Source organism: Saccoglossus kowalevskii, chromosome 17 (assembly GCF_978046115.1).
Source record: "Saccoglossus kowalevskii chromosome 17, keSacKowa6.1, whole genome shotgun sequence".
Lineage (NCBI taxonomy): Eukaryota > Metazoa > Hemichordata > Enteropneusta > Harrimaniidae > Saccoglossus > Saccoglossus kowalevskii.
The window spans coordinates 3723343-3844268 of record NC_140657.1 but is presented as its reverse complement, the minus strand read 5'-3'; the positions used below and the strand labels follow the sequence as shown (position 1 = coordinate 3844268).

The 120926-nt window shown below is 36.1% G+C and overlaps 4 protein-coding genes and 1 long non-coding RNA gene across 6 annotated transcripts; 2 read left to right on the top strand and 3 right to left on the bottom strand.

The window, feature by feature from the left end:
* Positions 1-13393: 13393 nt before the first annotated feature.
* On the bottom strand, positions 13394-35675 carry LOC100372726 (proteasome subunit beta type-1-B-like). The gene is made up of 6 exons (XM_085492468.1): positions 35497-35675; positions 34572-34679; positions 29183-29264; positions 19155-19284; positions 14876-14982; positions 13394-14102 (listed from the first exon to the last, which is right to left on the bottom strand). The coding sequence occupies exons 1-6, from the start codon at positions 35580-35582 to the stop codon at positions 13917-13919; spliced, it is 699 nt and encodes a 232-aa protein (XP_085348594.1). The 5' UTR covers positions 35583-35675; the 3' UTR covers positions 13394-13916.
* Positions 35676-35895: 220 nt separating this feature from the next.
* Positions 35896-39656, top strand: LOC100371976 (U6 snRNA-associated Sm-like protein LSm2). The gene is made up of 4 exons (XM_085492047.1): positions 35896-35915; positions 36063-36130; positions 36335-36425; positions 36957-39656. The coding sequence occupies exons 1-4, from the start codon at positions 35913-35915 to the stop codon at positions 37083-37085; spliced, it is 291 nt and encodes a 96-aa protein (XP_085348173.1). The 5' UTR covers positions 35896-35912; the 3' UTR covers positions 37086-39656.
* A 10456-nt stretch (positions 39657-50112) lies between these two features.
* Positions 50113-91851, bottom strand: LOC100372876 (GTPase-activating protein and VPS9 domain-containing protein 1-like). 2 transcript variants are annotated; one of them, XM_002735401.4, is made up of 18 exons: positions 91715-91851; positions 85004-86154; positions 80900-81031; positions 78746-78944; positions 78011-78198; positions 75140-75527; positions 74411-74739; positions 72146-72886; positions 70846-70912; positions 69020-69160; positions 66831-66938; positions 65794-66262; positions 63363-63497; positions 62874-62997; positions 55587-55653; positions 54828-54942; positions 52919-53057; positions 50113-50783 (listed from the first exon to the last, which is right to left on the bottom strand). In XM_002735401.4, exons 2-18 carry the CDS (start codon positions 86114-86116, stop codon positions 50511-50513), a joined length of 4728 nt encoding a protein of 1575 aa, XP_002735447.1. In that variant the 5' UTR covers positions 86117-86154; positions 91715-91851; the 3' UTR covers positions 50113-50510. The 2 variants fall into 2 exon arrangements, with proteins under 2 accessions (XP_002735447.1, XP_085348566.1); XM_085492440.1 differs by having other exon boundaries at positions 70846-70909.
* A 4987-nt stretch (positions 91852-96838) lies between these two features.
* On the bottom strand, positions 96839-97688 carry LOC146732327 (uncharacterized). Its single transcript, XR_014926878.1, has 2 exons — positions 97615-97688; positions 96839-96944 (listed from the first exon to the last, which is right to left on the bottom strand). It is a non-coding gene; the product is annotated as an uncharacterized LOC146732327 (long non-coding RNA).
* A 9369-nt stretch (positions 97689-107057) lies between these two features.
* On the top strand, positions 107058-116040 carry LOC100373025 (uncharacterized). The gene is made up of 7 exons (XM_085492376.1): positions 107058-107161; positions 107456-107608; positions 108335-108550; positions 112571-112625; positions 112758-112940; positions 113400-113714; positions 114248-116040. Exons 1-7 carry the CDS (start codon positions 107058-107060, stop codon positions 114650-114652), a joined length of 1431 nt encoding a protein of 476 aa, XP_085348502.1. The 3' UTR covers positions 114653-116040.
* The last annotated feature ends 4886 nt before the right edge of the window (positions 116041-120926 follow it).

The window sequence follows — 120926 nt, the reverse complement described above, 5'->3', positions numbered from 1 at the left end:
ATTACCTCCAGGCTGGCTTTATTAAACATCTGATTGGATATCCTTCAATATTCATGTAATATTCACCTGGAAAAAGTTTTGCATAAATCATAACATCACACAGTGCTGGTATTCATGTTTCTGGTTGGTACGTATATGAAGTACACTGATATATGAAATGTAAAACACATAGTATGTAGTGGTTGACGAGAGTGAACAATCTGCAGTGAAACTGGTCCAAATCAAAATCTTCACAGAGGAGGCAATTTTTGGACAGACCATTGCTGCTGCATAAGCCTCATAAAGCTATGGATTTCTCGTCATTTTTAACTAGTCTAAATCAATCCAAAAAGAACCAAGATAAGTGTTCGCTTTCATCAAGAGCTTGTCTGGAAAATACCTGTTTACACAGGATTGACTGTTGCCTCTGAAATTAACAAATAAATTTAAGATTTTGAAAACCTAACAAGTTTATCATAATAGTTGACAAAAAAACAATTGTGATTGCAACTGGATTTGTACTGGGTTAACTTGTACAAGTACCAGTACTGCAAAAATGTGGTGAATAAAACATACAAGCAAGGTATGCCATGTGATGTTTTCTAATAAAATATTTGTTTATTTCAAATGTTTATGAACCTTTGCTATTATGGTATGTCATCATTTCAATCGAGAACGATTAATGATAAAACTCCAGTTTCCTTTGCAAGAGATTTATAGGTAGGAATTACTAAGACAAATTTGTGGGGTTTTTCATAAACTTTCTGAGCAAAAATTGTAATTGGATGTTGGACCAGCTTTAGGAATACTTTGAGAATCAAAAGATTATCACAGCATGCCCTGTAACCATCTTATCATCACATTATTTTTTACAAAAGATCCAATATGGGCGACTTTGTAGTTTTATAGTTGTAAAATCAGTCATCATTCACAAAATTGTATGCAGTGATTCACATACAGTTTTCATGAAGAGAAAGGAAGATGCGTTTTCAAAAAAAATGTATGCAAAATAATCTAAAAAAATAATCTAAAGTATCCATTTTGAAACATTTTCCGTAGTATTCAATGTAAACATATTATTCTACAAATTACTTTATACTAATATTCAAAATTCTCCAATTTTTCATCACAGCCATAGCTAGCTCTCATAACACTACCATACATATTATTTTTTTAGCACAAGTCAACAAAATTTTGAGATTATTGTAAACCTAACCGATTGTAAACTACTCAAAATGCACATTTTTAGTCCCCGTTCGGACGCAGTCCGAAAACGGGGACTTGTGTTTTGACCTCCGTGCGTGCGTCCGACCCTGTATCTTAGAAATGCCTAGACCAATCACAATCAAACTTCACACATACATCACACATGATATTATACATATGCACGTCAATTTGTTTCACGATCTGATTCAAGATGGCCGAATGGCGGCCATTTTTGTGCTAAAAATCATCAAAATCAAGCATTTCCCAGCTGTTTACAGATGGATTTTGCTCAAATCTTGTATATACGTTGGACATTATAGGACCTTGATTCACAACATTTTGTTTTACGATCTGATTTAAGATGGCCGAATGGCCTCCATTTCTGTGCTGAAAAATCCTAAAAATCAAGCATTTCTCGGCTGTTTACAGATGGATTTTGTTCAAACTTTGTATATACATTAGACATTATGGGCCCTTCATGCAAATAATTTTGTTTTTCAGATAAGATTCAAAATGGCCGGCTGGCGGCCATTTTGTTTTAATGAATGTGGTTCTCGTGCCATATCTCTGACTTGTTTTGACTGATTATGTTCAAATTTTAAATATTGATTATACATCATCATCATGTCCTAGATAAACAGATGTATTGGTTCGACGATCATATTCAAATTGGTCGAATGGTGGTCATTTTTGTGCTAAAAAATCATCAAATATCAAGCATTTCTGGAATTTATGGATGGATTTCAGTCAAACTTGGTACATACATTAGACATTACTGGTTCCTGATGCACTTCATTTTATTTTTCAGATTGGATTCAAAATGACTGACTGGCGGCCATTTTGTTTTAATGATTGGGCTTCTAGAGCCATGTCTCTTAAATGCTTTGACTGATTATGTTCAAATTTTATATATTCGTTATACATCATGTTATATATATACATGTATTCAAAATGGTTGATTTTGAATGTTGTTCCAGAGCAATATCTCTCAATATGGACAAGTACTTGACGATCAGATACAAATGTCAATCATTTTAATGTTAAAAAATCATATTTCTGACATACTATAAACAAAACTATATATCTTAAATTTGATAACTAACTGGGACTGTGCCATGCATGGCTTGTTTATCCATTTTCAAGGTCGTTTTGTGGAAAATTAGTTTGGTGATGTATTTTTACTTTCAGAATTTTGAACATTACAGTAACCCAAAGCCTCTTACTGGCTTTTGAGGATTTCTGAGTTTTTAGCTCAGTCGTTGACTTTGTCAAGCAGAGCTTATCATATGCGTCATTGCTCATTGTCATTGTCCCGGGCAACCTTTTACTTTTTTGAATACTTCTTGAAAACTACAAGCCCACTTACTTTGATACTTGATGTATACGTATATATGTATATGTACCTTGGGTAGACCTCACTTAGATTTGTTCATTTCATGTAGACATCTATAATTATCTAATTTTGGTGAATATGTTTTGTCTTTTTTTGGTTGGCAAAAGTGATATTTTCAATTGCAAGTCCAATTGCTTTGATATACATATAGACACCTCAGATGGATCTCTCAGATTTGTTCATTTTGTGGAGATATCTTCAATTATCTAATTCTGATGAGATTTTTGTTTAAAAACTTATATTTTTGACTTCTTGTTAAATTCCGCATGCTGCTCAGTTAAGAACTAGCGAGTTTTATAGAGCTACATGTATATCAAAGGGGGACTGGTCGAGAAGCATGTAAAGACACGACTTCACACCATGATTTAGCATCAAGGTCCCATAATTTTTAATGTACTAAGTTTACACAAAATCCATTCATACAAAACCAATATCTTATTTATGTATGGCAGAAATGCTTGATTTTAATTAATTTTGAGCATAAAAATGGCCACCTAGAATCAGATTCTGAAACACTGAAGTTGTATATGTATCCTTGATGTATGTGTGCATCTTCGCCAGCCAAGGAACGTTTGTTTCGGGTCACACCTCTAAACTAACCCTTGGCAGATTGAATCACTAGTTTATATTTAACAGGCGCCCTTAACGACGAGGGGAGACCCAAATGACAACCCAAGCAGAACCAATATCGCAGCTTTTCAGGAGTTAACAATTGTCTGGGGATTTCTTACCGCCAATTTCTCTATCTATTTTGAATTTACATTTGCAGTCATGATAGATTGGACACCAAACTTATAATTAGCTGATAATAGTAGTTAGAGTGATCGGTGCAGTAGTACCGGATTATGAAATATTTTATTTTTTATCTTTCGCATAATTTTTGTCATCAGATAAAACAGTAAAAGAATAAATCAAATATTAAAAAGGATTTGTAAGTAGATGAAATAGTTTGGGGTACCAGGAATGACAGAAGTGGGTTGAAACTTGCCTCGTCAGGTCTTAATACTTTTTTTCCCGGATGAAATAAAAAATTACCTCTTTTTTTTGAAGTTTTATGGGATTTTTCCTCATTTAATGTTAACTGGCAACCACCCACAATATTAATCACTCATGGAGCCCCATGGTATGCTGTAATTTATTGGATCCAGGATTGCTGCAGATGTCCTATGTTGTACAGAGGTCTTCCAAATACTTATACAGCCATCGGAATAGTGGAGTCCTGCATGTACAAAGATAATCTACTCTACCAGTGTATTTGTAGTTGTACCTGGCAAATTACCTCCAGGCTGGCTTTATTAAACATCTGATTGGATATCCTTCAATATTCATGTAATATTCACCTGGAAAAAGTTTTGCATAAATCATAACATCACACAGTGCTGGTATTCATGTTTCTGGTTGGTACGTATATGAAGTACACTGATATATGAAATGTAAAACACATAGTATGTAGTGGTTGACGAGAGTGAACAATCTGCAGTGAAACTGGTCCAAATCAAAATCTTCACAGAGGAGGCAATTTTTGGACAGACCATTGCTGCTGCATAAGCCTCATAAAGCTATGGATTTCTCGTCATTTTTAACTAGTCTAAATCAATCCAAAAAGAACCAAGATAAGTGTTCGCTTTCATCAAGAGCTTGTCTGGAAAATACCTGTTTACACAGGATTGACTGTTGCCTCTGAAATTAACAAATAAATTTAAGATTTTGAAAACCTAACAAGTTTATCATAATAGTTGACAAAAAAACAATTGTGATTGCAACTGGATTTGTACTGGGTTAACTTGTACAAGTACCAGTACTGCAAAAATGTGGTGAATAAAACATACAAGCAAGGTATGCCATGTGATGTTTTCTAATAAAATATTTGTTTATTTCAAATGTTTATGAACCTTTGCTATTATGGTATGTCATCATTTCAATCAAGAACGATTAATGATAAAACTCCAGTTTCCTTTGCAAGAGATTTATAGGTAGGAATTACTAAGACAAATTTGTGGGGTTTTTCATAAACTTTCTGAGCAAAAATTGTAATTGGATGTTGGACCAGCTTTAGGAATACTTTGAGAATCAAAAGATTATCACAGCATGCCCTGTAACCATCTTATCATCACATTATTTTTTACAAAAGATCCAATATGGGCGACTTTGTAGTTTTATAGTTGTAAAATCAGTCATCATTCACAAAATTGTATGCAGTGATTCACATACAGTTTTCATGAAGAGAAAGGAAGATGCGTTTTCAAAAAAAATGTATGCAAAATAATCTAAAAAAATAATCTAAAGTATCCATTTTGAAACATTTTCCGTAGTATTCAATGTAAACATATTATTCTACAAATTACTTTATACTAATATTCAAAATTCTCCAATTTTTCATCACAGCCATAGCTAGCTCTCATAACACTACCATACATATTATTTTTTTAGCACAAGTCAACAAAATTTTGAGATTATTGTAAACCTAACCGATTGTAAACTACTCAAAATGCACATTTTTAGTCCCCGTTCGGACGCAGTCCGAAAACGGGGACTTGTGTTTTGACCTCCGTGCGTGCGTCCGACCCTGTATCTTAGAAATGCCTGGACCAATCACAATCAAACTTCACACATACATCACACATGATATTATACATATGCACGTCAATTTGTTTCACGATCTGATTCAAGATGGCCGAATGGCGGCCATTTTTGTGCTAAAAATCATCAAAATCAAGCATTTCCCAGCTGTTTACAGATGGATTTTGCTCAAATCTTGTATATACGTTGGACATTATAGGACCTTGATTCACAACATTTTGTTTTACGATCTGATTTAAGATGGCCGAATGGCCTCCATTTCTGTGCTGAAAAATCCTAAAAATCAAGCATTTCTCGGCTGTTTACAGATGGATTTTGTTCAAACTTTGTATATACATTAGACATTATGGGCCCTTCATGCAAATAATTTTGTTTTTCAGATAAGATTCAAAATGGCCGGCTGGCGGCCATTTTGTTTTAATGAATGTGGTTCTCGTGCCATATCTCTGACTTGTTTTGACTGATTATGTTCAAATTTTAAATATTGATTATACATCATCATCATGTCCTAGATAAACAGATGTATTGGTTCGACGATCATATTCAAATTGGTCGAATGGTGGTCATTTTTGTGCTAAAAAATCATCAAATATCAAGCATTTCTGGAATTTATGGATGGATTTCAGTCAAACTTGGTACATACATTAGACATTACTGGTTCCTGATGCACTTCATTTTATTTTTCAGATTGGATTCAAAATGACTGACTGGCGGCCATTTTGTTTTAATGATTGGGCTTCTAGAGCCATGTCTCTTAAATGCTTTGACTGATTATGTTCAAATTTTATATATTCGTTATACATCATGTTATATATATACATGTATTCAAAATGGTTGATTTTGAATGTTGTTCCAGAGCAATATCTCTCAATATGGACAAGTACTTGACGATCAGATACAAATGTCAATCATTTTAATGTTAAAAAATCATATTTCTGACATACTATAAACAAAACTATATATCTTAAATTTGATAACTAACTGGGACTGTGCCATGCATGGCTTGTTTATCCATTTTCAAGGTCGTTTTGTGGAAAATTAGTTTGGTGATGTATTTTTACTTTCAGAATTTTGAACATTACAGTAACCCAAAGCCTCTTACTGGCTTTTGAGGATTTCTTTGTTTTTAGCTCAGTCGTTGACTTTGTCAAGCAGAGCTTATCATATGCGTCATTGCTCATTGTCATTGTCCCGGGCAACCTTTTACTTTTTTGAATACTTCTTGAAAACTACAAGCCCACTTACTTTGATACTTGATGTATACGTATATATGTATATGTACCTTGGGTAGACCTCACTTAGATTTGTTCATTTCATGTAGACATCTATAATTATCTAATTTTGGTGAATATGTTTTGTCTTTTTTTGGTTGGCAAAAGTGATATTTTCAATTGCAAGTCCAATTGCTTTGATATACATATAGACACCTCAGATGGATCTCTCAGATTTGTTCATTTTGTGGAGATATCTTCAATTATCTAATTCTGATGAGATTTTTGTTTAAAAACTTATATTTTTGACTTCTTGTTAAATTCCGCATGCTGCTCAGTTAAGAACTAGCGAGTTTTATAGAGCTACATGTATATCAAAGGGGGACTGGTCGAGAAGCATGTAAAGACACGACTTCACACCATGATTTAGCATCAAGGTCCCATAATTTTTAATGTACTAAGTTTACACAAAATCCATTCATACAAAACCAATATCTTATTTATGTATGGCAGAAATGCTTGATTTTAATTAATTTTGAGCATAAAAATGGCCACCTAGAATCAGATTCTGAAACACTGAAGTTGTATATGTATCCTTGATGTATGTGTGCATCTTCGCCAGCCAAGGAACGTTTGTTTCGGGTCACACCTCTAAACTAACCCTTGGCAGATTGAATCACTAGTTTATATTTAACAGGCGCCCTTAACGACGAGGGGAGACCCAAATGACAACCCAAGCAGAACCAATATCGCAGCTTTTCAGGAGTTAACAATTGTCTGGGGATTTCTTACCGCCAATTTCTCTATCTATTTTGAATTTACATTTGCAGTCATGATAGATTGGACACCAAACTTATAATTAGCTGATAATAGTAGTTAGAGTGATCGGTGCAGTAGTACCGGATTATGAAATATTTTATTTTTTATCTTTCGCATAATTTTTGTCATCAGATAAAACAGTAAAAGAATAAATCAAATATTAAAAAGGATTTGTAAGTAGATGAAATAGTTTGGGGTACCAGGAATGACAGAAGTGGGTTGAAACTTGCCTCGTCAGGTCTTAATACTTTTTTTCCCGGATGAAATAAAAAATTACCTCTTTTTTTTGAAGTTTTATGGGATTTTTCCTCATTTAATGTTAACTGGCAACCACCCACAATATTAATCACTCATGGAGCCCCATGGTATGCTGTAATTTATTGGATCCAGGATTGCTGCAGATGTCCTATGTTGTACAGAGGTCTTCCAAATACTTATACAGCCATCGGAATAGTGGAGTCCTGCATGTACAAAGATAATCTACTCTACCAGTGTATTTGTAGTTGTACCTGGCAAATTACCTCCAGGCTGGCTTTATTAAACATCTGATTGGATATCCTTCAATATTCATGTAATATTCACCTGGAAAAAGTTTTGCATAAATCATAACATCACACAGTGCTGGTATTCATGTTTCTGGTTGGTACGTATATGAAGTACACTGATATATGAAATGTAAAACACATAGTATGTAGTGGTTGACGAGAGTGAACAATCTGCAGTGAAACTGGTCCAAATCAAAATCTTCACAGAGGAGGCAATTTTTGGACAGACCATTGCTGCTGCATAAGCCTCATAAAGCTATGGATTTCTCGTCATTTTTAACTAGTCTAAATCAATCCAAAAAGAACCAAGATAAGTGTTCGCTTTCATCAAGAGCTTGTCTGGAAAATACCTGTTTACACAGGATTGACTGTTGCCTCTGAAATTAACAAATAAATTTAAGATTTTGAAAACCTAACAAGTTTATCATAATAGTTGACAAAAAAACAATTGTGATTGCAACTGGATTTGTACTGGGTTAACTTGTACAAGTACCAGTACTGCAAAAATGTGGTGAATAAAACATACAAGCAAGGTATGCCATGTGATGTTTTCTAATAAAATATTTGTTTATTTCAAATGTTTATGAACCTTTGCTATTATGGTATGTCATCATTTCAATCAAGAACGATTAATGATAAAACTCCAGTTTCCTTTGCAAGAGATTTATAGGTAGGAATTACTAAGACAAATTTGTGGGGTTTTTCATAAACTTTCTGAGCAAAAATTGTAATTGGATGTTGGACCAGCTTTAGGAATACTTTGAGAATCAAAAGATTATCACAGCATGCCCTGTAACCATCTTATCATCACATTATTTTTTACAAAAGATCCAATATGGGCGACTTTGTAGTTTTATAGTTGTAAAATCAGTCATCATTCACAAAATTGTATGCAGTGATTCACATACAGTTTTCATGAAGAGAAAGGAAGATGCGTTTTCAAAAAAAATGTATGCAAAATAATCTAAAAAAATAATCTAAAGTATCCATTTTGAAACATTTTCCGTAGTATTCAATGTAAACATATTATTCTACAAATTACTTTATACTAATATTCAAAATTCTCCAATTTTTCATCACAGCCATAGCTAGCTCTCATAACACTACCATACATATTATTTTTTTAGCACAAGTCAACAAAATTTTGAGATTATTGTAAACCTAACCGATTGTAAACTACTCAAAATGCACATTTTTAGTCCCCGTTCGGACGCAGTCCGAAAACGGGGACTTGTGTTTTGACCTCCGTGCGTGCGTCCGACCCTGTATCTTAGAAATGCCTGGACCAATCACAATCAAACTTCACACATACATCACACATGATATTATACATATGCACGTCAATTTGTTTCACGATCTGATTCAAGATGGCCGAATGGCGGCCATTTTTGTGCTAAAAATCATCAAAATCAAGCATTTCCCAGCTGTTTACAGATGGATTTTGCTCAAATCTTGTATATACGTTGGACATTATAGGACCTTGATTCACAACATTTTGTTTTACGATCTGATTTAAGATGGCCGAATGGCCTCCATTTCTGTGCTGAAAAATCCTAAAAATCAAGCATTTCTCGGCTGTTTACAGATGGATTTTGTTCAAACTTTGTATATACATTAGACATTATGGGCCCTTCATGCAAATAATTTTGTTTTTCAGATAAGATTCAAAATGGCCGGCTGGCGGCCATTTTGTTTTAATGAATGTGGTTCTCGTGCCATATCTCTGACTTGTTTTGACTGATTATGTTCAAATTTTAAATATTGATTATACATCATCATCATGTCCTAGATAAACAGATGTATTGGTTCGACGATCATATTCAAATTGGTCGAATGGTGGTCATTTTTGTGCTAAAAAATCATCAAATATCAAGCATTTCTGGAATTTATGGATGGATTTCAGTCAAACTTGGTACATACATTAGACATTACTGGTTCCTGATGCACTTCATTTTATTTTTCAGATTGGATTCAAAATGACTGACTGGCGGCCATTTTGTTTTAATGATTGGGCTTCTAGAGCCATGTCTCTTAAATGCTTTGACTGATTATGTTCAAATTTTATATATTCGTTATACATCATGTTATATATATACATGTATTCAAAATGGTTGATTTTGAATGTTGTTCCAGAGCAATATCTCTCAATATGGACAAGTACTTGACGATCAGATACAAATGTCAATCATTTTAATGTTAAAAAATCATATTTCTGACATACTATAAACAAAACTATATATCTTAAATTTGATAACTAACTGGGACTGTGCCATGCATGGCTTGTTTATCCATTTTCAAGGTCGTTTTGTGGAAAATTAGTTTGGTGATGTATTTTTACTTTCAGAATTTTGAACATTACAGTAACCCAAAGCCTCTTACTGGCTTTTGAGGATTTCTTTGTTTTTAGCTCAGTCGTTGACTTTGTCAAGCAGAGCTTATCATATGCGTCATTGCTCATTGTCATTGTCCCGGGCAACCTTTTACTTTTTTGAATACTTCTTGAAAACTACAAGCCCACTTACTTTGATACTTGATGTATACGTATATATGTATATGTACCTTGGGTAGACCTCACTTAGATTTGTTCATTTCATGTAGACATCTATAATTATCTAATTTTGGTGAATATGTTTTGTCTTTTTTTGGTTGGCAAAAGTGATATTTTCAATTGCAAGTCCAATTGCTTTGATATACATATAGACACCTCAGATGGATCTCTCAGATTTGTTCATTTTGTGGAGATATCTTCAATTATCTAATTCTGATGAGATTTTTGTTTAAAAACTTATATTTTTGACTTCTTGTTAAATTCCGCATGCTGCTCAGTTAAGAACTAGCGAGTTTTATAGAGCTACATGTATATCAAAGGGGGACTGGTCGAGAAGCATGTAAAGACACGACTTCACACCATGATTTAGCATCAAGGTCCCATAATTTTTAATGTACTAAGTTTACACAAAATCCATTCATACAAAACCAATATCTTATTTATGTATGGCAGAAATGCTTGATTTTAATTAATTTTGAGCATAAAAATGGCCACCTAGAATCAGATTCTGAAACACTGAAGTTGTATATGTATCCTTGATGTATGTGTGCATCTTCGCCAGCCAAGGAACGTTTGTTTCGGGTCACACCTCTAAACTAACCCTTGGCAGATTGAATCACTAGTTTATATTTAACAGGCGCCCTTAACGACGAGGGGAGACCCAAATGACAACCCAAGCAGAACCAATATCGCAGCTTTTCAAGATAAAGAGAATCACCAAAACCATGTGATTACTAGCTGAAAAAAGATGAGATTGTTGCAATGAGGAGGTAGTGGCAAATTTTCAGTTTCAACTCTTGAATGATCAGTCGAGTAGAGTTTCTGGTATTTTCTTTCAGAGTTGGCAGTTTCATTACTTAGTTAAAACATGGTCGACATGAATATTTGTCAATTTGCTGATGAAGTATGCCACAAACAGCCTGCAACGTTGGCACAACAAATTTTGGAAAACTGGGTGAAAAAACCCAGCGCTTTTTTGGGGGGGGGGGTTGGTAAACAACCTAAAACACACTCTACACGCACGTTACTAGAATAATTTTGAAGTAACCGTGCTACACGTCATTTCCGACGTTTTGCTCTTTAGCTTACCATGCAATGTTACACAGCGTCTGATTGGGCAACTTTCCAACAGGCGCATCCAATCCAACTTGGCCATTTGTTTAACATAAAATATGTGCTTACCCAGGCTGATCCTGCCTGGGTTGGTGGAGTTGGCACCAACAAACCATGCGATTCAGACGATGGTATGTGTGAAGTTTGCAAGTGATTGGCCTAGGCATGTCCAAGATGTCAATCCATGAGTACCCATCATTTTCCCCCTAATGGACTGCTGCCTATAGTTTCATACACAATTTTCCTGGTAAAAGTCATGGTTTTGCAAAAATGATGATCAAGCATCCATCTCAAGCACTTCAGTGACAGTAAATTTCTGTGATGTTGAAATGACGCGTTTGTGTCTATGCTCATCTAGAACAACTTGAATTTTCAAGGTGAATATTCTGGCGAAGAACTCCACTATCACCTTAAAATATTTCATAAGGACCAGGCTATTAGCCAGGAATTTGCAACTGCCAGTCCAAAACAATTTAACTTCATGAAAAATGTAGATAGTTATGGTAAAATTATAAAATGGGGAAAAATGGGAAAAAGTTGCCAGTCCAAAATCGAAGTTGCTAGTCCGTTTGGTGGGTGGACTGGTTGCTGGCTAACAGCCTGATTAGACTAAGTACTGAGAAACATTTTCACAGAATCAACCCTTCAGCGAAAATAAATTCCAAGTTAAAATAAAGTATTCTACAGTACTTTACTTCCTATGTCAACAGCAACTAGGAGTCATTAGCTTATTACGTGCAGAGAACATGAATCCCGTCCACGAGATCCGCACCACACAACATGGCCAGAATGCGGCAAAGGCCTTCAGATCTGGCTGTAGTAGGATGGTGAAAGTAATGGTACAGGCATTATAACAGTGAATAAGTACTGAGAAATAATTTTAAACTACTAGTTGCTGTTGACATAGGAAGTAAAGTACTGTAGAATACTTTATTTTAACTTGGAATTTATTTTCGCTGAAGGGTTGATTCTGTGAAAATAAAATCCAGCAAATAAACTTTTTTTCCTATATTTCACTAGTTAAATATCAGTGAAAATAAATTCCATACAAAACGCCCAAAAAACCTTTTCAGTGAAAATTTATTCTAGCAAAAATATAGTATTCCACAGTAAGCAAATAACACCGAATAAACGGTAAGGTAAATACTACGTCAAATTATGACTCGAACCGGTGTTCGCGTACGGCACCTAATCGCCTAGCTTCACGCCACTAAACGTCTTCCACCAGCCACCGGGAAGACACGTAGTGGCGTGTAGCTAGGTTGCGTACAGTTTATTCAGAGTTATCTGATTAGGACTATGTGTATGTGACAATGCCTAAACAGTTTACCAACGGCCAATCATATTGCTTCGCCAAGCTATCAAAGTTCACAGGAACTGAGTCACAAGATGCTCCATGCTGCTATTGAAGATGCGCACCACTCTACCATGCATTTTTATGGGCTCTGCACGAGCTGCTGTGAAACACAGATTGAAAAGCGAGTGAAAATAGCTAAAATCAAGAAAACAGCACAAATTTGAAGTGATCCTAAACAACGAAATTTAAATATGTTGCATATGTAGGCGTGATCTTGATACACTGTTCAGGGAAGTCTCAACAACCATCCCAAAAAGAAACTGTTTTCTAAGAGTTTTCGACCTTTATTAATGGCGAACGACAGATCAAAATGACAATGATTTTAACAGCTTTTCACCCATTTATGTCATAGCTGCATTTCATCAATAGAGAAAATAAATTATAAGAAGGATGCAAAAAGTGTAGATTATTAAGCATTGTATCACTTTTCTGGACTGTCTTGCTGAGCTGTTCCTAACTGGGGTCCTATCCATAGCAACCACTTTCATTTGAATGCATATAAAAATTGCTAAATACACGACAGCAGAGCAATTTCAAGCGAGATCTTTCGTAAGAATGTCCAACATTAATTTGGGTAGATATTAGCTGAGCACAAAGATTGGGCATAACTGAGATAGAAGAAAGAAATATGGACGAAGACAATTTATAATAAGATAACCATGTAGTCAGTACTTCCTTTACTTAAACATTAACAGGGCATACAAAAACTCTGGACTTGGAATGCAATGCAATACATTCAAGATTCAAGGGATCTGAGCATATGGAAGTCCTTTATACAATTTCAGTAAAAGTAATCAATACAAGGAGCAAACAAACATTCTCCATTATAAGTGAAAGTCCCTTACAAACTTCACTAACAATGCTGGCATTTAATCTTACAATTTTTTTTCCGAAACTTAATACATTTTTATGGCAATACATTTTTATGAGTCACAACTGATGTAAACAAACAAAACGCGAAAACAACTTTAGAGATTCTCTTGCTGTGAGGGCAACCAAATTGTGGTTTGACAAGCACACCATAGAATGAAACTCCAGGTAATGTTTGAAGTATGCAGACATAAACAATGCTCACTGTTGTTTTCAATTAATCAAATCTATAATGAATTTATAACAAGACTCCCTTCGGTAACAGAAATGTATGATATTGTTATTCTGATATTTCTTAATCCCGCCTGAGAGGGAAGCTATCTGATGTAATGCCATTTTTGTCGATTACATTTATAATAATAGAGTCTCCTGTGTAGATGTCCCTTTCAGCTGCTGATATAAAGACGTCTTTTGCTAGATTCACAGCTTTGTCCCTTGACAGGGCAACTTGTTCTACTCCTTCTTGGTTCTTGAAACCAATCTACAAGGAAACGTTAAAGCAAATAAGTACAAGAAAGAACACCATTTGTATTTTTGAATGCACACTCAGCACACCTTTTATAATATTGAAGCAAAAGGTTTCAAACAAAGTTTGAATCAAAAGGGTCTTAAAGTGCAAAATTATAAATACATTATGGTGAGTAGAGATTTCCAACTGCAATGAACTGGGAAACAGAATGAACAAAGTGGCTCCCCTTTACTGGTTGGTCAGTGAAATGGAAGTGCTTAATTTACATACAAAAAAAACAGGATAATTAAAAACACAGAATTTTCCACACATGTACAAGGTAGGTGGACATAGTGGCATGTCCACAATGTTCTACAAATTCACAAAACATTCCTATTTATAGTCAGAAGATTGGAACAAAATAGCAACATTTTTTGAGTAAAAACTGAAAATTGGCTCAAACTTTGTCTGTTGGGTCAAAAATTAGGGTTCATTTCCAGAAATATTGAAGAATATACGAAAAAAATCTTAACTTGGCAGACAAATCTGGGCAAGGAAGTCAAGTAGTAAAAAAAGGTTAACTCACCAAATCATGAAACATCTCTATCAGTGATAATTTACTGAATTAACCTTCTCAACAAAATAATCATAATTTGAGTGCTCACTATCTGAACACCCCAGTGAAATATTCAATGCTACAACATTTATAAATTACTTTTGAAATTCATGCAAATCAGTCTCACAAAATTAAAACATTTTGCAGAATATCAGTCAAATAAAATACTAATTGTGATAAATGAACTAACCTGATTATCTAACAGTGGTTGCAGCATAGCACTAGCAGATCCAGCTGATCTGTAACTTTCTCTCTCATATGAGCCAACAGGATCATAACTATATACACATCCTTTGCCTGAAAAAAGGAATCCATTGGGAAATATTACTTGACATGTGGGAATATGCAAATAGCTTGAGTTGTCATTACTACTATATCTACAATCTTAAAATAATTATATGAATCAGTGATCAATTTGATATTTTATTATCAGATAATTTATTCAATAGATAGAGACAAAATAGCAGGCATTGGCCTTTAACGATCAAAAAATCTTTGATATCTACTCACTGGACTGCCAGTTGTAAAAGCTGGCAGTCCCATGGTAAAATTTGGTAGTCCATCTGGTTTAGTAGGTATTTACAGCCATGTAAAAAAGGTGTGAAAGGTGTAAAAAATGCATGTCATTTTGTCTAAATTGTGTAGAACATCCATTGTTTTATTTCAAAAACAAAGTACATGTTCTAATGATTTGTGAATTTCCAGTAGCTAAGGTTGGCGTACAGACAACCAAATTATCAATCATTGGCTTGGGTTAATATCAACTTTGAGCACTGGCACTCAAGTTGTTGCACAGCATGCTTTCAAAATATGACTAGTGTTCTCCACAAGGGGTTTTAGGTGGCCCGCCCATCAAGTTTTACGGCCGCCTAGTTACTCTTAACACCCACCCACCAACGTACATCCAGCTGAAATGATTTGTAAAAAGCTTGCATTGTTATTCCCAGGCCAAAACAAAAGAGTGGTTGCCCAACCCTTTATTTTGCTATTGTTTCAAGAGTCCAGGTATAAACAATAATCAGCTTTAATTAGTAAATATGTAACTGATTTATGGCAATATAGAAAAGAAATGATGAATGTCATTTAAAGATATGTATTATTGTTTTCATTCTGCGGATACAAAGGTTGAATAAACATTATTTTTATTATTAATATTATTATTATTAATGACCACTGGAAGTCTGCAAGCAGTTATCAAGTGTATACATTGTCGCTCGGTATTGTTGCCACTTGCTCACAATACGCAAACTATAGTAGTTTCAATTCACTGCTGTATTTTTTAATAAACGTCTTCTGATCACGAAAGAAGGAAGTAAATATGAACGAAATATACATGCACAGAAAATAAACAAATATATAAGCAGATTGCATGTAAATTCTAGCCGTATTTACAACATTTGCTTGATTTTTAGTGCTAAACAGCATAAAGAAGGCAAATTGACCTTTTGCCCTACGCCATTCAGCGACCGTCGGTCACCCACCGCTGCATAGGGGAACAGTGCATTCTGGGCGTTCGCGTCCTGAATTTGGAAAGCAGTAAAAAAAACATCAAACATGGTTGTAAATTGAATACGTATTTTAGTTATCTTTTCCGCATACTTTTTCACTTCATCGATTTTTTATGTCAACATAGATTCTTTTATTGTGTCCATTGCTAGCTTTTTTTCTTGAATTCCAAAACTACTCTGTGTGCAAAGGCAATGTGTCGTAGCTGACTGTGCATGTGTAAATCGTACAGTCTGTCGGCACGGGTTGGTACTGTGATGCCACAAATGAATGTGTTATGGGTTTTATTTTGACAAATAGTAAGTTTTGGCTTTGTGGACAAATCACCTCGTATATTTTCTACATTATATTTGTTCTAGCTTTTAGTTACTCGACTGCATTGTACATCTGTATTTCATGAATGCGGAATATGTTTAGAACGAAAAAATTACCGATTTAAACCTTGCATTTCGTAAATATTAATATTAACCAATCTGTATTTCAAAAGATTGTAACATGTTTTAATTAAATTTAAAAATGAATAGTGAATAACTTAGTGTGTATTGCAGTTCATGACATAAATGCTAGAATGTTGTATGTGAATGATACGCAAATCACTATGCAAATTTATGCTAATTAGGTCTCCCACCTGCTGTTTTGGATTGTGGAGAACACTGATGACAAACAATAAATCTTACAAACTATGTACACATCGCATAGGACCCAATCTAATTTTGTATATAATCACAATTGGAATACACATTAAGAGCAGCTAAGAACTCATTTCGCCCAACCTCCCGCCCGTTTCAGATCGTTTTTTTTTTTCGCTCGCTTTGTTCAATTCGACCGGACAATTTCCGGTTTTTTTCGACTGCACAAATCCTGAAGTATCCGCTCGCGCACTCGCTCGCTTACCAGACAGCGCAACCGCCCGCATTTACAGTTCATTACCTATTGTTTCATGTACAAGTGTATCATTTTGGTTTTTATGATGTTAAACGAAGAATAAATACAATCAGAAATTTATAGAACGACCGTTGAAAAAATATGGTATATCATACTGCCATATAAAATTGGTAATAATACATAACTAGGCGGCTGGCAAGCGGACTAACACGTTACATAAACCTGTTGAATTACATTTGTGGTTTTTATTTTTGCACCAAATGTCTCGTTATAAAATAAAGGATTAAAATTTTGCAGGGTGTTCCTTTTTGCGAACTCTGGGCGAAATACTTCTAAGAGCTGTACGTAGTTTACTTACAGCCAAAACAAAGTCAGCTTGGACATTTAGTTGTGAGACGCGACAAAACAAACGCTACCAGTGATAGATTTCGTGAATAAAAGAACAAAATAAATGCAATCAAAGGCGCCGACCACACGCGTTGGAAATAAATAGAACGTGTTGCTAAAAGGAATCGCACCTGCATCTCGACGACGTCTCCGGTCATGAGCAGGGTTTTGGAAAAATTGAAAGATAAAAGGGAATCAGTGGAACCAATGACAATGTTTAATGAAAAATCCCACGCGAAAGTTAGTTTTTTTTGCGTATCTTTAGGAATACTCAATTACAAACACTGTCACTATGGTACCTGAATCCACAGGCGCTCGGAACGTTTCTTGGATAATAAAAAAAATGACCTAAAGTAGGATCGGAATAATCCAATTAATTCATGAATATGAATTGGTAGGGGTCAATTTCCTGCAATCCTTCAAGATAGCCTTGAGTGGAGATTAAATTTACCTCCGAAAATCTTTCTAAGTGACGATGACCGGGAAGATTGCCATGATTGCGTGCCACAATTTCTGTTTTAAGATTTATTCGGTATAATAATACAATATTTTTCTACATAAAAACAAAAGAATTTCACAATGTCGAAAACGGAAACATCCACGTGAAGGAGTTTCTGTTTTCAACATACCATGTTCACACAATCACAGACATTATTTGTAAGGGTGCCCTTTGAAATGGCACATTTTCTCGATGTTTTAGCGAGTACTCCGCGGGGTATATGGCTTGTTCTCACATTAGCACAATTTTCCTTGAGTTCACTCTTCGCTGCTAACATTTTTTTGCACTCTAATATGTTGTTGAATTTTATTTGATGACAGTTCGAATTTATCCACTTTTACAGTGATCATTATTGCGTTCAAGTTGAGTTACTAGTATTTACAAGCCCGATTTACATTTTACTTGCGGTGTTTCATCAATGTATTGAATATAAATGCTTTGGGAAATAGCATAATTATATTGCGTAAGTGAAAGAGTCTGATGAGGCTGTGTCACAACACGTTTTATTTATTTCCAACGCCCGTGGTCGGCACCTCTGATTGCATTTATTTTGTATTTTTATTTTTGAAATGTATCACTGGCTGCGTTTGTTTTAATTGATGTTTTCCTCTTTCATTTTTCGTCCGGCTGCTGCCAATCCAATAATTCATCGCCACATGTACTCAGACAAGCGATTAATCGTCACAGTCATAATACTAGTAGTTTAAGTCCAACTGATTTGTAGAAATTCAGCTATGCGATGATTATATGTGCAGTTTTGTTTTGCGCACCCAGACACAAGCAAAAGTTAACCAGATAGATTTTCTGAACAACAGCATTCGTATTACTTATGCAAATTGAGTAAGGGTCATAGTGTGAGTTGCGTTCGCAAATAACAAAGTATCAAATTATTTTGAGCGCCGTTCAGAATAAATGTACGATCATAGTTACTCCAGCGGTCAGATGGCAAGCGGACGATGTTTCTGAAGCCAGCCATAGCAAGAACGAGCGAACAAATGCGAGCGAGAGAAAAGCGGTCGGTTTCCAATCGGAAAGCAGTGAGCGGTCGGAAATTAAGCGATAAACGGTCGGAAAAAAAGGGATAAAAGCAAGAGATTGGGCGGAATGAGTACTGTACCTACACTTTAGCAGGAGTCATTAAAGTGATTTCCTAGGACAGTGATATCCTGGGAGAAAATATCTGTACACTTACCTTCAGTATCCAATCCTGCAACTATATTATAAACATAGTATGGAAAGAATCGTCGGTAGTAGAGTATAGTTGATATCATAGCAGCAATGGCTGGGCAACTCATTTCCTTGTGGTGGTCATTTTTATACATCTATAATCAAATCAATAAGTGTGCAACTTTATTGTAAAATTTCATCAGGAATGTACTATCATTAATCATTTCTCCACAAGTGATTTTTCATCACTGTGAGATCTTCAACTTCATTTCCTTTTGTTTTAATAGCTCTATGACAAAACGCTGATCTTTCAGGGGGGAAATATTGCATTGATGTATCCCTTTGACCATCATCAAATGTGTATAGCATATTATTAAGCACGGAATACTCCCAAAATATGTTTATCCTGTTTTGTTTTTTTGGTTTCAAGCATACAGCAGGATCTCACAGTAAACGAAAAATGATCTACCGGTATTAACCTTTTCATCACCAGACTGTCTCAGCCAATTTTTCTGCAATATTTCTGGAAATTAACTCCAGTTTTGGAGCCAACAGACAAAATTTGAATCCTGTTTTGTTTTCACTCGAAAAAATTGGCTATTTTTGTTCCAATCTTCTGAAGGAAAGTGCGGGCTATAAACAGACTATTTTGTGAATTTGTGATGAAAAGAGAGAACTGTTAGTAGGCGGACAACAAATGGCATGCACGCCACAAATCCTCGACAGACCACAAAGTTTGAAATCCTGTAATTTCTAGATTAAGGTTTTAGGATGTCTCAAAGTGAACACTGGTAATCAATCCTTCAAATGCAGTTGATGGCTGTTGAAGAAAGTGTCACATGTAAATGTACACACATAGGGGTTGAAATTAAGGCCTGATCACTGGTCCCTTTCAACATACTAATTTAAATATTTTCATTAATTGTAGATATTTACATTTTTTTATTGACAGCAATGTTATCCACGGGTTGAAAATTTAGCCTGGCGGGCAAAGCCTGCCAAATGCCAGCGCCGAAGGCAGTTAGCCACGAGGGAAAAAGCTTTGAAATTTAGATGTCTTTAGATTCAATCTGGGGTGTTTCCCCGGCGTAAATCTCGACAACCTTTATCTTATTTAACAGTGTTCTCCCCAGGCCAAAACAGCGTCGCGGGCCCCGACGCGATCGGATTTGCCCGCGACGCTACATGTATGTGTTTCCTCCGCGATGCTATTATTTATCCCGTGATCTGATTTCTTCAGTCTCTCGCAGACTAAGTTTCCTGGCTAACTAGTTAAATCTACAAATGCATTGTATTAACGCCAATTTCCCGGGATAATCCCCTGTTGTTTCTCATTGGTTGGATATCGTTTTAAAAAAACAAAGCAGTTCTATAAAGACAAAGCCGTAAGCCCCGGTGTCAAACGCTCTTTGCCAAACGTATATTCATATGCAAATGATATAGTCACACTTGGGGTCAAAAGCCACATGTTTCTGGTGTGTACGAAACGTATTTTCATTATTATTTTTATAAATGCAGTAGTACTATTATTCTAAGTTTTGATTTTTGTCAGTATTTTTGATATTTTATTTGTTTTTTGAGATCAAAATGTGAAAAAATATATAGTTATGATGTAAACAATTTTGACCTCGTGATTGTGAATCCAAGATGGCGTCACCCACGTAAGATCCAGCGAGCGTGAACTTCTCACTCGGATAGCATATCGTGCTCAGATTCGGATGAATTAAGTGAAGCATAATTGAAAATAATATATTTATCAAGAAATCGAGAATTCTAATCAAGAAACGTGTGGAAATTGGAGTGACACTTGTGTTATTTCTTGGAAGCCTCAATTTTACGTGGTATAACAATGGCGACAATTCGTAATTCAGACCTCCGTTGTCTCGAATTGTTCACAATTGTGTTGAACAGACAACATCGATGATTAAAAAAAATACATAAAGATGGATAATTTCAGCCAGAAAAACTATTATTGCTCGAACATAGTAGCGTAAGTATCATGACTCGTAACAGTTGTTGTACTTAACCGGAAAACAACAGAAACGGAAGACAAGCAATGAGAATAATCAACCCCATGTTTAATTTACCGGGACTGAACAGGGTTTTATAAAGTTGCTGATTGCTGGGCCAAGCAAAGGAACAGAAAACTCAGTATTTCTGCGGGACATTTGCAATACTAAACATGCAGTGAAATAATTGTATACAGATTGTACATAAAATAAATAGAAAAAAAGGAAAAAAAACTGGTTTTGTTTTATTTCTCCATATGACAAACAATGTTAATTTATGCTAATTATATGCTAATTATTATGCAAATTAGCCCCGACTCTATGAAAAATTTCTGGGGAGAACACTGTTTAACCCTTTTCCGGTCAGGGGAGTTTCACGCTATCAGGTTAAGTCGTTGAAAAACGGTCATGATTCAATGCACTCCAGTAGCCAGCATCTGAGCATGCTATCCTGCCAGACATTTTTGCAAAAATAGGCCATAGTTAACAGACTGTATCGACCACAGTTTTCACATTTTTTGCAATCTGTTTGCATACACACTTCATTACCACCATGGACAACAATTTCTCGTATAAAAAAAATCACCGTTTTATTTCAATACACATTTTTTACTGTCGTTAAGTAACGATGTTTTGCCCTTTGTACAGTCTCAATAAACACGTGTTAAACATTGAAATAAATATTGCTTAATTGAAAACACATTACAAGCAAGTACAAGGTCACTACATGAATGCAAGTTCGAAGTAAGAAGAAAAAAAACGCGTGAGTATGGGGATATTTGGGACATGTACGGGGGAAAACGTGTTTGACGTACTCGACCCGTTAGCGTACATTTCAAATTGCAACGTATATTCAACGACTTGAACTACATGTGTAACATATTACAACGTACTTTCCGTGACTTAACTGATGTTATATTCAAGCTCTAACGTATATTAACCGACTTGACCGTATGAGTAAGTCCACACTTACAACGTATATTTAACGACTCAAACTGAGACTGAAACGAACGAGAACGTAACTGCAACGACTTGATCGGGGTTACCTTCACACGGTAACGTATATTCACCGACATGACCACATTAACCAACTAAATATTTCAACGTATATTTAACGACTTGAAATAAAACGAACTAGCGAGAACGTAACTGCAGGGACTTGGCGTGTATATATACTCACGCAGAAACGTATTTCCACCGACTAGACCCGATGAACTATCCTGACATTAAAACGTATAAATACCGACTGAGCATGAAACTAAATTAACGATAACGTATTTTCACCAACTCAAACTATTGTACAGTTCGTGACGCTGTAATAAGTCCCAAATTTATTTGTTGTACGCCTTTCTTAGTCGTCCACCCCGGCGGGCTGCTCCCATGCGTCTGCCTGATGTAGAGGGCTGCTCTTCTGTACTTCGTGTTTGTGTTCCCACGGTGCGTTTTCCCCTCAGTGCCATGTTGTGATGAAAAGCAGCGAAACATTCGCCCGCGTGAAGGTGAACTTTACAAATTGGGCATCCTTTTGATGTTTCTGATAATCGGCCACTCGCAGTTTTTCTCCCGTCCTTGCTGCACTGCTTACACGATTTTTGACGCCCGGATAGTCTGCATATTTCGTGCGAATCCATGTTTTCACTACGAATAAATGACGTGTTACTTGGAAGAGAGCCAACTTCTCTTATGGATTTTTGAATTCTACTCGAGTGTCCACCAATCAGTTGTTTACCTGTGCGGATATTGAAGAATTTGTGCGTTACTTTAGTCGTGCGATTCAATGCCTTGAAACATTCATAAGCATTGACCAATGCAACATCTATGAGGTAACAGGCCATGTAGATCCACCAACGATTGTTTTTTCTGCCCGTGTGATAGTATTTTCGCCTTTGGTTAGAACGATCCACGCCACCCATGTGATGTCTGTAACATTGTAACGATACAGGCACGTGTCTCTCGTCATCTACTGCTTCTGCCGACGTAGCCAGTGGGGGATAGACTGTATTTAAAATCAATATTTGCGCGCTGTCATCCTGGTATGCAGTAATATTGATAGTGTCGTCCGGTCTAGTTGCTGCTTTCATTTCACCAATTTTCAATTTCAGCTTCTTGCTTTTCCCTTCAGGAATTAATTGCGGCGGCATGGTTTTCCGATTTCGTCTGCTAAAACTACCGACCATGTACACTTTCTTGTCTTGTAATTCAAGGGCTGTGTTAACTGACGTAAAAAGCGAATCACAGAAAAGAATATGGTTTTTTTCTGTGAAGGGCTGTAGCAACCGGTGTGTTGTCTTCTTGATTGTCCCAGTTTCTTTCTTTCTCCCCTCAATTGTAGTTTTATATTTCACCCCCAAATATGGTTCAAAGTTTGCAATGTAAGACGTTGTCGAGTCGCACACCTGCCATATTTTGAAGCCATCACGGTCGGGTTTGTGGGGCAATCTCTGCTTAAACTTGGACCGTCCCTTGAATCTAATCATACCCTCATCAATCGAAATTTCCTGTCCCATCTGGTAGTATCGCCGACAATTTTCGAGTACGGGTTTCAGCCACGGGTTGATTTTATACAACGGGTCGGCCTCTGATCGTTGACGGCGACGTTCAATGTCAGGATCCCGCCGTGGGTCATTTACTGGATCAGCTAAATGAAAATAACGCATTAGCATTTGAAATCTGGCCCGAGTCATTACTGATGCAATTCCCATGTTCTGCAGAAAGGGGTCACTCGACCAATAATCGTCGATTGCTGATTTGTGATCAACACCCATACATATCATCACACCAAAGAATGCTTGCATTTCAATGAAATTTGTATTACGCCAGCGGGCATTTAATTTTTTTGCAATGCATTTTTGATGATATTTGGCGTATTTATTAGTCTCGGTAGAAGCCAGTTCTATCAGTTCTGGTGGGATAAATTTGTAGAAATATTCCACCTCACGAGCATATGAAGGCAGTTCGAAAGTTGGTCCAGGTTCGGGTTCAAAAACTGGAATAGTAAATATATCGCCGTCTTCCTCCGTGGCCATTCTCCATTCACCAGTGCCGGAGGCAACATAATCGAATGTAGCACCAATTTCTGTGTCGGATTCAATTTCAATGTCGCTATCGAGTACAGGTGGGTAACGTTGCTCTAAAAAATCGTCATTCTCAGCACGATCTTCATCGATTTCTGAATCTGTATCATCGTCAGTTGCAACTATGAAATCATCTGGTATTTTGTGTCGTAGCTCACCCGTTTTTTCGTCCAATACAAGTTCATCATCACGCGTGTCCATTGGCGATGCGTGTGCATACACAACACGTTTTTTAATAGTTTGTTTTTCGGGGAAACTCGCAAGTGTTGATTGTTCTGTACCGCATACATTTTCTTGTACCATTTCTTTGGTGACATCGACGTTTTGTTGCGTACTCGCTGGGTCGATATGTTCAGGCCCCTGCTTTTCTGCGTTGGCAGTTGTGGCGGATGTCGACGGTTCCGAATCGCAAACATTGTCTTGCAAAAATTGTATCACATCTTCGACGACACGTTGTATTTCAGCGTGACCAACTTCCGTTTCTTCGGCATCTGCTTTGTCGGCAGCTGGCGATTCAACCACTTTACGGTTCGTCTTCGATTTACGTTTGCCTCCTGGTTTGCCCCTGCAGTCCTTCAAACGGTTTTCTTCTGTAATCGCATGTTCATTGACAGAGGAGACAGTCTCCGACTTGCGTTTGTTCTTATTCTTTTTACGCCTTTTCTTGAGTGGACTATTATCACTGGTGTCCGTGGTACGCTCGGCTGGTAACTCACCGACGTCAAATGTTTCCTTTGCTTTGGATTTCTTTCTTTTTCCACGCTTTGCTGGTGAAAAATCTGTCGTGTCAATGTCAAACTTATCACTCCCCGTGCCACTGCACGATTGACGCGTTTTCTTCAGTTTCCTTCTTGCCTTCATAAAACACTTTCTATCTGTATAGGACGGCATATTAACGTATGTGTCGGAAAGGAGGCACACAGCGAGTCTGGGCTTTATCTCACTTTCTTCGGCCATATTTATACTGAACGACCAGATGTCCACAAGACTGCATCTCCCCACAATTTGAATATTTATTGTTATGTAAATAAATATGTTATTTTTTCGAACACAGATTGGTTACAATTTGCATACACATAAAATTGCATATGCTAGCTCAGACGGTGAAATCACGTGGACTTTAATATTTCCCACCAGCTGTCCCGGTCATTTTACGTTGGTGATTGCCGACATTCCAAGCTCAGCCGTTGGAATCCGTTATGCTATTCATTCTAAGTGCCGGGACTATTTGCCAAGCTGGTCAAAATACGTTACTACCGTTATAACCGTGAATCGTGTCGTTCAAATACGGTTGTAATGCTGCAGTTTGCAATGTGGTCAAGGCGGTTTTTTTACGTCGTCGCAAACGTCGCGTTGTGACGGTAAAATAGTGAAATGAGCAGACAAGAGTATAGAATTACATTCTTTATTACTTGGTTAATTTATTTGACTTGGCGTAATCGAAAACAAATTCTCTCCCTCCATAATTTCGCAAGTGTAAAATATCAGGTTCCGTACAACGTATTATAAACGCTTGACCGTCTGAGCAACCTAAATAACAGGCCGTTTTTCAACGACTTAACCAGTTAGCTAGCTGGAGTGGGAAATTCTAGCATACCCATATTGACGGCGGTTTTTCACCGACTTGACCGGAAAAGGGTTAAACTACAAAAACAAATCAATCGCCCTGACTGTGCCAGTCTATTGCTTACCTAACGCGTTGACTTACGTTAATGCCATGTTAAGATTTCGTTAGCACCGTGACAACGCCTCGTTAACGCAGGTTAGCTTTGCGATAATGCAAGCAGCTCATTAACTTCGATAGCTTTGTTTGCATGCAAATGATGAGAACAATAGTGTTCTGTGTTATGTGATCGCATGTGCAACAAAGCTGGTCAAAAAGACTTAGTCTGTAGACTCCAGTACAGTCAAACCTGTCTATAAAGGACAGTCAGTGGACTGAGCCAAACTGTCCTTTATAGACAGGTGGTCTTTATATGGAGGTGGCCTAATTTATTCATTTAATCATGAATATTAATTAGGGCCGGAATTTTAAGGGAGATCATAAGCAAAACATAAAAACAAACCTACAATGAATAGGTCTTTTTTTAATAAGTCACTCATTTTCATCTGGATAATTACACAGCTTTACTTTTTTACTACAAATTATATCATGTAAATTCACTGAAACCAAGTGATTCTGCCCATGGATTCATTCGTGTATTTAATGCATTAAAACGATTGTCAACGATCGGCCGCATTGGCATTTCAGCTTGGACTTTCACACTCTCACCATGCAGTCTTATTCCCTAGTCTCTTACACATATTCCATCACAGGCAGTAATCAGTCCCATCGTTAGTATTGTCGATTGTACACTGTGACAAAATGCACAGGCAAAATGAAAAAGCATTGGTAATAAACAAAATTTACCAAACTCACAACGATTGCTCCAACTCTCGGTGTTGAATCAGAAAGTCAAACGAACCGGAAATGAAACACTGATCGTACACCCGGGTCGTACACGCAATTTTACAGTTATTTGTTGCAAGCATCGACATGCCAAAACTGCCCAAATGATTTTTCTCGATTGCGAATTATTGATATTACCGTTTATATAAAAAAAGAGGATCAAAATAGAAAACATCTTTCGTTGAGAATAACCCCGAGATGACCCCTCAGTAACAATACGTTTTGCCCATGCGCTAGCTTCATTAGCATAATTTATAACGATCAACAACAAAAAACATGGCGGCCAAAATAGGTCGGATTTTGCAATCCCGCGATGAAAACGAAATAAACGAATGTTTTATTATTTTGTTTGGATATTTCATGTCGACAAGGTAAATAAAACATCTCTCATTTAATAAAACTAGTTCATTTTTCTTGTTTTCGAGACGGGGGGAATTTGCTCTTCATGTGCAAGACAGTCCACAGAAGTGCCGCTGGCCGGATGGGGATCGATAGTATACCGGGGTAGTACCGATCGGAAACAAGCTAGTTTTTCATTTCAAAATTTGAATGAAACTGTTTTAATTTGTTGTTAAAATCTCTCCAGTCTCCAGACGTTACATTCAGATGATATTCAACTTTTTTTTTTACTTTTTCGCAACTTCACAAACCAAGTTGCGATGGTCACCCATGACTATTTATTACCTTCATGATTAGCCCTAAAGATTGCGTACACGGTAATCTGTACGTAACATATGGCCACTTTCCTGTTAGCGATTCGCAAGTAGCTATTGTCTTATTGCTGAGACCGTCTGACGGACATGTTGGTGGTCGTTATACAAAGGTTAAAGTGTGAATAGAGATACAATAGGGTGGTCGCTAGTCGCGTTGGACAGATGGTCGCTATATCCAGTGTCTTTAACGTGTAAATTGCGAAGGGACTGTACTAAGGTGGTCGCTATGAGCAGGTGGCCGCTCTGCACAGGTGGTCGTTAACACAGGTTTGACTGTATTTGAATTTGGGCGAACGTTTTACATTTTTAACAAGTCATTAAAATAGTCCCCGTTAAAGTTTTGAAAGTTCTCTTTGTGCTTGTCATATTAAAGCGGAGGGGTTGTCGCGAGCGTGTCCTTGAAACTTGAGTTCCAAGTGGCGTATACAAAAAATTGTTTATTTACATCAAAACGCGTAGTAGTAATATGGCCAAAAAAAAAAACAGCTGTCATTTGGCCATCTTTGATCTGATTATGAAACACACTGATATGTACATGTATGATGTATGTGCCAAATACGAATGAAAATGGTACATAAATTGTGGAAATATAGTAGTAAGGCCAAAAAGTCAGATGGCTGTCAATCGGCTATCCTTGACCAAATTTTGTAACAAATTGTCATGGACATGCATCCTAACATGTATAAAGTACATGTATGTGTCAAATTTGGATGAAAACTGACTGAGCACATCCAAGATACCGCATAAAAAAAAGAAAAAGATGCCTGCCAGTCGACCATCTTTGATCCAATTGCGAAAAAAATCGTCATGGATTCTAACATGTATAATCTATGTACCAAGTTTGAATGGAAACTGACTAAGCATGTCCAAAATAAAACATTTTCAAAAAACAATTTGAATGAAAACTGACAAAGCATGTCTAAAATACAACATTTTCAAAAAACAAGATGGCTGCCAGTTGGCAATCTTTGATCCAATTGTGAAATAAATCGTCATCGACATGTATCCTAACATGTATAATCAATGTACCAAGTTTGAATGAAAACTGACTAAGCATGTCCAAAATAAAACATTTTCAAAAAACAAGATGGCTGCCAGTCAGTACGACATACAAAGTATCATTTTTTGCTTACGTCGTTGGCAAAAATGTGTGCATTTAGTTCACACACAATTCGGTAAAATACTGACTAACGTAAAGTCGTACAAATTGTAATTTGATTTTTGTACAAACTCGGTAGTCATTCGTTTCTTAGATATACCAATAAATCTACCCTTGCATGCACACATAATCTTGCATTTTTAAAAAAAACAACGTTGCTTTCAGTTAACTCTTCTCGTTCATGGTATTTGTGAGTTAAAACATATTTGCGTTATTAGAAAAGCAGCACACTAAGTAAACGATGTTGAAATATTCAAAGCCAAAACAGAGTTGCATACAAGTTGTGTTATTACAGTACCGCCGGATATACCGCCGGTAATAACAATTTTACTAGATGGTTTTCCTTCTTAGTGCATGTTTTTGTTCACGTATAATGCGACCTCCCACTAATGTATTAAAACACTTTGAATTTATACTTATGCGGAATTATATTTGGTCATTTTAGCATGACGCTGAAGAATTTTACCCTGGCGGTGTATGATTTTACCATGACGGCCCGCCCTACCAAATCAACACGAACACTGTGACAGGTGAGCACTTATCAAAATATGTACACAGTGTAAAGCATCTTGCACACTCCTTAACATCACAGAAATGATTAGTCAATGTGTGTAACTTATTGCGATGTTTACTACAAAAATGTTCATACCTTTAATCTGGCCTCAACCAGTTTTGTTAATGTTAAAACATCACCATGAAAACCACAGCATCCAACAACCGCTCTATTGGTTCTAAAAAATAAAAGAATAACTTTGAATACCCTCAGAATGCTGAAATACAACATAATCAACTGAGTAGATCATTTAAACCAAGTCAATGGTACAAAACGCAATGAGTGCAACAAATGTGCTATTTTCTTTGTACATTCATTCATTTTAGCTCCTGCAGCACTATTCAGTTGTATTTAAAAAAAAAAAAAAATCAAAGAAACCTTAGAAAGAACTCCCGTGTGCTGAGAGTATTGAAGACGCATTAAAAATTAATTCAAAATTACTTGTACATGAGATATTGATGGAAAAGCTGAAAACTAATTATGTAAATCAAATAACTAATATGAACAGAACAGAACAAAAAAATTATGAATTATTATGCTAATTAGAGAATTAATATTAATAAAAATTAATCAGACCTGTCTATTGTTCTAGAGCATTTATGTACCAAATTTTATTCAAATGTGATGATCAGTAATTGAGATAACAGTGTTAATTAATTATGTTAATTAGGCGATTAATAAAGCATAAATATTTACCAAAAACTAATTGGGTTTCTGCATAGTTCTCTTTAAAAGTTTCATTGAAATCCAATTTGTGGTTCTTTATATATCAGTGGAACATTATGCAAATTAGGTAATTAATATCTAATTCAAACTAATCAGGTGTCTGCATAATCCTAGAAGATCTATGTAGCAAGTCTCATTGAAATATGATGATTACTACTTGATATATCAAAAGCTGAAAATTAATTATGCAAATTAGGTAATTAATATGTACTCATATTACCCTAAAAACTATCAGGTCTGTGCACTGTCCTATGACATCTATTTACTAAGTTTTATTGAAATGTAATGATTACTACTTGAAATATCAAAAGCTGAAAATTAATTAATTATGCTAATTAGGTAATTAATATATACTCTTATTACCCTAAAAACTATCAGGTCTGTGCAGTGTCCTATGACATCTACCGTTAAAATCCTATTATAAACCGCATACCTAATAGTAACCGCACCCCGATTTTGGCTTCAGTGTTAAAGAGTTCTCAACAAAAATTGAAAACATGAAAAGTACCTATTACTAACCGCACCCCCAATTCAACAAGACCGTGACCGACTTTGTTTCAACGAGCTGGTACATTGTTCCTAATCCTATTCATTTGTTTCGACAACGTGCCTAAAAATATTCACACCTCTTTATTGTTCAGTAGTGTTAGGATGTCAAACACGCAGTGGAACTGCTTTTGTCTTGTGACAACTTGTGTCAATACTCCTTATGAATACGTCCGTGTGTCGCAAGTTTTCGACAATGAGCTGTTCTCACCGAAAAACTGTTAAATTCTTTTTCAATGCTCAGTTTATCTTTCGAAAACAACTAATTTCTTGATTTAAAAAACAAGTCATGTAGTTTTCCCATGAAAATCAAAGCCAAAAGATCGCACTACATTATCGGTAAATCGCTTCCGGGTTTCGTTCACCATGAAGTCGGTGACCTGTCATTAACATATTTAAATGAACTAAGGTAATTTGAACATGTGGGCACCATCCAGCATTATGATTAGTTAATTAGCGACTTGACCTACCCGGTCAAGTAATGTCTCTTGTGCATTCAAACTGCATGGCGGATGTCGCATCGATCGTTTACATGTGACCGAAATAATTCGCTTACGGTGAAACTAAGTTGAATTTTACTTGCATTTGATAACAATTCAACGAATTTAATTTTCATGCGTTGTTATAATCACTACTGAGTAATAATCAACAATTTTAACAGTTCGAAAACAAGTAAGTTATTCACTTGTGAGCCGAAGCATGGCCGGATTGCGTTACCGTAGCCACGGTACCGTACTTTTTTAGTGCCGTACCATGATCATTTTCAACTAAGCAATGCATTAATGTTTGTTTTTATTTGAAGAAAATAAAAAAAATGCATATTACATTAAATATACGGAGTATTTTTTTTTCATGTGAACAGTTTTTTTTGTGACGTGAGGCTTATCACTCTTCCCCGACATCTAAATTGGAGTTGCGCTTATATTCAAAAGATTGTACGGTGTATTGTTTGTTTTGTGCGAGTGATGTGGGAAAAAAATGACCACGCCCATTTAGTGATTGCAATATGTCCTTAATATAAACCGCACCCCGAACTTGAGCTGTTGATACCAATTTTTTATTTGATACATTGTTATATAAACCGCGGTTTATAATAGGATTTTAACGGTATGTGCCAAGTGTCATTGAAATGTGATGATTACTACTTGAAATATCAAAAGCTGAAAACTAATTATGCAAATTAGCTAATTAATATATACTGATATTACCTTAAAAACTATCAGGTCTGTGCAGTGTCTTATGACATCTATGTACCAAATTTCATTGAAATGTGATTACTACTTGAAATATCAAATGCTGAAAATTAATTAATTATGCAAATTAGGTAATTAATATGTACATGTACTCATATTACCCTAAAAACTATGAAGTCTGTGCAGTGCCCTATGACATCTATGTACCAAGTGTCATTGAAATGTGATGATTACTACTTGAAATATCAAAAGCTGAAAATTAATTAATTATGCAAATTAGGTAATTAATATGTACTCATATTACCCTAAAAACTATCAGGTCTGTGCAGTGTCCTATGACATCTATGTACCAAGTGTCATTGAAATGTGATGATTAGTACTTGAGATATCAGTGGAAAAGCCGAAAATTGATTAATCATTATGCAAATTAGGTAATTAATATTGCACAGATTTTTACCAAAACTAACCAAATCTGCGCATTAGTTTGGAGCATCTGTGTGCCAAGTTTCATCAAAATCCAATGAGTGGTTCTTTAGATATCAGTGGAACAGTCATGGAACAGCTAAAAATCAGCTAATTATCATGCAAATTAGATAATTAATATGCATGGATTTTTACCAAAACCTAATCAAATCTGCGCATTGTGCCCAGAGCATCCATGCACCAAGTTTCATCAAAAACTGATGTATGGTTCTTGAGATATCAGTGGAACAGACGGACACACATACACACATACATACAGACACACCAACTGCAAAGACTCCTTTTTTTGTGCTTCGCACACGGGAGTCAAAAACAGTTCACAATTGCAAGTTGATTATACGCCACTGTCACCCTCTTTGCTAGTTGCGAATGAAGAATTAGTTTTACATTTGACTATAATGATCAAATTCTAAATCAAAGTCTAAAAGTGCCTGTGCAATGCCCACCCTCACGTTTGCCATTTTAGATCTGTGCCCCACTGAAATGGGCAATTATTGATATTTTTGCTGAAAATGGTTACTCATATCCAAGTAAATTTGAGATATTTCCCGTGCTGTGACGGTCGACTGTTTCCGGATTTCCGACTCTCGCCGAAAGTGCGCCACCAAATGCAAAAATATGAGAGGAAGCCATACCCCTGGGCCGTACTTTTATATCACTGTGTCATTCAATGTACAACTGTACTTTTAAACAATATACATTTTTTAATCAGAGTTTCTTTTTTTTGTCTATCTTATTTTATTTTTGAGAGAGCGAATTTTTAGAAGTTGTTTTCACAACAAAATTTTATGATGGTTAAACGTTGTGTTGTGGGCGGTTGCAGTAATGCGTATAGTCATAGTGTAAGTATTTACACGTTTCCAATCGATCCGAAGGTGCGAAATCGGTGGACGAAAGCCGTGAAAATAACGAGAAAAGGTTGGGGTGGACTTCTTCCTAACAGCGTCATATGCAGTGTCCACTTCACCTCAGATTCTTTTTTTTTGAAAAACTGTCCTTGTCCATGACAAAACAACTAGGTTTTAATGAGAAACGCTGACAATACAAAACGTTTTCGAAAAAAATAGATTCCGGACCAGCCCATGATCACTAAGACGGATTTCAGAAGGGAGAGAGACGTCGAGTATGTGTTTCAAATGATTTGATTTTTTTTGCGATCCTGATTATCGCTTTATAGAAACCACCCGTGTTATGTAAAAGGTAGCAGTAACTTTGATAATGACACGAAAACGAAGCGCCGGACAAACAGGAAATTACGCAGCCCTCAAGCTTTTTTCATTTTCGCAGGCTAAAAGTGTCTGAATTGTTCAGTTATTGGTGTTGAATGTCAAATTCACGCCTTTGTTGCCTTTACTTGCAGCTTGATCGGCGTAATAATTTACGGAATAAGAATCCGAGCTTGAGCTGTCAATGTATTTTTTTAATATGATGTCATAATTATTAAAATCACGCTAAATCCACTCTGAATTTGTCTGTATGTGAGCCGCTCTCAATTATTTTTGTTATCCAAATAAATACCGCCATTTACGCACTTGTCCCCCTCATGACCCGACGCGTTTACCCATTACAACGCGGCAGTCATTTATTTAGTAACTGTGTTTTGTCGTTTTTTTTAAATTATTTCTCTATTTTATAAATCAATAGTGTCTAATAACCTGCTAAATAACAAGACGATTCAGGCGTCAAATTTGATTTTGTCCAATGCCAAAGTCCAGCGACAGTGTACAAACATGCTCCGGTGATGGTGACAACCACGGTGACTAGCTACACCAGACCGGACATATTTCGCATCTGACTCAACCCCATGGAACAAACTTGATACTATGTGTTCATTATGGTCCATTCTTCCTCGACGAACAAGAACATAAGTGGCAATTTAGTCAAAGACAAGAAAACAGCACAAGAAATTTGCCTTATTTACACGTATTGGCAATGCAAGCTACCCAGCAACTTCCCCTTCTGACGTCACAAGGGGGAATTTATGTATGCAAATAAGAAGCTAATGAGGAGCCTCATTTTAAAATACACAAAAATAAAGTTGCCATAGATCGAGTTTAAAACACATTTTTTCACATAAAAAAATAATTTATGCTTAGAAACATAAAAATTAATATTTATGTATCAAAGGATAATTTTAGGTGTGAAAATAGCAGCCATTTCACAGGCACTTTAAATAACAAACCATTATTCTGAGGATGTGATCATCAATAACATCTCCAAGGGAAGGTGAATATAATACCAGGAAAATAGACATGTATTGTTCAGTAAGTGTAAATGAACAAGAGCATATTTCAATTTGCTATAGGAGTCTGACTACTAGTACAGAACTGTATATTGAGATCTTAAACAAAATTAAATACATACAAAAACTAGCTGATTTCTGAGTCATCATTTTAGGCTACAAACATTGTCAAAAATTGTTTTTTTCAAGACATCACAATGAAACATAGGACATGATATTAGTTAAACATATTAAAGATGTTGATACAAGATTCATTGTCCAGTGAAAAAGGACATGTATTGGGGAAGTGACTTACAGTTTATATAATTTCGGATTATCTCTTGTGTGTATTGAAAAACCTTCACTAAGTCTTGTATCAGATGCTATAACAGCGAAGTCTTCACCAGCAATTGCAAGAACAGTCCTATGAAGTAATAGAATTTTAACATAGATTACTTTCTCGTGGTTCTTGTCATGCAAATATTCATGGCATTGTCAGAATGGGCATTATTTACAAATGACATTTAATCAAATTTAAACAAATTTGAAGTGTCATTGAGATTTGTATAGATAAATCACGATTCTGACAGTTAGTAGTCACATCAATTTGCCTCTGACAATGCTGTTTGATCCAGGCCCATAAACCTGGCACATATTCAAAGTCAGCATTTAGCATGAAATATCATCACTGATATGGTCATGTATAATGCACATTTGAAAAGTGCAAAGTATAAAACAATCATGTGATATTTTGATTGGAGTAATTGAGAATTTCTGACTGGATAATATTACAATTACTTGCAAAACTTGTTATAAAACCCACTGAAAAAACAACAGATTCGCTTCCCTCAACGACTGTAAGTGAAAAAAAGGTTATCACCTGGTGCCACTTTTCGATAGAGCTGGCTTATAATGAAATCATGGCTTCATGGGTTGCATTATTCACTCAAGCTCCTCGTAATTAACTAGCTCAACGAACAAGTAATATAACATTATTCGACCAAATATACCATTAATTTTAATGAAGATGACCTTAGAGTGCAACTTTTTCAGTTTTTCAAAAATATTAACTGGGCAGGGAACTTCTTTGAAAATCCGTCCCTCAACATACAGTAAAAATTTAAGTGTGATACAGAAGAAGTGTAATTCTAGAGGGCCACAATAACAATTTAACATTCTGACATAACAACATGCAAGTCATGCTTTCATATTTCTAGGGTTTCAATTTCGTGTTAACTTACCCTCCATTGAACGCATACGGACTGAAATGTCGCTGTTTCGGGCCAGCAATATATTGGCCGTGCATCTGAGGATGTTCAACATTCATATTTTCTTATAAAATGCCTAACTGACAAGGTAGAATATTATTAATTTTGCAGACAACCTCCCAAGGTAAACTTCTAAAATGGCGGTACCTATCCCACAATTCATTTTGTATTTTGACCTCGGCGCGAATGAAAATATTATCAACAGCTTATCTAGCAATTAGAAATCAATATTCAGTATATTAATGAGTCTATTTAATATTTAATTGAAATACACTTGGTCTGGTCAATTATTTTGAAGAATTTGTATTTTTGATGATATTTTTTAGAGTGGAAAACATTTCTATGGAACGAGGACAAACAACTGTTTCCACTTCCGGTCAAAAATCAAGATGGTGGGTATCGTGCAAAGCACGTTTGCTTTGATGCAAAACAAACATCGATATGCGACTTAACATGGTTTTGTCTGGTATATGGTCCGGTTTACTCTACGCTGGACGTTTTTTGTATTTACTGAATTGTGCTTTATTTTGTATTTGTAGCTTTTCTACTCGTTCTTTAAGTCGTTGGTCGGAAAAGACGTAGTTGTTGAACTGAAAAATGATCTCAGGTATGTCATTTCCTTTTTACCACCGACTTCAATGGTATATAAGTGATTGGAAATAACATTTAGGGTCTCACTAGTATGAGAGACTCCACTGTTGACCCCATCGGCTTCGAATATAAATAGCAATCGACATTTGTCACGCGAAACTGCGCCCTCATATGCACGTAGTCATTAACTTTTGTTTTTTTCATTCATCGCTTCTTTCAGTATATGTGGCACACTGCACTCGGTAGATCAGTTTCTCAATATTAAATTAACAGACATCAGCGTGACAGACCCTGAAAAATATCCACACATGGTAAGTACATTTCTTTCTTTTGGAGGGGGGGGGTTGCTGTTAAAATGTGAATGCACCCAATTTCAAGCTGTTGCTACTTTCATACAGTTGGCTGGTTACACAGGCTGAAGGTGCTCAATATTAAATTAAAAATCACTACATTCTGACTTCTGGAGGCTGATTTCAACATTTTGTTCTTGTCAACTGCAAACCAGCCATGAACACTATAGAGGAGGAGTAGGCAGAACAGCTCTTGTTGCATATTTTACTTATTGAAACGACTCATTGAAAGACATGGCTGTAGTGTTATAAACTCGCTGTTTATTCGTAGACTGTTTCCTATATGCTTTATTTTTAACAGTGCTGTCATTCCGTTGATATTCTGTTGTTTTTCACAACAGGAAATTGTTCACATAATAAGTGTGGTGTTTGTAAATGGATGATGTACAGGTACAATGTTATTGTTGATAAAAAAAAAAAGCTCAGCAGGAATATTTGTGACAGTCATAGTGTTCACCAATTCTCAAATCAAGCATTTTCTTTTAATCCTAGCTCTCAGTGAAAAATTGTTTTATACGTGGTTCTGTGGTACGGTATGTGCAGCTACCAGCAGATGAGGTTGACACACAGCTACTACAAGACGCTGCCAGGAAAGAAGCTGCCCAGAGCAAAGGGCAATAACAGATAGTTTTTTGTAAAAGGGATTTTTTTTATACTTATGTACTTGAAACACCTCTCTCCCATGTGGATTGTGAGAATGCATTATTTGTATATTCGGGGAAGGGGGTGCTGGTGAACATACTATAACAGTGGTTATGATAATAAGATATGGGCCCAATGCATTATTTTATTGAAATGTTAAAGAAAAAAGTTATGTTGCATCCCAACAATAAGGACTAATACAGATTTTTGTTTCATTTTTCAACAGAATTATTTAAACACAGGTCCACTTTACAGACATGAAGGCCATTGTTCATGGTCTCCTGCAAAAGTCAGTTATTTTATTTAGTCCAAGGCTGGCTTAGCCTGCAAATTAAGTGCTCTATTTATATAAACTTGACTAATGCATAACACCACTTTATTTTCACTGCAATTTCTCACATTACCCAGGACATAGTTTGAGATAGTTGGCATACACCCTTTGCAGATTTGTGAGGTACCATTCACTGACTAATATATACATCATGGCTGCTCACAATGAAGCATTTTTTTATGTGAAGAATACACATAAAATTATCGAGAAATATCCTTTATTGTGTTTGTATATTTTCTGTTCATTTTCTGTTCTCATTGTGTAGGTCTATTTTGTTGACACTTAGATTGTCCAAGGTAAAAAGATAAAACATCCCTTGAAACATATTTCTGAAGTCAAAAGTTGCTGAAAAATTAACACTGCAAGAGAACCCAGTTTTTACAAGTCTGTGATTGTGAACTACATTCACAACATTATAACTTCTTCAATTATATTACTATACTCAGTCTATAACTAATTCATATGATTGAGACCTGAGACGATACTTTTTGGTTTATTGGCATTTGTATGCATCTGTATTACTGTAAGTTACAGCATTCCATAATTTTGCAGTATTGTACAGGGAATCTACATCTAACCATATTAGAAAATCCAAATTCCAAATATGGAATTCTGATGTGGAGTTTCCAATATATCTTACATCAAATAGTCGGGGGTTAGGAAAATGTACAACAATGTTAAGTTACTTTGAAGTATGCACTGAGACGGTACAGTCTCATGACCTCTGCTACACATCGGTTGATACTGCCATTGTGACATAGCTAATATGAACACCATTAGTAATGCAATCTCTTACTGGAAAGCCTCTACAGATAGCCATAATGAATGAGGTGGAGTTTGTGTTAATTGATTTTCTCCTGGATAAATAACCAACTCAACTTACTCAAGTAGTAGTTTAGCTTCCATAGATAAATGTGTATCATTTTTACTATGAAGATTTTGTAATAAAACATCAAACAAAGTTGTATTGTGACCGTCGTTTATTCCCAGTATTAAAGAAAGTCTGTACATTTTAGAGCTGCACTTGTATTTTTAGTACGTGTAAAGTCCAAAAACCAAGACTACTATTAGTATCAATGATACATTTGTGTGACATGCAACTACGAGACCATACTTGTTTTGATGCAAAAGTGGCCGATTTCTAAAGAATGTGCATAAGTTTACATTTTGGGATGAATCTGATAATTTGATCAAACTTATGTTGCATACATTTTTGTCATTGTATTCGTTGCTCGTTTCCTCTTGCAATACACTGCACCAACATCTGCAAACCGGTGATGTTTTACTCAGTCAGCCACTTAGTAAAACATCAACTTTCAGAAAGAAGCTCTACACAGATAGCAAAGCTAGGAACTCCCCTTGTGTAATTTCCATTCTTCTTAAGGGTAAACAGTGGTGCAGCCCTTTACTTTATGCTACAATTTGAAAACATTTTTTTTCTGCTTCATGTGTTTGTTTGCCTTCAATTACCTCCCCGGTACATTTCGGTGGTCATCACTGTCGTCCCTGGAATCTTGTTCTTAGTTTACGTAACTATCGCCAACAAAATTCAAGTAATTAGCATAACTATGTTTTATGACCTTAGTAGCCATTTTTAATTATCCTTGACTTTTTCCCATGCCAGAGTGAATTGGAGTTTTTAATAAAAATGAATCAATGTCTTCCATCAAAATTCACAAAAGTTTGTGTCATCACTGGTCACCGCGTTTCCCTGAACCTTGCCAATATTGATTAGATCGCAATTAAGGTATTGCCGAGGTAAATCATCCCTTTTTCATTGCCACAAATATTGGTTCTCCAGACGCCTCTAATAAATAACCTATTCTATTGTTGGCTTCACTCTTTTTTTTTACTTGGAAAGGTGACAAGTCTCCATTTTAAGGTCGCAGGTCGTTTGAATTGGACCGTTTCGGTTTCGAGTTTGTTGTATGCCTAGAAACATGGCAACATTGTTTATTTGGTGAATATAAAACATGTTCGGGTCCAATAAAGGATTTTGATATGCATAACAATTCCTTACTAAACGTTTCCTGTATTCTCCAAAAAGGCCTTGTTCAACGCGTCTTTGTATTGACCAATCACAGTATTGTATATTTGTATCTAAGTTTCCCCGCTCAAATTCAGAATCCCCACGACGGTATATAAGCATCCATTGTAATTGTTTCAGGGCTCTTCTATGTTATGTTCACGAATAAACTACTTGTGTTCTACTATTGAAAGTACTTGTCTTGTCTGATTGCTGGTATTATAAAGAATATTACGTCCAAAAATACGACTTCCCACACAGTTACAAAGAGCACAAATTACACAACCACTTTTTCCCACTACAATCCAAGGATGTAATGGCTTCTCAGTCATTCTCTGTGAAAGAATAACCTGGAAAAAAGAACCAAAAAAAAACATTCTTTAAAACTACGACTATCTGTTGTGTGGCACAGCTTTATGCAATGTGAATGCAACATTGTAACAAGTTATTCATGCAAACTGAAAGTTAAAACAGAATTTTTTCCTAACACAGTTCAGTCTTCGATGCATTTGTTGGCAATAGTATTCACGTCTGTTTGGTCCACTTACCTTAATTGGCAGTAACAATAAGTATGTCATTGTGAAAAACAGTTGATACGTCTCTCACCCACCCACAAGCAAACTGATTATATGCTTCAAGACTTTTAAAGCGTTTCAAATCAGCTAGGGGACTGAGGACTGTGTGAGGACTGGGATTGAATACCAAGTAATTGACAATGTCTGGATAAGAAACTGCAGGTAACAAGGCGGCATCAGTTGACCATTCACCAGCAACGATAGCGTACGAATCGGAACCGCCAATTAATGACAATTTTTTATCGTAACATAACTTCTCTGCAACAGGAAGAGTTTAACGATAATGAAACAGTGATGTGTTTCCCTTTGAACTAGAGATAGACATGGTTTTTGTAAGATCGTGAGGCAGAAATTAATACAATGGTGGGAACACAAACTTGAGCTTCATTTATTCACTGCATGAACATGGCAGCTATATTGTAAACACTCTTTCACATATTGCCTGTGAGGGCGCACTTCACAAATAACAATTACATGAATATATAAATGTACACTAATATAGTGGACATTACAGTTTTAAGCGTTAAGATCTCGAAAAGATTCAAAAGAATGACTGCGTTATTCGTGTTGTTAGTAGGAGTGCCTCCAATATGGCCGACTTCCAGCATGATGACGTCATGTGAAAGGCCCCTCTAGAGGGCGCCGTCTATTCACCCTCATTGTAGTAATAAACTGGCCAAAAAATTGTGTAAATCTGCAATCCATTTTCGCTGTTAATTCCTGCTTCGGAAGGCGTTTTGCATGTGATTTTATTGCGTTATATTCCAAGCTAGTTGAAACTAGAAATTACGCGGGAAATTTTAAACTTTAAACACAAATTTTATTATTGACGCTACGCTAGGATTTCCCACAGTGGATTGCCATTAAAATGACTTTTGTCTGTGTGTGATTTCCAGTGTCCTCGCGTATTAATTCTTCTGTAATTTTTTTTTGGCTTGGCCTATTTCGCTCAAACCTGGCAGGTTAGGGACTGGACAGAAAGTACAGGGGGTCGGTGGGTTTTTTGGGGGGGTCACTGATTTTCTTGCAAGTGTTTAGGGGAGGGTTACATTAATCTATGCAGGCATAAGGGAATGGTCGCGATGTTTGTCCTATGCAAGTCTTATCACACCACAGTAAAAGTAGCCGAGATTTTATGCACAGTCTGGTTGACCGTGGTTGACTGTGTTGCCTCAACAAAAACCTATTCTTATTACTGATACAGCAACTGTATTTACATTGAATCACTGATTGAATGACATGTTTAAAACTTAACTTATATTCAGAGCTATGATGAGGACTCACTGTCTGGAGATTCTAATAATGAATCATCTGACAGCGGAAATGAAAGTTTCCAGCCAGTACTATTCACCATATCTGCAATTCACCACTGGGGAAAATAATGTACGAGTACTGCTGGATTAAAACACATACATTTATTGAAGTGAAATATTATGATATAATATGTGTTTACAATACCAATAGCCACTCGTTGTTTACATGATTTTAGCATATTGTAATTAATATGCAAATGTAACTTTTCATTCAAATGTGATCTTTAAAATGTAATTATTTTAAAGCAATGATTATCCAGTGTTAAATGAATTGAGGTTACTAATATTAGTTAATAATAATATTAGCAGTGGTGTGACTAGCACCTTTCTACTTTCTCATTTCACTTCAATGTTTGGCTACAAGGCAGACTTTCGTCCCCACCCACCCTTCCCTTCAAAGTATATTTCGCATTCGTTGTTATAATCTTTATCTTTTCAGTGTAGGTTTCATGGTATGATTGTAGAATTTTCTTCACATGGATGTATTTACCCGAAGGTACGGTAAACTTTTGTTGGTATAGTGGCTGTGCTGGCATGCAGCCACAAGCCTACCTATTTAACAAGTCATTGCGAATAACATAGTCCCCGTTGGAATTAGAGGGAAATGTTATTCATGCCAAAAATAAAGTTGCAGACTAAAGTATAGTTGGTAATTTAGAGTGAATAAATGGTCTAGTATCAACAGAAATTAGATGTATTAAATTACTCTTTCAAAATCAAAATTTATGATCAGAAATTAAACAGGATAAGCTAATTGTGCATTTTTTTTGTATCCAAACTGAATTTACTTGTCTTGGCCCATGTACAGAGATATAGTAGTATGGTCAAAAAGCAAGATTACAGGCAGTCAACCATCATGGATCCGATTGTGAAACTAATTGTCAACGACATGTATCATATGTATAATTCCAAGAGAGAAAAACATGTAACAGTACATTTTGAAAAAAACAAGATGGGTCCTGTTGTTTGTTTTTTTGTATTTGAACACGAAACAAATCATGAAGGACATGTATCACAACATACACAATGTTTGTATCACATTTGAACGAAAACCAACAAATCCTTTCAAAGAAACCACATCTTTGATCTGATTATGGGCCAAACTGATATGAACATTTATGTATGTGCCAAATATGAATGAAAATGGTCTAAAAGCCTTGGAGCTAAAGTAGTATGGTCAAAAAGCAAGATGGCCACCAGTCGGCCATCTTTAAGCGATTGTAAAACAAATTTTCATGGAAATGTAATCTAAAACGTATAATGCATGTACCAAATTTTAACAACTTACACAGCGTGCATAAGATACCACATTTTCAAAAAAAAGTGGCTGTCAGTCGGCCATCTTTGATCCGATATTCAAACGAATTATTATAGATATGTATCCAAAGATGTATAACGTATGTACCAAATTTGAACAAAAACTGGCAAAGCATGCATGAGAAAAACAAAATGGCTGCCACTCAGACATATTTGATTGAATCAATAAACCATAGACTGTCGACAGTTCTCGGGCCTAATAAAGAGTCACTTATTTTCAAACGTCGTAGGCGTGGTAATGAAATACCGAAGGCATTTCAAGCGAGCGCCGTAAGTCTGTCGACAGTCTAAGTAAACCACTGCATGTGCATATGTTCCAGGTAAACTACTAGACACATACAAAGAAGGAACCTGACTTTGATGTGAGCTTTGTGCGCGCCTAGGGTATTCGAATGTCCCCTGTTAGGTAATTTCCTAAATAACGCTAGTGCGCAACTCTAGAGGACTTCGAAAACTACTGCGCAGCCCCAGAAGGTGCCAGAATTTTTTTGCTGGCTCAATTTGCTCTCAAATTTACTCCGGTTTTCGCTGTAACCGGTCACTTAGACCATGACGACTCCAAATAACGACAGGGCGCAACTCTAGAGGACTTCGAAAACTACTGCGCAGCCCCAGAAGGTGCCAGAATTTTTTGTCGGGTCAATAAGGTCTCAAATTGGCGCTAGGGCAGCCCTTCATTGTTCCCCTGGCTCCTATTGTTCTTCATTTGACCTCGTGACCTTGATGTGACCTCGTGACCTCAATTTGACCATGTGACCTCTGTGCGCGTCAAGGGTATTTGAATGTCCCCTGTTAGGGCATTTCTGGTTGGATTTGACTGCGGCTTTTGCTGTACCTGGTCAATTCGACCATGGCGAGTCTAAATAACGACAGTGCGCAACTCTAGAAGATGTGTAAAACTACTGCGCAGCCCAAGAAGGTGTCAGAGTTTTTTTGCTGGCTCAATTTGCTCTCAAATTTACTCCGGTTTTTCGCTGTAACTGGTCAATAGACCATGACGACTCCAAATAACGGTAGTGCGCAACTCTAGAGGACTTGGAAAACTACTGCGCAGCCCCAGAAGGTGCCAGAATTATTTTGACTGATCAATTTGGTTTCGAATTGGCGCCAGGGCTACCTTCCATTGTTCCCTTAGCGGTTCCTTTGTTCCCTGGCCCCTATTGTCCTTCATTTGACCTCGTGACCTGGATGTGACCTCTGTGTGACCCTGTGACCTCTGTGCGCGCCTAGGGTATTTGAATGTCCCCTGTTATGTTATTTCTGGTCGGATTTGACTCCGATTGTCACTGTACTCGGTCAACTCGATCATGGCGAGTCTAAATAACGCTAGTGCGCAACTATAGAGAACTTAGAAAACTATTGTGCAGCCCTGGAATGTGCCAGAATTTTTTTGCTGGCTCAATTTGAGAGCAAATTGACGCCTTGGCTTCACTCCACTGTTCCCTTGGCGTTTTTTTTTGTTCCCTGACTCCTATTCTTCGTCATTTGACCTCGTGACTCTGGTGTATCCTCGTGACCTCGATGTGATCTCTGTGTGCGCCTAGGGTATTTGAATGCACTCTGTTAGGTCATTTCTGGCCGGATTTGTTTTTGCTGTACCCGGTCAATTCGACCACGGCGAGTCTAAATAACGCTAGTGCGCATCTATATATGACTTTGAAAACTATTGCACAGCCCCAGAATGTGGCAGAATTATTTTGCCTGCTCATTTTTGTCTCAAATTGGCGCTAGGGCAGCCCTCCATTGTTCCCTTGGCGGTTCCTTTGTTCCCTGGCTTCTATTGTTCTTCATTTGACATCATGATCTTGATATGACCTCATGACCTCGATTTGACGCTGTGACCTCTGTGCGCGCCTAGGGTATTTGAATGTCCCCTGTAAATTCATTTCCCTTCCGATTTGACTCTGGTTTTCGCTGTACCCGGTCAATTCGACCATGGTGAGTCTAAATAACGCTAGTGCGCATCTATATATGACTTTGAAAACTATTGCGCAGCCCCAGAATGTGCCAGAATTATTTTGACTGCTCAATTTGGTCTCGAATTGGCGCCAGGGCTACCTTCCATTGTTCCCTGAGCGGTTCCTTTGTTTCCTGGCCCTATTGTCTTTCATTTGACCTCGTGACCTGGATGTGACCTCTGTGTGACCCTGTGACCTCTGTGCGCGCCTAGGGTATTTGAATGTCACCTGACTTTGAAAACTATTGCGCAGCCCCAGAATGTGCCAGAATTATTTTGCCTGCTCATTTTTGTCTCAAATTGGCGCTAGGGCAGCCCTCCATTATTCCGTTGGCGGTTCCTTTGTTCCCTGGCTTCTATTATTCTTCATTTGACCTCATAATCTTGATATGACCTCGATTTGACGTTGTGACCTCTGTGCGCGCCTAGGGTATTTGAATGTCCCCTGTAAGTTCATTTCTCTTCGGATTTAACTCGGGTTTTCGCTGTACATGGTCAATTCGACCATGATGAGTCTAAATAACGCTAGTACGCATCTATAGAGAACTTGGAAAATTACTGCGCAGCCCCAGAAGGTGCCAGTATTATTTTGCCTGCTCAATTTGGTCTCAAATTGGCGCCATGGCAGCCTTCCAATGATCCTTTAGCGATTTCTTTGTTCCCTCGCTGTTCTTCATTTGACCTCGTGAACTTGGTGTAACCTCGTTTTCTGATTTGACCTTGTGACCTCGATGTGACCTCTGTGTGCGCCTATAGTTTTTGAATGTTCATGTTAGCTCATTTTTGGTAGGATTTGACTCCGGTTTTTGCTGGACCCGGTCAATTCGACAGGGCTACCTTCCATTGTTCCCTTGGCAGTTCACCAAGGTAACAAGGTGTATTTGAATGTCACCTGTTATGTTATTTTTGGTGGTATTTGACTCAAATTTTCGCTGTACTCGGTCAATTCGACTATGACGAGTCTAAATAACGCTAGTGCGCAACTATAGAGGACTTCGAAAACTACTGCACAGCCCCAGAATGTGCCAGAATTTTTTTGCTGGCTAAATTTAGTCTAAAATTGGCGCTAGGGCAGCCCTTGGCGGTTCTTTTGTTTCCTGGTCGCTATTTTCCTTCATTTGACCTCGTGACATTGGTGTGACCTCGTTACCACGATTTGACCTTGCGACTTCGATGTGTCCTCTATGAGCGACTAGAGTACATGAATGTCCCCTGTTATGTTATTTCTGGTCTGATTTGACTCCGGTTTTTGCTGTACCCGGTCAATTCGACCACGGTGAGCCTAAATAACACTAGTGCGCATCTATAGATGACTTGGAAAACTACTGCGCAGCCACAGAAGGTGCCAGAATTATTTTGCATGCTCAATTTGGTCCCAAATTGGCGACAGGGCTACCTTCCATTGTTCCCTTGGCAGTTCCTTTGTTCCCTGGCCCTATTGTTCTTCATTTGAACTCGTGACCTTGGTGTGACCTCGTGGTCTCGATTTGACCCTACCACAATGTGACCTCCATGCGCGCCTAGGGTATTTGAATGTCCCCTGCCAGGTAATTTCTGGTCCGATTAGACTCCGGTTTTTGCTGTACCCGGTCAATTCGAACTGGCGAGTCTAAATAACGCTAGTGCGCATCTACAGATGACTTGGAAAACTACTGCGCAGTCCCAGAAGATGCTAGAATTATTTTGCCAGCTCAATTTGGTGTCAAATTGGCGCAAGGGCTGCCTTCCATTGTTCCCTTGGCGGTTCCTTTGTTCCCTGGCTCATATTGTTCTTCATTTGACCTCGTGACCTTGATGTGACCTTGTGCGCACCTAGGGTATTTGAATTTCCCTTGTTATGTTATTTCTGATCGGATTTGACTCCAATTTTTGCAGTACACGGTCAACTCGACCACGGCGAGTCTAAATAACGCTAGTGCGCAACTGTAGAGAACTTATAAAACTACTGCGCAGCCCCAGAAGGTGCCAGAATTATTTAGCCAGCTCAATTTGGTGTCAAATTGGCGCAAGGGCTGCCTTCCATTGTTCCCTTGGCGGTTCCTTTGTTACCTGGCCCCTATTGTTCTTCATTTGACCTCGTGACCTTGAAGTGACCACGATGTGACCTTGTGACCTCGATGTGACCTCTGAGCGCCTAGGGTATTTGAATGTCCCTTGCTAGGTAATTTCTGGTCCAATTTGACTCCGTTTTTTGCTGTATCCGGTCATTTCGACAATGGCGAGTCTAAATAACGCTAGTGCGCATCTATAGATGACTTGGAAAACTACTGCGCAGCCCCAGAAGGTGCCAGAATTATTTTACCTGCTCAATTTGGTCCTCAATGGGCGCCAGGACTACCTTCCATTGTTTTTTCAGCGGTTCATTTGTTCCCTGGCCCCTATTGTTCTTCATTTGACCTCGTGACCTCGATTTGACCTTGTGACCTCGATGTGACGTCTGTGCGCGATTATGGTGTTTGAATGTCCCTTGTTAGATCATTTGTTTAAGTTAGTTTTGAATCATATATCTTCATTTGATCTCGTGACCTTGATGTGACCTCGATGTCACCCTGTGATCTTTGTGCGCGCCTAGGGTATTTAAATGTCCCCTGTTATGTTATTCCTGGTGGGATTTGACTCCGATTGTCGCTGTACCCGGTCAATTCGACCACGGCAAGTCTAAATAACGCTAGTGCGCATCTATAAATGACTTATAAAACTACTGCACAGCCCCAGAATGTGCCAGAATTTTTTTGATGGCTCAATTTGCTCTCAAATTGATGCCTGGGATGCCATCTATTGTTTCCTTGGCGGTTCCTTTGTTCCCTGGCCCCTAGTGTTCTTCATTTGACCTCGTGACTTTGATTTGACCTCGTGACCTCGATTTGACCTGGTGACCTCAATGTGACGTCTGTGCGCGATTATGGTGTTTGAATGTCCCTTGTTAGATCATTTGTTTAAGTTAGTTTTGAATCATATATCTTATTTCATTCAACATCACACTGATTCAAGAGATAAATACACTGAAGATGATTTGGTGAATATGATTAGTTTTCTCATTAGCATATTTATACTATATGGTGGGCAAGTCTTCCAACAAGCTTTGGATATAAGTCTTCTCAATACTTTTGTAATTATTACTAGAATTCGTTAGACCAGTAAAGTTTGGCTGAATCTCAGTGTTGTTATAAAAAAATTTGTATATTTAGAGTATGTAATAAGAATAGAGTATTAAAATTAATGATGACATTGAACATTTGTATCTCATATTTTAAAGAATGCACACGATTCAACACACAACACTTATAAAGAGCCAATAATAAAGTCAATTAGTAGGGGAGGGTCATTTTTTTTTCATGCACCATTCAAGGGAGAGCGCAGCAAATTTCATGCAAATGTTTGTGAAGGGTCATATATTTTTATGTACGCGACACTGGCCTATCCCTCTGTACTTTCTGTCCAGTCCCTTAGTAGATAAAATGCGAAAAGAATTTGGGGCCCACCATTGCCATAGCAACAGCCAAAAACCTGAGTTGTTAATACCATCGCGCCAAATTAAAAGGATTAAACACCTCAGACATACATTTGTAGCTCATACTACTCAGCTTGAGTGTGGGCACAAAAATACTTTCGGTACAATGTATTTGAATTTTTGATATCTTGTTACATTATCGAGAAATTTGACCCCCAAATTGGGGTAACTGTTCACCAGGAAGGGTATTGTTACTTTTCTGTGAGTTTTGTTGCTGGGCTGCTTTGGTTCAAACTTGGCAAGCCAATCACACCTTCACTCTAGTTAGGTGGTAAAATCCTTAAAAAAAGACTGATTTTTAAATACTTTCGCCTTAAATGTATTACCTTCTATCAGTAATAGCAGTTTCACATAGACGAGAGATCATGATCACTGGTGCCCACATTGTTACAATGCACAATGTAATCCCAACGCAACTTTGAACTTTAAATGAACTGTAAATGCTGCGTTCAATCAAAGAATCTAGAAAAAAAATCGCAAAAGTTCTGAAGACTGGATGCTGTTTGAGAACTTCGTATGAGTGACCCTGTGTTAGTGATACACCGACGCTAGCTTCACGTCCTACCATTGTAACAGCTGAAAACATGGTCCTTTGAGCTTAGTGGATCGCCAACCAGCCGACCGGCTCGTAGTTAATATGTCTTGGTTTCTGCTGTTCCGAAGATAGAACTATGTATGACAATAATATTTCACTCACTAAACATTATTTCACTAAAATGAAGGATTAAATAGCTACTTGAAAAAGAAACATTTCTGTGTATAAACACTGAAAGGGTGTAAAAATCTGATTGAGCGCTATTTCAGCCAAAATCAGCTAGTAAGGCAATATAGGGATTATTTATGGCTATAGTGATGTATTCTGTTGTTGCAAAAAATATTTGGTTCACCCAAATGCCAGCATCATACAGAATTCAAACAATTAATGCGAGCTTTATCAGAGAAATGTGTGTAAAAACGACAAGTTTTAAACCACCTAAATCAAATCTACTGAAAATTGAATCAGACCACAAAACAACAAGATTGCATTTCACATTTTATCTTTTATATGTTTAGCAATGGAACTCGAAATGGACAGCCCTCAGGGAGTTTTCTGAATAAATATGGTACCAAGCCAAAGTAAAAAAACATGTAAAAAGGGTGTTATTAGACGCATATACACATGTATAGTAATAAGTGTGAAAAAAGGAATCTCATGAATTTATGTTACCTCAACTTGGAAACAGAATGATTTTAGTATGTAATAGTATATTTTAAGTTTCTGCACTTGAAAAGGGGTATAATTTCACCCCAAAAAAATGTGCTTAAAGGCTATTTTGAAAAGCTATACTTCAGCACGAGTACCAGGTCTGACTTGAAGTACCCCCCCCCCCCAGGGAACTACCTTGTACAGAATCGAAGTTGTAGACTGTCCAAGCACAATCGTAGATTACGATTCCAACATGTCCGAGACAGATTTTAGGCAGCTAAATATTAAACTTTCTGTGGACAGGAACTGAAGTTTTCAGAAACTTGCATTAATATTATTAATCAGGAATCAGCACAGACATGAATGAAAACAAAATGGCTTCCAGTTGGCCATTTTAGTTTGAATCTCAAAAACAAATTTACGTGCACCCAATTGTAACCCAATATGCATGATCATGACAAAGTTTGAATAAAATTGATCTGTCTATCTGTCAGACATTTCCGGACACATTTAAATACTTGAAATGGCCACTAGTCGACCATATTTGATCAAATTGTCATAAAAATTTACATGCATATGCAAGTCATCATTGATAATTTTGTAAGTTTTTATTTTTTAAACACTTTTTTTTTTTCCATAAAAACTTTAAATATGAATGACTTGCATGTATATGAATCATTACATAACAGTTTTTGAATGATTTACTGTGATCAATTTTTTATGTTTTTATGCAGGACGCAAACTTTTTTTAATATCAACCCCTGCATCTACCATATAATAGGACACAATATTCTATTTTTAGCAGTTCATAAATTTATTAATAAGAATGCTACATTACGTTTTCAGCAGTTCGTACATACATGTTTTCAAAATCACACGAATAATATAAATCTGATAGATATTTGCTTACATGAACTAAAAAAAAAATTAATAAATGACAACACAATTTCAGAAACAAAAGTTATATCTTAATAAACATTTTTATTTAATAATCCTAGGTTAAATCAGGTGATTTTATCTAACCAATCACAGTACAGCTACCTGGTAATCACATGATTTCACCCACCAATCATAGAACTGCTTGATCATGTGATGAGCAATATTTAAATGTAATTATATGTGATACTTAATTGAATTGTTTATAAATACTGTAAAGAACACTACACGGCAAAGTCACAAACAAACAAGTTACTTTCGTTCATCTATAGTTTTAATGAATTCAACAGCCGCAGAAAATTGCATCCACCAATACTGCTCTTCCCCATTGAGTCTTTTCTCGTAAAAGCTATTGACGTATTGAATTGTAGATAGTAGACCTGGCGGATTAGCCTTGATAAGTACAAATACCAATACAGGAACAAAGTCATCAGCGCCAGGTACGGAATTATCATTGGCCATACTAAGCAGATTCATGATAGTTGAACAGCAGCGGATTACACACTGTAGTTTATCTTTTGGTGTCTGAAAGGAAAAGTACATGAATTGTTAATTGTTAAAAAAACGCCCCAATATAATTTCCAATGGTGGTGCCCTGATCAGTATGAAATTAACATGATCATACATTGTAAGAGTCTAGCTAAACATTTGTTCAAACATTAAGGCAGAGATGTGAATAGCTATATACATACACTTCAGTGTAAATCCGGAAAACATCAATTAAAAATTTAAATCTGTGGTCTCAAAAACCCCTGGTTTCATGTAAGATATGTTGTAATCACATACAAAAATAACAAGCCGGTAGGCTTGTTGGTGATCCACTCCGCTCAAAAACAAGCAACATGTTTTTGGCTGTTTCCCTGGTGTGACATAAACGTGAAGCTAATGTCTGTTTATAACTAAATGGGCCCCGTATACAAAACTCACAAAAACAATTCAGTCTTTAGAAGTCACTTAGTTTATTACTAGGACGTATTCTGCTCTTACATTTATTATTTTCAACCGTTTTGAGATAGTATTTTTTAGAATGAAGGCAGCATTTACAGTTCATTCAAAGTTCAAAGTTGCGTTGGGATTACGTTGATACAGTGTAACAATGTCGGCACCGGTGATCTCCTACCAGTGTGCAACATAGCCAAAATAAAAAAGCATGGTCATTTGAACACTGCTATTACAAAACTGGTAGGAGGTAATACATTTGGGGTGAAAGTATTCAAAAATCAGTTTTTGGATATTGCAATGGCAGTGTTGGGCCAGGATTTTTTTTCCAATTAGTGACGGTACGACTTACCTGTGAAGTATGAACAAAATCAGCCGAGCCAAAAAAATTACAGAGGAGATAAAAGCTGTTGCTGGTGAAAAGTTACCCCAACTTTAGGGTCAAATTTCTCAGTAATGAAAAAAGATATCAAAAATTCAAATAGTAACTTTGTGCCCACACTCAAGCTGAGTAGAATGAGCTAAAGTGTTTTATCCTAAATTTGTAGAAGATACATTTGGCACGAAGCTATCCAAAAATCAGTTTTTTGGCTTTTGCTATGGCAACAGTGGTCCCAAAAACAAATCTCAGATTTTTCCTAATAACTAGGGTGAAGGTGTGACCTACCTGTCAAGTTTGGGAAAAATCAGCCAAGCCAAAAAAATCACAGAAGAAATCATATCATAGAAATCGTGAAAACACTGGAAATCACACACACACACACACACACGAAGCGACAAAAGTGCTTATAAGGGCAATCCTAGCGGAGCGGATCGCAATACTATCTGTACATGTAGGTGTGTGGGAAGGTACTATACTGGAATTATGTGAGAAGTATGTCTGTATCACATTAGCACACATATGCATGTTAGTATCATATAATCACATAGAAATGTTTGTATCACATGAGCACATAGAAGTCTGTTTGTATCATGTGATCACATTAAAGTGTGTTAGCATCATGTGAGCACATAGAAGTATGTTAGTATCATGTGAGAACATAGAAGTATGTTAGTATCAAGTGAGCACATAAAGTATGTTAGTATCAAGTGAGCACATAGAAGTATGTTAGTATCAAGTGAGCACATAGAAGTATGTTAGTATCATGTGAGAACATAGAAGTATGTTAGTATCAAGTGAGCACATAGAAGTATGTTAGTATCAAGTGAGCACATAGAAGTGTTTTAGAATCAAGTGAGCTCATAGAAGTATGTTAGTATTATGTGAGCACATAGAAGTGTGTTAGTGACAAGTATTAATATCAGGGCTCATATCACTAAAGATCAAAATTATAGTGTTTTAATTTCTTGAAACCAAATGTATGTAATAAAATTCTGGCCAAAAAAACACATGTTGGAGCCAGTTCAAACTCCTACAAAATAGATGTAAACAAAACGAATAAATTTGTCAGGCTTTTTACCTTCAATATTCTCAGAAAAGCAGCCAGAGAGAGAGAGAGAGTTGTGCAGATCAACAGATCACTGGTACTTGCCAATAAACAAAGCTACACATACAAGTCTAACAGCTGGCGTATGCCCACACACACATCCAATTTCAGATAAAACTCTGTGACAATAGTCACCATATGATTTCAACACTGGTAGGCTAATTGGTGGTATGAGACCCATCATTTGAGCATATAGAACAAAAGTTTTCAATATACATGAGGCAAAGTACTCACTTTATATACATTAATGGTAAGTAATTCTGCTTGTGCTGATGGCCAGGGGGCTTCTTTCCTATACTTCTCAGCCACCTGTAGTGCCCTGTGGCTGGCTGTCACAACCCTGGATAATCTTTTGATGTGTTCATGAAGCACTCTAAAAAATAACAAAATTATTGTATTAGTACTTTAGTTTTATATGATTAATTCAGGATGGACTCAGGGTTTCAGTGGTATATCTTTTTTTTTATACATGTACATAATATATATCATAATGTGTATGTCTGTATAGTTTCTTAATTTGAATGTTTAATACACAGAGGGATACTTCCAGCACAATACATTTACAAGAATAGCTGCTATTGTATACAGGTATACAAACCAGTTACAAGTTATGTTTCTTGTTACAACGACGGTACAAATAATCTGACTTGATATACTGTATTTGCTCTATTAGTAGTGCATGTATTTTATGTAAATAAGGTGTATATATAGTCAAAATAAATTCATATTAAAATGATCCAGCATACGATCAATGCATTTTTTCATTTATCTGTGCTACTATTGGTGATACATGTATGCAAATACAGTATTTGTGGAAGCCTGGTACATTTCGCATACTGTTGTTGCACGAGTGATATCTTTTTATTTTCCTAATTTAAATCACAAAGGCCTGACATTTGAAGGATATTTTAGCACATTTTCCCAACCAACTCAGATTGCTCTTCCTTTTCGCTTTAAAGTTTCAAGATACTATGTATTGACAGTTTTACATTAACTCCATATGCCAGATACGCCATTCCAATAGGTACTGCGAAATACTTTATTTTAGCCAGAATTAATTTTCGCTGAAAAGGCATTTTGGGTGTTTTGTATGGAATTTATTTTCACTGATTTTTGACGAGCTGAATGTGAAATATAGGGAAAAAAGTATATTCGCTGGATTTCATTTTCATGGAATCATCCTTTCAGCGAAAATAGCAAAAATAAATTCCAAACGAAAATAAAGTATTCTACAGTACTCAACTACGTTAGTGCCCGACCCCCACTTCTGCTCAATTTTTATATTTGGGGTCACATTCGGCAAAGTGCCCACCCCTTCAAAATGCAACTAATATAAAACTTGGTCTTGCGTAACGAATCTTGGTAATCATTTTTTTTATGATACAGCATGGATATCGATCGCTGTGAATATGTTGTGAATGAAAAGACCACGGTAACCGTGCGTAAACTATGATTCGACAATGACCTGTTATTACAAGTAAAATGCGGTAAATATTTCATGCCATATTCAGTTTACCTCTCAAAAATGGCTAGTTACTAGTTTTTTGAAAAAAACCATGGCGTTTATTCGCTGAAATCAAATCCAACAGTTCGTACTTGGTCATCGATAATTCACTTCCACATTGCATTACCGAAAAATCTTTGGAAACTTACGAAGAATTGCGTTGGTACAACACAGCATTCTGATTGGTTAATAACCAACTTGACCCAATAGGTCAAAGGACGCTGCTGCAGGTCGAATCTGCAAATGCATCATGGCGGAAAGTGATTTTCATCGAGTGTTTGCGTGCGATCCAACACCTTCGTCAGTGGAGATAATAATGAAAATTTTGACTTAGACTGTGTTCCAACAGACTCTAATGTTTTTAATTTTGTAAATTCTGGTGGTACATAATTAATATTGTAATAAAACGTGCATATTTTTTGTGATCATTTCTGTTTCTTCATTGTGAAAATCAATGACCACGCAAATAATTTCGTAATTTGATTTTCCCTCAAAGATGTAATCTGTCACATGATGAATAAAAATTTTCATTTGCACTCTTTTTCGAGGGGGGTGGTCGGGTAAGTACCCACCCCTAAAAAATTCTGATTTTCTGAGTTGAGGCCCCTGGACGCTAACGCAGTCAAGTACGGTACTTACTGGTCCCGCATGATATCACCATCACCATTCGGATACAACGCTTGTTTGTATATTCTACTCATTATGGCTCGTTCTGTCGCAACCTGAGCATCTAGTATCTGGTCTTCGGTAGCGGCTGAAAAACAAGATGGTGAATCAGGTTTATTTACAGCACATTGTGTTTTGATGACATGAAGTAAAAACTAGGAGGCTATCATGAGAATACAATGAGGTTATCGAGGATACTACAAAGTATGAACGAAGACAGTACAAGCGGGAGGATCGACCAACATGCAGCAGAGGTAATCATGCGTACTGTCTTATTATTATATACATCTTTTCCTCCCAGGAATACATCATGGGAATGCGTAATTGTTCCAAATTTGGAATTAGCATTTCTTAATATGGTAAGATGAAAATACCAAGGGCAATACCGCAAAATTATGGCACGCTGTAACTTGTTGTGTTATGGTAACAGATGTATAATAAATTACACGCCTTAACAACCAAAGTAAGACTTTTCAAATTACTTTTATTACCAGTCCTACTTTATGGATGCGAGACATGACAAATCTATGAAAGTAACAAGAGCGAGGCTGGACACATTTCAATTCCAATGTTTGAAGATGATACTCAAAAACAGATGACCATATGTTGTATTTAAAAGTGATGTGGATATATATACATGTATATTGCAAGATAACTTTAAATCCACCCTTAAACAATTTTGAGTTTGAATGTAAAATTGATGACTAACATGATCTGTGTTTGTTTACTCACCTTGCCATATAGGATCTTGGGATATCCAATTATAGAGATGTTGCAGGAATTCCTCAACGTGATCAGTCTGTAAATTTAAAGTAGGAATTATTGTTTTTATTTATTCATTTCAGGGATAATCAACAAGACTAAATTTCATTTATAGACTTTAAATGACATTCCTGTCATTCTGTGATGATTCACTACTCATTGTGACGTGGATGCTTTTATTTTTTTACATGCAAAGGCACAGCATCCTAGACCGGCAGTTTTTCACTCTCATGTCTTTTTTTTACCTGCTGAATGGGTAGCCAAGCACAGAATGAACCAGCAATCTCTCTGATGGTGAGTGGGCACACTAATCATTCAAAGTATTATGTTCACTTCAATATTCTAAAATGTTCAATATTCTAAAAAATATAGTGCATCCACATCATCCAAATCATATGGTTTCACAGAGTAAATGTAAACACCCAAACAAATTGTGCATGAATTTACATAGAGATTGTGTATTTAACCATACATGGCAAAAAAAACAAATCTGTCCAATCTTAGTTAGTGCAGCATATGGCAAGAGACATAAAACACAATGGAAGGTTGTCAAATAGAGCACACTTTAATACACACTTGAAAACATGGCATGCTAATGTATACTGTATAGTTGGAATTCATTTTCACTCTAAAGTTTATTTGGGTGTTTTGTATTTTGTTTATTTTCACTGATTGATGACAAGTTGAATGTGAAACGTATGAAAAAAGGCATATTCAATTGATTTTATTTTCACTGAATCATCCCTTCAGCAAAATTAAATTATGAGCAAAAATGAGGTATTTTACAGTAGTCAATTGCTTACTAAGATGCTCTTGACTAGCAAAGCTGGACACCATGGGAGGAAGGGAGGGGGCTCTCGCTATACACCCTGCTATACCAGATTACCAACAAGATTATAATTTATAAAGTTGATTTTTATTTAACACATTTTCATGCAGAGTAACACTGCACATAATGAGACTTATATGTAGACACAATATAATATAATCTGAGTTTTTATGTTCTAGCAACTGACATTTTTATAGAGCAGAGTTAGAAGCATAACCAACAAGTCATTGTTAATGACACAGTCCCCGTCCAAAATGTTGTGATCTGACATATCAATTTGATACTGATGAAGTCATTGAGATTAGATTGATTAAAGGGGAACTAAATAGAGCCTATTTTGGTGTTTGTATTTATCAAGTTATGTATATTGATTATAAATTTGAAAAAAAAATCAAAATCAAAGAAAACTTAGAAAGAACTCCCGTGTGCTGAGAGTATTGGAGACACATTAAAAAATAATTCAAAATTACTTGAACTTGAGATATTGATGGAAATGCAGAAAACTAATTATGCAAATAAGGTAACTAATATGAACACATTTAAGTGTAAAACTAATAAGGTCTGCGCAATGTAAAAGTAATAAGATCTGCGTAATGTAATATCTATGTACCAAGTTTCATTGAAATGTGATTAGAACCAAAAAATTATTAATTATTGTGCTAATTAAGAGAATTAATCAGGCTGTCTATTGTCCTAGAGCATTTATGTACCAAGTTTTATTCAAATGTGATGATCAATACTTGAGATATCAGTATTAATTAATTAATTAATTATGTTAATTATGTTAATTAGGTGATTAGCATAAATATTTACCAAAACTAATATGGTGTATAGTCCTACACATGTAGGTTCATTGAAATGTGATGAGTACTCTTTAAAAGTTTCATTAAAATTCAATGAGTGGTTCTTAGGACAAATTAACTAATTAAGCAAATTAGTAGTTAATATGCACAATAATTTATCCTAAAATTAATCAGGTCTCTGCATAGTCCTAGAAGATCTATGTCGCAAGTCTCATTGAAATGTGATGATTAGTACTTGAGATATCAGGTGAAGGGCTGAAAATTAACTAATTATGCTAATAAGGTGATTAATATGCACAAATATTTCTCCAAAAACTAATTAGGTCTCTGCACTGCACAGTCCTCAAGTAACTATGTACCATGTTTCATTGAAATGTGTTCATTACTACTTGAAATATCAATAGCTGAAAATGAATTAATTATGCAAATTAGGTAATTAATATGTACTGATATTACCCTAAAAACTATCAAGTCTGCGCAGTCTCATATGACATCTATGTACCAAGTTTTATTGAAATGTTATGATTAGTACTTGAGATATCAGTGGAAAAGCCGAAAATTGATTAATCATTATGCAAATTAGGTAATTAATGTAAACAGATTTTTACCCAAAACTAATGAAATCTGCGCATTAGATCAGAGCATCCATGTGCCAAGTTTCATCAAAATCCAATGAGTGGTTCTTCAAATATCAGTGGAACAGTCATGAAACAGCTTAAAATCAGTTAATTATCCAGCAAATTAGTATTTAATATTCATAGATTTTTACCCAAAACAAATCAAATCTGCGCATTAGTTCAGAGCATCCATGTGCCAAGTTTCATCAAAATCCAATGAGTGGTTCTTCATATATCAGTGGAACAGTCATGGAACATCTAAAAATCAGCTAATTATCATGCAAATTAGGTAATTAATATTCATAGATTTTTACCAAAACCTAATCAACTCTGCGCATTATCCCAGAGCATCTATGTACCAAGTTTCACCAAAACTTAATTAGTGATTCTTTAGATAACGGTGGAACAAAAAAAGTGACATACATACACATACATACATACATACATACATACATACATACATACATACATACATACAGACAGGGTAACTGCAAAGACTCCATTTTGTGCTTCGCACACGGGAGTCAAAAATGATTATCTTCAGAGTTATGATAATTTAAATATGAGAAACCATACCCCTGCGAAGGACTTCCGTTTGCACTATCTTGCCATAAAAAACACCCTCATGAAATATAAACAGGTAAGGTAACAAAGCATGATGACGAAATAGTATCTGATTAAATATAAGCAACTTAGGGAGCCATAGTTGGCTGGACTGGTGAATTGACTTCTAGTCTAGGTTGTTTCGACTTTTACATTAATGTTATTTACAAGCGTATCAACATACAAACATTATGGATGTGCGATTGATCAAGACAAGCATTTTGTTTTGTTTTTTGTCTATTAAACTGTCTAATAAATGCTGTTTCCAGTACTGCACTGTGTGGCGTGCAAATTATTCAAAAGATGGATGCTGGAGTATGCAATCTTGAGTTCATAGGTGGTGGTGGAAACATTTTCGTCCATGCATTCACAGGGCTGCACTGGCAAATCATGGGACAATTGTCACAGGAACACCAACAGACTTCCGTGTAATTTGAAATAAAACTATCATTCGAACAAGGGGCGTCGACGATATACTCTCATCACTCACACTGGACTGATCTGAATCTTCATAGTATACCGTACTTCCCTGATCATAAGCCCGGAGGCATGAACACGTAAGGGAAAAGTAAGGGATGAGCTTATACTCGAGGACCAACTCAGAAAAGATGATTTTGTTTTGGAGTTAAACACTGTAACCATCTTTCTAACAACAAAATAATATCCAAAAAAATTATTCGTTCACCACGCCGGGCTCGAGAAAATAATACTTATTTTTTTTAAAAATGTGTCATTGATTTCCACGGCACTTACAATGAAGAAACAAACATGTTCATAAAAAACACACACATTTTATTACAATTCGATTTACCGGTACATACCGTCTGACTTTACGGTGAAATAATGGGTAGGGTCTGTGAGTAAACAGTGGACGAAGGCATTTATCATTATCTTTGTTTTGGTATGTTTTCGATCGTACGCAAATTCTCAACGCAAAGCAATTTTCCACCATGAGATTTTTCAGCATGATTTGACCTGGACCAACTTTCTTTAACCTAACAGGTCATGTCTTTTATTTACCAATCAAAATGATGTGTCGTAATGATGACATTTTCCAATTATTGATAATGATTTTTTAACGCAATGCGGAAGTGAATTACCGCAATGTTAAAATGCGATCTGTAGCACTGATTGCAACGAAAAAACGATGATTTTTCCCTAAAAACTGGCAATTCGCAATTTCCAAAATATAAACGACGGTTAATAGTAACCGTGGGTAAACTGAGTGTGGAGAAAGAATTTAAACACCTTTCACGGTCGCCAACATGTCACATCATTCAAACCCTAGGCCTTTCATGATAGTCTCAAAGTAAACCATGCCCAATAACCAGGTACATGACTTAACAATCACATTTTTGACTTTTCAAAAGCTACTACTCAAAGAAATATGGATTACTCCAGTATTGCAACATCAGGGCTCATCCTGAGTAAATGACAGAATAGAAAGGATGCGAAAAATGTTGTGTACGTTCGCCATGCTATCTGAAATTAATGCGAGTTTTCTCATAAAAGCTAAAAGCACGAACCAAACTACCATGCCAATCACGATTATTATGAAATGAAACACACCTTTTACACGCATATTTTAAAGAATATCGTCAACGCCCAGTAAAAACACTGGGCTTATAATCGTGAATGCTCTCAACTCGATAAATACCGAGTAAAAATATAGGGATGGGCTTCATACTCGGGAGGGGCTTACGATCGGGGAAGTACGGTACTTTAACGCAATTGGGCTTCCACTCTCAGAATACTGTGGTTCAAACGCATAAGGCTCTAACCCAAGTTTTAAAAAGCACATTGTGCATATAAAAGTTGAGTTTATACTAATAGTACACAATGCTTGGCAGCATGAACGGCTATGTACAATGGCGTATACGAATGCGATCAGACACTAAAATGTCATAGCTTTATTCCCCTCCATGAATGGCCTCCATGGTGTTTAATTGCAAGCACTTCAAATGCCTATTCAAGCTACAGTTATAATTAAAACAAAATTAAACCACTGCAATATTATTTCGAATACAGTTTAGAATATACACAACTATAAATTTAGGTTCGCTTTAATACGAGATGGATTTGTAAAAAAATTATGATTTAGTGCTTTTACACAAGAATTAGACATTGGGCAGTCATATTGAATCAAATTACAAAAATAATGTTCATGTTGATGTATCTATTGGTATACTGTCTTTGTACAAAATTTAAAGAGAAACGTTCATTGCATTCAAGAGAAAGTAGCATGGGTATCATGAAAAACAAAATGGCCACCAGTCGGTCATATTTCTTGAATCACGAAAAAAAAATATGACGTGCACCTATAACCCAATATGTATGATCACCATACCAAGTTTGATCCAAATCAGCCTAGTCATCTCTGAGAAACAGCTCCGTACATGTAAGAATGATGATTTAGAACTTTTACATGAAATTTGGGCGTCAGTCAGCCATATTGAATTGAATCACAAAAATAATGATGGTGTAGTTGTATCTCTTGGTATACTATCTTTGTACAGAAACGTTCATGGCATTCAAGAGAAAGTAGCATGGGTATCATGAAAAACAAAATGGCCGCCAGTCAGCCATATTTGTTCGAATCACAAAAAAAAAAACATGCACCTACAACCCAATATGTATGATCATCATACCAACTTTGATCGAAATCGGCCACGTCATCTCCGAGAAACTGCTGCGGACACGTTTAAGTATCAGAAATAGCAAATTTTACATCCAAAATGGGCACCAGTCAGCCATTTTTTTTTTCGATCATAAAGTAACTTGACACGCATATGTAGTGACAACTATAGAGGGCGCGGCGTGGCAGAACAGACCAGTGAACTCTGGTGACCTTGCTTATTGTTATATAATATTATCCCCTTTGAATACAATCAAGTTTTGGGGTTGAAACAACAGTGGGGAAGCAGTCTACCGAATGTCCTTGATAGATGGAAATATCTTACAAAGATGCCTCATTTGTTTAATTATCTTAAGGAACATAATTTCCAGCTTTATTCAAAGTAATTTAGATATTTTAGTATAAAAACAAATGCCTCATCTCAGAAAAAAAGTGCTGCATTTAGACGTGAATAGATTTATAAAACATGCAAGATAACAGAAAAGCTGGCTTTTGTCCATGGCAAGTATTTTGTACAGGTGTCTGTCAAAAAATTAATGATTCACTGAGACAAATATGAACTGCCTTATTATATTTATTGTGTGACTACTGTATTATATGAAAAGTAAAAAAAAAACGTCCTCTATGAATAGCTATCATGTTACAAGCTCTGCTTTGTATGCAAATCAACTTAAATAGTTAGTCAGTGTCCAGTGGTGAGAGAAGTCAACAGTACTGTTGCCTCCTGAGAATCTACATCAAACACTGCAATCTTTGTTTTTGAAGTGCGTTTTTTCTAATAGCTGAAACAAATTCCTGTGAATTTTCATTAGTCAAATGATCTGTGTCAAATACAGAATACATATTTTTAAGTACATTTTTCTTTTCAAAATGTGAATGCAACGTTTTGCTTTTTATGTATTTTTTATGTATTATATTTGATTTGATAACTTTTGACTAAACAGATTTTCTATTAGCTTCAGATCTTGATCAAAGTTTGGCACCCAGTTCATAGCAGTGCTTATATTGATTTTCTGACATCTTGTTTTCTGTAAAGATTTTATTGGTAGGTTTGCAAATGTGTATCAGACTGTGCAATCTCTCCATGAGTTGGTTTTGAAACCCAGTATGGGATTCTGAGATACATTACCAAGGATATTATTACAAGATAAATGATTTGCTTCATCGAACACATACAACAATGCATATTTCTACTGAGATCAGTGACCTTTGAATGTGTATCACCAGTGATCGGTCAAGTAGAAACAGTCAAAATATTTTATCAGATTTTCTAAATTTTTGCATGATATTTTCATACAGGACATCTGTTGTTCATACTCGGGGAAGACTTTATACTGATGAATAAGGTGACCAAGTTTGATAAAGTTTGAAATAGAATTACCGGGGGTAGTAAAGTTATTGTGCACACAATAACAATTATTAACGACAACAACAACAACGACAACGACGAACATATTTTTTCCCTTAATATACCTTTCCTTTCCATCTTTGATGGTACGGGCAAGGTAATAAAACAATAAAATTGCCATGACTGAGCCAGTCTACACTATAACAATAAGAATTACTAATATTATAATATAAATTTTTACACTTTTTAAAATTATGTTTGAAATTCAAGGATAACTGCTTGCATTTTGGGGGAAAATAATTGATAAATTCTTGTTGATAGTGAATTTGTACCCCAGAAAGTACCAGGATGTATGACCTTAAGAGGTCATGCATAGGCCTGTTGTGATTTTTTATTATGATGCAATCTGCACTGATACTTACTTTTTCATCAGACACAGTGAGTGCTTGGAAGCCAATAATAAATCTGTGGATTGCATGCTCTTGTCTTTCAAGGAACTGTCGGACACATAATGATGTGAAGTACTTATTGCAGACCATCTTATCTCTGTAAATGAAATGTACACTGATGGTTTTAACATAGCTGACACAAAACCGACCATCAGACATCTTGTAAATGAATGTACACTCATGGTGCATTCGACAAAGCTCACACAAAATATCTGCAATTCTCTTCAACTTGAAATTAAAATTTCTGCCAAAGTTATTTTACTGTTCAAAGGAGATCGTCATGATATAACATGTGTGACAGTAGTTTGTCCTCAGAATCAAAAACTGTAAGGATGCATCAGTTATCTAAATTACAGGTGTGACTATGGTCACAATGAGTCATATTTGAATGCATTTCTATAGAAGATTCACTTCAAATAAAGCAAATGTGGTAAAAAAATAATACACGTATATGGTGCATACCTTTCCACTCGTTCAAGGAGTCTTTCTAAATGTGCCTGCGTGGCTAACAGTCCCTTCCTGCATCGTATTAGATATGCAATATATGGCGCTCTGCTGAGGTAGTCTTCTCTTAATGATTGCAGAAGTTTCTTACATCTGTTAAAGAAGATATTACAATGTACATGTGATGTGGAGAGAGTGGCATCAATCAATAATAAGGCAAGAGTATTCAGAAATAGCAAAACATTGAGACTTTGGTGAATTGAGAAACAGCATAAGGTGTTGAGAAAAAGTTGAGAAACACTTGTTGTTGAGGAACAGTGTGAAGCAGTGTGAAATAGCAGACATTATAAGCACGTTCAACTAGGCGTGTGGATTGAGAAAAAACAAAGGGTGTTGAGAAACAGTACGAGACAGTGTGAAACAGCAGACAGCATAAGCATTTTAAACTAGGTGTGTGCATTGAGAAACAGCATAGGATGTTGAGAAAAAGTTGAGAAAAAGTTGAGAAACAGTACGAGGCAGTGTGAAACAGCAGACAGTATAAGCATTTTGAACTAGGTGTGAAGATTGAGAAACAGCAAAGGGGATTGAGAAACAGCAAAGGGTGTTGAGAAACAGTTTGAGGCAGTGTGCAACAACAGACAATATAAGCATTTTTAACTAGGTGTGAGGATTGAGAAACAGCAAAGGGTGTTGAGAAACAGTTTGAGGCAGTGTGCAACAACAGACAATATAAGCATTTTTAACTAGGTGTGAGGATTGAGAAACAGCAAAGGGGATTGAGAAACAGCAAAGGGTGTTGAGAAACAGTTTGAGGCAGTGTGAAACAGCAGACAATATAAGCATTTTTAACTAGGTGTGAGGATTGAGAAACAGCAAAGGGTGTTGAGAAACAGTTTGAGGCAGTGTGAAACAGCAGACAATATAAGCATTTTTAACTAGGTGTGAGGATTGAGAAACAGCAAAGGGTGTTGAGAAACAGTTTGAGGCAGTGTGAAACAGCAGACAATATAAGCATTTTTAACTAGGTGTGAGGATTGAGAAACAGCAAAGGGTGTTGAGAAACAGTTTGAGGCAGTGTGAAACAGCAGACAATATAAGCATTTTTAACGAGGTGTGTGGATTGAGAAACAGCATAGGGTGTTGAGAAATAGGAAACAGTGTGAAACAGCAATTTGTAGATTTAGGTACAATCTAGGGCATTTCCCAGGCGTAAATCTCGGCAACCTCATTGTAAAATGCACCTGCAATCATGAATGGTTTTCACTCTTGTCACTCCACACATCGTTGTCCAACCACTATTTACATGTGTAATTAATTAATCATTCTGGTGGCAGATATGGGAATAAGCCTACTCTTGTTCTAGCTTATGGCATCTTAACATGCTTCACGCCTCCTGTTCTTACAGGGTACGTACGCAGCCTTGAATTCCTGGAATATACTGGAATTTCGAAAATCACTTTTCCAGGCTTTTCCATTTAAAATCCAGGCTTTTCTATTTAAAATCCGGGAAAAACCTTGAATTTCACAATTTTTCAATATTATTGGCCACTCTCCCATTTTTCCCCTCCGTCTTTTGATTATAAATTTCCGATTGTCAATCTGTGGTGAAGTCTGCCGGTTTTAGGGTCATGAATTCAGCTTGTTGATTGGCTGTTGTAGAAACGCATTCAGTGCGTACTTAGGCAAGCCCAGGAAATGTTGTATGTTTTTTTTTCTTTTCATGGATCGCAAAAAGGAAATAAATAAATGTAAGGTATGGATTTGTTTGAGATTGTGAAAGCAATAAAACAGTGTTAATATTGTGGGATGTGGCGACTCTGAAAAAGGGTGTTCCAGGCCCGAAGTTTGGGGGGTTCGGGAGGTTTGGTGAGCATGTTTCGACAATACGTCGATGGTGTAAGGCAGATCGCGTTGGAAATACAACATAAGTTTATCAAGTAATCCGAGGTAGTCTCTCTCTGAAGGATGTGTTGGCCCTGAAAAGGGCCGTTTGTTTTGTGCGAGTGTTCGCTCATTTTTACCCATGAATCAGTACGCGAAATATAAGATTCTATTCATTGATTCAGTAAAGCAACAAAATAAATAAAAAGTTGCACGCGTCTTGCATAATTGCTGTCGCCAGACCACGCGGACGGGACGGCGTTTCGGGGAGAAAACCGAGGTCGCCACTCCTAATAGATCGCACCTTTAGGGTCACGGTTTCATACTACAATGATCTTGAGTGGCCATGAGCCATTTAAATTGCACAAATGTATTTCAGTTTGTGTTTTAAAGCAGAACCGTCGATTTTTTTAGGACTGATTTTTAGCATGACGCTGAAGAATTTTACCCTGGCGGCGCGATATTGAGCCTTGCAGCGTATGATTTTACCATGGCGGCCCTACCAAAATCAATGCGTGGAGAACACTGGCTGAGGGATTGTGAAAACATCAATAATTGTACCTACCCCTGTACATCAAACTGCCGAACACATCTTAGTGTTTCGTGTAACTGAGCAATAAGTGATTTATCCTGTAAATTTATCGCTTCAGCAAGCTGTACTTTTAAAAACGCAATCATTTCATTCTCATGACTCTCCTTAGCACTGCCACACTCGTTAAAATTACAGCGATGCGGTGTGACCACACTCGTCGAGAAGTTAGTCAACCAGGGAAGCGTGTGAAAGTCAGCTGAGCAGAGAACAATTCTTAGTTTGCGCTTAGCGTCACTAAAAGCATACGTTGACTCAATATTTTCACCGGTGATAAGCATGTTGTCTGCAGCACTATCCGGGTGATCACCGTGTCCATTTGGGACATCGTTGTTATCAGATGTGGAACCAAAGTTAACTAAAGCATTCTCCATAGGTGCTGAACTGGACAGTCCGCTATGGAGTTTGTGACGATATTTGTTAAGTATGTCTTCGGGATCTTGAACTGTAATATGAACAAAACCTAGAAGTTTTCATAGATTATACTGGAACATGAATACAGTAATTATGATACCAGTGATATTTTTGAGATGATACCACAAGTCACAAACGAACTAAAGTGTAACAACGAGTTATTTATCAGCCATTTAAAAGTTGATCAATACAGTTTTATTTTCGCTTTATGCAGAGTTTTAGGAAAATTTTGAAGATAATACAATAAACAGGGTGGCATACTTACAAATTGAGATGTTTTATAAAATACGAACTAGCTTACTAATGATTTGGAGAAATTATTCAACATTTCACAATCCCTTCAGCAAAAATATTTTACAGTATATTATTTTCATTGAATTTGATATCAGTGAGAACTTTTCCATTCTTATTATTTTGCATTGTTGTCAATGAAACTGGGATAAATTGTTGAAAAGATATACTATCAGCACTGAAGAAGTGAGAATTGGATTCACACCATTTTAACAGCATGAATATTCTCACCAATAATGATAAATCTCGTCAAACTGTGAGAAAGTGTCTCAGACTTTTTACTAGGACTGATTGATTTAGTTACTTACCATCAACAGCCTGGCCCATGATTGAGAGGTTCTTATATTTGGTCATAATATCGTCGCTGTTTGGAGCGGATAAAGCTGTCGGTAGAGATTTCGCCATTTCATTATCACCTGCAAAAACAAACATACAATACAGAAGAAAGGTTATTCAAATCTTGTTGACACTTTGAAACATTGTACATACAATATACCAAATTTACAATTGAAGTCAAATTAAAAATTGCATTTTGTGCATGTGAGATCATTAACAAATTGCCTGCTGATTTAATACACACTTAATACCATTAATATTGGCTATTATGGCTATCCGTACAGGCTTATGGCGACTGTTGTGTAATAATATGACCTCAGAAACATGTCAGTCATGAATGTAAGCACATGAACTCATAATAGAAAAAATACAGTATATAACTGTGCAATATTAAAATATTTAAAGTTTTAAGTCAATCAACCTGAGAAATTATTATCTTTTTCAACATATAAGCCACAAAAGCCAAAATCAAAACTGATTCAATGAAATATCTAAGTTTGAAAAAGATTGTCACCAAAAGAAATTTAATTCAAGGTGGAGATGACGATGACAACACTTTATATATGATATGAGGCTAGGTAAAAATAGAAATAAATATAACAAGTCATTGAAAATGACACAGTCCCCGTTAAGTTCTCTTTGTGCTTGTCATATTAAAGCGGAGGGGTTGTCGCAAGCGTGTCCTTGAAACTTGAGTTCCAAGTGGCGTATACAACAGATTGTTTATTTACATGAAAACACGTGTTTCGTGTCATAGTAATATGGCCAAAATAAAAACAGCCGTTATTCAGCCATCTTTGATCTGATTATGAAACACAGATATGTATGATGTATGTGCCAAATACAAATGAAAATGGTACATAAATTGTGGAAATGGAAATATAGTAGTAAGGCCAAAAAGTCAGATGGCTGTCAAACGGCCATCCTTGACCAGATTTTGAAACAAATTGTCATGGACATGCATCCTAACATGTATAAAGTACATGTATGTGCCAAATTTGAATGAAAACTGACAGAGCACATCCAAAATACCGCATAAAAAAACAAAAACAAGATGCCTGCCAGTCGACCATCTTTGATCCAATTGCGAAATATATCGTCATGGACATGTATCCTAACATGTATAATCTATGTACCAAGTTTGAATGACAACTAACAAAGCATGTCCAAAATACAACATTTTCAAAAAACAAGATGGCTGCCAGTTGGCCATTTTGAATCGAATCGCTAAATCACTGCATGTGCATATGTCCCACATAAGGTACTAGGCACATGCAAAAAATGAACGGAATCGGTCCACAGGATTCTGAAATATGACGTTGGATAGACTGACGCACGGACAGACGGACACACGGACGGACTTCCTCAGGAACTCGCGGACGGTCGGGGACATGTATCCTAACATGTATGATCTATGTACTAAATTTGAATGAAAACTGACAAAGCATGTCCAAAATACGACATTTTCAAAAAACAAGATGGCTGCCAGTCGGCCATCTTTGATCCAATTGTGAAATAAATCATCATGGACATGTATCCTAACATGTATAATCTATGTACCAAGTTTGAATGAAAACTGACAAAGCATGTCCAAAATACAACATTTTCAAAAAACAAGATGGCTGCCAGTCGGCCATTTTGAATCGAATCGCTAAACCACTGCATGTGCATATGTCCCACATAAAGTACTAGGCACATGCAAAGAATGAACGGAATCGGTCCAAGGGATTCTGAGATATGACTCCAGACGGACGCACGGACGCACAGACGCACGGACGGACAGAGACCGAATTATAAGTCCCCGTTTTCGGACTTCGTCCGAACGGGGACTAATTAAATAATTTTTAAGGTCCAAGTGAAGTTTGAACATTTTTGTTGTTCAGGTTTTTCTTTCTCCTGCTTCCTCTGGCCAAGAACAGTAACCAATCAAATTGTCTATATCATTTGTAAAATAAACAGGAAAACTAAAAGACTTCTTTTTATCAGAATGGGCTCATTCAAAAACATGAATTGACTTTTGCAATTTTGTGTGATGTGCTTGTGTGTACATAAAATAAACTTTGCAAAGATAATAACATGCACTACAAAAACAAAAGAGAATAGAGCGAACACATTTGGGCACACAGAAGGCAACAATGGAATACGTGTTAGTTTTACTAACCTTGGTGAGAGGGCTGATGATGTGGATGATGGTTATGATGAGCTGATTCAGAATGATGCATATTGAAAGAGAGATGCTGAAACAGTGACGACTGCTCTTTATCTTTGTCGGCTTTACCGCCTTTACCCTTTCTGCTGGGAACTGAAAGAGCAAAAGGAAGTCAATGCCAAGGTTACTCAGCAGTCCAGAGGATGTGCATACTATTTACTTATTAGCGTATTATTAATATTTTATTAATTAAACATAAACCACAATACTGTAAACATTTTGCGATTTGATGACGTTTACAAGCTTAATTTCACTAATTAGAAATAAAAGTTATTGTTACTGAAAGTTGCATTCTCACTTTTGAATGTTCTTCATAAAAACTCTCACACATGTAATCATCATATAAAGGGTTTTGTGCATTTCACAAAATCATGAAATCCTATTTAGAAGGACCACCTAAAATATATACAAACGGCCTTGAGTGATTACAATAATGGTTTGATTTGGTAATTACACTCGGTGCTAAGCCAACTCATCAGTTAAAAGTGGGGAGTGCATATATGTTGGGAGGGTGTACATTGTACATTTTCATAGGAAGGGTGAGGCTGTTAAAATAACAAACATTTTTTTAATATGAAATGAAGCGCAGTCTAGATACTGTTGTAGTATTTAAGATATTTTGAATATAAACTGAATGATGCTTAACTGGCACAATCCACAATAGCTTATAAGAAATCTGGACTGCTGGAGATATGAACTGAAGCAACATTTGCATGTTAAAATGAGATGATTTAGCATGAAGTGCCACAATACAAGGCTACATAATGTTGCACAGATCTCCTGCATTGTTAGTGTCCAACGCATGGCTACAGTTAATGTATTATAAGTTGAACTCAAATTGGCCAAATATATATGCACATTTTATAATAATATTTTTTACATTTCTAAATTTACGATGTTCACATCATGGAATATAATAAAGTATAAAAGAAAACCAGTGCCAACCCCTATCCATCCACTGATAATGAACAACTGGCAGTCAGAATAGACCATTTTCCGTACACTGCGAGAATCCCGCGTTATGCGTGAAATCGAACGTAAAAACAGGACAAACAAAGGTCATAGCGTCGTAGTGGCGTCAAACATCATGTAGGATTCGACAAACGCGAAAGTACTTTCGGGGACATTTCCATGCTTAATAATGTGCTGTCCACATTTGATGATAGGCAATTTGATTAAGTAAGGGTATTCGGAAGCAATATTCCTGTCGAAGATCGGCCGGTTGATGTGAGCTACGAAATAAAGAAATTCTAGTTCAAAATCAAATCGTTCGATTTTTGCGGCAGACGTTCGACGCGCGTCTTTCATGCATCTCGCGAGATCTTGCAATTGTACGGAAAATCCTCTATCTATGATTAGTATCCAGGGTTACTTGTGTGATTACATGTAGCTGTACTGAACAAGAATGACAATGATGTGTCCATGGTGCAATCTCACAGATGATTCTCTTTATTATTATACTGTAAAATATTTTCATTATTGTCTCTTGAAATTAATTTTCGCTATTTATGGTGAAGGAATGATTCAGTGAAAATAAAATTCAGCGAATATATCTTTTTCCCTGTCGACCATTGTAAGGTTATGGCATTCATGCAAATTAAATGTCTCAAGAGTAACTCTTTGTAAAAATAACCCCAGTGGAATTGTAACCAAGAAATTGTGAAATATTTCCCTGTCTTTTATGATATTGAGTAATTTATACAAGACATGTCTATTGTTTCAACGATAAAACATAAATGTGTTATTGCAGAAAGATTCTAAACTGCTGAAACGCTTACCTTTAAACGGGAGTTTCTTCTTCCACCATGACTTATTTCCTTTATCTGGACTTTCCCCACCATCCTGCTGTGAAGAAACACACAGCAACAATATGGGTGTACATTAACACATATGGCTCACAGGACTTTGTTTTGGAAATTTTACAATTTTCAGCTCTGCTACGGTTCAATGTGGATAAATTTCCAAAAAGAATAACTCAGAAAGCGGTGTTGGCATCTCAAGTTGCTTTATTATTTTTATTTTACAAAGTTCAAACTATCCTAAGCAAGAATGTATTTATAAAGATATCCAGTCATGACCTCATCAATAAACCATAGAAACATTCAGTTTTGTTTGCTTTATGCTTTATTTTCGCTATTTTCGTTATGAAATCCAGCGAGTACACCTTTTTCCTATATTTTACATTCAACTCACCAAAAATCATTGAAATAAATTTCACACAAAAACCCTAACAATCTTTTCAGCAAAAATTAATTCCAGCTAAAATAAAGTATTTTACAGTATTTCAAGTATGTCTCTTGTTTCTAAATGCAAGATTTTCAAAATTAATTCTTGTAGAGTGCTTGAAGACTATTGCGTTTGACAAATAATTTATTTAAATACTGTAAACCACTTTTAAATTAATTTCATCATGAAATTCTGTAGCAGTGACAAATTGCCAGGGGTCATATAACATTGAGTGTCAGTGAGTTTCTCTGAAATGTTTTTTCAGGAATGCTATAAAATCTCAAATTCATAGTGGCAAAAATTAAGTGGTAAGTATTACATTAGAAAGGCTGTACCGTAAAATCTGCATTAGAAGCCAATTGAATAATTGAGAACCAAAAAAAAACACCATTTCTCATGTATGTGTAGATGCTCTAATAAAAGTCACACTCTGTTGCATTGTACCATTTTAATAGAAACTGAAGCTTTTATACAGATTTTACAGTAGTTGTTCTGTAGCACATTTCATGTAAACAGAGTACTGTATATGCTTAATATAGGCTGCATAGGACTCGTGTCAAACATGATATGTTGCCTATAAACATTAAAACATATTAAGTTTTGGGTAGCATACATGTACAAATGTAGGGCACTATCATGTGTCAATGGGTTAACATTTCACATTCCTCATGTAATATGTTACACCATACATCTAATAATTTAGTATATTAAACTCAAGATGACAAGCACACAAAGGGTTTTGACTCTACACATTCTTCTAGTATATGTTAAAATAGGCACAATACCCATAATACCCACATTCAACATCTATATCATGCTTTAGACCCATCCGTCATTCACACACTTACTTACCCTGGGATCAATACCCGCGACATTGACTGCACCATCATTGCTAACAGACTTTCCACCATTTACAATCATATTACTCTCAAGGGGTATCTCCACAGATCTGTTCGTTCCAGCACCACTAGAGTTACTTGATGAGCTAGCTAAACTACTTGTTCGGCTTTCGTCTCCACATCCCCCAGACTCAACAGAGCTGGGAAATGCATCTGGTAACAGTGAATCGGAAGCCTCGTTTGACTTTGTGTTGCTCTGCATCTCCGGGTGGCCGTGTGAATGTCCACTTGCATGCTCACCGTAAAACGGGTTGCTCCGCCTATTTGGTGACTGAGCCAGGTTTCCAGATACATTTTCAGGTGTACTTGGTGACATTGAATTACTGGTACCGATACCACTGTCACGTTGACTACGACTGGCAAGCAGAGTGCCATCACCCCCACCAGATGATGAAGGAAACGCATTCCCACTTGGAGCGAATGGATCAAATGAATCCAGCAAACCATCTTGTTCATGTGCAGTGGCACCACCTTTTCTACCAGTCTCTAGATTTATAAATCTGTGAGTTAGTTCATCCGCATGTTTTCCCCTTTCTGTTGTCGGAGGTACGACCCTTGGAATGGCATGGTGGGGTCTCTCTCCAAATAAGTTGCCTACACCACCAACAGCTCCCATTGAGTCAAGTACATCAGATGGTCTAATGGATTCCAATGCTCTGGTACTGTTATCTATAGCATCAAAGTACTGATCATCCTACAAAAAAAAAAAAAAAAAAATTAAAACACATTCATTACAAGATATTACTGACATGCAGCCTTTCGGCTGAGATAGCTATGCTGTTAGCAATGCACATTTCAATTGAGAATTGAAAATATCTGAGAGAGGTCCACTTCAGATACCTATACGTATAATATCAAAGCCATCAGACTAGTGGAAATATCACAAAAATATTCATCAAAATTGAAGATATCATCAAGAAATGAGCAAATCTAAGAGCGGTCTACCCAAAATACATATATCAATGTAATCAGCATTGTGGTTTTGAAAAAGTAAAAAGTTGAGATGTGGACACAATGAACAATTTGTAATATGATTAGCTCCACTCCACAAGTCAACCGCAGAGCTAAAAATAGAACTGACATAATCATTGAATAAAATACAGCACATTAAACAGATTAAATGAAGACAACATGTGCAGACATTAAAGACATTTCTTTCCTGTGATTTTCAGTGTTTTGTTATGAATCTCAAGGATGTTTATTGCCTGAACTACCCCGGTAAGCCCCAGAAAAATCACTTCTACACCACAAGTACGTCTGTCGATATTTTAGTTTTTGTATACTTTTTTGTCGTTGTGAATAATTACATGACATAGTGCTCAGTGATGTCATCTGAGTTGATGAATAATTACATGACATAATGCTCAGTGATGTCATCTGACTTCTTGAATAAGTAATCACATGATATATTGCTTAGTGATGTCATCTGACTTCTTGAATAATTACATGACATAATGCTCAGTGATGTCATCTGACTTCTTGAATAAGTAATCACATGACATGCTTTGTGATGTCATGACTTCTTGAATAATTACATGACATGTTCAGTGATGTCATCTGACTTCTTGAATAAGTAATCACATGACATAATGCTTTGTGATGTCGTGACTTCTTGAATAATTACATAATATAATGCTCAGTGATGTCATCTGACTTCATGAATAAGTAATCACATGACATAATGCGTTGTAATGTCATGACTTCATGAATAATTACATGACATGCTCAGTGATGTCATCTGAGTTGATGAATAAGTAATCACATGACATAAGTGTGATGCATTATGGGAGCACTCATATGTAGTAGAATAAGACATCTACTCATTGAATTATTGGAATCACATTTCGATAGCTTGTTCACCTAAGCTTACAAACTGATAAGCAATGTTGGAAGAGCTTTGTATTCATGGTGCTGTATGTACTATATTTAAATATATTTAGTGTAACTTTATTGAAAATGGGACCCTACTTGTCTTAAAATTTCTCTTACATGTACATACTGCAAGATTATTAAATATAAAGTTTTAAATTTCACTGAAAAGTGAAATCTACTAAATTGAATTCAAATAAACAAATTATAATAGAACACATCTCTTTACATCGGAAAATAGAATTTAACCGAGTGATGATGAAATATCGAAAAAGTAGAATGAGCTAACAATGACAATTGTTATTATTACAGGATGACACAATTGTTGAAATTTAAACGAAACACAAACCTCTCTGTTCCTTTCATGTTCATTGGCTTTGTCATCCAATAAATCACCTTCCAGGGTACTATCATCCTGTGTTTCTTCCAACTCATGTAGCCTTTCTTCCGGGTGCTCAGAATCACTTTGTAGAACATCCACGCTCCAAGTCTCACTCGCTGTCTCAGACAACTCTCCAGGGTGCCGCACTTCCAGCAGTCCCTGTGCTCCAGGATAATCAACTTGCTCTGACTGAGCCTCAGCAATCTCTTGCAGTCTTTCCATTGGATTGTGTTCTGGTGGAGGCTCCGACTGGTCACTAGCCAGGACATCGGTACTCCATGTTTCACTCCATGTTTCTTTTAGGAGAAAGACAAAAAAAAAAGTAATTTACTGTTCTCGTTATCCTTGCATAACTTAAAATTAAAAAACTTTTGAATTTAGACAATTATTAATTCAAATTTCAAGTTCAAATGTATTTTTAAATTTTGTATGGTACATTTGTACACACTGTAAACCGCTTAAATTTGCAAGACAAATTTTTATGAATTTCAGTGAAAGTATCAGTAAAAATTTGTCAGTGACAAATGCCATGAAATCCTGTAATCAAAAATAAGAACAGTTTACAGTACACATATATAGCATGGCGTGACATCTCACTCACTGAACTTATTTTTACACTCAAATGATGTCACATCAAAAAAGATAATACAGTTGCATGTTTTCATTCTCCAATGTCACAAAGACACAATGACTTACCTACTGCGTCCATCTGTGATTTCTCTTTTTCTAAAGGCTGAATTTCAAATTTGCCAAACCGATCTGAAATATCGTGTGGTTCGCTCTCCAGCATTTCCAGTGCTCTGGCAGCATCGCCACTACTAGCAGTTGACCTAGGGGTATTACGACCACTAGCACAACTACTGATATTCTCCAGTCCACTCGTATTACTGATATTTTCCAAATCCATGGAATACACAGAGTTAGATGCCCCAATTGACATAGACTCAAGGTTGTCGCTGACGGCCGATGCATCAGCTGAGAAACGGAGCTGCTTCTCTGGCATTTCCGCATGTAGTGAGGGGCTAGCTCGGTTTCCACGCTCCAATGTTTTGGTCTTTGTTTTTGTTTCAGCCGACTCAAGTACCTGTAAAAATAGGCACACTTTTTAATGCTACTATATGATAACTGATATCAAATATTTTTCCCTTTTATTCTTTAGCAAAATAAAAAGAAAACTCCCTCCCTCAACAAAAACCATTCGGCTTGGTTAGAGGCCATGTGTTTATATGTGCAATCAAACACATTACCAAGACCATCATATCTCAGACAACTCCACAGTGAACCACACTTCCAACCTTTCCTGTGCTTTGGGATAATCAACTTGCTACAACTGAGCCTTGGCAATCTTCTTTTCATTAAAATAATTAAGATCCTATAATTAAAATACATGTATGTACAACGAAAATTTTAAATATTACTGCCTGAATATGGGCATTTGTGCCAGAGCACAAGAGATTTTTAGTCTGACATTCAGAGACCAATGCCTCTCAGATGACAAACATAGATTTTTCTCCCTAATATTATCACATATACATGTATCCCCCAGTTACATAATGTGCACATTTGAGAATGCCTCCATCTTGAAAAATTGATCTCTGTGTAGCAACTGTCTGCATGAGTGGTAAGTCATTACAAAGTAAAATACCCAGATGTTACTAAGACATGTATTGAATTTACGTAACAGTGAAGCCATGCAACAACAAGCAGCCTGTCAGCGGAGATAGCTCTACTGTTAGCAAGGCACATTTTTAAAAAGAAAGAACTGAAGATATCATTAGAAAATGAACAATATGTATAGTATGTATAGCAATTAGACTTGCTGTTTTCAACAAGAATTCAAAAATATCACTTTTTACAAAAAATATTCTACAAAATTAGAGAATAAAGATATCATCGCAAAATGAACAAATCTGAGAGAGGTCCACATGTTGTACCTATATATATATATATACAATGTAATAGCAAAGCAATCAGACTTGCGGTTTTCAACAAGAAGTCGAAAATATAACTTTTTACCAAAAATTACAAAAATATTCTACAAAATTAGAGAATAAAGATATCATCGCAAAATGAACAAATCTGAGAGAGGTCCACATGTTGTACCTATATATATATATATACAATGTAATAGCAAAGCAATCAGACTTGCGGTTTTCAACAAGAAGTCGAAAATATAACTTTTTACCAAAAATTACAAAAATATTCACCAAAATTAGAGAATTAAAGATATCATTGCAAAATGAACAAATCTGAGAGAGGTCCACATGTTGTACCTATATATATATATATACAATGTAATAGCAAAGCAATCAGACTTGCGGTTTTCAACAAGAAGTCGAAAATATAACTTTTTACCAAAAATTACAAAAATATCCACCAAAATTAGAGAATTAAAGATATCATCGCAAAATGAACAAATCTGAGAGAGGTCCACATGTTGTACCTATATATATATATACAATGTAATAGCAAAGCAATCAGACTTGCGGTTTTCAACAAGAAGTCGAAAATATAACTTTTTACCAAAAATTACAAAAATATTCACCAAAATTAGAGAATTAAAGATATCATCACAAAATGAACATATCTGAGAGAGGTCCACATGTAGTACCTATATATATATATATATACAATGTAATAGCAAAGCAATCAGACTTACAGTTTTCAACAAGAAGTCGAAAATATCACTTTTTACCAAAAATTACAAAAATATTCACCAAAATTAGAGAATTAAAGATATCATCACAAAATGAACATATCTGAGAGAGGTCCACATGTAGTACCTATATATATATATATATACAATGTAATAGCAAAGCAATCAGACTTACAGTTTTCAACAAGAAGTCGAAAATATCACTTTTTACCAAAAATTACAAAAATATTCACCAAAATTAGAGAATTAAAGATATCATCACAAAATGAACAAATCTAAGAGAGGTCCACATGTAGTACCTATATATGTAATATAAAAGCAATTAGACTTGCGGTCTTTAACAAGAAGTCAAAAATATCACTTTTTACTAAAAATGACAAAAATATTCACCAAAAATAGAGAATTTGAGATTTTGATATGAAATGAACAAATCTGAGAAAGAACCATCCAGGGTACTTGCATATCAAATTTGAAAACATTCTGACTTGCGGTTTTGAAGAAGAAGTTGAAATTGAACGACGACGACGAACAATCAGTAATATGAACAGCTCCGCTGTGTCGACTTTGTCGACAGCTGGGCTAAAAAGTCATTGTCAATAGCTTAGTCCCCATTTATATTTAATATAGGCATGACCTCTAAATATCCATAATGTCAACATATATGTATGAGATATGGATCCATGAAAAAATGCAATCATTTAAATCAGACGGCCACCAAAAGGCCATTTTAGATTTGATGCACTAGCATTTGGTTGATATGTCTGATGTATGTGCAAAGTTTGAACTTGATTACCTCAAGTACGTGTGACGCATTCATGTACAGAAGCCAAACAGGGACGAACAAATTTTAATTACAGGGCTGTATGTCTGGGTTTTTTTAAATGCAGGAGAGGAGGTATGGCTGTACAAACCTTGGTCTCAGAGAGCAACCCTGGACATTCATTAGCAGTATTACCGAGAGGTATAACAAGAACTTCTTCTGGTTCCTGTACAATAGCGGGTGGGGCAGACAAATGGTTTGATGATGAGTTTGTTGATGTCTCAGCTTGGTTCTCAATCTCACTCAGAGTAGGCACACCACTTTTGATTGACTTTCTTCCTGTAAAGAAAAAATTACACCATTGTAACATTACAACCAGTGTATGGCTAGATTAATCGCAGGACTAGATTATCTGCCAAAGCATAATGGCTAAATTGCATATTTATTTTTTAACAATAGACATTGTTAACATATAAATACATGGCATTGGTAAACCATGGTAATACTGCTATGCTCCAACGGCCAGGGGAGAAAACTGCTTACAATGCTGGGTGTCGGCCTATGAGAAAACAGACAGGTGTATTCAAACTTTTGAGCGCCAAAGTCAACTTCAAGCACCATCTACAAAATAGTTCCATTTATAGCCTGCTCTTTTTCACACAAATTTTAAACTTTGTTAAATATTAAATATGGTACAACGGCAATTCTTCAATGTCAAAGAACAGCTTGAAAAGGAAACCAATACATCGTGCAATATACATCCGCACTTTAGTAGATTAAGATGCACATATTCAATGATAATGATGAAATTTATGTAAGGATATTGATGCCGAAGCTGTTAAAAAAACAAAAAAAAACATGTTTATTTTATGCAGTAAGAAATTACCTTTTCCATGGTTTTTCTTGACAGGATTGACGGGTGTGTCGGGAGGTGTTGGTGACGGTGTACTCGGTGTACTGCCTTGACTGGGACTACTCATACATGCATTGGGTGGAGTAGGTGGGAGAGTGGATAAGATAGTCTCTACATCTTTACTTTCTGGGTGATTAGGGTTGGATGTCTGCACACTGCGTAGATATGCTACCTATGATACAAAGGTGAACATGTTGATTAATGAATATGCAAATTAACTATTTGTAAAACAAAGTTGTCTCAAGTAAATAAAATTGTTTTTACCATCTCAAAATTTTGAAAGTGAAACGATAAATTGTATTGTGTTTTTACATTTCAATTTAAGCAAAAATACTTAACGATGCAAAAATTTGTTATTTAAAATTGAAACAAACTACTAAGTCTTGTTAAATTACAATTTACAACAACACTGACAGAAAGAGAGAGGCAGAAATAATTTGTCAGTATAGAATTTCAAATATCAAACATTGTAAAGTACAGCTGCATTTGCTGTTAATTGTTTCATATATTTACAGAACTTAGATGGATCTCTGTGTACACATATGGGTAAAATATTTGGACATATATGCTATACATGTATGTGCAAAAATGATAAAGAAAAGCAAACATGGAAAAATAGAAGATATTAATTTAAAACGTCTGATGTTGCTGAATACATGTATATTGTACAAATTCTAAAAAACAAAATAGTATATAAATGCCAAACTATTTCCATTTGTAATCTTCCTAGGCAGAAAAAAAAATATTTGCCTCTGATCCAAAGATGACGCAGTGACGCAGCTTTTTTGTTCTTTTATTTTTTTCACATTTTTACATTATTTCAGCAAAAACCAGAAAAAATGTTGTGAGTGTCTCTTTTTGAACTACACACTAAAACAATTTATATTTGTATTTTGCCTTACACGTGTATCATATCAGACTTTAAAGTTTTTTTAAATTTTATTATCGTCGTTTTCTCTAAACCCAACTGTGGAAATACTAACTGTATATTTCACTATTTTTATTTTTCCTTACACGTGTATCATATCAGACTTTAAAGTTTTTTAAAATTTTATTATCGTCGTTTTCTCTGAACCCAACTGCGGAAATACTACTGTATATTTCACTATTTTTATTTTGCTTTACACGTGTACCATATCAGACTTTAAAGTTTTTTTAAATTTTATTATCATCGTTTTCTTTAAACCCAACTGTGGAAATACTAACTGTATATTTCACTATTTTTATTTTGCCTTACACGTGTATCATATCAGACTTTAAAGTTTTTTTAAATTTTATTATCATCGTTTTCTTTAAACCCAACTGTGAAAATACTAACTGTATATTTCACTATTTTTATTTTGCCTTACACGTGTATCATATCAGACTTTAAAGTTTTTTTAAATTTTATTATCGTCGTTTTCTCTAAACCCAACTGTGGAAATACTAACTGTATATTTCACTATTTTTATTTTTCCTTACACGTGTATCATATCAGACTTTAAAGTTTTTTAAAATTTTATTATCGTCCTTTTCTCTAAACCCAACTGTGGAAATACTAACTGTATATTTCACTATTTTTATTTTGCCTTACACGTGTATCATATCAGACTTTAAAGTTTTTTTAAATTTTATTATCGTCGTTTTCTCTAAACCCAACTGCGGAAATACTACTGTATATTTCACTATTTTTATTTTGCTTTACACGTGTACCATATCAGACTTTAAATTTTTTTTAAATTTTATTATCATCGTTTTCTTTAAACCCAACTGTGGAAATACTAACTGTATATTTCACTATTTTTATTTTGCCTTACACGTGTATCATATCAGACTTTAAAGTTTTTTTAAATTTTATTATCGTCGTTTTCTCTAAACCCAACTGTGGAAATACTACTGTATATTTCACTATTTTTATTTTCTGAGCACTAACTGGGTTTACCAGTATACCAACAAGTTTTATTCTAATTTTACTACAAATTCACATGGATTTAATTAGTGGATTTTACTTATCAGTGAAAATAGCAAAATTAAAACCCAGTGAATAATTTATACGTCTTTAATTTTCTCCATGGTCTGCATGCAATTTTTGACAAATATGTCCATCGAATGAATTGCAGCTAACATAAAGTAATTTACAGTACTTACCAAAGCATACAGCTCTCTCTGTGTTATCAACGCTGCACTGCGGGTTGTACCTTCCAGCTGTTGACTGGTTGGTGGAATGTCTTCACTGCCCAGACTGTCAATCATGACATCAACAAATGATGACATACAGTCCTGTCAAGAGCACAATGACATAGTATTAGTAATTTGACGTTATATTCTCTGTATGTAAAATAAGTATAGCACACTAAATAGTTACATGTAGGGATGGACCATTTACTATCAATGGATAACAACTTTAAGATTTAAGGGTAAAAAAAAACAATCTATTTATGACATAGAGGCAACAAAGGCAATTGCTCTTTGATATTCCCAACTTATCCCAAGATGCAAACCAATTATATCCATTTTGACCTTGACAATGGATGTCCTTTCAATTCCAAGAATCTAGTGATCATGAAATTACATATTGTAAAACATCGTTCAAATAGCTGCATACATGTACCATTTTAGCAAATTTGACTCAATACATATTTAAAGTGCCAAAAATGTTTGTACGAGAATATAGTTCATTTATTGATTAGATAAATTAGCTACAATAACATGGTAGCTGAAAAGACAGTTTACTGTGGTGAGTTGGTAATACATGTATCTCACAGCCATCATTATCAACAAGGTCACAATTAACTGGAAATGAAAATATCATTGGCAATGAAAATCACATCTACTCAAAACTGAGAGATAACAGCCCAAAATGGGGATGAAAATCATTTTTGACACCAGTCACACCAAGTATTTATGAGAACATCTGCTTTTCAGTGACGTCATTCACATGCTACATTATTGCTTCATTCAACCCTTTTTCTGATCTCATCAAAAATGTGTGAAAATAAACTTTGGAAAACACAGCCAAAATGTTTTTTCAGCAAACAATTAAGGTAGCGAGACTATTATTTGTGTTGAAAATTACGATTTTCACATTTATTTATTAATTGATGAAATGCACTATAAACTTTCATATGATAAAGTCAACATAACATAGAATGTCATGTAAGTTGGTTAAAATGTAGATTTTCTGAAGGGAAGCAAGGCAGCCTCAGTAGTGTTTTCCAAAATCAACAACACAGGTTTAATCTGTGTGCCTATAAGTTTCAAAGATAAACTCAAGACAAAGCAATGTTAGGATGTGTTATCAGTAGCTATCTGACACACAATTAGTGTTTCCAAACATTTGAGTGGTTTGTCTCCGCTCCTATTTGTTTCACAGATTAGCCATTTGCATATGAATGTGTCAGACACAAAGTCACACAGCCACTGAAAAAAATCATTGATTTTGGTGTTTTCATTTGCCTAATTTATCCAATTATAGCTATCCCATTCCTTTATTTTTTTTGGTTTCCAATAGCCTTACACATTTGGATGTCCCTACACATGTTAAAACAGACCTTGATGGAAAAACAAATTGATTGTGCGATAAACAAGCTTGAAAATCTTTGCTGTTCCTTCATGGACGTTTTCTAGGAGTTTAGTTTTTCAAAATACAAGGTCTTTAACAAAAAATAACGTATACTTATTGTCGTCGGATTAACACCAAATTTTCACAGCTTTAAGGTGACAGTGAGAGGAAATTGAATGTGTCCAGACAAACTATTTCATCGATTATTTACCAACGAGTTGTGGTCTGAGTTGGGGGCAATGCGACTAAAACAGTAATTGAAAATCAGCACACTATTTTTTAAAACGCGTTGCTTGAATAAAACTGACCAGACACATTCAATTTACCAGACTATTGAACAACTAGGAAAAGTGAAAAAAATACTTCTTATCGCCAGCATCAATGCGTAATTATTTTTTTTACAGAAAAAGTAATTTTTCACCTTTGGTTGAGTAACGCGTCGTATAATGCAGATACGGGCATGCAAAATACACTTGTGAAAAGCTTGAATTCTGGCGTTTCTAAAAATATATACTTTCCTGGGTCTATTTGTAGTCATTTAGTCACAATTAGAGGATGAAAACAAGTATGCAAATAATAGTCTACCTTAAAGCGCGGCTCCGCAATCCCAGGAATTGCACCAGTGCATCATGGGAAATGCAATTTGCATGGTCCGCCCAGTTGTTTACTTGGTACACAGCTGTTATCATTTCAACTGAAGGCGTTAATTCCGTAAGCTAACATCATGCATTACGCTATTATCTGATTTGAAAGGACTTGCTGAATCCCGTTGTTCGACGTTCACTGGGCCTACGTACTCTTTTGAAAGCCGTTTTCTGTGTTTGTTTTGCTCGTGGTCGACTGTAAAGCACAATTTCTGTAAATGGCGTTACGGCATTGTAAGGTTCTCTCTGAATTGAGCTCATGCCTTTGCTTTCTTGCTATTGTACTAATATGTTACAAGTGCGACTTTTTATACAATGTATTTATTAATTCACAACCCGTACGTTACGAGCGCGATGTATTCATACTACGTACTGTGCTATGTTGCCGTGGGTTTATTTATAAATATAATGAGTACGTAGTTGCAACAAGCCAGTTATTATTAAAAATCTAAATAGGCAAAGTTATGAGTAAATCAATATAGATACATCGAACATGCAACGTGCGGATCATGAATAAATAGTTATAAGTAAACTTTTGGCAAAAATCCGTTGCCGAAAAGTCTGCTGCTGCTGCTATTAGGCGTCGTTTATACAAAAAGTATTGGACGATGCTCGGACGACGAAATGCGTGGACTGACGAAAGATACATCCAGCGCAAGTCACAACTTATGAGGGCTGATGACGTTGTGGTAACACAAAGAGAAGTGATGCCGGAGTGTGTTGTAAGACAGATACGCGGACTGTATCCCAATCTCCCAGGCGTGCCTTATATGGGTTATCTCTGGTACTGAAAAATATGTGTCTTTCATTGATACAAACGAACCAAACGGCCCTTTTCAGGGCCAACAAATATTCCAAAAAGAGAACTACCGTATTGTCAATTACTTGCATCATGAAATAACTGTAGTTTATTTGAATGACCTACACAATGTAGTTGTCGTACAACGTTTGCCATAATGTGTCTTGTCGTCTAGGCAATAATGACGTTATGCAACGTCAAAAAAACAAAAACAAAAAAAAACTTTATTATACGTATACGGCTGTGCGGCACGGGTCCGACGCCAAATATACATGAATATATGTCCGGCTCATACTAGTACGTGACAAAAAGGGCTAAATATTTCACTGCGGGGACATGTTTCAGGGAACATTATAATTTTTTGTGAGACCTTTCAATTTATTTATTTCGAGAACGAAGAGAAATTTGTCGGGGACGTATTTGGGACTCCCTCGACTCTTTTCATCGATATCAGAGTGAAAACCATTTTTTTTATTTTCCCAGCCCTGTAACCGCGAATGTCTTTCTTTGCACACACACACTACAGAAATTATTGGTATGTTTACGCAAAGTCCCTCCCCTCTCGCGCACACCCCAGCTCGTGCGATTCGCACTCGCTCGGATCGGACCGCTTCGTGGAGCGCCGACGATGTCCCCTGAGATGAACGGACGGACAAACAGCTCACAGCATATCATTTCTTATTAGCTCCACGATATCACTTACATGATCAACTCCGTAATTACATAAACATACCTAGAGATTGAACAAACAACTCGGGACTAACACCTTACATTTACATAAACCCATGACTGACAGCCAGTTTGAGCAGTCGAAACGACTGTTTGAATCATGCTTTTCCGTCGCTTTTACGCGGAAATCACACTGATATCGCACCGAACTCGTAAATTAACATCGCAGTTGTATCGCGGACATATTCATGTTTGTGTACGACATGAAAATAAAGCACCACAGGCGTTAAGATTGCCGAAAAGAGTGATTTTGCGGAGCACCCCGAAGCGATGTTTCACGCTTGAGTGTCATTTGCATACTGAAAAGTGGCGGCCATCTTTCCTTTTATACACCCAGACCCGCGGTTTAAGACCAGCTATTCTAATTTTCAGCTGAATTATTCTTCTAATTTTTTATTTGATGAAAGATCATGAGAAAAGAAGTTAAGATACATTTTGCGAATACAGTCATCCAGTTATACTGCCACAAAACACTGTCACGACTTCTACCCAGATAAATAATGTAAATATCTACAAACCTTGGGAAATCTGGAGTAGATATCATTACTTCTGCTGTCTGTGGTGGAGTACATCTTCATGGATAAGGCTTGCAATATCTGTGCAACTTGCATGAGGTTGAACCTGGCTATCTCACTGATCAGAATATCGGACACAATGCCATACTGTTCTGGATTAACAATGGCTGGACATATAAATAACAACAACAACATATCTATACACATAGCCCGGACTTCTTCTGGTTTGATTTTGCCTGTACGCGTAGTAATCTTGTAAATTTGACTGACAATCCAATCCAAGCTTTGTGGGAAACAGTACATGCTGTCTTTAAGACTTTGGATAAATTTGTTGCAGTGTTGCACTAAGCGAGATATGTTTGATTCTAAATGCTGTCGGACGTTCTGTTGGTATTCGGGACTCCCACGAGATCCAAATAGTTTCTCTTGTTCCTGTTGCGTAAAATTGTCAACGACTTTATGTGGGTTTGTTTCTAAGTAACATTCATCTTCCATCAATAATGCCATCAGCGGTTCGTGAAGAGCAGCTGTTAAGTACAGCCGACCAGAATACAGACCTTCTGTAAACTGCTTGAACACCATGCTGAAGACGCATGATCCCCTGCGAAGTAATCGCCGTGGATCATCATTACCAGCCAACTCGTTTTCGACCAGGGCTTGCAAGAGAAGGAGCACATGTCTCTCGTCTTCCTGCATGACACAGTTACCATACACCGCAGACATCACCACCTTGGCAATGTTCTGTGTATCCTCCACGCTGTTTTCCTGCAGCAGACAGTGGCCGAGCAGCTGGGGATTCTCTCGCAACATTTTCAAAAACTCACCGTACACAGTGTCGTGGTAGCTCACATGCTTATAGGCATCAACGAAACTCACTCGTTCCAAAGCGTTTGCACGATAACAGCAGGCGGCCGGTGACATATCCCAAGAGCCGAGTATCAACTTTTCCAAGTTCTGCCTCTGCTGTCGAGTGATCCATGACAAATGATACAAGTTTTCAGCTGTTTTAGTAACTTCCTGGTTCAACCTTTGTAGCTGTTGCTTCTCAGAGGACACAAATAACTTCTCTTTCTTCAAATGCTTTGCCAAATCCAGGAGGTCTTTAGTGGCAGTCATGGTAGATGCTGGTAAAAGTTATAAACTGAAATGCTTATCTGCAAGGAAAAGCACAAAGGAAGGAAGTTAAATACACAGGACAAACACTCAAGGACACATTAAGGGATCCTATAACATCTACCTCTAATGTAATACCTTAAAAACTGTATGTACTGTAAATTTCAACCACCTAATTATTTTTCAGATTTTCATAATTTAGTGGCTTCTAAAATTTCGCCTAATCACTGTTTTTAGTGCTCTAACATTTTGTTTGTCACAGATTTGTCTTTTTGACCAATGGTTCAACTCTAATTTAGGCTTTAATTAATGAAAACAGAAATGACTGAACTGGTGTTAGGAACACTGGAAGAATGTAAACATCAGGCAAATGATCACCTACACATACATGTACACACTAAAGTAACATATTTTACCTACACATACATGTACACACTAAAGTAACATATTTTACCTACACATACATGTACACACTAAAGTAACATATTTTACCTACACATTCATGTACACACTAAAGTAACATATTTTACCTACACATTCATGTACACACTAAAGTAACATATTTTACCTACACATACAAGTACACACTAAAGTAACATATTTTACCTACACATACATGTACACACTAAAGTAACATATTTTACCTACACATACATGTACACACTAAAGTAACATATTTTACCTACACATACATGTACACACTAAAGTAACATATTTTACCTACACATACATGTACACACTAAAGTAACATATTTTACCTACACATACAAGTACACACTAAAGTAACATATTTTACCTACACATACATGTACACACTAAAGTAACATATTTTACCTACACATACATGTACACACTAAAGTAACATATTTTACCTACACATACATGTACACACTAAAGTAACATATTTTACCTACACATACATGTACACACTAAAGTAACATATTTTACCTACACATACAAGTACACACTAAAGTAACATATTTTACCTACACATACAAGTACACACTAAAGTAACATATTTTACCTACACATTCATGTACACACTAAAGTAACATATTTTACCTACACATACAAGTACACACTAAAGTAACATATTTTACCTACACATACATGTACACACTAAAGTAACATATTTTCCTACACATACATGTACACACTAAAGTAACATATTTTACCTACACATACATGTACACACTAAAGTAACATATTTTACCTACACATACATGTACACACTAAAGTAACATATTTTACCTACACATTCATGTACACACTAAAGTAACATATTTTACCTACACATACAAGTACACACTAAAGTAACATATTTTACCTACACATACATGTACACACTAAAGTAACATATTTTACCTACACATACATGTACACACTAAAGTAACATATTTTACCTACACATACATGTACACACTAAAGTAACATATTTTACCTACACATACATGTACACACTAAAGTAACATATTTTACCTACACATACAAGTACACACTAAAGTAACATATTTTACCTACACATACAAGTACACACTAAAGTAACATATTTTACCTACACATTCATGTACACACTAAAGTAACATATTTTACCTACACATACAAGTACACACTAAAGTAACATATTTTACCTACACATACATGTACACACTAAAGTAACATATTTTTCCTACACATACATGTACACACTAAAGTAACATATTTTCCTACACATACATGTACACACTAAAGTAACATATTTTACCTACACATACATGTACACACTAAAGTAACATATTTTACCTACACATACATGTACACACTAAAGTAACATATTTTACCTACACATACATGTACACACTAAAAGTAACATATTTTACCTACACATACATGTACACACTAAAGTAACATATTTTTCCTACACATACATGTACACACTAAAGTAACATATTTTTCCTACACATACATGTACACACTAAAGTAACATATTTTTCCTACACATTCATGTACACACTAAAGTAACATATTTTACCTACACATACATGTACACACTAAAGTAACATATTTTTCCTACACATACATGTACACACTAAAGTAACATATTTTTCCTACACATACATGTACACACTAAAGTAACATATTTTACCTACACATACAAGTACACACTAAAGTAACATATTTTACCTACACATACATGTACACACTAAAGTAACATATTTTTCCTACACATACATGTACACACTAAAGTAACAAATTTTACCTACACATACATGTACACACTAAAGTAACATATTTTTCCTACACATACATGTACACACTAAAGTAACATATTTTTCCTACACATACATGTACACACTAAAGTAACATATTTTTCCTACACATACATGTACACACTAAAGTAACATATTTTTCCTACACATACATGTACACACTAAAGTAACATATTTTTCCTACACATACATGTACACACTAAAGTAACATATTTTTTCTACACATACATGTACACACTAAAGTAACATATTTTTCCAAAGTTTTAACATCATTGATGATCATTCAGTCATGGTTCGATATAGACTTGCATACAGTTTCTTCTTTATTTTTCGGTATTTTCTTTTCCACAAAAATGAAACATTGAAGTGCATGAATGGCAAAAACTGGATTACTGCAAAAGAAACTTGTGACCCTTGCAAGAATCCCCTTGCTATTTAATATTAATGAGCATTTTGATGAGTTTATATTCTTTCAAGATGGCCGTGAATAGCAGGCAAGAGATTGCTAGCTTGCCAATAAATAACAAGCTTCACAACTGTTGTATCATCGTGAAGTCAGGAATGAAATTAAAACATAGGACTAAGACTTTTTACCAAAATTACAAAAATATTCACCAAAATTTAAAAATTAAAGATATCATTACAAAATGAACAAATCTGAGAGAGATCCAAATGTAGTACCTATATATGTAATATCAAAACAATTGGACTTGCGGTTTTTGACAAGAAGTGGAAAATATCACTTTTTACCAAAAATGACAAAAATATTCATGAAAATTAGAGAATTAAAGATATCATTACAAAATGAACAAATCTGAGAGAGGTCCACATGTAGTACCTATATATGTAACATCAAAGCAATTGGACTTGCGGTTTTTAACAAGAAGTTGAAAATATCACTTTTTACCAAAAATGACAAAAATATTCACCAAAATTAGAGAATTAAAGATATCATTACAAAATGAACAAATCTGAGAGAGGTCCACATGTAGTACCTATATATGTAATATCAAAGCAATTGGACTTGCGGTTTTTAACAAGAAGTTGAAAATGTCACTTTTACCAAAAATATTCACCAAAATTAGAGAATTAAAGATATTATTACAAAATGAACAAATCTGAGAGAGGTCCACATGTAGTACCTATATATGTAATATCAAAGCAATTGGACTTGCGGTTTTTAACAAGAAGTTGAAAATATCACTTTTCACCAAAAATGACAAAAATATTCACCAAAATTAGAGAATTGAAGATATCATCATGAAATGAACAAATCTAAGAGAAGAGTACCCAAGGTACATATACACCAAGTATCAAAGCATTCAGGCTTGTAGTTTACAAGAAGAAGTCGAAAAAGTAAAACATTGACACGGACGACGACGGACAATCACTCATATGATAAGCTCCGCTCGACAAAGTCGACAGCGGAGCTAAAAATTGATCTACACTACCTGTTTTTGAAGTTTTGAAAATTGAATTTTGTTTGGCCTTATACATCTTCCTCTGCTTGTACTTGTAGTGATAATTTAAAAAGAATACAGACAGGAATGCATTTTGTGAAATCAGACAAATAAAAACTCAAAGTACACATGTATCCAGCAGAGCATAAACATCTGAATTGAGAGGACACACAAAATTTGTTAAGGCCAAATAAAAAAAAAATCTGTTTCTGGTACTCAACCTTGCCTAGATTTTTCAGGTCAACCCTGTAAATTGTTATGGCAAAGCTGGAAAATGAAATTGTAGAGCTGTTTACATTGGACGACTAAACACGTTAGCAGTGTTCACGTTAGAGATCTTGGCACGTGCCGAGACTCAGGGCCAGGTAAAAACTTGATCTCGGTCCCGATACATGCTTGGGGCCGAAACTCGGCACATGCCGAGATTTGCTCCCTGAACGCTCGGCAGGAGCCGAAATCACGCCCTTGGTGGTAAATTTAAGAGAACATATGTTGATTCATACTAGTATGACATGACGAAGAGAAATGCAGATATAGTTGGTTGGATGCTGTAGTAATGATGAAATGAATGCAAACCGTCGTCAGAGAGGCATATTTATGTGCTGCTGCATCAGGTATTTTTTTGTAATGCTATATTGACGTGAAAAAAATAATTGTTTTTTGAATATTCTTTGCCGTTCATGTGACTCACAATAAATGCCATAACAAAACAGATATAATTTCAATGTAGCAATTATTATTAACATCGTACATGTATGCGTATTGTTTTCCATGTTTGGTTCAAATGAATGATCAACTAATGAGGGCGTGATTTCGAAATGAGCCGAGTTGGTCCCAAGTGGGTCCCGACTAACATGAACGCAACTGCTGTAATCCCTCTGCAAACATAAAGGATTACAAATTTCGGCATGTGTCGAGATCCCGTAACGTGTACGTAGCATATATCGCGTTACATAAATAGAATCCTGTCACTCGTGCAAACTTTGCATATCTGGAAAAATTTTCATTGATTTTTTGAGCTATAATCTCTCAATAAATTATTACAAGAATGAAAAAATGTTCTATAATAATATAATAAGGTTATCACAGGAATACTGCGAAGTATATGCACACAGGCAGTACAAAGTTGCATCGACCTCTACTATGCATTGATCGACATAATCACCAAACTGCCTTCATGCATATACTTTGCAGTCTTCTTGTGATAAGCTCATAGTACTGTGTTGAATACCATCTTGTGATGGCAATTTTTTTGAAATTATTATTTCTTATTCCCTGTATATATTATATATTTCTATTTGGCACTGTGTTTTTCTTAGGGAATCTTATCTTGTGATATTTTCACTTCCTCTGAAAGATGTTAGGCATTACCCGGTACAAAACACTCAATTACAGCAGATACGGACAACATATGGCCTAGCCCAGAGGCCCTATCTCTTCAGTTTTTTTTTTTTTCAAGATTTTAGAGAGTTCTACCTCTATATAAAATTTTGAAAGTCAGATCAATGATTTCAATATCTTTACACAGATCTATGTCATCATGTGGCTGAAGGGAGCACGAACGTCAGAATGGACGCTCACAAACGAAGCCATGGAATCAAGGGCTACACATGGCCTAGTAGTCAGCATACAGTCCCTATTTCTATCGATTAAATTACTTAGAAAAACGCCAATCCGCTGATAAGAATACTGTATTTATAACCGAGCAGTGTATGGTTCGATGACTAATATTTATTCCGAACCAGGCGAAAACGAAAACGACAACATGATTATGACACCTCGGCCCCACACAGTCGCCATATATGAACGCTGCGAACACAACAATGTGAGATCTACATATCAAAACTACGACACAGAACAGTCGTCTAACATTCTAGATTCACTTAGCTTACCTTCTTTCACGCCGAAACTTGGTTGTCCCTAAATACGGACGCTTCGGGAAAGGTGTGCGTAACAGAAACAACCCCTGGATGGATCGTCCGCCATCTTGGTTTATACATGTACACTCCACTCGGCTGAAGCTAGCAGACACTCCCAGCAGACAGTGGAAACTAGCAGACACACTAGCAGCCACAGTCTATAAGGCATAATAATGCTTTGAATCAAAGTTTATCACATCTTTTTGCATCACGTAATCATAGTTTGACATCAATATATTAATGTAAATGTAAATTAATTAATTATTAAATGTCACCTATTACAAATTGTTGTCAATACATGTATGTTTCAAACCAGATAAGTGGTTAAGGTGCACACTCAATATTTTAACTGTAATTGGTGACTTAATTGGTGTCTGCTAGCAAATAGATAGGGGTTTCTACCACAATTATGATTTCCATATTTTAAAATTGTCTGCTAATTATTAAATGTCACCTATCACAAATTGTAGTCAATACATGTATGTTCCATACCACATAGGTGGTTAAGGTGCACACTCAATATTTTAACTGTAATTTGTGATTTAATTAGTGTCTGCTAGCAAAAAGAGCAGTTCTACCATAATTATGATTTCCATATTTTAAAATTGTCTGCTAATTATTAAATGTCACCTATCACAAATTGTAGTCCATACATGTATGTTTCATACCACATAGGTGGTTAAGGTGCACACTCAATATTTTAACTGTAATTTGTGATTTAATTAGTGTCTGCTAGCAAAAAGAGCAGTTCTACCATAATTATGATTTCCATATTTTAAAATTGTCTGCTAATTATTAAATGTCACCTATAACAAATTGTAATCAATACATGTATGTTTCATACCATATTAGTCGATAAGGTGCACACTCAATATTTCCCAAAAAATATTGGGAATCGTGTTTATATACATGCACATAGAGATACACTTTCAGGGGGAGTGAGTACATTTGTTAGAATTTCTCTGTTTAAATGAATATTAGCCATTTACATTAATATATTGATGTCAAACTGTGATTACGTGATGCAAAAAGATGTGATAAACCTTGATTCAAAGCATTATTAAACCTGATAGACTGTGGCTGCTTGTGTGTCTGCTAGCTTCCACTGTCTGCTGGGAGTGTCTGCTAGCTTCAGCCGAGTGTACACTCCCGGGATTCAGTGCAAAATGAGGGCAAAGGGTCAACAGTATAAACATTGGCAAACCAAGGTCTCTTGGACCCGGCGATCAAAACAATGCCACATAATCTACCACACTGGCGTACAAGTGGTAATATAAAAAAAAAATGACTTCGGCAATTACGAACTCACGTTTTATATATTTTTGTTACGATTCAAGATGGCTGCCCCAATATCGCAAACAACTACTGAAAATGATTGCATGGTTGATATATTATTATTGCCGGATTTTTTTTAAAAAATCCCTAGAACAGTACATGAAAGAAGGATTTCATCACATTTGTTCAGCTAAATGTCAGATGTATTTATATCTAATTCGCTAAACCCACGGACAATAAGCAAATTAAAAACCATAATTAGCCGTATAAAGTAAAATAACTGCAAAATTGTCGTCATGGAGATGTAAAAAAAAAAACTAGTTTTAGAAAAATCTATTAGCCTCAGGTTGTTTCGTCTCGCACTTTAAATACGTTTATAATCGAAGCGCAAATTAAAATTAAACGGTCTGCATACTTTAATCATTATAAAACAGACAACAATAGAAGTAACATTCGGGTCTTTCGAAAAATGGCAATATTTTCACCGTATCGTATGATTTCTGTTATAGTCATTGAGAATTTCACGCCCAGAATGCATCAGTAGATGCAAAACTACGATGACAGAGACCCTTCATGGGCGCGTCCACTTGAAGGCATTGGCGCAATTTTATAAATACCCCGAGTTACCTTTTGTTTATGCACTGCGGCACTAACAATGACAAATTGGGTATGTTGAATTTGACCTCGTCAGTGTTTAGTCCAGTTATTCTGGGCTTTCACGGGTATTCTTATACACTCAAATACATTTACTTTCACTTTTGTCGGGGAGGGGGATATTTAAACTTGCCGTCTGTTATTTTCTTCAGTTGGGGTGGTTTATAACGGGGTTTGACCTTATGGTCACATACCTCTACCTATTACACTGGATGCCAATTAGACTCCTTCTTATTTACCATTGGGCCAGACTTTTTTATTCCTTGTTTCTCGAGTTTTTATAAGGCAATTTTTTTGAGGAGGGCGAAAACAAAAATTATTTTTTTTACATTAGATTTGTGTGATTCTCAAAGAATTGTAAGTGAGATCATTGATCAGAGAGAAGAAATGAAATAAAATGTTATTCCATGTATTACCTTGTTTCTCATCTGCGCGAAACTTCGGTACTTTGATCATGATACTCCCACGAAAATGCAACTTGGGTTTGTTATGCAGCGGGCGGAAAAATATGAAGATTTTTTGCACTTACTAGTCGGCGGGCGCGAGAAATTAAGCTGACATAAAATTTTATTTTTATTTCATTTTCGGCTTCTGTTCATTCGGCGGGTTCGCGAAACAAGGGATAATAAATATCTGGCCTTGTCAAGCGGTGATGTTTAGCTTGGATTTCCGAATACACTGAGTAAAATGCTCACTTTGTATCTAAGCTTTCTGTTAGATCACTTCTTTAAATTTGTGAATATTTTTGTGGTAAAATTACCGTAAACTTCCATGATGACAACTGACAACTGTTTTACAAGTGACTCGTCAGTGGACGCGGTCTAGTAATTATTCTTCTAGAGCTGGTTGGTCGCAAATTAAACCACCTTCCTCAGATTTAGCCAACTTTCGGGAGCACCTTCTTGTTTCAAACCAGTATGGCGAGTTATTTCTGCATTACCGTCTCCGTAGCTAACTCAAAGCTAATTTTCTTTTGCAATTTCAGGTTCCTCGCAATTTTCATCATTTTAAATAAATGTCATCATTTCACACAAAGTTATTGATTCGCATTGTTTAAGCGTACATGCATCACACCTGAAGTTAATCGTTGTCGTTTCCTGTAATGTATAATTATGTCTACTAACTACTGACATATTAACTTCGCTAGTGGCTTCTGAACGTCACGGTAGCATTGGGTTAGGGTGACATCGTCGAGCACTCTCGACAAACACACACACAAACTCATGTGCATGACGCTTGCTGGGAGCAAACGCCATCTGAGTGGAGATGAGGACATATCAGTTGATATGTACAGACGATAGCAACGATTGCCATTTTCTAGAATTTAGTACCAGGGATTAACTATTAGAAACTCTAGACGAAAGCGAAATTGAAATTGAAAACAAATAATTTTTGCACAGGGGAAAATCCGACAGGGATTAATAAATGAAAAGAACAAATCTGCACACCTATATCTCAGAGAAAACGAATATTCCATAGTGGAAAAAAAAAACAATTTAAAAATATTTTACACAGTTTTTCTATGTTCGCATCTCATTAAAGTTTTTAATGTCCACTCTATAGTAATTTTTCCTTCGTCCCTAAAATTTGTTATGTTGTCTTTATTTGTAAACTTATAATTTATTCCAATAACAAGCCCTTTATAGTAAACAATGGGCAGTGTTTCATATTTGGCATCAATAGATTTTTCAATGGGCAATTATCAGAGAAAAGTGCATGAATCGAAAAACAGGAATACGCATGGTTACGCAATCACGCAAATAGGAAGGACAATCTTGTGCAAACGAAATTATCGTGGTTTGTTGCCGTGGCTGGCGTAATATGCATAGAAATAATATTAAATACAAGAGAACTGCCTCAGCTCAAAGATTGTTATGTAATACAGAGGAATGTGAAGGGAAATGTATTGTAATGTTACTTCTGTGTAATTTACAATATATCTACATTAACCTTCACTGTGAAGGAAAATATGGGAGTTGACTTAAATGACTGGTAAAAGCAAGGCTGGTCAAATTCTGCAAAATAGTAGTTAGAATTTCCAGATACGCAATCGACACATTGTGAGATATCAAAATATGGATGATAAACAGAAAGTGATATTCCAGAGATGTAGTTGGAATTGACGCAAAGGAGTGACCTATTAATCCATGAAACATACTCACACATATCCGTACATATCATCCTGTCTTATTGTGTGTGGGCAAAGCTGTCATGCACACAATCGGAAAAATGTGTTATTACTGTAAATAATTATGAACAGTAAAACTGAAAATAAAAACTATGAACAGTTGATAAGGAAAATATGTGATTTGCTATGCATTTTCCAGAAAATTATTACAAGTCCCAGAAGTGCATACGAGTCGTCAAAACGTACAGTTTGGTGACAGAACCCAAACGAGAAGTCTGGAGTCACGGCGAATACTCTCTAGCGAGTCACCCCTCTAAGAACGTCATTACTGTGCCAATGACATTGAACTTTGCTCTTCCATAAAGCAGCAGTTTCCATCTTCAAATAATCAAAATAAACATGATACCCTGGCGAAGCATGTCTAGTGTTTCACGACTGTTCCAGGTTTTTTTTGTCTTCCCAATTTCTCAAGATAAACGTCCCAGGGTTGTTTTGTGTACTAGAAGGACATGTTTATTGGCAGCATTTCTTGTATTAATTTCCATTGCACAAAAAATGAAGAAGCAAATACTGTTACTGAAGCACAGAATTTGCATGAATTTTTCTCCCCGACCATTCACGCAAACTACAAACGAAGTCTTTTACATCATCCACAATCTGATTAAAATCTGATGTAGTGTACGGGCTTTAATTATTTTGGCTATAAACTTATTTTAATTTTATTTTTTATTATATTTGTTATTGATGCCCTTTTATTTTATTATTTTACTTTGATTTTGAGATTTTTTTTTAATTCCGCCCTACCTACATCTGATCCGACGCCTATGTAAGTCCCGTTCAAATCTCGCGTAAGTAACAGCCAATCTCAGCCCCCCTTTTATACAGGCTGTCGGTTGCTTGCTTTTCAGTGTATACGGGCAATCTTTCTGTACATTATATTTTGCCCACTTGAATAAACCATTAATAGAAAATTGCTAGTATATTTTTATTTGCAAAAGAAATTCCACAGCATTTTACAATTTTTGTCATTACATTGAATATTTTTGTTCACTTCCAACAAATGTGTACACTTCCAGATACATCTTCGCCAGCCAAGGTTCGTTCATTCAGTCATCGCTTCAATTTTACATCACTGAGCATAATTATCTAGAATAGAAGCAAAAAAATAAGTAAATCGTAATGATTAGAACGCTGTAAACAGCTATAGTAAACAATGCAAACTGATTTTAAATTGTATAACGGTCACCGGCCCACGGCATCGACGCAGAAAATTTGAGCAAACAAATATTTCCTGATCAATTGCGATGTGTTCCAAATAAAAAATATTTTATTCCAGTCCAAATCAGCTCAATTACTTTAATAAAGAGTTATTGTATAATGTACAAAATGTTGATACAATTTGATGAATATTTACAGCTTCAATACCGTAGACGATTTTGGCCCGATCGTCAACAAAACATCACCCGTCTCCAGGGCAGGCGACTGGAAAAAGACACCGGTGTTCGGTCGAACCTTCACAGTCACTTTAGTTTTCACTTTTCTAAAATTATTTTACTGATCAAAAGACTTTTCACTCCCATCATGCAATCCCCCATAGTACTTCCGGAAACACAGAGGCGATCGCCAGCATATCTACAAATAACCTCGCTCTCAGGAGCTGAGGAATTAAAGCTGTGACCGGGTCATTGGAATCTATTTAGAATCAGACAGTCAGTCGTGCGCACGGCGTATAAAATATGGGTCAGCGTTAATATGTATACGTGGTGTACACATAGCAAATCAAATTGTACTTTGGTCCCAGTCTCGTGCTACGTACCTTCCCGTCGCAAGGTAATGAGTTATCAATAACGTCTTTGCACATTCGCTTTGTTTTCAGTTGCCGCCGTTTTAACCGCATGGAGGGAGGCGTGAATTCAATGATACCGACTCACAACTAAGCTGCTACAACACACTGCTGCCGGTCTGATAGTCGATATTTGGGAATTCAAATGAGTCATCAATTGTATCTGTAAAACCACTGATATTGATTATATAATCGTGTTGAGAATATTGTTCACTGCAGTTGTCCGACTAACGGGGAGTAGCTGCTAGACCTCAGATAACTAAGAATCCTATTCGTGATCTGACGTTTGGTTTGATTGGCGTTGTATAGGTGGATGTCAACCAATCCCGACTATACATTTAACTCAAATAATTATTAACGTTAAAGCGAACCTAAATGCGGCCTTAATTTATGGTTGTGTATATTCTCAACTGTATTCGAAATAATATTGCAGTGGTTTAATTTTGTTTTAATTATAACTGTAGCTTGGATAGGCATTTGAAGTGCTTGCAATTTAAAGGTCTCATGCCATTAATTAACCAATGGCTGCCAAACGTTGGTCTGTACTTGTTTGTGGTGAATGAGAACATTATACCTTACAGTACTGCATCTAATAATCAGGCTTATATTCATTGCCTACCATCTATTTTGGTGTTATGCTGAGTGTGTATGTTGCCACTTTCTACAACTAATTGTCTGGGTATAGGGCGCCACCAAGTGGTAGATTTTGATAAATAACTCCCAGGGTTTAAATTTAGGGATTTTTTTTTGCATGGGAAATTACTCGTCTAATGATATTCCATCATATATAAGATCAACAAGAACTTTAAACCTTCTTATTTCTCTGAAGTAACAGTTTGCCTAGGACCACCTGAGGTTGTTGTTTTAACCATAATTATGGCTCTATTCACTGGAATTTAGTCATTTTTGGCAGATCTCATCTTACATAACCGAAGTTTACTGTGACCTAATTATTATAAGTTTTGACCTCTCCTGACCTTGCATAGATCTGATAATTATGAGGTTGTGTGTTCAAGCACACATTTCATGAGATCAGCTCCATTTATTTGGCAGGTATAGTGCAAAGTAACTGGGAATCTTTTTTATTTTTATTTTACCACTTTTCTTGCTTTGTATTCAACTATTTAGACACAATGGAGTAATTTTTTATCCAGAAATGTCATATTTTGCTATGCGTTTCACCCATTTCTGTCAATCTCTTATATCTTGGTTGAAGATTTTGAAAATTTGTAATTCGGTATATTTTTTGCCCTAATCTTATTAATTGGCTGTGGTTGGGCTGTGGTCTGTAAATATAAATGTTTTTATTAAACTGGTCCAAAAATTTTATTCATTCATCAATGAATTATTCATGTCACCACTAATTTCAATGGCTCTAGGAATTCTGAGAAAAATGCTTAACCCAATTTTATGGGTTTTTTGTCTTATTTTCACATTATGGCAGACAAACTTAACAATTTGTAGTGCAGTCATTTCTAATGTACCCTATTCAAAGTTTAATGAGGTCAAAATCCTAAATATTTAAATAAATTCTCAAAATTGTGTTGTGTATCTTGTCACTGACAAGAGATTTGCATACTGTCAGTATATTAGCCAAGTATTACAACTCTTTCAATTTCACAATTATTGCTCTTTTCTCAGAATTTTTGTGAATAGTTAGCTAATTAATCCCATCTTGAGTTTATTGTTGAACAGTGCATGTGACCCCCCCCCCCCCATTAATCAGAAATCCTGTTGATTTGAATTTAATTAGATCAGGGATGTGTAATACAAGTATTTTATATTTAGACCCTTTTCTTGTTTGTATATTTTTATTTTTATTTCTTTTTAAATCATAAAATTGTTTCGTTGAACTACTTTTTTTCACATAAGATTTGATTAAGCTTTTTATGTTGAGCAAATTCTATGTGTGGCCATGGTAAATCAAACCACTGTTGTGTTTTGGTATATCCAAGGTTGCCCGTCACAGGTCTCCGGCCTAAATGCAGATACTGTGGAATTGTTTTTTTGTTTTTAATTAATTGGAGAAATAATGAGCTGATGAATTGAGACTTTTGATTGAGTAGAATTTTTTTTTTTTAAATTATAGTGATAAACTACCTTTAATTGTCATTATTCTATGTATTATTTCTAGAAATTAATTAAAATTACTAATCATGCCAAACGTTGGTCTGTACTTGTTTGTGGTGAATGAGAACATTATACCTTACAGTACTGCATCTAATAATCAGGCTTATATTCATTGCCTACCATCTAATTTGGTGTTTTGCTGAGTGTGTATGTTGCCACTTTCTACAACTAATTGTCTGGGTATAGGGCGCCACCAAGTGGTAGATTTTGATAAATAACTCCCAGGGTTTAAATTTTGGAAATTTTTTTTGCATGGGAAATTACTCGTCTAATGATATTCCATCATATATAAGATCAACAAGAACTTTATTAAACCTTCTTATTTCTCTTAATTGAAGTAACAGTTTGCCTAGGACCACCTGAGGTTGTTGTTTTAACCATAATTATGGCTCTATTCACTGGAATTTAGTCATTTTTGGCAGATCTCATCTTACATAACCGAAGTTTACTTTGACCTAATTATTATAAGTTTTGACCTCTCCTGACCTTGCATAGATCTGATAATTATGAGGTTGTGTGTTCAAGCACACATTTCATGAGATCAGCTCCATTGATTTGGCAGGTATAGTGCAAAGTAACTGGGAATCTTTTTTATTTTTATTTTACCACTTTTCTTGCTTCAACTATTTAGACACAATGGAGTAATTTTTTATCCAGAAATGTCATATTCTGCTATGCATTTCACCCATTTCTGTCAATCTCTTATATCTTGGTTGAAGATTTTGAAAATTTGTAATTCGGTATATTTTTTGCCCTAATCTTATTAATTGGCTGTGGTTGGGCTGTGGTCTGTAAATATAAATATTTTTATTAAACTGGTCCAAAAATTTTATTAATTCATCAATGAATTATTCATGTCACCACTAATTTCAATGGCTCTAGGAATTCTGAGAAAAATGCTTAACCCAATTTTATGGGTTTTTTGTCTTATTTTCACATTATGGCAGACAAACTTAACAATTTGTAGTGCAGTCATTTCTAATGTACCCTATTCAAAGTTTAATGAGGTCAAAATCCCAAATATTTAAATAAATTCTCAAAATTGTGTTGTGTATCTTGTCACTGACAAGAGATTTGCATACTGTCAGTATATTAGCCAAGTATTACAACTCTTTCAATTTCACAATTATTGCTCTTTTCTCAGAAGTTTTGTGAATAGTTAGCTAATTAATCCCATCTTGAGTTTATTATTGAACAGTGCATGTGACCCCCCCCCATTAATCAGAAATCCTGTTGATTTGAATTTAATTAGATCAGGGATGTGTAATACGAGTATTTTATATTTAGACCCTTTTCTTGTTTGTATATTTTTATTTTTATTTCTTTTTAAATCATAAAATTGTTTCGTTGAACTACTTTTTTTCACATAAGATTTGATTAAGCTTTTTATGTTGAGCAAATTCCATGTGTGGCCATGGTAAATCAAACCACTGTTGTGTTTTGGTATATCCAAGGTTGCCCGTCACAGGTCTCCGGCCTAAATGCAGATACCGTGGAATTGTTTTTTTGTTTTTAATTAATTGGAGAAATAATGAGCTGATGAATTGAGACTTTTGATTCAGTAGAATTTTTTTTTTTTTTAAATTATAGTGATAAACTACCTTTAATTGTCATTATTCTATGTATTATTTCTTAGAAATTAATTAAAATTACTAATCATGCCAAACGTTGGTCTGTACTTGTTTGTGATGAATGAGAACATTATACCTTACAGTACTGCATCTAATAATCAGGCTTATATTCATTGCCTACCATCTATTTTGGTGTTATGCTGAGTGTGTATGTTGCCACTTTCTACAACTAATTGTCTGGGTATAGGGCGCCACCAAGTGGTATATTTTGATAAATAACTCCCAGGGTTTAAATTTAGGGATTTTTTTTTGCATGGGAAATTACTATTCCATCATATATAAGATCAACAAGAACTTTATTAAACCTTCTTATTTCTCTTAAGGTCTCATGCCACTAATTAACCAATGGCTGCTCAATTTAAATGCCTAGCAAGGACCAATGAAATTTTTTAAATATTATTTTTCTCAGGTGCTCCCTGTTTGAGGGCGTAATCACCTGGGTCAGAGGTGAGACCAACATGTGGTCTTTTGTTTACTTCTTAGCGGCTGTGTACCTGTGGGTTTATTCTGTGTGTTAATGGATGTTCTAATCTTGGTGTTTTTCCAGTGATTTCTCTTGGTGCAATCCAAATACAGTAGGTGTGTCTTGTTTACCTGAGATTTGCAAGAGTTTGAGCTGGCCAACATGTTAGTTTTTTTCATATGGTTGATTACTGGCATGTTGATTTCCCATTTTTGAGCCATATTTTCAACTTTCTTCGTCATTTTCATATAGCAATCTCGTCATATGTTAACATTATCGTCTATGGAAATTCAATTAGTGGTATGAGCCCTTCTGAACACCATGGAGGCCATTCATGGAGGGAATAAATAACGAACGAACATATTTAACATCCGGGTACTTTTCAAAGCTATGACGTTTTCGTATCTGATCGCATTCGTACGGTACAGGCCATTGTACATAACCGTTCATGCTGCTAAGCACTGTGTACTACTAGTATAAACTTTTATAATTTTTATATGCACAATGTGCTTTTTAGAACTTGGGTTAGAGCATTATGCGTTTGAACCACAGTATTCTGAGAGTGAAAGCCCAATTGCGTTAAAGTACCGTACTTCCCCGATCGTTAGCCCCTCCCGAGTATGAAGCCCATCCTTCTATTTTTACTAGGTATTTATCGAGTTGAGGGCATTCACGATTATAAGCCCAGAGTGTTTTTACTGGGCGTCGACGATATTCTTTAAAATATGCGTGTAAAAAGTGTGTTTCATTTCATAATAATCGTGATTGGCATGGTAGTTTGGTTTGTGCTTTTATGAGAAAACTCGCATTAATTTCAGAGTGCATGGCGAACGTACACAACGTGATTCGCATCATTTCTATTCTGTTATTTACTCAGGATGAACCCTGATGTTGCAATACTGGAGTAATCCATATTTGTTTGAGTAGTAGCTTTCGAAAAGACAAAAATGTGATCGTTAAGTCGTGTACCTGGTTAATTGGCATGGTTTACTTTGAGACTATCATGAACTTGAAAGGCCCACGGTTTGAACGATGTGACATGTTGGCAACCGTGAAAGGTGTTTAAATTCTTCCTCCACACTCAGTTTACCCACGGTTACTATTAACCATCGTTTACTTTTCGGAAATTGCGAATCGCCAATTTTGAGGAAAAAAAAATCGTTTTCTCGTTGCAATCAGTGCTACAGATCGCATTTTAACATTTTTAACGGTAATTCACTTCCGCATTGCGTTAAAAAATCATCGTCAATAATCGGAAAATTTCATCATTACAACACATCATTTTGATTTGTTAATGAAATACATGACCTGTTAGGTCAAAGGAAGTTGTTTCAGGTCAAATCGCGCTCAAAAACCTCATGGTGAAAAATTGCTTTGCGTCGAGAGTTTGCGTACGATCGAAAACATACCAAAACGAAGATAATGATAAATGCCTTTGACTGCTTCCCCACAGACCCTACCCATTATTTCACCGTAAATTCAGACGGTATGTAAATCGTATTGTAAAAAAAATTGTGTGTTTTTATGAACATGTTTGTTTCTTAATTGTAAGTGTTGTGGAAATCAATGACGCATTTTTTTTTCTCAAAAATAAGTATTATTTTCCCGAGCCCGGCGTGGTGAACGAATATTTTTTTGGATAATTTTTCGTTGTTGGCAAGATGGTTACAGTGTTTAACCCCGAAACAAAAACATCTTTAATTTCTGAGTTGGTCCTCGAGTATAATCAGTCCAGTGTGAGTGATGAGAGTATATCGTCGACGATGCCCTTGTACGGATGATAGTCTTATTTCAAATTACACGGAAGTGTGAACAATCTGCTTGGTGTTCCTGTGACAATTGTCCCACTGGCATGATTTGCCAGTGCAGACCCGTGAATACATGGACGAAAATGTTTCCACCACCACCCTACGAACTCAAGATTGCATACTCCAGCATCCAGACTTTGACATAATTTGCACGCACAGTGCAGTACTGGAAACAGCATTTATTAGACAGTTAGACAAAAAAAATGCCTGTCTCGATCATTCGCACATCCATAATGTTTGTATTTTGATACGCTTGTAAATAACATTAACGTAGAAGTCAATTCACCAGTCCAGCCAACTATGGCACCCTAAGTTGTTTATATTTAATCAGATACTATTTCGTCATCATGCTTTGTTACCTTTTCTGTTTATACCTCATGAGGGCGTTTTTTAAGGCAAGATGGCGCAAACGGAAGTCCTTTATGGTTTCTCATATTTAAATCATCATAACTCTAAAGATAATCATTTTTTTTTATTTTCAAATTTATAATCGATATACATAACTTGATAAATACAAACACCAAATTAGGCTCTATTTAGTTCCCCTTTATTAATGTATTATGCCTGTCATGTATTATTTGCGTGCATAGATCTCCATGAAGTCTATGGAGCACTAGACTAGTCGAGGGATGCGTCCTGAATTTCGCGGAGAAAAGAATATATTTTTCGAAGTTTGTGTGTCCGAGATAACCAAGAAAGGGACACTATTAAAGACTGGCAGTTACGCTACGCATGGGCCAAGACTGGGACTTTGTTTTTGCAGTGAAGAACTTTGTTTTGGGAGTTCCTCTTAAACCACACCAATCAATTGAAGGTTCGAACAGGGCGAGAAAATGGCTTATCTTTCTGGTGTTTCTCTAAAATAAAGGTTTTTTTTCTTTCAGAAAGATCGCATTTTATCAAAAGTTCAGTGAGAAGGTTTTGTTTAAATGTTCAGGGCACCCATATATCTTACTTTTACAAGCCAAGTCCAGCTAAGGAAGGGGATGGGACACGAAGGTGGTCATACGGCTCTGGTAATAATGGTTGCTCATAATTTCAGGATTACCCCCTTGTCCCCATCACCACCAACTCTCCTTCACCCCATCACCACCCTAACTCTCTTTCACCCCATCACCACCAACTCTCCTTCACCCCATCACCACCCTAACTCTTCTTTACCCCATCATCACCCTAACTCTCCTTCACCCCATCACCATCCTAACTCTCCTTCACCCCATCACCACCCTAACTCTCCTTCACCACATCACCACACTAACTCTCTTTCATCCCATCACCACCAACTCTCCTTCACCCCATCACCACCCTAACTCTCCTTCACCCTATCACCACCCTAACTCTCCTGTATTCCATCACCACCCTAACTATTCTTCACCCATCACCACCCTAACTCTCCTTCACCCCATCACCACCCTAACTCTCCTTCGCCCCATCTCCACCCTAACTCTCCTTCACCCCATCACCACCCTAACTCTCCTTCACCCCATCACCACCCTAACTCTCCTTCACCCCCATCACCACCCTAACCCTCCTTCGCCCCATCACCACCCTAATTCTTCTTCACTCCATCACCACCCTAACTCTTCTTCACCCCATCACCACCCTAACTCTCCTTCGCCTCATCAGCACCCTAACTCTCCTTAACCCTATCACCACCCTAACTCTCCTGCATTTCATCACCACCCTAACTCTCCTTTATCCCATCACCACCCTAACTCTCCTTCGCCCCATCACCACCCCAACTCTCCTGCATTTCATCACTACCCTAACTCTCCTTCACCCCATCACCACCCTAACACTTTTCACATCATCACACCTTAACTCTCCTTCACCCCAATCACCACCCTAACTCTCCTTCTCCCCATCACCACACTAACTCTCCTTCATCCCATTACCACCCTAACTCTCCTTCACTCCATCACCACCCTTACTCTCCTTCATCCCATCACCACCCTAACACTCTTCACCCCATCACACCTTAACTCTCTTTGACCCCATCACCACCCTAACTCTCCTTCACCCCATCACCACCCTAACTCTCCTTAACCCCATCACCACCCTAACTTTCCTGCACCCAATCACCACCCTAACTCTCCTGCATTCCATCACCACCCTAACTCTCCTTCACCCCATCATCACCCTAACTCTCCTTCGCCCCATCACCACCCTAACTATTCTTCACCCATCACCACCCTAACTCTCCTTCACCCCATCACCACCCTAACTCTCCGTCATCCCGTCACCACCCTAACTCTCCTTCACCCTATCACCACCCTAACTCTCCTTCACCCCATCACCACCCTAACCCTCCTTCTCCCCATCACCACCTTAACTCTTCTTCACTCCATCACCATTTTAACTCTCCTTCACCCCAATCACCACCCTAACACGCCTTCACCCCATCACCACACTAACTCCCCTTCATCCCTTCACCACCCTAACACTCTTCACCCCATCACACCTTAACTCTCTTTGACCCCATCACCACCCTAACTCTCCTTCACCCCATCACCACCCTAACTCTCCTTCGCCCCATCACCACCCTAACTCTTTTTCACCCCATCACCACCCTAACTTTCCTGCACCCAATCACCACCCTAACTCTCCTGTATTCCATCACCACCCTAACTCTCCTTCACCCCATCACTACCCTAACTCTCCTTCACCCCATCATCACCCTAACTCTCCTTCGCCCCATCACCACCCTAACTATTCTTCACCCATCACCACCCTAACTCTCCTTCACCCCATCACCACCCTAACTCTCCTTCACCCCATCACCATCCTAACTCTCTTTCACCCCATCACCACCTTAACTCTCCTTCGCCCCATTACCACCCTAACTCTCCTTCACCCCATCACTACCCTAACTCTCCTTCACCCCATCATCACCCTAACTCTCCTTCGCCCCATCACCACCCTAACTATTCTTCACCCATCATCACCCTAACTCTCCTTCACCCCATCACCACCCTAACTCTCCTTCACCCCATCACCACCCTAACTCTCTTTCACCCCATCACCACCTTAACTCTCCTTCGCCCCATTACCACCCTAACTCTCCTTCACCCCATCACTACCCTAACTCTCCTTCACCCCATCATCACCCTAACTCTCCTTCGCCCCATTACCACCCTAACTCTCCTTCACCCCATCACCACCCTAACTCTCCTTCATCCCATCACCACCCTAACTCTCCTTCACCCCATCATCACCCCAATACGACGTATAAGCAATACAACTGGTAGGCCTTTTCGCCCAATAATCTTTCTAATATTTTCAGATAAACAGCTGGTGAATTCTGCTACACTGCGTGAGTCGGATGGTTATTGGCTGACCCTGCCATTTATTGCCATAACGTTCACGTGACTCAAGGCGGTTGCTATGCCTTGCTGCCATGGAAAATGCGACTTTCTTAGTGCTAACAAGTACCCTATTTACGTTGCTGTCATAATGATGTTATCATTCATGTGTAATCAGTTGAGCAGGTAGGTAAATGTTTTTAAATGTCGCACCACGTCGTGTTCCACGGGGTTCCCATGCAACGTTGTTTGTTTACTACTACATAAATTTCGCACGCACCAAGACGGCTTAATTAATCATTTAAAAGTATAACGGACATCGGTTACGTAACACAAAACTATCAGAAGAGACTCGTATCTAACAACAAAAATAAATGGATTGGTTATCCAAACAATTTCAGCGCCGACTTCGTGTTTATTTCATATCTGTATTAATAAGACATAAATTCGTAATTTATATGTAAAACTATTTGTTCCCAGATATACATTAATTGCTACAAACGTGGAGATGGCGAATGAATTCCATTTTGGAGATAAAGTATGTAAGGTATCTAACAGCACAGCGGTGGAATTGTATATTGAATACTATCATTTAAACGCAAGCGTGGATACATTTTGTACCAATATAACAATGTAAGTCACCGTAAATATATGTCCATAATATATATAGACTTTTAAAATACAGTTTTAGGAGAAAAGCGCATATATTGGATATTATGTACGAAAAAGAGAGTCACTATGTGAAGTATTCAGATAGCGTGCACGATGACAGGGGGTATAAAACATTATTTGAGGGACAAAAACAAGTCCCGTGACTCTCTCGCTCTTTACGAGATCTCAGCGACCGTTCACGGTCTATTCGATTGTCTTAATAATTCTGACAGAAAACTTGATTGATTCATATTCTCAAAACATCATATTCGCGTTATTTGAATGATGCATGTGATGTTTGTATTGACAAGGCATTTTAATTTAGGAATGTATTTTTTTTTACAATTTTATGTAGTTTTCATTTTATATTTATTACACTCTGTGTGTCAAATGTGACAACAAAGATTGTGCCCCATGCATAACGTGCTATACAACAACACGCATTGATTCGTTGGTTTAGTTCTCCAAAGCTTTTGTATTATTTGAAGATGATGAATCATCACCCGATGGAATCACGTTTCTCTGTGAATAAAGAACTCTCGTAGACTAAAAGCAAGCTTTCACGGTTTATTAAGTACAGGTACCACAATACCTATCCATAAATGAAAACATACTAGGTTGCGTTGTATACATTGATATCACCATACTTTCGTGTCTGTAGGTGTAAAGTGGCTAATTTCAGCGACTACTGTGAGTGGTATTACATAGGAACAGGTTTAGAATACCAGCTTCTTGCTGGACGCTGTTTGTAGTGCTGTTCAGTGTGATGGGCATACCTGTCTCTCTGTTGATGGAAACATACCCGATAAATCGTAAACTTGTCATCGTGGTATGTGTTGTAATGTGGAGCATCACGGTGGGATTGGTGGGATTTTCAAAGAAATACTGGCACCTTGCAGTGACTAGATTGGCGTTGGCACTATTGTAAGTGAGATTAGATTAAATTAGATTAGATTAGATTAGTTAGATTAGATTAGACCAAACTCATCTAGACAAGACTAGATTAAAACTACACTAGACTAGATTAAAACTACGCTAGACTAGATTAAAACTACACTAGACTAGATTAAAACTACACTAGACTAGATTAAAAGTACACTAGACTAGATTAAAACTACACTAGACTAGATTAAAACTACACTAGATTAAAACTACACTAGACTAGATTAAAACTACACTAGACTAGATTAAAACTACGCTAGACTAGATTAAAACTACACTAGACTAGATTAAAACTACACTAGACTAGATTAAAACTACGCTAGACTAGATTAAAACTACACTAGACTAGATTAAAACTACACTAGACTAGATTAAAAGTACACTAGACTAGATTAAAACTACACTAGACTAGATTAAAACTACACTAGATTAAAACTACACTAGACTAGATTAAAACTACACTAGACTAGATTAAAACTACGCTAGACTAGATTAAAACTACACTAGACTAGATTAAAACTACACTAGACTAGATTAAAACTACACTAGACTAGATTAAAACTACGCTAGATTAAAACTACACTAGACTAGATTAAAACTACACTAGACTAGATTAAAACTACGCTAGACTAGATTAAAACTACACTAGACTAGATTAAAACTACACTAAACTAGATTAAAACTACGCTAGACTAGATTAAAACTACACTAAACTAGATTAAAACTACGCTAGACTAGATTAAAACTACACTAGATTAAAACTACACTAGACTAGATTAAAACTACACTAGACTAGATTAAAACTACGCTAGACTAGATTAAAACTACACTAGACTAGATTAAAACTACACTAGACTAGATTAAAACTACACTAAACTAGATTAAATCTACGCTAGACTAGATTAAAACTACACTAGACTAGATTAAAACTACACTAAACTAGATTAAAACTACACTAGACTAGATTAAAACTACACTAGACTAGATTAAAACTACACTAGACTAGATTAAAACTACACTAGACTAGATTAAAACTACGCTAGACTAGATTAAAACTACACTAGACTAGGTTAAAACTACACTAGATTAAAACTACACTAGACTAGATTAAAACTACACTAGACTAGATTAAAACTACGCTAGACTAGATTAAAACTACACTAGACTGGATTAAAACTACACTAGACTAGATTAAAACTACACTAAACTAGATTAAAACTACGCTAGACTAGATTAAAACTACACTAAACTAGATTAAAACTACGCTAGACTAGATTAAAACTACACTAGACTAGATTAAAACTACGCTAAACTAGATTAAAACTACGCTAGATTAAAACTACACTAGACTAGATTAAAACTACGCTAGACTAGATTAAAACTACACTAGACTAGACTAAAACTACACTAGACTAGATTAAAACTACACTAGACTAGATTAAAACTACACTAGATTAAAACTACACTAGACTAGATTAAAACTACACTAGACTAGATTAAAACTACACTAGACTAGATTAAAACTACACTAGACTAGATTAAAACTACACTAGACTAGATTAAAACTACACTAGATTAAAACTACACTAGACTAGATTAAAACTACACTAGACTAGATTAAAACTACGCTAGACTAGATTAAAACTACACTAGACTAGATTAAAACTACACTAGACTAGATTAAAACTACACTAAACTAGATTAAAACTACGCTAGACTAGATTAAAACTACACTAGACTAGATTAAAACTACACTAAACTAGATTAAAACTACACTAGACTAGATTAAAACTACACTAGACTAGATTAAAACTACACTAGACTAGATTAAAACTACACTAGACTAGATTAAAACTACGCTAGATTAAAACTACACTAGACTAGATTAAAACTACACTAGACTAGATTAAAACTACGCTAGACTAGATTAAAACTACACTAGACTAGATTAAAACTACACTAGACTAGATTAAAACTACACTAAACTAGATTAAAACTACGCTTGACTAGATTAAAACTACACTAAACTAGATTAAAACTACGCTAGACTAGATTAAAACTACACTAGATTAAAACTACACTAGACTAGATTAAAACTACACTAGACTAGATTAAAACTACGCTAGACTAGATTAAAACTACACTAGACTAGATTAAAACTACACTAGACTTGATTAAAACTACACTAAACTAGATTAAAACTACGCTAGACTAGATTAAAACTACACTAGACTAGATTAAAACTACACTAAACTAGATTAAAACTACACTAGACTAGATTAAAACTACACTAGACTAGATTAAAACTACACTAGACTAGATTAAAACTACACTAGACTAGATTAAAACTACGCTAGACTAGATTAAAACTACACTAGACTAGGTTAAAACTACACTAGATTAAAACTACACTAGACTAGATTAAAACTACACTAGACTAGATTAAAACTACGCTAGACTAGATTAAAACTACACTAGACTAGATTAAAACTACACTAGACTAGATTAAAACTACACTAAACTAGATTAAAACTACGATAGACTAGATTAAAACTACACTAAACTAGATTAAAACTACGCTAGACTAGATTAAAACTACACTAGACTAGATTAAAACTACACTAGACTAGATTAAAACTACGCTAAACTAGATTAAAACTACGCTAAACTAGATTAAAACTACACTAGACTAGATTAAAACTACACTAGACTAGATTAAAACTACACTAGACTAGATTAAAACTACACTAGACTAGATTAAAACTACACTAGACTAGATTAAAACTACACTAGACTAGATTAAAACTACACTAGACTAGACTAAAACTACACTAGACTAGATTAAAACTACACTAGACTAGATTAAAACTACACTAGATTAAAACTACACTAGACTAGATTAAAACTACACTAGACTAGATTAAAACTACACTAGACTAGATTAAAACTACACTAGACTAGATTAAAACTACACTAGACTAGATTAAAACTACGCTAGACTAGATTAAAACTACGCTAGACTAGATTAAAACTACACTAGACTAGATTAAAACTACACTAGACTAGATTAAAACTACACTAGATTAAAACTACACTAGACTAGATTAAAACTACACTAGACTAGATTAAAACTTTACTAGACTAGATTAAAACTACACTAGACTAGATTAAAACTACGCTAGACTAGATTAAAACTACGCTAGACTAGATTAAAACTACACTAGACTAGATTAAAACTACACTAGACTAGATTAAAACTACACTAGACTAGATTAAAACTACACTAGACTAGATTAAAACTACACTAGACTAGAATAAAACTACACTAGACTAGATTAAAACTACACTAGACTAGATTAAAACTACACTAGACTAGATTAAAACTACGCTAGACTAGATTAAAACTACACTAGACTAGATTAAAACTACACTAGACTAGATTAAAACTACACTAGACTAGATTAAAACTACACTAGACTAGATTAAAACTACACTAGACTAGATTAAAACTACGCTAGACTAGCTTATAACTACACTAGACTAGATTAAAACTACACTAGATTAAAACTACACTAGACTAGATTAAAACTACACTAGACTAGATTAAAACTACACTAGACTAGATTAAAACTACACTAGACTAGATTAGATTGAACTAGACAACATGTACAACAACATGCATTCATAAAACAAAAACAGGCCGCCATGAGAGGTCTTACTATTCGTTTTAATTGCTGGACAAATCGTATATGCCTTACTAGTATTACTGACAGTTAACATATATCGTTGTAAACGCATCGCATGTACAATCATATGCGACAACGAAGAAGAAAATGCGGTTTTGTGTTTGTTATGGACTGATTGGTTTTCTTGGCTTACTATCTATTTAAGTGCTAAACTAAAACTTGTACAAATATAATAAATGGTGAAATATCCCTCTTTATGTTGACGTTGACAAACACATGTGATTACTATTATTAACCGTTTTTTTATTCTTCACAGCGAATCTCCGTTTACCTCTCTTGGCGCTAGTGTTATATCGAGTTATTGTGTGCAAGTAAGTTACACATTATTTATCCCTACAAGAACAAAATAATGTATATTTTTTCTCTAATATTTTGCAATTGGAAAATAAAACTTGAAAGTGTTGTGTATTTATCTATGGTTGTTTCAATATTTCTGATTACAGAGTCTCCGAGGATTTGGACTGGGTATATTTCACTGGGGTGTGTATGCTGCATTTAGCATGGCTTTTGTGTTAGACATCGTAGTCGACCACTTAGGATGGAGATGGGCTTACTGGATCACAGCAGTCCCAGGAATCATCATTGCAGTTGTCATGGTAATAACGGTCAAAGAACCACCAAGAAAGGTACACCATAGTTTATGTATTTTTGTATTAATATCAATGGTAATCTCGGTGTTAGTTCTTGTGACGGCGGTGGCTCAATCACTCTGCTCGTCATTCGGTGCTTGGGTGAGTAAATAAGAGGATCCTGTACATGCACGCATCGACTTATCACAAACATATTCTGATTTTCTTTTCAAAATGTTCCTATGGATTTATTCACTACTTACTTGTTATTGATGACAGTGTGCATTGTTTTAATTAGAATTTAGGAATTTATAAAACGAAAGAATAATACTTACATTTTCTGTAAGTTAAAGAAAATTAAAAGCCTACAAATGTATTGACTGAGTAAATTTTGAGCATTTTGAATGTCGGAAGCTCACTCTACATTTCACTCTTATGTAGCCCAATTCCAGGTGCACAGCTGAATTTCTATGCGAAACGGAAGAATAATATTTCCTAGACTAATACATTTAACAGATTGCAGGTGAACTTGTGAATAACTCCAGTGCTACGCAAGAGGATTTTCTTGATTCTCACAGTCCATTCTGCAGCCCACTGTTCATTGTACTACTTATCACCAGTGCATTGCGATGTGGCGGGGGATATGTATTTATGTATAATATCCACAACTATTTCCACCGTTATTATCCGGGTTATCCATATGAACATTTCATGACCTGGATCCCAGTTACCATGGGGATATTTGGAGCTCTTCTTGGTGGAATGTTAGCTGATAAAGCTGCCTATTATAGAGGATACATCGGTAGACTGTATATCTTTAGCATAAGTATTGTAAGTATGTTATATGGATTTTTAAAGATTTTCGTGGAAGGTGATTGGCGTTACTTTGCATGTCAGTCTTTGAGACAGGGGATTATCATCTCCGATTTACGTTTAGAAAGCACAAGATGTGCATGAGTGGCTACTGTGGTCCATTTTTTGGTATATTTTAATTTAGCGACATATTGCTAACCGACTCAATCATCTGTTATCTACTATCTACTTTTGATATTGCTTTTGTAGTTAATCTCTTGAAATTGTAATACATGTGCGGATCTCCCAGAATGTTGAGTGTGTTCTACTTCTAAGTTGTGTTTCACTTTCCACATTTAAAATAAAGTAGTAATAACAACATTTTCACACCAACTGTAGACATACGTCAACCAGACATAATTATATAACATATCAAGCAAGGGAACGCCTAAAACTACCAAAACTAAAATAACCATTTTCTATACGGTCGACGTTATGAAACTATTTTCTGATAAACCGTAAATATATACATGTAATATTAAAATATTAATAGTTGAACTTTTTTTTTTCAGTTCGTATCCATACCATTATCTATAGGAGTGTTGTACTTAGATCCACCATGGTGTTTTATCGTACTCATACCAAACTTTGCAGCTATAGAAATGTGGGGAAGTGTCGCTATGTCCGCGGTGGTCGAACAAGCCCCTAGAGGGCGCCAGACTTTAGCACTTGCCTTCTATGTGTTCTCTATAAATATGTTTGGAGGGAATTTAAATATAATAGTGCCTTTCATGAAATCTGTCATAGAACTACGTTATACGTTGCTGGTATTGTATCCAGGTGTTTATACATTAGCACTTATATTCTGTCTATTGACCATCCCCTTAGCAAGAATTAGAATGGCACATATGCAAACGCTTGCCACAGATGATGAACGAAAACCTTTGTTAAATGAAGCAACTGAAAGCATTAACTAGTGCTAACCATGTATAACTTTAAGAAAATTTACTTAACCAAATAATAGAGAACGACGAGTATAATTATCAAATATTGATACAAATATATATATTAACATACACAGTATAAAATCATTGAACATCATAGACTAAATGTACACTCACTGTTGATGATGGTACAGACATTGTTCGTATGTCACTGTCACGCGGGAATCCGTATTGCAATTAGACTTGAAAATTAGTGTATGTAGCGTATGCAGGAGCTGGTGCATGTTGTGTTTAATTTATTCAAAATTATTTTGTTGTGTTTGCATGGTGTGGTCGGAGGACATGTCACTCTGACTGAGGATGCCGCAGTAGCAGAACTGGCCTTTAGTCGTCTGTGTGCAAACTGAGAGACGAGCCAACACGTTTACCACGGGGCGCCTGAGACACATACGTCTTGGTATAACCTGGGGCCTACATTGTAGGGAAATTAATTCCATTACTTCTGGCGGAAAACCGTCCAGGGTTGTGAACCCGGTGTTTTTGGGGAGCCAGCGTTTTACAGGAGGAAAAGTTTTACAGACTCAGCAAGATGTGCTCTAGGGGCTCGTCCGTATAGAGTAACATTGACCATTGTGAGTACAACATTCTTGTATTTACAATGAAGCACACGTTTGTTTGTGTTTAAATAGAATAGTGGCGTACGTATATCTATGCAGAACTTGTATGCAGTACTGAGATAATGCATATTATCGTATCATTGTGTACTTTTATTGAATATTGTCACTTATTGTATTGTACTACATACAGTGAAGTTGGAACCGGATTACCAATCCTGTACATATTGGTCGCATGTAACCTCTGTCATCAAATGGTACTGACTTCTTGTTTGCTTTATTTGTATGTACTTAAGTTGTCCCAGTCAAGGTGGCAAACCAAACGCTAATTATTATTAAATCTTTATGGCAGGATATAAAGTGAAAAGTTCGTACATCCATATTTAAAACAAAATACAATGAATAAAAACAAACAAAGTGAAAAAAAAAAACGAGTATATAAAAAGACTTGACTAATAATTAAATTCATTGTTCTAGTGTTAGCTGGTGTATACATAAGTTTACGGTACAGAACATACAACTTCGAACATAAATGCGTGTATTATGATAAAAGCACTGCAACGATTCTATTATCACTTTTAGTTAGACGCGTATAGAGTGTAAAAAGCATGTTTCGTCTAAGAGCATCAAATGTGGGAATGTTGGGAGGAAACAAACATGCCGCTAGCACTACAGTCCCTGAGCCGACCAAGGAATAAACGAAATGCACTATTATACGCAACACGGAGATCATAAATACATGTACTTGTACGACTATGTTGAAACAAAAGCTGTGAACAATAAATTACGACAAAAAGTTCGGAACAATGTCATTTTTAAATTACTACTGCGGCTAGACAATTTTCGTAGCAATATATTGGCTGTCCCGTAGAATTATCGAATCTGTCGTTTTATGTCCTCATCATCCATGCAATTATCAGCAACGACAAATCCTAAATAAACGTGCTTGTGCACAATGTGTAGTTGTAGCCAAGATATACTTAAGAACACTCTTCCGTGGAATAAAGTACATGCATTCAGACTTGTTAGGATGGTAAATAATATCGAAGACCGACCCATATTTATAACAAACATTAACAAGGATTCGCAAACCAAGGATGGACGGGCTAAGGATAATCAAGTCTTCGGCTAACATCAGATGGTTGATAAAATCCCCGCCCACACAACAGCTCAATTTAGATGACTGTAAACGGGAACTGAGGTCATCTATATACACGTTGAAAAGTAAAGGCGAAATAAATGCTACCTTGCCGAATGCAGTTTTCAACAGAAAAAGAAGAATTTTCCCATCGAACAGAGAACAGCTGAGTACGATACCAAACAAACAAAATTCAAATAATATAACCAGGTAGACTCCTGTCAATCAACTTTTTAAACAGGAACCAATGGTTGACACGGTCTTAAAAGCCCGCATACACAGGGCTATTTTACGAATGAAAATAGTTAATAATTTCTTTCATAGCATAAATACACTTGTTCGTATAGCGACCAGGTTTAAACCCAAATTGAGCATCATTCGTGTTCAGGAAACCACGAATTCTGTTTAAGATAATAGTTTCTAAAAATAGTTTTCATAAAATCCCCAGGAAGAAAACCGTGGATCGGCATCGAATTAAAAACAAGCGCGAGCATCAAGTAAAGTTTATCGCTACAATGTTTATAGTGTTCTGCAGCGATGCCATCATCACCAGCAGATTTATCAATGCGCAATTTGTTAACAGCCTTCGAGATATGCGAGATACCAATATAAGACATATCACAGGGAATCCAGCTTCTCACAAATCTTTCATCGCGATTACTCTTCACTGAACTTAATAATTAGTCCATGAAGCAAGTGACTTTTCTTTACCATTCGGGGTGGCAAAAGCTATATATATCAAATTAAAGCTTATTTTGTGTAGATTCCAAAAATATATGATAGCAATATATTTTAATGTTGTCATGGTAGCTTAAAGTTGTCACGTGACCTCAACGTTCGCGTAGTATGCATAATGAGATTGGTCATTGGTTGAAAGTATAATGTGAATTTCTGTCTAAATACTGCAAGAAATAATACTTTCATGGACTCAATCTATGATAGGAGAGATGTTTTTGCATGTTAAGTCGAACGCATCACACATGATTCGAAGATTGTACGTAATAGTGACGTCATTTCTGCCCACAGTTAAAAAATATATATTCAAAACAAATTTTTCTCGAATTTGCTTATGATTTTCTTTTCTCTAATAAACAACTGCTGATTAAGATTTTTTAATACATAACTAATAAACTATTGCAATGAGAAAATAACAGAAATATGCTGTCCAACTGCATTGCATTAATTGTATTGTACGAAACGGAAGTTCTAATGGCATACTTTGGTTTCATGAAAGTTGCGCCTATAATTAAGAATGTACAACTTTTCATTGTACATAATAGACTTGTACACATATTTTTATTATGAGCCAGTAAAAGAAAAAAAAAAAAAACTTTTCTACTTACAGCTATATCTAATTACAAAAATCGACGTTTCAGTAAATAAATCGATGTGTTTCTTCTACTGCAGCTTTGTAATCATTAAATTTGAAGGTCATGGCTCAATTCCCTTTGCTCACGTACAGTAACTTCATACACAACAAGTTATGGTTGTCTCAGTCAATATAAATCTCATCATCATCGTCTAGATCTACCTCCAAATCCTCTTCCTCATCAGGTTGATTAGAGCAGGTTGTTAGGCGGCAGAGGTCAGAGCACTTCAATCCATTTTTGATACAGTCACAAGAATCACTATCACAGGACTTTTTGCACATGCATGACATCAGCTCTATTACAGCTCTCGGTGTTGGAAGTCCAGTCATCCAGTCCAGTTTACTACAATTCTTTCACCAGCTCCGTCATGCTCCAGAGCCCAGCCTTTACCAACTGTAGTTGGTACTTCGGCAGTTGATGCTACTCCTTTCTTGGTACAAAATACACCATATCAAACACCTTTCTTTGAACCATACAAAGCACGAACGAAGGCTTCTAAGTGACGTAAAAGCTCCTCCGACAACTTCCACTCTTTCCCAAGCTTCTGGAACATGCTCTGATACTCTTTCTTGTTTCGCATTATCGTTAGAGGCTTCAACTTTCCAAGGCCAGCAAAAGCGCTGACTGTGTCACACCCAGTAAAGGCGTATAATCCTGGTAAGGCTTCACACATGTCCTGTCCAATTGCATTAGCAATTTTGTGTATGTCTATATACCGTGCATGTAGTTGTGAAACACTATGCTTATAGATAGGTATGTTGATGGAAAACGAAAATGCAAGACAAAGGACTCTGACATCAGTGTCTTCTGTGGAAATGATGATAACACTGAACCGTTGCTCTTTTGCAGCATGCTCAGCATGAAAGAGGAGTCGAGTGTCAGCCTCTTTTTGTTCTGAGTTTAGTTCTTCAATTTCTATGACTTTTTTGTCAGCTTGTAACAACTTTTCCCACATGTTGCATACAGCTCCTTATCCCGCAGTTTTTCACGATTGCATGCTTACCTCCAGTGGTCAACAACAAATCTTACAAGACTGTTCTTGTTTTCGCCATTGCGCAGAAAGCTTCGGAACTGCTCACATTCTGGCCAGCTGCAAGATTCTTGAAGGTGATGGCATCTCTCTCACCTCTAACTATCAATTGACTGAATGAACTGTTCTCTGTACACATCAAACACAACATCTATTCTAGAACTACTTTCTCCTTCACGCAAAACTCTAGATACGATCATGTCTGCAATCTCATCAAATGAAAGATAGTCAACCTTCAGCTTCTGGACCAGTGTCATGCCATAAATACAGTAGGTTTCGGAACTTCAACTGTCGGCTGAACCAACTTTTCCAATTCTCTTCCAAGTTGTGCGTTGTTGGTTTTGCGGGGAAAACCATTGCTGCAAGCCAGTGATGTAGGAAGAGGACCTAGCGGATGCTTCAAAACATCTTGCATCTGTAAATCCTAACTTTCAGCTATTATAATCATTCTTGCAAACATATTTCGATCTGAACAGAGAACAGTCTCCGTGCCTTTGTCTTGATTACTGTCTTTGTCTTCGACAAATGGCTGAAGGTTTTCAGCTTTTGTTTCATTAACGTGTCATGCAACTTGACTTTTGCTGGCTCTGATTCCAGACGGTTCCTCTTGAACTTATGATAGGCTGCATCACCAACAAGATATGCACATTTAAGGTTATGTGCAATGTCTGCTGAGGCCATAGCCCCAGTAGAGATACTTGACAGCTGCATATGCCCAGCAAATGGATATGTCCAGTTCTTGACGAGTTCTACCATTGTGGCAACATCTTTCTCATCTCTAGCAATACGAGTTGACTGGAGATCAGCATGACCTTTATTACCTTTGGCACAGCCTATAATTTCACGCAAATTACCAAGAAACAAAGCCCTGAACTCGGCTGTCATATAATACCTCTGTACAGCTCCAGGTTTCAAGCTGAATCTTTTTGTTCTCCCAGGTGTTTGGGTGTCTTTATTAAGAGTTTCTTTACCAGTCTGATCAACAGGGATTCTACCGAATGGGTTGTTCTCTGCACCGAGAATTCACCAGATTTCATAAACTCATATATTTCAATGAAGCATCTGTCTAACACGTGAAAGGTGAAGCATCCAGTCTCCTTCTCTTGAGGCACGAATCATGTCAAGCATTGGTTCAATCATGTCTATGTATGAAATCCATAGTGCTGAAAGGGGGTCATTGTTTTTACGGAGATGATGTGTGTACTTTGTGTACAGATGAAACAAATGGAAGGGTCGAATCTGGATAACTTCGTCATGACATTCTTTTGTTGCGGCTGTACGTGATATCATCGCAAGTCCTAAATACGCAGTAAGTACTTGAAGCTAAAAATAAGATGCCAGATTAGCAAAAGCTACCACAAAGTTACAAAAGTCCAAAATCAGCAAATCTGATCGAACCATTGAAAAATATCTTATATTTAATGGAACTAACGTTAAACGAGTGCTTACTCACAAGTCGAAACATGTTTTCAAAAGTAAGCAACTCATTTTAAACCTTATTTGCATGCACCAACGGCACTTCCGATTTGCAAAGAACTTGAATGTAGGGGAAAACCTGAACAAAAATACTTTATTACGTTCATTCAAATATTTATGAAATGCATAATAAAATGTTTCAGTGCTGAAATTAAAAAAATCAATTTGATTTCAGCAGAATATGATAATATATTTTCTAGCGTCATCATTTTTAGATTTTTCATGATGACGTCATTGTCACGTGATTTTTTTGAATAATTCGAAAGTTAAAGGGGAACTAAATAGAGTCTATTTTGGTGTTTGTATTTATCAAGTTATGTATATTGATTATAAATTTGAAAATAATAAAAAAAAAATGATTATCTTCAGAGTTATGATGATTTAAATATGAGAAACCATAAACCTGCGAAGGACTTCCGTTTGCGCCATCTTGCCATAAAAAAACGCCCTCATGAGGTATAAACAGGTAAGGTAACAAAGCATGATGACGAAATAGTATCTGATTAAATATAAGCAACTTAGGGAGCCATAGCTGGCTGGACTGGTGAATTGACTTCTAGTCTAGGTTGTTTCGACTTTTACAAGCATATCAACATACAAACATTTTGGATGTGCGATTGATCGAGACAGGCATTTTGTTTTGTTTTTTTTGTCTAACTGTCTAATACATAAATGCTGT

Coding starts and splice junctions, on each gene's coding strand:
- LOC100372726 (XM_085492468.1), bottom strand. CDS start 35,582: ATGAATGTTGAACATCCTCAGATGCACGGCCAATATATTGCTGGCCCG. Junction 29,265..34,571: donor AATCCGAAATTATATAAACT/GTAAGTCACTTC, acceptor TTTATTTTTTAG/AACCAATAGAGCGGTTGTTG. Junction 14,103..14,875: donor AACCACTGTTAGATAATCAG/GTTAGTTCATTT, acceptor GTTTCCTTGTAG/ATTGGTTTCAAGAACCAAGA.
- LOC100371976 (XM_085492047.1), top strand. Junction 36,131..36,334: donor GAACTGAAAAATGATCTCAG/GTATGTCATTTC, acceptor CGCTTCTTTCAG/TATATGTGGCACACTGCACT. Junction 36,426..36,956: donor CTGAAAAATATCCACACATG/GTAAGTACATTT, acceptor TTTTAATCCTAG/CTCTCAGTGAAAAATTGTTT.
- LOC100372876 (XM_002735401.4), bottom strand. CDS start 86,116: ATGACTGCCACTAAAGACCTCCTGGATTTGGCAAAGCATTTGAAGAAA. Junction 75,528..78,010: donor GGTTGCTCTCTGAGACCAAG/GTTTGTACAGCC, acceptor CTATTTTTACAG/GTACTTGAGTCGGCTGAAAC. Junction 55,654..62,873: donor TCACTGTGTCTGATGAAAAA/GTAAGTATCAGT, acceptor TTAAATTTACAG/ACTGATCACGTTGAGGAATT.
- LOC100373025 (XM_085492376.1), top strand. CDS start 107,058: ATGCCTTGCTGCCATGGAAAATGCGACTTTCTTAGTGCTAACAAGTAC. Junction 107,609..108,334: donor TTTTGTACCAATATAACAAT/GTAAGTCACCGT, acceptor GGTATTACATAG/GAACAGGTTTAGAATACCAG. Junction 112,626..112,757: donor TATCGAGTTATTGTGTGCAA/GTAAGTTACACA, acceptor TTCTGATTACAG/AGTCTCCGAGGATTTGGACT.